Below are 144179 nucleotides of genomic sequence, written 5' to 3'. Positions count from 1 at the left end.
GTAATATTAACTATGCTATTCCAGTCAAAGTTGTATCTTGCATTAGCAGACATGTGTTTTTGTGGTACTATTGGCAATCTAGCCGGACACTTGAGTTAACTGTGTTACTGCAGTTCTGTGATATCCAACATTGATACGAGAGTTGATTGTATTACTTCCAGTACTAGTAATACCCGACAGCGGCTTGAGAGTTAACCATGTTACTCCAATACTCATAGTACCTTGCATTTATGCTAGAATTACTCATGTAATTGTGGTATTAATTTTAATTACATATTCTGGATTCAACCAAAGAACGAGCTAAATCCAAAATGGTAACGTACCACAAATTAAAATTAATTAATGACTTCATAGCAGGCTCACTCGGAAGGATTAGTAGCCATGAAATGATTGAGATTTGCATTAGTTTGTCAGAGAGAATTATGGGTCTACGACTAGTATTTTAAAATTCAATGAGGAAAACTGGAGATTATTTATGGACCGTTGAACACAGAAGTTAAGACATTATGTTGAAGTTAAACAGGACGTTAGTGGGGCCTCTTTTGTAGTTCTGTGTCAAGTTTTGCTTCCAATATTATTAGAAGGATATTATTAATCTGGAGAGGGTTCAGAAGAGATATACCTGGATGTTACCAGGAATGGAAGGTCTGAGGTATAAGGAGAGGCTGAATACACTAGATGGGCTCGGACTATTTTCAATGGAGTCTCATGGATTGAGAAGTGACCTCATAGAATTTCATAAAGCCATGTGGGGAATAGATAAAGTGAATGGCAGGTGTTATTTCCTTAGGGAGGGTGATTTCAAGACTAGGCAGCTTTTTGTTTCAGTGAGTGGAAAAAGATTTAAATAAGGCTTGAGGGGCAATCTTTTTTTTTACACAGTGTGTGGTACATTTGTAGAATGAACTTCCAAAGGAAGTGGTGGATGTGGGTACCGTGGCAATGTTTAAAAGACATTTAGATAAGTGCATAAATAAAAAATGTTTGGAGGGATATGGACTAGGAGTAAAAGAGATTCAAATGTGGGCACTGGGGCCACTGGAAAATGGCACTGGAGAAGAAGTAATGGTGAACATGGAAATGGCAGAGGAACTGAACAAGTATTCTGTGTCATTCTTCATAGTGTAAAATGCAAGTAACATCCAAATATTCAAGAGTGGTGGGGGGCAGGGATGAATATGGTGGCCATCACCAAACAGAATGTGCTAGAAAAACTGAAAGGTCTGAAGGTGGATAAATCATCTGGATCAGATGGACTATACCCCAGCGTACTGAAGGAGATAGCTGAGCAGAAACTGGAGGCATAAGTGGTGAACTTACAGGTATTACCGCAGTCAAGCAAGGCCCCAGAGGACTGGAAAATCACTAATGTTTCTCCCTGTTTAAGAAGGGCTGTGTGGCAGAAAGCAAAGAGTGGGGGGAAAACAGTCTTTGTCAGGATGGCAACCAGTGACTAGTGGTGTTCTGCAAGGCTCAATTTACAGACGCTGAATAGCCTGGACATCGTGGATGTTGGGAAGATATTTTCATTAGCAGGAGAGACTAGAAATGGAGGGAGCAACAGTAGAGTCATGGGAAGACGCTTCAGAACCAAGATGAGGAGAACACTCTTTAGCCAGAGAGTTATGCGTCCATGGAATTCATTACCCAGATCATTGAGTATATTTCAGGCAGAGACAAAATGGTTTTTGACTGTCAAGGAGATCAAAGATTTTGGGGAGAAGGGGTGTGAATGGGGTTGAGAAGCTTATCAGCAATGATTGAATGGCAGAGCAGACCTGATCAGTTGATTTCTGCTCCGATGTCTTCTCGTCTAATGCTCTAAGTGCTGGCAGATGGGAATGCTTTAGTTTGGGAAACTTGGTCAGCATAGACAGGTTTAACCAAAGAGTCTGTTTCTGTGTTGTGTGACTTTATGGTTCTATAAACATACTGTCAGGACTGATGCTCAGTATGTTCAATGATTCGCCCATTCGACTGGGACAACACATTCTTCCCAGGACAAGCCAAACAGAGACATGCACGAGAATTCCTCGAAGCATGGCATTCCAACCGGAACCCTATTAACAAATACATGGACTTGGACCCCATTTGCTAACTCAGAGAAAAGGAACAGGAAATGAAATCGCCATAGGAACTGAAATCACCATAGGAAATGACATCACCAACCCAAAGAAACCCAAACATATAAATAGAAATCAGGAATCATCAGCAATGCTATGTCCGGAAGCTCACTAACGATGTTACCTGGTAGGGTGACGAAATGTCTCAAAAGGAACCTTTCAGCTCAGCGAGCAAACCTACATCCAAGATGATTGTGTATAATTAATCTAGCACCCACAGAGGAAGAGTAATGGACATATGAATATGCATAAATTAATGCTCGCGATGTTTAAGAGCTATTATTTTGTTTCACTAAGCCATATTATTACTATCATTTATTCATTAGTGCCTAGTTGTTCATTCTTATTTATTTATTTATGTATATAAGTATATCCACAATTAATGAACTTTCTCTTTGTACTGTTTTGAATTGTCTTGTTTGGATTTGTTGCAATTTTTTAAAATTCTGTTTCAACCAAAATATATATTAAAAAAGTGAAACTTCTGGAATTCAATTCCTTTAACAGTTTCAGTCAATGAGAATGTCAATTTAGTCTTGTTTGGGAATTATTAACAACAGAATGTTTACGGAGTGGCGAAGTAGGTCCCTCAAGGACTTGGGATGTTCTGTGACACCAGAGGACATTTGAGAAGAAATGTAGAGCTTGGAAAAGACAATATTTTAGAGAAATAAAAACCACACATTGAGGCATCTCATTAGAATTCCATGAAACATAAGCTGAGTTATTGTTACATTAAGACAGTGATCACTTAGAAATCAGTAAATAAAAAACAAATTTAATCACAAGCCTATGAATTTTCAAAGTTTGCGAAAAGATTTGTAGCTCGGGTGCTCGTTGTTGTGGTTCTGTTCGCTGAGCTGGGAATTTGTGTTGCAGACATTTTGTCCCCTGTCTAGGTGACATCCTCAGTGCTTGGGAGCCTCCTGTGAAGCGCTTCTGTGATCTTTGCTCCGGCATTTGTAGTCGTTTGAATCTGCCGCTTCCGGTTGTCAATTCCTAACACACACGGTGGAAAAAAACCCACCATTTCGACTGGGGCAACACATCTATCCTGGGACAGGCTAAACAAAGACATGCCAGAGAATTCCTAGAGGCCTGGCACTCCAACCACAACGCCATAAACAAACACATAGATCTAGATACCATCTATCAACCCCTCAGAAAGCAATCAGGAAATGACATCAGCACAAACCCCAGGAACCCCATCCAGGAGAAAGATATAAATAGAAAGCAGGAGGCAACAGCTTTGCTTCACTTGGAGGTCGCCACTGTTGATGTTACCTAGACAGGTAATGAAACGTCTGGATATCAAACCTACAGCTCAGCGAGCAAACCTGCACCCTAATTCTAGTCTCTTAAACAAGGTCCAAGTTGATGCTGTTTCATTTTCAACGATCAATCAATCAATGCCCAGGGAAATTTCAGCACCTTCTTAAGCTCTTCCCCGAAATTCCTCTGGGTAGGTGCATAAATACATGTGTTCAAGTAGGAATTCAAATGGTTTATCATTGCTCCGCACTCAGTGGCAGTGTACGCAGGGGCTGTACGGTCTCCTCGATAGTAAGTTGTGTTTGTTAGTTTTGTTGTTATAAAGGTCACATTTGTTTTCAGCCACAACAATATAAAACTGCCTGATATCGTGAAGAGTAAAATGATGGATTTTCTTCAGTTCTCCATCTCTGAATCTCTCTCATTCTCACGTGTGTGACCCCGGAGAGCTCTACGGGCTTGTGTGGCCATTACAACACATCTCACTGTCAAAGAATTTAACAAAATGATTAAGGTGAATGGAAGCCAAACACGCAAAATGCCATGAAACCAGATGGACACTACACCAAACGTTGAGGAAAAAAATACCAAACTTCTATGACAGCCCCAACCCATTTGGTTAATTACGTGTTCATGTTCATATACAAACCAAACAGTGATGTTCTTTATAAAGATCAGGATAGAGAATGTTGTTAATACCATAGAAGCTGTTCTCGTGGTGCAGTATTTTGCTTTCAACCGCTGGTGGCAGATAATTATAAAATGGTCAAATGTGAAAGAGATGGTGAACCAAATGGACAAATCAAGGCTGACAATGGTCATGTACAAAATGAAAGTGCACACAGGAGTGTGAGACAGGAATGAATGTGGAAAATGATAACTCAAAATATTATACACCATTATATTGATGAACAAAACCAATCGATTTGCTGCTGCCATGGCCATCATGTAGAGAGAGATGCAATTTGAAAAACCACACTTTCCCTGCAACAGAATTATAATTGTTATTAGGTTCACTGCAAGAAAGCAAAAGACGAGAGTATAAGTACCGTGATCTAAAATATATTGTTGCAAATAAACAATAATAAACTATAAGAATACAGTCCATTGAAAATCAAAAACTCAGTATGTAACCTCTATCCACAACTTATCCAGGAAGTTACAGACAGTGATTTTATTCATTCATCAGGTGTGGGCCTTTCTAACTGGGCCAGTGAATTTTTCCCATTTTAAATTGACCAGAGAACATTTCAGAGTTCACTATTTTACTGTGAAGTGTGGAGTCAATGTCGGCCAGATCCAATAATGATGGACAATTTCCTTTTCTGAGGTGAGTTAGTGAAATAAATGGGAGTTTTATTTTTTAAAAATGACGTTGGTTATATGGTCACTATTAAGTTCACTTTTTAAAACAATGGTTATTTATTAAATTCAGGTTTTCCCAGCTGCCACGGTGCCATAGAGAGCCATGACCCTGGAACATTAGCGTGAGATTTTGGATTACGAATTGAATCATATTGTCAGTGTACCTTCACCACCATAAGTGTAGCATGAGGTTATGTTAGTGTTACAATGAACTAAAGCACAATATAGTATTGGGAATCTGTTAATATCCAGCTGAGCTCACCAAAAGTTGATAAGAATAGACAAAACAACAATATGCAAGTTAACACACCATGAATATAACACCAGATGCTCATGGCCTCTGCAAGAAAGCACCATTCAAATTAATATAGATATGACCAAATGATATAGATATTGAAAAAATATTTTGGTCTGTCTTTACAAGAAATTTTTCATCCCAAAAATAAGGAAGAACCTAGTGCCTATTTAGAGTAAGGAAATTAAAAACATTAATATCAACTGGGCAACCTTAAGCAAGTAGAATTAGAGCTTGCTGAGTCAAGGGTAATAACATGGATAGAGGATTAGGTATGCACATGGTCACCACTGGTTCACCTGTTTTTACTTCCAGATATTTATTGAATTCAAATTTCTCCATCTGGGGAAGGAAGGGTAAGAAAAAATGATGCATTTTTATGTTGGCAGATCATGACAAGTTGAGTGCTGCAAGAATCAGCGCCTTCACCTCAGGGATTTACAGACTACATTAAAAAGTGTTAGGGAATAATGTATCTAAGTCTGTTGACAAATCAAAGTAGGGTGATTATGTCAGTTACAAGAAGAATTCAGGGAAGCTGCAGAGAAACTAAGACAAGTCAATTGAGTAGACAACACCATTGCAGTTGGAGTATTAAGAAGGCAAGTTTGAGGTCACAAGAATAGAAATTCTGAATATTTGTTTAAAAGGCATGAAATTTTCAGAGAGACCTGTATGTGTATGTACAAAAATAAAACACACAAAGTCAGGCAAAGTGAAATAGTTTTGATATTGGAAAGGGGGAGTGAATTTGGCCGATATCCGCCAAAGTTTAGTAGAATGGGCAGATTGTTTGATAAAACATTCAAGATTCTGAAGGAAGTTATCCACTGGAAGGTATTCCCATTGACTGGGCAATCTAGTATATATGAACACAATCTTAGATACGGAGCACAATAATTTCGGAACCAGGTGAAAAATAGCTTCATCAAAGGATTGACGACTTATGGAAGTTTGTATTCCACAAGAGTGTAGATATTCTATCACTGACTGAACAAGGTAGATCTTTGGTTTCTCAGGCAACTTAAGGTGTAGGGAATGATTGGAAAGTGGAATTGAAACGCAAGATCAGTTATGCTCACTTTGAATGGGTGAACAGGCTCAAAGGGCAGTATGGTAAGGTCCTGCTCCTATCTCTTGTGTTCTTATTAATCTAATTTCAACAAACTTTGAGCCATAGGTTACAAGCATTTTACCTGATTCCATGCAAACATCAACACAGCAATGTGAGAAAAATCTTTATTGTAGCCATCATGTGGAAAATCTGCCCACACCTTCCTCTTACAGCCCTATGTTGGCAGTAAATGACAGGATGGTCCAACAATCCCAGCATTCATTGACCTAAACTAAAATCTGTGTACACAAACATGCCCATTATAACATCTATTAGATTATTAGATTAAAGAAACATGGAAAAACGAGAGCAATAGGTTCATGAGTTGGTTCCAATAACTATTAAAGGTGTAACACAATCACTCAGAAAATGCATTACATCATTGAACAAGGAGGTAGAACAGGGAGTATATTTATCCTGATTCACAACAAGCTGATTACAGCAACTCACCAGGAACACCAATAGCTGAGAGAATCGGGTAGTAACTCTCTTTTACAAGCAGAATAATTGGAGGCTGCTCCATTCTGAATAGTGTCCAAACTGAAAATGTGTGACTAGAGCATGGCTGATACATGGGCAGGGAATTCTCTATTTATTGACACATCAACCCTCCAGTGAGTTAGACACATTACATCACATGGGGCATTAGCCTCAGTGGTTCAAAAAAAACCTCAAATTCCTTTCTATTTGTCAAATGTTGTAGCAGATAAAACATTTGAAAGTGCAATTCAAAAATATGACAGAGCACCTGCAAAGCAACAACTTTTCACAAATATGAATTGGAATCTGTCATTATTGAGATGGTACCGTCTCTATTCATACAGGATTGCTGGAGACAGATCCCCAATAGCTGTCACCCTGACTCTGCTCTTGACTTATCTGTAATGTCCCAATCCTTCACTCCCACAATTGAGCATATTCTACCAGGATTAGTGGTAACATATATTTATACTGATTCACAACAAGCAGATTACAGCAACTCACCAGGGGCACTACTAGAGGTCACCATATTACTGCAGTATTAGTTATACCTTACTTTGACAGTAATATTAACTGTATTACTCCAGTACAAATGATACTTAACATTTCCACTTGAATCGCTCAACAAGCAGCACATTGGTTGGCGCTCAGGCCAGGGACCTCAGTTCAATTCCATCCTCAGGCGACTGTCTGTGTGGAGTTTGCATGTTCTCCCTGTCTGCATGGGTTTCGTCCCACAGTCACAAAGGTATGCAGGATAGGTGAATTAGCTGTGCTAAAATACCCATAGTGTTGATGGATGTGTAGGTTAGGTGTGTTTGCCATGGGTGATGCTGGGATGGGGTGAGAGATGTGTCTGTGTGGGATGCTCTTTGGAGGGTTGGCGTTAAGTTGTTAGTCCAAATGGTCTGTTTGCACACTGGAGGAATTCTATGATGTTACTACCCGACGAATTTTACTTCGACATTCTGGATTCAATCAAAGAACAGGCTGAAATAGACATGGAATTGTCCAACAAATTAGAATTAATGAATGGCTTAATAGGAGGGATGATTTGAGGCAGCATTGGCCATAAAATGATTGAAATTTGCATTCAGTTGAGAGAGAGAATTGTGCAACCAAGACATGAATGAGGACAACATGAGATCATACTCAGACCTTTCAGTACAGCAGTTGGAACATTATGTTCAGGTTGTACAGGAAGTTGTTGAGGCCACTTTTGGAGTACTATGTCCTATTCCATTTGCAATCTTATACAAAGGACATTGTTAAACTGGAGAGGGTTCAGAGCAGATGTGCAGGATGTTGCTGGGAATGGAATGTTACAGTTATAAGGAGAGCATTGATGTGTGCAAGTTTGAATGGTGACCTTGCAGAGGTTCATAAAATCATGAGGGGTAGAGATAAGGTGAATGACAGACATGTTTTCCTGAGGGGCGGGGATTTCAAGATTGGGGGCATGATTTTTTTTATGTGGAGGAGAAAGATTCAGATATGATGACAGGCTATTATTATAGACAGAGCAAGTTTAGTCTGCTAAAATAAATTCATGTGTGGAATGAACATCCAGAGCAAGTGGTAGATGTGGGGACAGTTAAAGCTTTTACAAGACATTTAGGTAAGTACATGAAAAAGGTTTGTGTGGAGGGATGTGTGTCAAACCCAGACAGGTGGAACATGTTCAATTTGGGAAATTTGTTGGCTTTGACTGGTTGTACCCAAAGGATCTGTTTCCTTGTTGTGTGACTCTCTGATTCTATGACTCTATGATTCTTACTGGATTGGAAGTTATGACCAGCTCAGCACACTGTGGAACACAACCTTGGCTACTGTCTGAGCTTCCATTGCAATTCAAACTACACAAGTTCTGATTTCTTCCGTTCTAGCTGTGGACAGCAGAATGCAAAGGTGTTTGAAGCTGCATGAACTGTGAAAGCAAACACAACAAGTGAGGTAATTCATCAATTCATCATTTTCCCCTCATTAACACTGCAAGCAGTTCTGTTTTCTCCAATTAATTGTTATATCTTGAATTAAATTAACGTTTAGGTTTAACAACCTGTTCAGTCATGACAACTGGAATGTCATTGGTGACCATAATGTTGCTATATAAACGAGAAGTGATTATTTAATTTTAGGAAGTAACATTTTAATGTAATTAATATTTATTTATGTTTGTAGATGTAATTTGTTACATGTGAAGCAATTCACATATTATGCCTGATCTGCCCACCAACATGATGTTACCAAGGAAGGGATCACCAAGTTATATCACAATGTGATTAGGGACCAGTAACAAAAATAGAAATTGCTGATAAGACTTAGCAGGTCTGGCAGCAAGTGTAGGAAGAAAGCCGAGTTAACTTTTCAAGTCCAGTGACACTTCATCAGAACTGTTAGCGGTTTTGAAAATGTAGCATTTATACTGAAGCTGATCTGGGAGAGGAGGTGAAGGGGAGAGGTGAATGGATACATGGAGACAGAGCTCAGAGAGAGAGAAATACAAATAGGGGTGGTAAATAAGGAGATAATGGATGGTAGGCCAGGGCAGAAGACAATCTGAATAAGTGATAACAAGAACCAACAGTGAGAAAATGGATTAGCTGCACTGAAAGCACACAAAGAAATAATGGGCCTTGGAGAGTGTGGGATTGGTGGCTGTGTTAACAACAGTCCATTTCATAATAGGAAAAGAACCATGGAAAGATGGAATCAGACAGTAAAGATATGAACTTGACATCATGTCTACGAGGCTGTGGGGTGTCATAGTGAATAATAAGAGATTGATCTCCAACATGTGCTGAGCTTCACTGGATTACTAAACTCAGCCTGAGATGGAAGTGCTGGCCAGCAAACATGGTGGTATGTTCAAGTGACAAGAAACTAGAAGCACAGGGTCAATATCCAGCATCTTCAATTCTGTGTTTCATTTAATGGAACAGCAAACTTGACTTGTAAAGTGAACACTGAATTTACTAAGAGAATAAAGTCATAAGGTACCATGGCCTTGAACAAATGTAGCAGTTCACTCTACAATGTGAGCATGAATGCAGTCTACAGTCTACTACAACTTATTTCTAAAATCCCGAATTGAAATGTGGTTCACATGATTAATATTCTATGATTGAACACATCACAGTGCACATCACACAGAAGCTGCTTCCAGGACAGATCCCATGGATATCACAGCAACTCCACTCAGTGGCGGACAACAAAGTGGGTCACCAAATATCATTAAACTTCACAATGATTTGCAGTGTTATTTTAAAAGCCTTTCTCTCATCGACAGTCACAACAACAGCCCCTTTCATTGACTGACCACCCTTCTGTTCTGGGTTCACGTTCCCCTTATCTCTGAATCTACACTCCAGTCCTTACTCACAGGGACAGCTCCAGCTTTTCACCTGCAGCTCAGTGCATCAAATGCCTGGTTTCTCCCTCAGTTGTAACCTTCTCTGTTTATGAAGCAATTAGAGCTTAGGGGATTTTTCTATGTGCTCCCCCTCCCACGACACAATCCAGAAACTCCCCCTCGCACTTTATCAACTCCTCTAGACTCCTCCTGAGGCCTCACTTTACAGGGTTAGCCAAGTGCTCTTGACTTCTTCCCTGCAGGACATCTAAAACTCCACTCTCCAAAGACAGAGTCTGCCCCTCTTTCTGTCCAACTAAACTGTGACCCTGGAACTGCTTCTCAGTGACCCCTGGAGTGTCCTTAGTGACCCATTGAAAACCTTGCAATGAGCCCCTCCACAATTGCATGACATGGAGATAGAGATCCAAACCAAACCAACCTCTCCACCTCCGCATTCACAACACAGTGACATCAAAATCTTCAAAGATCCTTAAAGTTAAGTGCAATGGCTCCTAACCAGACTTTTTGAATAACTAATCCCAGACTCTGCAAGTAATCAATTCTTGACACCAAGTTTTGAGCTCAAACAAGTCTGAGCAATTTATTCACATTACCTCAGTGTTAGCAGAACAAAATTAAATAACAAAGTCATCTAATTGATCGACGTGAGAGAGCTCTAACATTTTTAAGAAGATACAATGATTCAATCTTGTGCCGTTCAATTCCTTCCACAGTTTCAGTTGTCAAGAAAGTCAAACAGAATGTCTACTTAGTCGTGTTTGGGAAATATCAACAACATACAGCCTTTGTTTACAGCCCCTTTCATGCAAAAGGCAGACAGACAAGTAACATGGTCACGGTACAAAACAAAAACTTATGTTATAAAACTGGCCTGATTACTAAAGTGGTTTTTATGATGCATTGTTCTACAGGCATAGACAATATTTTCTTGACTGATTTTCTGAAGATATCGATCAGGGTCACATTTAGAGTTTATTCATTTAGAGGCAGCTTTACTTATGAGTTAGTTTTCTTTCTCTGAACTTCCAAGAGATGCTCCAGGGGTTTAGACAGGGAGTTTTCAAATCTTCATGGTGTATTATCAACAGGCCGATACCTTCTATTACAGAAAACACAATCCAAAACCCAATTTACACTCTGCAGACTCCCTAAAATGAAACAAAGATGACATTCTGATGCAGAGTCACCAGACGTGAAATGTTAACTTTGCTTTCTTCTCACTCAGGCTGCCAGACCTGGAGAGATTCACCCGCAATGTCTGTATTTATTCCTAACCATTCCCTGAGACTGACTGTTTCCCTCACCAGGTTCTCAGTGCCATTCAAATCTACCATCTGCTTCATCATGACATTTTTTACCAGACTTGCTGCAACCAATTTCCAGGTACTGACCTCATGAATAAACAATGCCTGCTATCTGTTTTAGCATAATGTTCTTTCCCGGTAAGGAAGCATCTGCAGAACATTTTGATCCGGAGCAAAACAACGTTGCAATTTACTTCCAAGCCGAGCCTCACAGGTAAACTAGAGTTGTTTGGTCAGTTTTCCTTTTGGTACAAACTGTACCTCAAAGTTCAAAAGTCAACTTTAGTTCACAGTTTCCAGTTCACTGCTCCAAACCAAAATTGACGAAAGAATAAAAATAATGACAAAGCTGAAGGGCTGTACCATCATCAAGATGATACAGAATGTCATTCTTCTGGCATTTTGATCCTTTAACAGTTTCAGTAGTTGGGAGAGTCAAAGAGAATGGTAACATAGTCTTCTTTGGGAAATAGATATAACTATTCTCGGGAATGCTGTCGCATTTGCATAAGCAACAACTGCATAATAATCAGAGTTTCTTAGTCAGAGACAAAAACCAAAAGGTATAAGTGTGATGGCAGTTAGACATGCAGACTCTATTTTTATAAAGAAAGTTCCAATGTTTAATGGTTAAGTATGAATAGGATCAATTTTCCTTTAACGTCAGATCATTCTCTTCGGTCTGGAGGATTGTAAGTGAAAATATGGAAGTCTCAGAGGGTGGGAGCAGTAAGGCTTATCAAGTAAGGCACAGTCTTCCAATTCATCTGGTAGAACTCAAAATGGTGCTGAAGTAAACCCAGTATATTCATTCCCAACTATGCCCAGTACAGAGTTTCAACTGCTTTTTCCATCAGGGAAGTAGGTCACTCAAAGACTTGCATGTTTTATGACACTAGAGAACATTCACAAAGAAATGTAAAGCTTGGAGTCACAAAATTGAAATGAAATTAAAGAAACACATTGAGGGGTCTCATTAGAATTCGATGAATCATAAGTTGTGTTATTGACACTGCTAAGAAGGTTATCATTAGAAATCTACAAACATAGACCATATATAATCACATACCTCTGGATTGTTACAGAAGCCAACTTAAAATGGCCTAAGGAAAAAAAAAATTATCCAGTGCAAGGTAGGAGCAGGATTGGAATTCTAGTCTCTCAAACAAGGTTTAGAATTATTTTGCTCATTTTTCAACAATTTTTCAATCAGTGCCCAGGGAAGTTTCACCACCTTCTTAAACTCTTCCTTGAAATTCCTCTGGGTAGCTGCATAAATACATGTGTTTGTGCAGGAATTCAACTGTCTCAGCATTGCTCCGGTCTCAGTGGTAATATACACAGGGGATGTACGGTCTCCTCGATAGTAAGTTGTGTTTGTTAGTTTAGTCGTTACAAAGCTCACATTTGCTGTCAGCCACAACAATATAAAACTGCCCGATATCGTGAAGAGTAAAATGATGGATTTCCTTCAGTTCTCTATCTCTGAATCTCTCTCATTCTCACGTGTGTGACCCCGGAGAGCTCTACGGGCTCTTGTGGCCATTAGAACACATCTCACTGTCAAAGAATTTAACAAAATGATTAAGGTGAATGGGAGCCAAACATGCCAAATGCTGTGAAACCAGATGAACACGACACCAAAGGTTGAGGAGAAAAACATCAATCTTCCCCGACAATCCCACTGCATTTTGTTAATTACGTGTTCATTTTAACGTGCAAACCAAACAGTAATGTTCTTAATAAAGATCAGGATAGAGAATGTTGTTAATACCATACATGCTGTTCTCTTGGTGCAGTTTTTTGCTTTCAAACTCTGGTGGCAGATAATTGTAAAACGGTCAAATGTGAAAGAGACGGTGAACCAAACGGTCAAATCAAGGCTGACAACAGTCATGTATAAAATGAAAGTGCACACAGGAGTGTGAGACAGGAACGAATGTGGAAAATGATAACTCAAAATATAATATACCATTGTGTTGTTGGTCAAGACCAGTAGATTTGATGCTGCCATGGCCACCATGTAGAGAGAGATACATGGGGAAAGACCACAATTTCCTTGGTATAGAATAACAATTGTTATTAGGTTCACTGTAAGAAAGAGAAAGGAGATATTATAAGTATCACTTGCTCCAAGATATTGTTGGAAATAGACAATAAGAAATACTTGAAGAATCAATTAACAATGTTCAACAAGAATATATTCCACTGAAAAGCGAAGCTCAACAAGTAAGCTTCATTCATGAATTACCGAGGACATTAAGGGCAGTCATTTTCATCATTCATTGGATACGGTGATTCCTAATGAAGCCAGCAAGTATACCCCATTTCAAATTGGCCAGAGAACATTTCAAAATTTACTATTTTGCTGTGGGCATGGAGTAATGTCGGCCTGATGTAATAAAGCTGATACATTCCTTTTCTCAGGAAGATTAGTGAAATAGATGGAGTTTTTATTTTTAAAAATGACATTGCTAAGATGGTTAACATTTGGTTAGCTTTTTAAAAGAATTCAGGTATGTATTGAATTTCCAACTTTTCCATCTGCCATGATGGAATCAAGAGCAATGTCCTCTTAAAGCAGGTTTTGGATATGTAGTCTAATAATATTGCCATTATCTCATCACCTCCATGAAGCATAGCATGAGATAATGTTCATGTTCCAATGAATTAAAGCACAATGGAGGATTTGGAATCTTTTAGATTAAGTGGCGGAGGCCATCCAAGTTGATAAAAATGGAAAAACACTAAATACGAGAGTAAACTGGCCATAGCGAAATAACAGATGGTCAGTACCACAAAGTGATGTAAAAAAAAAATTAGCTAAAACAATATGCCATTCACTTAGTGAAAATCACATGACAAATTATTATGGACATGAGCAAATGCCAAAGTATTGAACAAATATTTTTTGACTGTTTTTACAGAAAATGTTTTCTACCCAAATAATGAGTCACCTCAGGCTTATTAACAGGACGGCAATTGCACAAGGTAATATCAGGTGGAGAACTGTGAGGAAGTAAAACTCGGGCTCATTAAGTCAAGAGTAACACTTTAACATGGATAGAGGAATGGGTCTGAACAGGAAGGGATACAAAGAATGAATGGAGCATTTTTACATTGACAGACCCTGACAAGTTGAGCTGTACAAAAATCTGTGCCTTATCCTCAGCTGTTAACTGACTCCAGTAAAAAGAGTCAAAGAGTAATGTATCTAAGTCTGTTGACAATACAAACCTGTGTGGGAATGTAAGTTCCAAGGAAAAGTCAGAAAAGCTGCACAGAGACCAAGACAAATTCATTGAGAAGATAACAACATGGCAGGTAGAGTATTAAGCGTGGACGTTTGAGGTTATTGACCTGAGTCATAACAATGGAAATTCTGAGTATTTGTTTATAAGGCACGAAACCTGTAATGTTTAGAGAGACCTGGATGGACTTATACAAGAAACACAGAGAGTTCGAAAAGTGAAATCCTGTGGATAATGGAAAGACGGACTAAATTTGGTCGACATCACCACAAGGTTAGAAGAATGAGAGGTTATTTCTTGAACATTTTGAGATTAGATTCGATTCCCTCCAGTATGGAAACAGGCCATTTGGCCAAACCAATCATCCAAAGAGGGACCCCCAGCCAGACTCATCCCCTCAACTTATACTTCGCCCTGACTAATGCACCTAACACTATGGGCAATGTAGCATGGCCAATTCACCTGACCTGCACATCCTTGGATTGTGTGAGGAAACCAGAGTTCGAGGAGGGGGCTGATGCAGACACGGGGAAAATGTGCCCACTCCACCCAGACTATTGCCCGAGGTGGGAGTTGTAACTGGGTCCCTGGCACTGTGAGTCAGCAATGCTCACCACTGAACTACCAATCTGCCCACAGTCTTAACCAATAAATACTAATATAAACATAAAAAGAGATACAGGGTTAGAGCTTTTTACTCAATCCCAAGCAAATATCAACATTGTAATGTGAGACAAAAGTATTCTTGAAGCCATCACATGGGAAATCTACCTGTCCATTTATACTATCATGCTATGTTCACACTAAATGACCAAATGGTCGAAAAATGCTGGCATGAACTGAACTACACTAAAATTCTTTCACACAAACGTGCAAATTACAACATCCAAAATATTATCAAATTAATGTTAAAAACAAGAGCAAGCAGCTCATGAGTTGGTTCCAACAGCTGTCACTGTTGTGACACAGTCCCACACAAAATGTATCACATTATTGACAAGCCGAGAGGACAGGGAAAATATTTATACTGATTCACAACCAGCAGATTACAACAACTCGCCAGGGATACCAACAACTGACAGAATCAGATAGAAACTCTCGTTTACAAGCAGAATAATTGGAGATTGCTCCATTCTGAATACTGTCCAAGCTGCAAGTGTGCGATAAATGCATGGCTGATACCTGGGCAGGGAATTCTCTATTTATTCACACATCAATCCTCCAGTGAGTCAGAAACATTACATTATTAGGGATATTAGCTACAGCCATTTAACAAATAAACTCAAATCCTTAAAAATGCTTGGAAATGTTACTTAGTAACTCTACCAAACACCTGCAATGAAACAACATTTCACAAATTCAGATTGGAATCTGTCAGTACTGTGGTGGTACTGTCTCTGTTCATATAGGATTGCTGGAGACTGATTCCCAACAGCTTTCACCCTGACTCTGCTCTTGAATCATCTGTTATGTCCCATTCCTCCACTTCCAAGAGTGAGCATATTCTACCAGGATTAGTGGTATCATATAGTTACACGAGAGTTCAAACTGTTATGGTAATACTCATTCTAACTTACTTTGACAGTAACATTAATCGTGTCAGTTCATTGCAAGTTGTATCTCACTTTGACAAGACTGTACTATTCTGGGACTTGTGGCAACCTCCCTTGATACATGTGCTAATTGTGTTACTCTCATGACATCTGACATTGATACTGGTGCTGAACATGTTACTTCAAGTACTAATGATACCCTACAGTAACTTTAGAGTTCACCATGTTTCTATGTTTCTCCATTACTAAAGGTACCTTACATTTACACAAGAATTACTTGTGTTATTATGGGACTAATTTTACTTACACATTTTGGATTCAAACAAAGAACAGGCAAAACCAAACATGGTACTGTATTACAAATTAGCATTAAGTAATGACTTCATAGGAGGGACAATATGAAGCAGCAGTGACCATAATATTTTTGCATTTTACATTAGTTTGAGGGAGAGAAACTTTGATTCAAGACTTGCATGAAAAATTTCAATGATAACTAGAGATCATACTCAGACCTTTGAGTATCAGAGTTGAGACATTCAGTTGAGGCTGTATAGGACTTTGATGAGTTCACTTTTGGAGGGTTGTGTACAGTTCTGGTCAAACTGTCAGAAGGATATTACTGAGGGGGTTCAGAAGAGATTTACAGGATGTTACCTGGAATGGAAGGTTTGAATCATTAGGAGAGGTGGAGAGGTTGAATAGTTTGGGATTGTTTCATAATGCAGTGCAGTACTTTGTGAGTTGACTTTATAGAGGTTTATAATATCATGAGGGGTATAGATAAGGTGAAGGCAGATGTTTTTTCCCCAGGCTGGATGACTTCACGACTAGGGGGCATAGATTTTAGGTGAGAGGAGAAAGATTTAATAAGAAATGAGGGGCAATTTTTTTACACAGAGCGTGATTCATATGTGGAGTGAATTTCCAGAGTAACTAGTGGACGTGGGTACAGTTAAAAAGTTTCAAGACATTTAAATACGCAAATGAGTAAGTAATGTTTGGAGGGATATGGGCCAAGCGATGGCAGGTGAGAGTAGTTTAATTTGAGAAACTTGGTCAGCATGGACTGGTTGGACTAAAAGGAGTGCTTCCCTGCTGGATGCCTCTATGATTCTCTCACTCTATGATTCTTGTTAGATTGGTTACCACGGCCAGCTCAGTACAGTTAGGGATTCAATCACGGCTAGTGTCTATGCTTCCATTGCAATCCAAGCCCCACAAGTCCCGACTCCTGTCGTCCTGGCTGTGGATGCAAAGGTGTTTTTAGACGAGTGAACTGTGAAAACAAACACAATAAGTGACATAATTCGTTTGTTCTTACGTGTCCCCTCCTGACAATTATAAACTGATCTATTGTCGCTAGTTATTCAGTGTGTCACTGAAGTAAGATTAACTTTTCAGTTTAACAACATGTTAAATCATGAGAACTGGAATGTCAATGGTGGTGACAGTGTTGTTCTATGAAGGAGAAGGATTCTTTAATTTTAGAAAGTAAGGCTTGTCTACAATCAATATCCCTGCAAAATGTAATTTGTTACATATGAAGCAATTGGCATGTTATGCCTGTGCTGCCCACCAACATGATGGTACCAGGAAGAGATCACCAAGTTATATCACAATCTGTTTCGGGACCAGTAACAAAAACAGAAATTGCTGGAGAGACTCAGCATATCTAGCAGCATGTATCAGATGAAAGCTGAGGTAACATTTCGAGTCCAGTGAGACTTCATCAGAATCACTGTTTAGTAACAAGGAAAAAGTGGCATTTGTGCTGAAGCTGAAGTGGAGGATGAGCTGAAGGGGAGAGGTGAGCGGATATGTGGAGACAGAGCTCAGAGAGAAAGGAATATGAACAGGGCAGGTTATCAAAGAGATAATGGATAGCAGAGCGGAGCAAAAGAAAAGCAAAATAATTGATTATAAGAGCAAAGAGTGAGAAAATGGGTGAGCTTTGCTAAATGCATACAATGTGGTAAAGGGAGCAATAATACCAGAGAATGGGTGACAGTGTTGAAAGCAGGCCCATGTCATAATGGGACTGGATGTGGAGTGGGAACAGAAACATGAAAGGCACAACAGTTATTGAGCTCGACGTTAACTCCGAGAGGCTGCTGAGTCTCAAGCAAAAAAATGAGAGATTGTGCTTCAAGCTTGTGCTTAGCTTCACTGGAATACTACAGCAAGCCTGAGACAGAGCTACTGGCCAGGGAATACTGGGGGGTTGTGTTGAATTGGCAGGCAATGAGAGGCTCAGCGTCAATATCCAGCATCCTCCAATCCTTGTTGCATGTTATAGACCAATCACCTTTATTTCAAAAGTAAACAGTTGACTTGATTAGAGAATAAAGCTATAAGATTCCATGGTTTTGAACAAATATAACACTTAACTTAATAAAGTGAACACTAATGCAACACAGAGTTCATGCAAAACTCATTTCCAAAATCTAGAATTAACATGTGGTAAACATGGGTAATATGCCGTGATTGAACACACGACACCGCACATCGCACAGAAACTGTAACAGGGTAAATCCTACGGATATCTCAGCTTCTCCACTCAGATGTGAATGTCATGGTGGGTCATCGAATATCATTAAACTTCACAAGGAATCACAGTGTTACTTATTAATTTTTTGCCAATCCAGCCTTGAAACGTCCTCTCAGGAGCTGCTCTCTCATTGATTGTCACGATGATTGCTCCTCATATTAACAAAGCATTCTTCTGTCCTGGGTTCACGTTCCCCTTGTCTCTGATTCTATACTCCAGTCCTTACAGAGATAACACCAGTTGTTCACCTGCAGCTCACTGTATCAAATACTTGGTTTCTCGCAGAGTTCCCACCTTCTCCATTGTATGAAGCAATTACTGCTTCTGGGATTTTTCAATACCTCCTCTCTCAGTGTGATTAAATGTTCATGTTTAGATTAGATTAGATTCCCTACAGTGTGGAGACAGGTCCTTCGCCCCAACAAGTCCACACCGACACTCCAAAGATTAACCCACCCAGACTCATTTCCCTCTGACTAATACACCTATCACTACAGGCAATTTAGCATGGCCAATTCACCTGACCTGTACATCTCTGGACTGTGGGAGGGAACTGGAGCACCCGGAGGAATCCCACGCAGACATGTGGAGAATGTGCGAACTCCACACAGACAGTCGCCCGAGGCTGGAATCAAACCTATGTCCCGGGTGCTGTGAGGCAGCAATGCTCACCATGAGCCACCATGCCACCCCTGTTCTCAGGTTTCTTCTCATCAATGCCACCTCCCCCACACAGCTTCCCATCAACACAATCCAGAAACTGACCCTAGCACTTTGTCAGCTCCTCTCAATTCTCCCTGAGGCCTGAATTCACAGGGTAAGCCAAATTTCTTGACTACTTCCCTGCAGGACAGCTAAATGTCCATGCTCCAAAGATGGAGTCTGCCCCTCTTCCTGAACAAATAAACAGTGACCTCTGGAGTTTTCTTTGTGACCTTTTGAATACCTTACAATGAGCCCCTCCACTACTGCATGACATGGAGACATGCCAGTCCCAGTCTCAAATACTCAATTCTTGACACCTGCTCTGTGACTGAAAACAGTGTCTTAACAATTTATTTACAATAATGTAACTGTAGCAGAGCAAAATTAAACAGAAAAATCATTTAATTGGTCCATATTAGAGGGCTCTAACATTTTTACAATGATACAAAAGATCAACCTTCATGCATTCAGGTCCTTTGCAGTTTCAATACTTAAGAAAGTCAAAGAGAATGGCAAGTTAGTTTTGGACATATCAACAACATGTCTAGGGAATAGGATAAACATTTAAATAATATAACCTTTTTTTCAGCCCCAGTCACACAGAAGGCAGACACACAAATATACACAGTTAAGGGACAAATAAAAGAAAAGAATAAACCTGGCCAGATTACTGAAGTGGTTTTCACAATGCATTGTTGATCAGAGTCACATTTACAGTTTACTCGGTTAGAGGCAGTATTACTTATAAGTTAGTTTTCTATCTATGAACTTCTTAGAGATGCTCCTGGGGGTTTAGACAGAGAGATTTCAAATATTCATGCTGTAGCATCAACAGCCAGATTCCATCTTTTACGGAAAACACAGTCCAAAGCCTAATCTACATTCCCTAAAATAAAACAAAGGTGATGTCCGAATAAACAGTCACCAGACTCAAAATGTTAACTTTGCTTTCTTCCCACAGAGGCTGCCAGACCTGCTGAATTCACCAGATATTTCTGTTTACATTTCTGACCACTCCCTGGCAGACTGTCTCCTTCACAAGGTCCCAGTTATCATTCAACTTCTGCCATCTTCTTGAGCAGAAGGTCTTATTCCAGACTTGCTGGAACCAATTCCCAGCTACTGATCTCATTAATAACCAATGTCTGCTATCTGTTTAATCATAATGTTCTTCCCCAGTGATGAAGCATCTGCAGAACACTTTAATCAGGAACCGGGCCTGGCCTCACAAGTCGACAAAAATTGATTCTTTTTAACACAAACTGTTGCTCACAGTCCAAACATCAACTTGAGTTCATGGTTTCCAGCTCACTCCTGCAAAACAAAATTGATGCTTTAATGAAAACAATATTAATGAAAAATCAGCGAGGACTGTATTGTTTACAAGCTGATATAAAAAGACAATTTTCTTGTAGTCAGTTCCTTTTGCAGATTAAGGAACTGAGAAAGTCAAAGAGAGTGGTAACATCGTCTTGTTTGGAAATATCAGGAACATTCCAGGAAATGGGCTAAATATTTGCCAAAGCAATAACTGCATCAGAGGCAAATGCTAAAGCATATAATTGTGACATCAGCTATATGGACAAATGAAATATTCATGAAGAAGAAGTCAAGGTTGCATTGTTTTGTAAAATAGAATCAGTTTCCATTTATATTCAGATCATTCTCTCTGGTGTGGAGGACTGTGAGTGAAAATATGGAGGTCTCGGAGGGCAGGAGGTAGTCAGGTTTATGAATAATGCATAGAGTTCCAATTCATCTGGCATATGTCAAAATGTGCACCAGTACACCCAGTGCATTCATTCCCAATTATCTCCAGTATTTCTTTCACAGTTTTTTTTCCTCCGACAAGCAGGTCACTCAAGGATTGGGATGTTTGTGAAATGAGCGAGCAATCAACCAAGAAACATGAAGCATTGAAAAGATAAGGTTTAAGGTAAATACAAATGACACATTGAGGTACCTCAATAAAATTTACATGAATCCAAACCAGAGGAATGGTTGATATTAAGAAGGTTATCACCTAGAATTCCACAAATAAAGACTAGATATAACCACACACCTCTGGATTGTTTCAGAAGCCAACTTAAAATGGCCAAAGGAAGAACGTTCAGCCTCAGCGAAGTAGGCACTGAAATGGAATTCTAGTCTCTCTAAGAATGTCGAGATTATAGAGTCATAGAGTCATAGGGATGTACAGCATGGAAACAGACCCTTCGGTCCAACCCGTCCATGCCGACCAGATATCCCAACCCAATCTAGTCCCACCAGCCAACACCTGGCCCATATCCCTCCAAACCCTTCCTATTCAGATACCCATACAAATGCCTCTTAAATGTAACAATTGTACCAGCCTCCACCACATCCTCTGGCAGCTCATTCCATACTCATACCACCCTCTGTGTGAAAAGGTTATCCCTTAGGTCTCTTTTCTCACTTTCCCCTCTCACCCTAAACCTATGCCCTCTAGTTCTGGACTCCCCCACACCAGGGAAAAGACTTTGTCTATTTATCCTATCCATGCCCCTCATAATTTTGTAAACCTCTATAAGGTCACACCTCAGCCTCTGACACTCCACGGAAAACAGCCTCAGCCTGTTCAGCCTCTCCCTGTAGCTCAGATCCTCCAACCCTGGCAACATCCTTTTAAGTCTTTTCTGAATCCTTTCAAGTTTCACAACATCTTTCCGATAGGAAGGAGACCAGAACTGCACACAATATTCCAACAGTGGCCTAACCAATGTCCTGTACAGCCGCAACATGACCTCCCAACTCCTGTACTCAATACTCTGACCAATAAAGGAAAGCATACAAAACGCCACCTTCACTATCCTATCTACCTGTGACTCCACTTTCAAGGAGCTATGAACCTGCACTCCAAGGACTCTTTGTTCAGCAACACTCCCTAGGACCTTACTATTAACAGTATAAGTCCTGCTAAGATTTGCTTTCCCAAAATGCAGCACCTCACATTTATCTGAATTAAACTCCATCTGCCACTTCTCAGCCCATTGGCCCACCTGGTCCAGATCCTGTTGTAATCTGAGGTAACCCTCTTTGCTGTCCACTATACCTCCAATTTTGGTGTCATCTGCAAACTTACTAACTGTGCCTCTTATGCTCGCATCCAAATCATTTATGAAAATGACAAAAAACAGAGGGCCCAGCACCGATCCTTGTGTCACTCCACTGGTCACAGGACTCCAGTCTGAAAAACAACCCTCCACCACCACCCTCTGTCCTCTACCTTTGAGCCAGTTCTGTATCCAAATGGCTAGTTCTCCCTGTATTCCATGAGATCTAACCTTGCGAACCAGTGTCCCCTGGGGAAACTGGTCGAACGCCTTACTGAAGTCCACATAGATCACATCTACTACTCTGCCCTCATCAATCTTCTTTGTTACTTCTTCGAAAAACTCAATCAAGTTTGTGAGACATGATTTCCCACGTACAAAGCCATGTTGACTATCCCTAATCAATCCTTGCCTTTCCAAATACATGTACATCCTGTCCCTCAGCATTCCCTCCAACAATTTGCCCACCACCGAGGTCAGGCTCACCAGTCTATAGTTCCCTGACTTGTCATTACCATGCTTCTTAAACAGTGGCAGCATGTTTGCCAACCTCCAGTCTTCTGGCATCTTACCTGTGACTATCGATGATACAAATATCTCAGCAAGAGGCCCAGCAATCACTTCTCTAGCTTCCCACAGAGTTCTAGGGTTCACCTGATCAGGTCCTGGGGATTTATCCATCTTTAACCATTTCAAGACATCCAGCACTTCCTCCTCTGTAATCTGGACATTTTGCAGGATGTCTCCATCTATTTCCCTACAGTCTATATCTTCCATCTCCTTTTCCACAGTAATACTGATGCAAAATACTCATTTGTATCTCCCCCATTTTCTGTGGCTCCACACAAAGGCCACCTTGCTGATCTATGAGGGGTCCTATTCTCTCCCTAGTTACCATTTTGTCCCTAATATATTTGTAAAAACCCTTTGTATTCTCCTTAATTCTATTTGCCAAAGCTATCTCATGTCTCCTTTTTGCCCTCCTGATTTCCTCTTCAGTATACTCCTACTTTCTTTATACTCTTCTAAGGATTCACTCGGTCTATCCTGTCTATACCTGACATATGCTTCCTTCTTTTTCTTAAACAAACCCTCATATTCTTTAGTCATCCGGCATTCCCTATACCTACCAGCCTGCCCTTTCACCCTGACAGGAATATACTTTCTCTGGATTCTTGTTATCTAATTTCTGAAGGCTTCCCATTTTCCAGCCATCCCTTTACCTGCGAACATCTGCCTCCAATCAGCTTTCGAAAGTTCTTGCCTAATACCGTCAAAATTGGCCTTTCTCCAATTTAGAGCTTTAACTTTTAGATCTGGTCTATCCTTTTCCATCACTATTTTAAAACAAATAGAATTATGGTCGCTGGCCCCAAAGTGCTGCCCCACTGACACCTCAATCACCTGCCCTGCCTTATTTCCCAAGAGTAGGTCAAGTTTTGCACCTTCTCTAGTAGGTACATTCACATACTGAATCAGAAAATTGTCTTGTACACACTTAAGAAATTCCTCTCCATCTAAATCTTTAACACTATGGCAGTCCCAGTCAATGTTTGGAAAGTTAAAATCCCCTACCATAACTACCCTATTATTCTTACAGATAGCTGAGATCTTCTTACAAGTCTGTTTCTCAATTTCCCTCTGACTATTGGGAGGTCTATAATACAATCCCAGTAAGGTGATCATCCCTTTTTTATTTCTCAGGTCCACCCAAATAACTTCCCTGGATGTATTTCCAGGAATATCCTCCCTCAGCACAGCTGTAATGCTATCCCTTATCAAAAATGCCACTCCCCCTCCTCTCTTGCCTCCCTTTCTATCCTTCCTGTAGCATTTGTATCCTGGAACATTAAGCTGCCAGTCCTGCCCATCCCTGAGCCTTGTTTCCGTAATTGCTATGATATCCCAGTCCCATGTTCCTAACCATGTCCTGAGTTCATCTGCCTTCCCTGTTCGGCCCCTTGCATTGAAATAAATGCAGTTTAATTTATTAGTCCTACCTTGTCCCAGCCTGCCCTGACTGTTTCACTCACTTCTGTTCTCAACTGTACCCATCTCAGATTGATCTCTTTCCTCACTATCTCCCTGGGTCCCACCACCACCACCACACCCCCCCTCCCCCCCCCCCTCCCCCCCACCTTACTAGTTTAAATCCTCCCAAGCAGTTCTAGCAAATTTCCCTGCCAGTATATTAGTCCCCTTCCAATTTAGATGCAATCCGTCCTTCTTGTCCAGGTCACTTCTACCCCAAAAGAGATTCCAATGATCCAAAAATGTGAATTCTTCGCCCATACACCAGCACCTCAGCCATGCATTCATCTGCTCTATCATCCTATTCCTGCTGCACTAGCTCATAGCACTGGGAATAATCCAGATATTACTACCCTTGAGGGCCTCCTTTTTAAATTTCTGCCTAGCTCTCTGTAATCTCCCTTCAGAATCTTAACCTTTTCCCTTCCAATGTCGTTGGTTCCAATGTGGACAATGACCTCCTGCTGGCCCCTCTCCCCCATGAGAACATTTCGCACCCACTCTGAGACATTCTTGATCCTGACACCAGGGAAACAACACACCATTCTGCTTTTTCTCTGCTGGCCACAGAAACATCAGTCTGTACCTCTGACTACAGAATCCCCTAACACAATTGATCTCTTGGAAGCCGACGTACCCCTCATTGCATTAGAGCCAGTCTCAATACCAGAAACTTGGCTGTTTGTGCTACGTTCCCCTGAGAATCCATCACCCCCTACATTTTCCAAAACTGATACCTGTTTGAAATGGGTATATCCACAAAAGACTCCAGCACTAGCTGTTTACCTCTCTTACCCTTCCTGGAGTTAACCCATCTATGTGACTGTATCTGAGACTTTCCCCCCTTTCTATAACTGCCATCCATCACATACTGTTGCTGTTGCAAATTCATCATCGCTTCTATCTGTCTCTCCAACTGATCCACTCGATCTGATAAGATTCGCATCCAACAGCATTTATGGCAGATATAATCCGCAGTAACCCTTAAACTCTCTTTAAACTCCCACATCTGACAAGAATTACATATCACTGCAAAGGCCATTTTTGCCCCTTCACAATCTACAGACCCAGAAAATAACACCTTCTTATTCCTCTACAAACACTGCCCCAGTTAAATTAATAGCTATGGCTTATATTTTAAGTTTAATCAAGAGACTTATCTCCAAAAACATATAATCAAGAAAGATAATTTTGTTTATTTTTCTATCTTTCAGTCAGTGCCCGTGGAAGTTTCAGAACTTCTGAACTCTTCCTTCTAATTCCTTTTAGTAGCTGCATAAATACATGCCTTTGTGCAGGAATTCAAATGTCGCAGCATTGCTCCGGACTCAGTGGCATGTATGCAGGGGATGGATGGTCCCCTCAATATTAAGGTGAGATCGTTAGTTTTGTTGTTATAAAGCTCACATTTGCTGTTAGCCACAACAATATAAAACTGCCCGATATCGTGAAGAGTAAAATGATGGATTTCCTTCAGTTCTCCATCTCTGAATCTCTCTCATTCTCACGTGTGTGACCCCAGAGAGCTCTACGGGCTCTTGTGGCCATGACAACACATCTCACTGTCAAAGAATTAAACAAAATGATTAAAGTGAATGGGAGCCAAGCACTCCCGATGCCATGAAACCAGAAGGACACTATGCCAACACTTGAGGAGAAAAATGTCAAATTTCTCTGACATGCCCACCTCGTTTTGGTAATTCCATGTTCACAGTCATATGCAAAGCAAATAGGAATATTTTTGAGAAAGATCAGGGAAGAGAATATTGTTATAACCACGGATGCTGTTCATTTGGTGCATTATTTTGCTTCCAACCTCTGGCAGCAGATAATTATAAAATGATGAAAAGTAAAAGAGACAGTGAACCAAATAGTCGCATCAAGGCTGACAAAAGTCATGTACAAAATGAAAGTGCACACAAGAGTGTGAGACAGGAAAGAAAGTGGAAAATAACAACTCAAAATTTACTACACCATTATATTCATGATGAGACCTGTCACTTTGCTGTTTTCATGGCCACCGTGTAGAGAGAAATACACTTGGAAAGACCACACATTCCTTGGAAGAGAATTACATTTGTTATTCGGTTCACTGTAAGAGAACGAAAGGAGAGATTATAAGTGTCACTATCTAAAACATTTGTTGTAAATAAATAATATTTACTCTTAAGATAATCTTTAAAGGATTGGTTCAACATGTTCAACAAGAATACTTTACATTGAAAATCAAAAACTCAGTAAGTAAGATCCACAGCTGACGCACAAAGTTCAGTACAATGATGGTATTCAGGGATGATCACCTTATTGGGATTGTATTATCAGAGTCAGAGGGCATAGTGTTGAAGGTTTAGATGGAGAGGAATTTGTTAAGTGTGTACAAATGTGTGGATGTACCTACTAGAGAAGGTACAAAACTTGACCTACTCTTGGGAAATAAGGCAGGGCAGGTGACTGAGTTGTCAGTGGGGGAGCACTTTGGGGCCAGCAACCGTCTTTCTATTAGTTTCAAAATACTGATGGAAAAGGATAGACCAGATCTAAAAGTTGAAGCTCTAAATTGGAGAAAGGCCAATTTTGGCGGTATTAGGCAAGAACTTTCATAAGCTGATTGGGGGCAGGTTTTTGCAGTTAAAGGGACAGCTGGAAAATGGAAAGCCTTCAGAACTGCGATAATGGGAATCCACAGACACTATATTCCTGTTAGAGTGAAAGAAAAGTTGGTAGTTATAAGGAATACTGCATGACTAAAGAAATTGAGGTTTTCGTTAAGAAAAAGAAGGAAGCATATGTCAGGTATAGACAGAATAGATCGAGTGAATCTTTAGAAGAGTATAAAGGCAGTAGGAGTATACTTAAGAGGGAAATCAGGAGGGCAAAAAGGGGACATGAGATATCTTTGGCAAATAGAGTTAAGGAGAATCCAAAGGGTTTTTACAAATACATTAAGGACAAAAGGGTAACTAGGGAGTGAACAGGACCCCTCAAAGATCAGCAAGGCGGCCTTTGTGTGGAGCCACAGGAATTGGGGAGATACTAAACGACTATTTTGCATCAATATTTACTGTGGAGAAGGATATTGAAGATATAGAATGTAGGGAAATAGATGGTGACATCTTGAAAAATGTCCATAGAGGGCATGTTATAGAGGAGGAAGTGTTGAATGTCTTGAAATGCATAAAAGTGGATAAGTCCCTAGGACCTGATCAGGTGTACCCTCGAACTCTGTGAGAGGCTAAGAAAGTGATTGCAGAGCCTCTTGCTGAGATACTTGTATCATTGATAGTCACAGGTGAGGTGCCGCAAGACTGGAGATTGGCTGAAGTGGTGCAATTGTTTAAGAAAGGTAGTAAGGACAAGTCAGGGATCTATAGATTAGTGACACTGACTTCGGTGGTGGGCACATTATTGGAGAGAATCCTGAGAGACAGGATGTACATGTGTTTGGAATGGTAAGGACTGATTAGGGATCATCAACATGTCTCACAACCTTGATTGAGATTTATGAGGGCAGAGCGGTAGACATGATCTATACAGACTTCAGAAAGGTTCCCCATGGGAGACTGGTTAGCAAGGTTAGATCTCATGGAATACAGGGACAGCTAGCCATTTGGGTACAGAATTGGCTGAAAGGTGGTGGTGGAGGCTTGCTTTTCAGATTGGACTGACACAAGGATTGGTGCTGGGTCCACTTTTCATCATTCATATAAATAATTTGGAAGTGAGCATAAGAGGTATAGTTAGTAAGTTTGCAGATGACACCAAAATTGGAGGCGTAGTGGAGAGCGAAACAGATTACCTCAGATTACAGCGGGATCTTGATCAGATGGGTCAATGGGTTGAGAAGTGGCAGGTGGAGTTTAATTTAGATAAATGTGAGGTGCTGCATTTTGGGAAAGCAAATCTTAGCAGGACTTCTACACTTAATGGTAATGTCCGAGGGAGTATTGCTGATCAAAAAGACCTTGGGGTGCAGGTTCATATCTCCTTGAAAGTGGAGTTACAGGTAGATAGGATAGTGAAGAAGGCATTTGGTATGCTTTCCTTTATTGGTCAGAGTATTGAGTACAGGAGTTGGGAGGTCATTTTGCGGCTGAATGCTGGACGATACCAGTTTTATCTTATCTATGTGTTTCCTTTAAGCTCGTAATAACACATATGCAAAAATATTTTTATAACTCGCAACATGTACAATTTGTAAATTAAAAGTCTGTAACAGAAGACCCTAATGAAATCGTCTCATATTTTTGTCCTTCAATCTTTCCAAAAAAGTGAGAGGGTTGTGGTCTGTGTACACAAAACAGTCTCCGAAACATTGTTTATAACACAAACATTAAAAATGTTGTAAGGCCAAGACCAAACGCAATACTTCTTTCCTGACAGTGGAGAATTATCTCAGGTGGATAATGAGCTTCTTTGAAAAATAATGAATTGGCCTTTCAATTCTGCCATCATTTTCCTGCATCACACAGTGCCAATCCCTTTATTGCTGGTGTCAATCACAACTTTAACGGTTTAAAAGAAATTTGGTGTAGCTAAAATTGGTGCCGTGGTTAACACAGCTTTTAAGATCTTCACATTCTTCAGGGTCATCCTGCCATGTCTGATGTTATATCACTAGCTCGTCACTTCTGCCTTTGAAAATTTAGATATTTCTATATCTAAGGCCAGTTATTCTTTCTGTAGTCTTTCAAAAAGTTCAGCCAAATGCACCATGTGATCATTCCATGATTGGCTAATATCCCTAAATCATTGAGATAAACAGCACAATTTGTTAATCCTGCCACAACTCTGTTCATGAGTCTTTGAAACATTGTGGGTGTGTTCTTCATTCCAATGGGCATTACTTTGAATTGATACATCCCATTTAGGGTTCCAAACATAGAAACTGCTTTTGGTCACTCCAACAAAGGTACTTGCCAGTAACCACAGAATAAGTCCAAACTTGTGATGTAAGTGGCTTGTCCAACATTTTCCTCACAATCCTCCAGCCTTGGAATTGGGCATGAGTCTGATTTAGTTACAGTGTTGACTTTCTGATAATCCACGCAGAACCGCTGAGAACCATCAGGCTCCAGAACCAACACAATTGGTGAACTCCACTCGCTTGACTCAACTTGATGTTGTCTTCTTGGAACAGCGGTTCCACTTCCTTCTCTACCTGTGCTGCTTTGAGAGGATTAACTCTGTAGGGGTGTTGATTAATCAGAACAGCATTCCCTACATCAATCTCATGTGTAACAGTATTAGTCCTCCCCATTCTATTCCTACATGCATCCTCATACTGCTGCAACAAACCTTTCAACTTCGTTTTCTGTTCCAGAGACAGATAGTTTACTATCCAATCCCATTCTTTCAGAACTTCTTCATTTGACAATCTAAGCTGGGGCACACTAAAATCTGAATCATCTGGATTTGATTCCTCACTCTGAGGGATAGTAGCCATAAATCTTTCTCCAGTTCTGTCTAAATCCTTCCAAATCTATCCAAATCCCGGATGCGAACACCCAATCTGTTACGACACAGAGGTTGACACTTCTCTGATAATTCATACCAAAACACCCAAAGATCGCCTTGCCTCATAACCTGATAAGGAAGTGTAACATGGGGTATAACCTGCCTCTCAACCCCCAATCTATTACAAAGGAGTTGTTCAATGAAATGCAATCCTTTCATTCACTCTATAATTAACACGTAGCAATTTATGTATCTCACTCCAACAGTGAAAAAATTAACAGAATTACTAACAAACAAAATAAATCTCTTCTAACTTCTACCTATTCCCTTACTGAATTAAATTCTAATAGGTATGCTGTTTCAATAATACAGGCCCAAATTATATTAATCCAATTAATAAGAATAATAAATTAAAATTTAATCTTCCCATGTTCACACATTCTATGCCTTCTCCACTTTATCTCCAAACTTCATTTTGATGATCTCACATCACAAATGTTTTTCTTCTGATGATTCTTCTGTTTGAATTTTGAGCTGGAAATACTGTGGCACCTTTCAAGGGTCTTTTTAAAGAGTTTAAGGATTTCTGTGAGAGTCTTGTATTTACTGTTCAGAAGACTCTCTGTTCAGATGACAGTTGGCTCTTCCCTAACTTTCAAATATCGTGGTTTTATATTTATCCCCCTTTGACACACAAACTTCTTATAAATTGATTGGCGTCCAGGTGTCAAAACAATCCATTTTAAATTTAATTGGTCCTTCATCTCCAAGTGTCTTTTTAAATTAATTATCCGGCTTTAAACTGTTGTCTGGATAAAAATGCTGCTTGGCTGTTTGATACAAAATGTTTCTTTTTGGGTGCCATCCCAATTTGGAACCACAAACAAATCCTGCAAAGAGCCCGCAATGTCTTATGGAACAGGCCTGACCACTCAAAATATTTTTGACCAGGTAACCCAGACCGTAACTCTGCTAATTGTTTCAGATAAGTTTGTAGTGGACATTTTCAGACTGAATTGGCTGGTCAGACTGCAGAGGTTTAAACAAACACAATTTATTTACAAAATTATGGAATGAAACACAACGAACCAAAATTACAATACCCCAATAACTTATCCTACCCAAACTCGACAGGTTATCCCGACTTAATGATATTGTTCCAAAATACTTCTAACAGTCCCAATAAACGAATCCCTCAGCACTAAGAGTAAAAATGACACAAAATGCTTACAGTTTAAGAAATCGGAAGAGCAGAAGGAGGATGAGAGCATCCAGTTTCAACTGTGACCCTGTTTCAACTAACCCCTGAACTGAGCTGACCTGCGCAGCTAGAGAGCTGGCCATGCCCCTTGATTATGCCAGTTTTTAAAAAAAGACTTGAAAGCTTTCACCTGAAGCATTATCTCTGTGGTATAAACAAAAAGGCCCACAATAATCTATTCAAACCCAGTCTACTAGGAGCCTAGCCAATTCACCTCTCATTAAAAAAAAACTCATGGATTGAGTAACTTTGATAAAGGACCAGCTTTATGATAGCTTCACCTTCAAAAAAAAACTACCAATATCCAAAAATGGCTTTATTTTTTAAAATCCCAAAAACGAATTGGTTAGTACTCTAAAACATACACATTCAGTAACTATAAACACGCAAACATGCACAACTATATTCGGATTCAGTCTATGCTTCTCCAACCACCAAATGACTCTGTTTCTCATTCGAGTCTCAACAATGCATTTGCAATCACACTTTTTCATCCTGCCACAGGTACAATTTTAAATTGGTTGACTGTAACAACAAGCTCCATCTAAACAGTCTGCAATTGTTGTCCTTAGATTTATCCGCAAATCTTATGGAAAATAAATAGCATGAAAGCATAGGAAGGGTTCAAGCATGAAGCCCACTGGCAATCTGTGGTCTTTGGAAGGCAATTTGGGATAAGAATAATGGAACGTTCTTACACCAATTAGCAGAGTAAAGTTAAGACTGAAAGGTCACTATAGCGAGATGAGATTGCAGTTAGACGAATTAGAATCTGTTACTGCTGTAACTCAATTAGTTTAGCTAAGCTAAAGGTGTCTGCAGTGTCATCTATTTGCTCCTGTTTTGTCTCAACGATCTGATCAAACAAAATCTCCGCTAATGCCACTTCAGCTACCTTATCTGTGCCTTTGATTTCTCTTGTTTCAACTGGTGACTTTGTGACCACGTTGCCCCACAATCAGGAAAGACTCTACGATATGACTCATGTACTGCTTCAGTTGCCTGAGTCTCCACTGGCTTTTCAACCACAGTAGGCCGTGCTCCTACCAGTGAATTAGCTGTATCACTCACAAGGACAAATTGTATTCCTGGAGCTGAGAGTTTGTCCAATACTCCTTTTCTGGCAATAGTCCTTCAGAAGTACATATCTCATTACCTTTCAGCATCACAGACTGAGAGGGTCCTGTGTTCCTTAATATTGTAACCTCTTTACCTGCTACTCCTGGCCAATGTGAATCAACTTTACTTTTGCAGGTATATTTTCTAAGCAGGTCTGGCATTTCCTCCTGAACCAACCTCTGATCAGCTTGTACATTCTGATGCAGCTTTCTCGCTTTCACTGCGCTTTCTGTTACCATTCCAGCAAAGTTCCCAGGCTTATCCTATTTTCCGACATCTGGCTTTCCAATGCTTCACCTAAGGAACAGGAGAATCAACGTTTCGGGCATCAGCCCTTCTCCTGTTCCTTGGATGCCGCCTGACCTGCTGCGCTTTTCCAGCAACACATTTTCAGCTCTGATCTCCAGCATCTGCAGTCCTCACTTTCTCCTCAATGCTTCACCTAGCCTACCAACACTGTGATTTCATGTGCCCTACTTTGTTGCAAAGTAAACAACGGAGCTTTTAAACTTCTTTTCCCCTTCAAGGGTTTTCTTTTTAACTTGTGGTAAGTTATCCTTCTGACCTTCACTGAGATCTACCTTTCCCTTTCCACTGAGGATTTCTCTTTGCCCCAATTTCTATCCCTCATGAACTGAAATTGATTTTGGAAGCCAAACCGTGCTTTATGGACCAGCTCATAACCATTAGCCACTTCAACTGCTAACCTTGCTGTTTTAACTCTCAGCTCTTTCACATGAGTTTGCACTACTTCAGGCAGTGAATTTTTGAATTCCTCCAAAATAATTATCTCTCTAAGAGCATCATAAGTTTGCTCTATTTTTAATGCCCTCATCCACCTATCAAAATTACTTTGTTTTATCCTTTCAAACTCACTACAGGGTAGACCAGGATCCCTCCTTAGATTCCTGGAACATTGTCCGTCGGCTTCTGGTACAAGCTCGTATGCACTTAAGATGGCTTTCTTCATCTCCTTATACTCCCCAGATCCCTCCTCTGATAGTGATGCAAGTATCTCACTAGCTCTACCTACAAGTTTTGTTTGGATAAATAAAATCCACATGGTCACTGGCCACTGCATTTTTTTAGTCACTTTTCCAAATTGGATGAAAAAGCCTTCCACATCCTTCTCATCAAATTTAGACAATGCTTCAATTTATTTTAACAATTTTACACCAGGCTTTAGACTACCATGACTTTGTTCATCCTCCCCTCTTCCTCACTAGACTTACCTTCAGCCTCCATATCCATTCTTTTCTTTCCTTTCTGCTTTCATTCTTAACTCAAACTCTTTCATTTCTGCTGCCCTTTCCTTCTCTCTCACCTCTAACTCAAGCTGCTTCATTTGCAATTGAATTTTAGCGATGTCTCCAGATCCTGATGGCGTTTCCAGCAAACATTAATGCTGAGTAGTTGCTATAATCATCTCATCTTTCCTCACGGTAAGAGGTCGCTTCAACTCCAGCTTGTCTGCTAGTTCCCACAGCTTGGCCTTACCTACCTTTTGTAAAAACCCCAAGATCACTTCGACCCCCAGAAAACTCTTGGTGACTGAAGAGCCATTGCTATCCCAAGCGCTGTTCAACCCAAACAAATCAACACCAGGAACAAAGACACTAACACTACCACTCGCTGCCTCCGAGTCCAAACAATTCAAATCCCAAATCCCGGTTTGGAACTACGAACAAACCCTGCAAATAGCCCACAAACTGTTATGGGCCAGGCCCGATCCCTACAAAGGTTTTTAAGCAGGTAGCCCGGACCGTAACTCTGCTATTTGTTTCAGTAAATGTATTGTGGATATTCCCAGAGTGAATTGGCTGATCAGACTGCAGAGTTTATTTACGAAACAGAATTTATTTACGAAATTGCAGAATGAAACACAACAAACTGAAAATAGAATACCTACATAACTTATCCTATCCAAACCTGACAGGTTATCCTGACTTAATGATGCTGTTCCAAAATACTTCCACAGTCTCAAAAAACAAACCCCTTAGCACAAAGAGTAAAAATGACAGAAAAAGCTGACAGGTTATGAAGTCAGAAGGGCAGAAGGGGGGGGGAGAGTTTCCAGTTTCAACTATGACCCTAACCCTCAAGCTAAACTGACCTGTGCAACTGGAGAGCTGGCCACACCCTCTTGGTTATATCCAGTGTATTTTAAAGACTTGAAAGCTTCCTGCCTGAAGCATTATCTGTTGGGTACAAACAAAAAGCACCCCAAGAATCTATTCTAACCCAATCTAGTTGGAGACTGACCAATTAATCCCCACTGAAAAACACTCATGGGCACAGTAACTTTGAGGAAGGACCAGCAAACAGAACATGTGATGTCATGCATCTATTCTTTCTTTTCCCCCATTTAACAATCTAAGCTGTTCTGTTTTCTCTTGTCAATTGGTGTTTCCCTGAAATAAGAATAACTTATAAATTTTACAACCTGCTAATTTATGAGAATTGAAAGTTCAGAATTGGCCACAATGTTGTTATGTTAAGAAGAAACGATTATTTGATTTTTGAAAGAAAGGTTTGTTTATAATCAATATTTATTCATGTGTGTAGATGTAATTTGGTACACGTGAAGCAATTCTCATGTGATGTCAGAGCTGACCACCAACATCATGTTCCCCAGGAAGAGATCACCAAGTTATATTAGAAATACCATTAGGGGCCAATTAAAAAAAAAAGGAGTTGCTGGAATAACTCAACAGGTCTGGCAGCATGTGCAGGAAGAAAGCCACATTAACATTTCAAGTCCAGTGGGACTTCATCAGACATGTTAGTAACTTGGAAAAAGTGGTCTTTATAATGAAACTGAAGTACGTGAGGAGGTGAAGGGGAGATGTGAGCAGATATGTGGAGACAGAGCTCAGAGATAGAGAAATACAAACATTGTAGCTAAATACGGCAATACTGGATAGCACACCAGGTCAGAAGAAAAGCTGAAGAAGTGACCATAAGGCAAAGAGTGGACACAAATGGGAGAAATGTGCTGAATATATGCAATATGATAATGGGCATGTGATGTGTGGGGATAGGCCACGGTGCTAAAAGCAGCCCATGTCACCACAAGACCAGATGTAGTAAGGGAAGGGTGGAATCAGACACAAAAGTTATTGAACTTGACATTAAGTCATCGAGGCTGCAGAATCTCAAAGTAAAAAAATGAGAGATGTTCTTTGATTTTGTGCTGAGCTCCCCTGAAATACTGCAGCAAGCACAAGTTGGAAATGCTGCCCAGGGAACACAGGGGCAGGCAGCTGGGAGCTCAGGGTGAATATCCAGCACCCTCAGCTCTTTATTATAGCTTAGGGACCAGTAACCTTTATTTGGAAAGTAAACAGTGGATTTTCTGAGAGAATAAAGCCACAAGATTTGATGGTTTTGAATAAACATAACTCTTTACCATAGAAGGCGAACACGATTGCAATCTATAGTCCATGTACAACTCATTTCTAACATTCAGAATTGAAACATGGGACACATGGGTAATATCCTGTGATGGAACACACCACAAGGCACATCACATAGAAAATAATGACATGACAGTTCCGATTGCTATCTCAGCAACTCCACTCAGATGTGAATAACATGGCGAATGTCATAACATGTCATAACGCTTCACAAGGAATCACTGTTTATTGTTTCTTTTTCCGATCGAGCCTTGAAACTTGCTCTCAAGAGCCTTTATGTCATAGACAGTCACTGTGATTGCTCCTGTCATTGACCAAACATCCTTCTTGAGGGGCAATTGCTTCTACACAGAATGTGGTGCATGTGTGGGATGAACTTCCAGAGGAAGTGGTGGATGTGGGAACGAATACAAGGTTTAAAAGACATTTGAATAAGTACATGAATAAAAAATGTTTGGAGAAATATGGGCCAAGTGTAAAAGAGAGGCAAAAGTGGTTATCGGGCCACTGGAGAAGAAGTAATGGAGAACTTAGGCTTCACATGTAATATGCAAGAAACATCTAAAAATTCAAGAGACGGGAGGGACAGGGACAATTATGGTGGCCATCACCAAGGAGAAAGTGTGAGAAAAAACTGGAAGATCTGAAGGTGGATAGATCACCTGGACCAGATGGACTACACCCCAAGTACTGAAGGAGTTGGCTGAGGAGACAGTGAAGGCATTAGTAGTGAACTTTCAGAAATTACTGGAGTCAAAGAAGGCCCCAGGAGACTGGAAAATCCCTAATGTAATCCCCCTGTTTAAGAAAGAAGTGAGGAAAAAGATGGCAAATTACAATCCAATCAACCAGATCCTGGTTGTTGGTAAGACTTTGGAGTTCATTGTAACCAATGAGATTTCTCAACACATGAAAGTGTATGATTAAATAAAGCAAAGTCAGGATGGTTTCATCAAAGGGAGGCCAAGCCTGACAAACCTGTGGGAATTCTTTGAGGAGATAATGAGCAGGTTAGACAAGGGAGAACCAATAGATTTCCAGAAGGCCTTTGACAAGGTGCTACACAGGAGGCTGCTGAGTAAGATAAGACTCCACAGTGTTCGAGGAAAGATGCCAGCATGGATAGAAGATCGGTTGTGTGGCAGAAAGCAGAGAGTGGGGACAAAAGGGTCTTAGTCAGGATGGCAACTGGTGACTAGTGACATTCTGCAAGGAACAGTGTTGGGTGCATAACTTTTCACTTGATACATTAATGATCTGGATGAAGGATTTGAGGACATCATGGCTGAGTTTACAGATGATACAAAGATAGGTGGATGGATAGGTATTATTGAGAAGGTAGGGAGGTTGCAGAAGGAATTAGACAGGATAGGAGAGTTTGATTATTGGAAGCAATTTTGGCTCCATATCTGAGGAAAGACATACTGACTCTGGTGCGGGTCCAGAGAATGTTCTCAAGAATGATCCCAGGAATTAAAGGCTGAACATATCACGCCTGTTTGAGGAATCTGGATCTATACTCAGTGGAGTTTAGAAGGATGAGGGGGAATCTAATTGAAACTTACAGAATGCTGAACAGCCTGGTCACTGTGGGTGTTGGGAAGGTGTTTCCATTTACAGGACAGACTAGAACACGAGGGCACAGCCTTAGAAGAATAGCAATGCCATCCAGAATCGATATTAGGAGAAACTTCTTTAGCCAGAGAGTTATAATCCTATGGAATTGATTGCTGCAGAGGTTTGTGGAGCCAGTTCATTGAATATATTTAAGACAGAGATAGGTAGGCTCTTGATTGTCAAGAGGATCAAAGATTATGGAAGAAGACGGGTGAATGGGGTTGAGAAGCAGATGGGAATGGTTTAGTTTGGGAAACTTGGTCAGCATAGACCAGTTGAATCGAAGAGACTCTTTCTGTGTTGTGTGGCTCTATGATTCTATGCTATAATTCTTGACAGATTGGAAGTTATGGCCAGCTCAGTACATTTGGGGTTTGAAGACTGGCTGGTGTCTAAGCTCCCATTGCAATACAAACCACACAAGTTCTGACTCCTCTCATTCTGCTTCTGGATACCAGAATGCAAAGGTGTTTGTAGGTGCATGAACCGTGAAAGCAAACATAACGAGTGATGTCATTCATCTCTTCTTTCTTTTCCCCTCTTTAGCTACACATTCAGTATTCTCTAGTTAATTGGTATGTCTGTTAAGAAGAAAGGATTCTTTAATTTAAGAAATTCAACTTTGTCTAAACCAATATTTATACATGCATATAGAAGTACAGGACTTTGATAGATTTGAAGCAATTCATATGTTTTGGCAGAGCTGACCACAAACATGATATTACCCAAGAAGAGATCACCAAGTTATATTACAATCTGATGAAAGACCAATAACAAAATGAAGAAATTGCTGGAGAGACACTGCAGGTTTGGCAGCATGTGGAGGTAGGAGACCAGTGACACTTCATCAAAACTGTTAGTAACTCAGGAACAGTGGCATTTATGCAGAAGCTGAAGTGGGGGAGGAGGTGGAGGGGAGAGGGGAGCGGATATGTGCAGGCAGAGCTCAGACAGAGAGAGAAATATGAATGGGGTAAGTAAGCAAGGGGATAATGGATAGCAGGCCAGGGCAGAAGACAACTGGAAGAAGTAATAACTAAACCGAAGAGTGAGAAAATGGGTTTGCAGTGCTGAATGTATTCGATGTAATAATGGGCCTCGGAGCAGCCCATATCATAATTGGACAGCTGTGGGTTGGGAAAATAAATCATGAACAGATGGAATCAGACACTAAAGTTGAAGGACTCGACATTACGTCTTTAGAGGCTGCCAGGTATCAAAGCTAAAAATGAGAGATCGTTCTTCAAACTTACGCTGAGCCTCACTGGAATAGGACAGCAAGCCTGAGATCAGAATGCTGGCCAGGGAACACAGTAATGTGCTGAAGGAGCAGACAACTGGAAGCTCAGGGTCAGTATCCAGCATCCTCAGTTCTTTGTTTCAATTTAGTGACAAGTAACTCTTATTTATAAAGTAAGCAGTGGACCCACTGTCAGAATAAAGACACAAGATTCCATGGTATGGAACAAATGTATTAATTTACTATACAAAGTGAACACGAATGCAATCTACAGTTCATCGACAACTTATTTCAAACATCCCAAATTGAAATCTGGTGCACATGGGTAACAATGACTGCTCCTGTCATTGACTAACCATCCGACTGTCCTGGGTTCACGTTCCCCTTGTCTCTGAATCTACACTCCAGTCCTTACTCACAGGGACAGCTCCAGCTTTTCACCTGCAGCTCACTGCATCAAATGCCTGGTTTTTCCCTCAGTTCTAACCTTCTCTGTTTATGAAGCAATTAGAGTTTAGTGGATTTTCCCATGCGCTCCCCCCTCCCCCCCCCCGCCCCCCCCCCCCAACTCTCATTGTGTTGAAATGTTAATGTTCTCAGGTTTCTTCTGAGCAATAACTCCTCCCCCACACAGCTTCCCACCAACACAATCCAGAAACTCCCTCTCGCACTTTATCAACTCCTCTAGACTCCTCCTGAGGCCTCACTTTACAGGGTTAGCCAAGTGTCCTGACTTCTTTCCTGCAGGACATCTAAAACTCCACTCTCCAAAGACGGAGTCTGCCCCTCTTTTTGTCCAAAGAAACTGTGACCCTGGAACTGCTTCTCAGTGACCCCTATAGTGTCCTTAGTGACCCATTGAAAACCTTGTAATGTGCCCCTCCACAATTGCATGACATGGAGATAGAGATCCAAACCAAACCAACCTCTCCACCTCCGCATTCACAACACAGTGACATCAAAATCTTCAAAGATCCTTACAGTTAAGTGCAATGGTTCCTAACCAGACATTTTGAATAACCAATCCCAGACTCTGCAAGTAATCAATTCTTGACACTGGGTTTCGAGCTATAGCAAGTCTGAGCAAGTTAATCACAATACCGTAATGTTAGCAAAACAAAATTAAATAACAAAGTCATTTAATTGGTTGACGTGAGAGAGCTCTAACATTTTTAAGAAGATACAAAGATTCAATCTTGTGGCGTTCAGTTCCTTCCGCAGTTTCCCTTGTTGAGAAAGTCAAACACAATGTCTACTTAGTCTTGTTTGGGAAATATCAACAACAGCTCTTGGGAATGGGATAAATATTTAAACAATACAGCCTTTGTCTGCAGCCTGCTCATGCAAAAGGCAGACAGACAAATAAACATAGTTATGGTATAAAACGAAAATTTACATCATATAACTGGCCTGATCACTTAAGTGGTTTTTACAATGCATTGTTCTACAGACATAGACCATACTTTCTTTTTTTTTAATAAATATTTTTATTAGCAAATTTTTTGTAACTTTACAAACATAAAAAATTATTGAAAAATACAATCAATAACAAATATCAGTATAATAAAAAGAAAACAAACACAAAAAATATATAACTACTGTCTCCTAATTATTAACCTACCCTTTAATACAAAACAAACCCTAACTCTGTGCAAAGCAACACCAAAAAAAAAGAAAAGCCAAAAAAAAAGACTACAGAACAGCTATGCTTGGTACAAAGTGCCCAAACAGAGGAACGGGAGCATTGTATATATACCCGTATTAACTCAGGAGACCCCCTCCAGGGCCCAGGGCTTGATAAATCTAACCATCCTGGTTAAACAAACACCCTAGTTAAGATAACTGACAAATCTGTTTCCAAATAACTCAAGTAGGGCTGCCATGTCTTATAAAAATGGTCTATTGTGTGGTGCACCATGTTTGTAAAAAGGTCCAAGGGAATGCGCTCCATAATTAATTTCTGCCATCCTAGCAAGCCCGGTGGGTTCTCAGACACCCAATTCATCAGAATATTCTTCAGTGCACAGTATGCAAGAGTATGAAATTCTTCCCATGCCTGTCTAAAGATGGTAAATTCGGTAGACCTAAGAGGAGAGGTATCGGGTCTACTTTGACTTCAGTCCTCAATACCCTCCCTATCTCTCCAGCCACAGTGCTCCAATAAACATGGAACCTGTGGCATGTCCAGAAGCAATGGGTAAGAGTACCTACACTTATTTTACATTTGGGGCACACTGACAATGCCCCTTTTTTAAACTTTGCCAGGCAGTCTGGTGCCAAATGAGCTCTGTGCAGAACTTTTAACTGCATAGCGCATGTCCATTTACAGACTGAGATCTTTCAAGTATTCTCCCATATGTTCTCCCATGTTTCAGTAGAGATCTCCACTCCTAGCTCTTGCTCCCACACCTCACATAAACGGGTGCCAGGCCCTTCCACCCAACAGGTGATAGAGGGAACTAACTGAAAGGGTGTCTGTAGAGCGTAGCAACAACCTCTTTGTATCGGGCTTATAGGGCTGAGTGAGCAGTGCAGCTTTCTTCTGGATGAAATCCCTAACCTGAAGAAAATGGAAAAGATCTCTGTTGGGCCACCCGTATTTGCAGCTCAGTTGCTCAAATGACATCATAACCTCCCCCTCAAACAAGTCTCCCAAACTAGAAACTCCTCTCGCTGCCCATAGTTTGAACCCTGAGTCCATCATCCCTGGTTGGAACCCTGGCATGCCAACTATAGGTATAAGTGGCGAAGTCTTGGATAAACAACCCTCACTCTGATGCATCGCCCTCCATGCAGTGACTGTACTAATGACAATGGGGTTCCGGCAGTGGTCCATAACTGTCCTCATCTTATCCATGAACAATAGGTTAATAAGAGGGCACTTTGCTTGGGAGGCCTCAATATCCAGCCATATTGAGTTTGGATTGTTACCTACCCAATCACAGACAAAGGACAGCAGGGAACTCAATTGAAACCTTCTGATATCTGGGAAATCAACTCCTCCCCCTCCTTGAGGCAACTGCAATTTAGTAAGTTTGATGAGGGGCCGCCCACGATGCCAGACAAAGGAACCAAACCACCCCATAAGCTTCCGCAACATTGACCTGGGAAACATTATTGGAAGAATACACAAGGGATAAAGCAAACAAGGAAGAACATTCATCTTAATGAGAGATATTTGGCCCAGCCATGAAATTGGAAGAGCCTCCCATCTCTGGAGATCTCGCCTAATATTGTCGAGCAAGTGAGCAGAGTTAGTCCGAAATAACAGTTCAAACTTGGGGGTAATAAAAATGCCGAGGCATCAGAACCCTGCTCGTGACCATTTAAAAGGGAACTTAGGGCCACCCCCAATGTCTGGTACATCCTTAAGGTTCCCCAAAGGTGTAGCCTCTAATTTTGCAAAGTTAATCTTATATCCTGAAATAGCCCCAAATGAATTGATACATTGTATCAAATGGGGTACAGAGGTCATCAGGTCCAATAAAAACAGAAGGACTCCTGCAGAATGTGGGAGGTAAGGGTCATCACTCGTGTCCCTGCTGACTACCTCTGTGGGAAGTTCACCCAACTCCAGCTCCTCGAAAACCGCGTTAGGGAACTGAAGCTAGAGCTGGATGAACTTCGGATCATTCAGGAGGCAGCGGGGGTTATTGAGAGGAGTTACAGAGAGGTAGTCACTCCTCAGTTACAAGAAAAAGCCAGATGGGTTACAGTCAAGGGACAGAAACGGAATGGGCAGGCAGTGCAGGGGTCCCCTGTGGCCATTCCCCTCAACAATGAGTATACCACTTTGGATACTGTTGGGAGGGACGACTTACCAGGGAAAAACTGTGGGGCACAGGGCTCTGGCACAGGGTCTGTCCCTGCTGCTCAAAAGGGAAGGGGGAAGAGGAGCAGATCAGTAGTCATTGGGGACTCCATATTTAGAGGGTCAGATAGGAGGTTTTGTGGGGACGAGAGAGACTCACGGTTGGTGTGTTGCCTCCCAGGTGCCAGAGTTCGTGATGCCTCTGATCATGTTTTTGGGATCCTTAAAGGGGAGGGGGAGAGCCCCAAGTCATGGTCCACATAGGCACCAACGACGTAGGTAGGAAGAGAGATGGGGATTTAAGGCAGAAATTTAGGGAGCTAGGATGGAAGCTTAGAGCTAGGATGAACAGAGTTGTTGTCTCTGGTTTGTTGCCCGTGCCACGTGCTAGTGAGGCGTGGAATAGGGAGAGAGAGGAGTTGAACACATGGCTACAGGGATGGTGCAGGAGGGAGGGTTTTGGATTCTTGGATAATTGGGGCTCTTTCTGGGGTAGGTGGGACCTCTAAAAGCAGGATGGTCTTCTTCTGAACCAGAGGGGTACCAATATCCTTGGGGGGGATTTCACTAAGGTTATTGGGGTGGGTTTAAACTAATCCAGCAGGGGAATGGGAACCAAAATTGTAGTTCGAGTCTAGAAAAGGTTGAGAGTAGGGAGGTCCGAAATCAAGTTTCAGGGATGCAAGATGGCACCGGCGAGCAAGAAGTTGATTTGAAGTGCGTCTACTTCTACGCCAGGAGCATCCAGAATAAAGTGGGTGAACTTGCAGCATGGGTTGGTACCTGGGACTTCGATGTTGTGGCCATTTCGGAGACATGGATAGAGCAGGGACAGGAATGGTTGTTGCAGGTTCCAGGATTTAGATGTTTCAGTAAGAACAGAGAAGACGGTAAAAGAGGGGGAGGTGTGACATTGTTGGTCAAGGACAACATTACATTTGCAGAAAGGATGACTCGTCAACTGAGGTAGTATGGGCTGAGGTTAGAAACAGGAAAGGAGAGGTCACCCTGTTGGGAGTTTTCTATAGGCCTCCGAATAGTTCCAGAGATGTATAGAAAAGGATAGCAAAGATGATTCTCGATAGGAGTGAGAGAGATAGGGTGGTTGTCATGGGGGACCTCAACTTTCCAAATATTGACTGGGAACACTATAGTATGAGTACTATAGATGGGTCAGTTTTTGTCCAGTGTGTACAGGAGGGCTTCCTGACACAGTAGGTAGACAGGCCAACACAGTATGTAGACAGGCCAACAAGGGGTGAAGACACATTAGATTTAGTACTGGGTAATAAGCCCAGCCAGGTGGTAGACTTGGAAGTAGGTGAGCACTTTGGTGATAGCGATCACAATTCTGTAATGCTTACTTTAGTGATAGAAAGGGATAGGTGTATACCACTGGGCAAGAGTTACAGCTGGGGGAAAGGCAACTGCGATGCGATTAGGCAAGATTTAGGAAGCATAGGATGGAGAAGGAAACTGCAAGGGATGGGCACATTAGAGATGTGGAACTTATTCAAGGAAAAGCTCCTGTGTGTCCTTGATAAGTATGTACCTGGTCAGGCAGGGAGGGAGCTGTAGAGCGCGGGAGCCGTGGTTTACGAAGGAAGTGGAATCTCTTGTCAAGAGGAAGAAGAAGGCTTATGTTAGGATGAGATGTGAAGGCTCAGTTAGGGTGCTTGAGGGTTACAAGGTAGCCAGGAAAGACCTAATGAGAGAGCTCAGAAGAGCCAGGAGAAGACAAGAGAAGTTGTTGGCAGATAGGATCAGGGTAAACTCTAAGGCTTTCTGTAAGTATTTAAGGAATAAAAGAATAAGAGAGTAAGATTAGGGCCAATCAAGGATAGTAGTGGGAAGTTGTGTGTGGAGTCAGAGGAGATAGGGGAAGCACTAAATGAATATTTTTCGACAATATTCACTCTAGAAAACGACAATGTTGTTGAGAAGAATGCTGAGATACAGGCTACTAGACTAGGTGGGATTGAGGTTCACAAGGAAGAGGTATTAGAAATCCTGAAACGTCGATTTCGCTGCTCGTTGGATGCTGCCTGAACTGCTGTGCTCTTCCTGCACCACTAATCCAGTATTTGGTTTCCAGCATCTACAGTTATTGTTTTTCCCTATTAGAAATCCTGCAGAGTGTGAAAATAGATAAATCCCCTGGGGCAAATGGGATTAATCCTCAGATCCTCTGGGAAGCCAGGGAGGAGATTGCCAAGCCTTTGGCATTGATCTTTAAATCGTCATTGTCTACAGAAATAGTACCAGAAGACTGGAGGATAGCAAACGTGGTTCCTCTGTTCAAGAAGGGGAGTAGAGACAACCCTGGTAATTATAGACCAGTGAGCCTTACTTCAGTTGTTGGTAAAGTGTTGGAAAAGGTTCTAAGAGATAGGATTTAGAATCATCTAGAAAAGAATAATTTGATTAGAGATAGTCAGCACGGTTTTGTGAAGGGTAGGTCGTGCCTCACAAACCTTATTGAGTTCTTTGAGAAGGTGACCAAACAAGTAGATGAGAGTAAACCGGTTGATGTGGTGTATATGGATTTCAGCAAAACGTTCACTAAGGTTCCCCACAGTAGGCTTTTGTACAGAATACGGAGGAATGGGATTGTGGGAGATATAGCAGTTTGGATCAGTAATAAGACCATAAGACCATGAGACATAGGAGTGGAAGTAAGGCCATTTGGCCCATCAAGTCCACTTCGCCATTCAAACATGGCTGATGGGCATTTCAACTCCACTTACCTGCATTCTCCCCATAGCCCTTACTTCCTTGTGACATCAAGAATTTACCAATCTCTGCCTTGAAGACATTCAGCGTCCCAGCCTCCACTGCACTCTGCGGCAATGAATTCCACAGGCCCACCGCTCTCTGGCTGAAGAAATGTCTCCGCATTTCTGTTCTGAATTTACCCCCTCTAATTCTAAGGCTGTGCCCACAGGTCCTAGTCTCCTCACCTAACGGAAACAATTTCCTAGCGTCCACCCTTTCCAAACAATGTATTATCTTGTAAGTTTCTAATAGATCTCCCCTTAATCTTCTAAACTCCAATGAAAACAATCCCAGGATCTTCAGCCGTTCCTCGTATGTTAGACCTACCATTCCAGGGATCATCCATGTGAATCTCCGCTGGACACGCTCCAGTGCCAGTATGTCCTTCCTGAGGTGTGGGGACCAAAACTGGACACAGCAGTCCAAATGGGGCCTAACCAGAGCTTAATAAAGTCTCAGTAGCACAACGGTGCTTTTATATTGCATCCCTCTTGAGATAAATGACAATTTATCTTGAGATAATTGGCTTGCTGAAAGAAGTCAGAGGGTGGTGGTCGATGGGAAATGTTCATCCTGGAGTCCAGTTACTAGTGGTGTACCACAAGGGTCAGTGTTGGGTCCACTGCTGTTCGTCATTTTTATAAACGACCTGGATGAGGGCGTAGAAGGGTGGGTTAGTAAATTTGCAGACGACACTAAGGTCGGTGGAGTTGTGGATAGTGATGAAGGATATTATAGGTTACAGAGAGAGACCTACAGAGCTGGGCTGAGAGGTGGCAAATGGAGTTTAATGTGGACAAGTGTGAGGTGATACACTTTGGTCGGAGTAACCAGAATGCAAAGTACTGGACTAATGGTAAGATTCTTGGTAGAGCAGAGAGATCTCGGTGTCCAAGTACAAAGATCCTTCAAAGTTGCCACCCAGGTTGACAAGGTTGTTAAGAAGGCATACAGTGTTTTAACTTTTATTAATAGAGGGATTGAGTTCCAACACCATGAGGTTATGCTGCAGCTGCACAAAACTCTGGTACGGCCGTACTTGGAGTATTGTGTACAGTTCTGGTCACTGCATTATAGGAAGGATGTGGAAGCTTTGGAAAGGGTGCAGAGGAGATTTACTTGGATGTTGCCTGGTATGGAGGGAAGGTCTTACGAGGAAAGGCTGAGAGACTTGAGGCTGTTTTCATTAGCGAGAAGAAGGTTGAGAGGAGACTTAATAGAGACATATGACATAATCAGAGGGTTAGATAGGGCGGACAGGGAGAGCCTTTTTCCAAGTATGTTAACGGCGAGCACGAGGGGGCATAGCTTTAAATTGAAGGGTGATAGATATAGGACAGATGTCAGAGGTAGTTTCTTTACTCAGAGAGTAGTAAGGGTATGGAATGCTTTGCCTGCAACGGTAATAGATTCACCAACTTTAAGTACATTTAAGTCGTCATTGGACAAGCATATGGATGTACATGGAATAGTGTAGGTTAGATGGGCTTCAGATTGGTATGACAGGTCAGTGCAACATTGAGGCCGAAGGGCCTGTATTGCGCTGTAATGTTCTATGTTCTACGTTCTATGACATCATCCGCATACAATGCAATCTTGTGTGCCCCCGATCCCACTTCCAGAGTGGTTATGTGGATGTTCTGACGAATGGCCTCTGCCAGCAGCTCTATCACCAATGTAATCAACAACGGTGAGAGGGGGTAGACTTGCTAACTACCCCTACCAATCCTAAAATTCCCAGACTTCACTGAGTTGGTGATGACCGCAGCCAGAGGGTGGCAATATAAAACTTCCACCCACCTCGCAAAGACTCCACCCAACCCAAACTGTTCTAAGGCATTAAACAAAAGGGCCATTCCACCCAGTCAAATGATTTCTCTGCAGCTAAGGAAATCACCAATCCCTGAATCAATCGTTGCTGACAAACTTGGATCATATTCAACAACCTTCTAATATTATTAGAGGACCTATGGCCCCTTATAAAGCCTGCCTGGTCTTCTTTAATAATATGGGGCAACACCCTTTCCAATCTCAGCGCCAGGATCTTGGACAGAATCTTGAAATCTGAATTTAATAGAGAGATGTGCCTGTATGAGGCACAATCTTCAGGAACTCAAAGTTTGGGAGAAGATTTGTAACTCGGGTGCTCGTTGTTGTGGTTCTATTCGCCGAGCTGGGAATTTGTGTTGCAGACGTTTCGTCCCCTGTCTAGGTGACATCCTCAGTGCTTGGGAGCCTCCTGTGAAGCGCTTCTGTGATCTTTCCTCCGGCATTTATAGTGGTTGAATCTGATTCAATCAATAAGCACATCGACCTGGACCCAATATACCGACCACTGCAGCGGACAGCTGGATCTGGCAACCAGAAGCAGCAGATTCAAACCACTACAAATGCTGGAGGAAAGATCACAGAAGCGCTTCACAGGAGGCTCCCAAGCACTGAGGATGTCACCTAAACAGGGGACGAAATGTCTGCAACACAAATTCCCAGCTTAGCGATCAGAACCACAACAATCCTCAGGAACTTTCCCTTCTTAAGAATTAAGGAAATATTAGCTTCTCTCAAAGATGGTGGTAGGCATTCATGCATATAGGAGTGAATGCACATCTCCAACATCGACCCTGACAGAATCCCTATAAACTCCTTGCAAAACTCACCCAGGAGACCATCGGGGCCAGGCGCTTTCCCGCTCTGAAGCTGCCTAGCTGCCTCCTGTATTTCCTGAACTGTCAAGGAGCATTAAGGAGAGAGGCCTGTTCCAAGGTTACTCCTGGGAGGTCCAGGTTCTTAAAAAAGGTCTCCATTTTAGCCGTCCTGCCTTTGCAACCTTCAGACAATTCAGAGTAAAAACTCCAAAAAGCCTCATGAATCTTTTTAGCATCGTATGTAAGGACCTGTCTCTGATTGTAGCAATGGATTGGGGAGCATGCTTTCTCCTCGTCAGGTACACTAAATACTTCCCTGGCCTATCCCCATATTTGAACAGCTTCTGTCTAGCAAAAGCAAGTTCTTCCTTTGCATTTTGTGTCAGTATTGAATTCAAGGCAGCCCGAAGGGCCTTGATCCGCTGTAACTTAGTCACCAAAGGCCGCGCAAAATGTGCTGCCTCCGCGGCTTTCAACCGCGTCTCAAGTAGATGCTGCTGTACCTCCTTCTGTTGTTTCTGGCTAGCCGAACAGGAAATAGCTAATCCCCTAGCAAAGGCCTTAGCAGTCTCCCATAGCATGGATGAACTACTAGCTGTGCCTGACTAGATAGTCAAGAATTCCTGAAACTCCTTCAAAAAGTATTCCACAAATTTGGAATCCTTAAGGAAAAAAGGGTCTAAAAAGTGACGCAAACCTAGCCCTTCACTCTTGGCCTTAACCTCCAAATATACCACCATGTGATCAGAGGTAGCGATATTCCCAATTTTACAACTCATAATCGAATCCAGAAGGGCCAAGGGAGCCAGAAAGAGGTCAATCCTCGTGTGACATTTATGTGGGTTTGAGAAAAAGGTGAAGTCCCTGCTGGTAGTGTGAAGACATCTCCAAATATCTACCAGCCCCAACTCCTCGCATAAGTCAACCACCTGCTTGGCCTGTGAAGAAATAGTTGGGGGCCCACAAGGCATCCTGTCCACTGTCGGATCCAAAAGACAATTAAAATCCCCCCCCCCCTATAATAATGTGCCATGTTCTAAAAGCACTCAGCTTAGAGAAAGCACAAATCAAAGATTTGAGGGGATGGGCCGGAGGAGAGTAGACATTTAAAATGCCATATTCCTCCCCATGTATCAGTGCTTTAAGTATCACAAACCATCCCTGCTCATCTTTCACCTGCTCTAATAATGTGAATGGAAGATTTTTCTGGATAAGTACCGCCACTCCCCTACTTTTAGTAATAAAGGATGAAAAGAATACCCGGTCATAACCCCCCTGTTGTAATTTCAGATGTTCCACATCATCAAGATGGGTTTCCTGCAACAAAGCGATATCAACCCTTTCCCTCTTAAGGTTAGAAAACACTTTTTTCCTTTTAACAAGCAAATGACTTCCCTAAATGTTCCAGGTGCACCATTTAACAAGACACTTAGCCATATCCCCTTTCAGACACCCTTGAACCCCTCGGAGGGAGACCCCTGCTTACAAAGCATCAAGCATAAGTAAATAAAGACTCATAGAATCATAAAACTATATGTACAAAACCTATTCTATCATAACTATAAACAACGATTCCTACCAAAAAACTTGAATGGAAGACTTTTCCCTCTGCCCATAGGGGGCACTCACTCTACCTCTCCCATCCTTTACAGCTCCTTCAAACCCAGACTGTGCCCCAGCCTTAGGCCAGAAAAAAAAACATGGAGGTGATCCTTAAATCAACAGAAAAAAAGACAAAGTCAGGATGAGTACTCCACCCATCCCTGGCTTCATGTCACCCCTTCTTGTGACTAAAAGAGAAGCAGAACAAACAAAAAAAAGGGGGAGAGACAACAAAGAACATCCACAAAATTTCCCATCAGAAAATCCAGCTATTAAAAAAGAAGGAACAACTTATTCCAAAGTCTTTTCCCTCTTTCCAAAAGGAAATTATTAGGGAGAAAGAAAGGAATTTAAAAAAAAGGAAGGGAAAACAAAAAACATGGGGAAAGTTAGAAAAGAGAACAAACATTAACCATATACTTCAGGCCAATCCATCTATTTTAAACTTTTTAGCCTTATCTGCCGAGTCAAATGTATAAACTGAGTCCTTGTGGCTGAAATGGAGTGCTGTGGGGTATCTCATGGAGGACTGGATGTCCAGGTTCCTCAGCCTCTTTTTAACTTCATCAAATGACTTCCTCTTTCGGATTACGGCTGCTGAAAAATCCTGGAAAAACATAATTTTTGACCCCTTGTACCGCAGTGCCTGCGGATCATTTCCCAGGGATCTGGAAGCTTCTATGACTCTGTACTTGCCCTTATATGAATGGAAGTGCAGTAGGACTGAGCGGGCGCACTGCACTGGGCCTGACCCATGCACTGTAACCCAATACGCCCTTTCAATCTGAAGCCTGCTGGACTCGATGTGAAGGCCCAAAAGCCTCGGCAGCGAGCTTTCAAAGAAACTGACAGGCTGCTCACCTTCCTCACCTTCAGGGACCCCGATAATTCAGAGATTTATCCTCTCACCTCGATTTTCGAGGTCGTCAATATGGTCTCGCAAGGCCCACACCGCTCGCTCCAGCACCTGGATCCAACTGGATGAGGACTCCATCACAGCTTCCGAGGTCTTAGTTCAACCCTCCACCTCCGCCAGCCTCTCCCTGACCGCCCTGGATCTCCTGCTCATGCTTCTGCAGCATGGATGCAACAGGTTGTACCTGGGCACGAATCTCCCCACAGATCTCCTCAATCACAGCCGCAACTTTCAAGGTCAGTCTCTCCATCGCCGCAGCCAATTCCTGTGAGTCTGTCAGGTCCCCGGGGGGTTCAGGAGAGGCTGCTTCTGCTACAGTCTCTGGTGTGGTAGGGGCTGCAGGGGAGTGTCCTCCCTGCTGCTGTTTGCTTGCTCCTTTTCCCTTTGACATCCTTCCCACTCCCGGATATTAACAAGTATGTGTTCTGTAAGGTTTTAAACTAGTAATTCCCCCATATAAGTTGGCCAGGGATGGCAAAAAACACTGGTATGCCTTGGCTGTTAGGCAGAGCTGTCCACAGCGGTTCTACGTAATCGCCGACATCTTGCCGAGTCTGACAATACTTTCTCGATTGATTTTCTGAAGATATCGATCAGGGTCACATTTAGAATTCACTCAGTTAGAGGTGGTAATACTTATGAGTTAGTTGTCTTTCTCCGAACTTCCAAGTCAAAGAGAATGGTAACGTAGTCTTCTTTGGGAAATAGAAATAACTATTCTCGAGAATGCTGTAGTATTTGCAGAAGCAATAACTGCATCATAATCAGAGTTTCTTGGTCAGAGACAAATGCCAAAGGGTATAAGTGTGACAGCAGTTAGACATGCAAACTATATTTTTATGAAGAAGGGTCCAATATTTTATGGATGTGTCCAAATAGGATCAATTTTCCTGGAACGTCAGATCATTCTCTCTGGTCTGGAGGATGGCAATTGAAAATATGGAGGTTTGGAGGGTGGAGCAGTAAGGCTTATGACTAATGCTCAGTCTTCCAATTCATCTGGTAGAACTCATAATGATGCTCAAGTAAATCCAGTACATTCACTCCCAACTATTCCCAATACATTTCTTAAGTGCTTTTTTTCCCTCTGGGAAATAGGTCACTCAAAGACTTGCATGTTTTATGATGCCAGAGAACATTCACAAAGAAATGTAGAGCTTGGAGCCACAAAGTTGAAATGAAATGAAAGAAACACATTGAGGGGTCTCATTAGAATTCCATGAATCATAAGCTGGGTTATTGACACTGCTAAGAAAGTTATCATTAGAACTCTACAAACATAGACCAAATATAATCTCACACCTCTGGATTGTTTCAGAAGCCAACTTAAAGTGGCCGAAGGAAAAAAAATTCATCCAGAGCAAGGTAGGAGCAGAATTGGAATTCTAGTCTCTCAAATAAGGTTTAGATTTATTTTGTTCATTTTTCAACAATCTTTCAATCAGTGCCCAGGGAAGTTTCAGCACCTTCTTAAACTCTTCCCTGAAATTCCTCTGGGTAGCTGCATAAATACATGTGTTTGTGCAGGAGTTCAAATATCTCAGCATTGCTCCGGACTCAGTGGCGATATACGCAGGGGCTGTACGGTCTCCTCGATAGTAAGTTGTGTTTGTTAGTTTTGTTGTTAAAAAGGTCACATTTCCTGTCAGCCACAACAATATAAAACTGCCCGATATCGTGAAGAGTAAAATGATGGATTTCCTTCGGCTCTCCATCTCTGAATCTCTCTCATTCTCACGTGTGTGACCCCGGAGAGCTCTACGGGCTCTTGTGGCAACTAGAACACATCTCACTGTCAAAGAATTTAACAAAATGATTAAGGTGAATGGGAGCCAAACACGCCAAATGCTGTGAAACCAGATGAACACGACACCAAAGGTTGAGGAGAACAGTGCCAAACGTTCCCGACAGCCCCACAGCATTTTGTTAATTATGTGTTCATGTTCATATGCAAACCAAACAGTGATGTTTTTTGTAAAGATCAGGATAGAGAATGTTGTTAATACCATAGATGCTGTTCTCTTGGTGCAGTATTTTGCTTTCAAACTCTGGTGGCAGATAATTATAAAACGGTCAAATGTGAAAGAGACAGTGAACCAAACGGTCAAATCAAGGCTGACAACGGTCATGTACAAAATGAAAGTGCACACAGGAGTGTGAGACAGGAATGAATGTGGAAAATGATAACTCAAAACATAATATACCATTGTGTTATTAGTCACGATCAGTAGATTTGATGTTGCCATGGCCACCATATATAGAGAGATACATGGGGAAAGACCACACTTTCCTTTGTATAGAATTACTATTGTTGTTAGGTTCACTGTAAGAAAGAGAAAGGAGATATTATAAGTATCACTAGCGCCAAGATACTGTTGGAAATAAACAATAAGAAATACTTGAAGAATGAATTACAATGTTCAACAAGAATACATTCTACTAAAAATCAAAACTCGGCAAGTAAACTTGATTCATGACTTATCCAGGACATTAAAGGCAGTCATGTTAATCATTCATTAGATGTGGTGCTTTCTAGCGAGGCCAGCAAGTATTCCCCATTTCAAACGGACCAGAGAATATTTCAAATTTACTATTTTGCTGTGGGTATGGAGTCATGTTGGCCATACTCAATAATGATGAAACATTCCTTTTCTCAGGAAGGTTAGTGAAATAGATTGAGTTCTTATATTGCAAAAGGTGACATTGCTTGTATGGTTAATATTAGGTTGGCTTTTTAAGAAATTCCAAATATGTCTTGAATTCCAACTTGCCCATCTGCCATGGTGGAATCAAGAACTATATCCCCTTAAAGCAGCCTGAGATCTTGAATATGTAGTCTAATAACATTTCCATTATCTCATCACCTCCATGAAGCATAGCATGAAGTAATGTTAATATTCCAATGAATCAAAGCACAATGGAGGATTGGGAATATTTTAGATTAGGTGGCAGAGGCCACCCAAGTTGATAAAAATGGAAAAACCTAACATGCTGTACATCTCTATAACTCTATGAGGGTAAACTGGCCATGATGAAATAACAGATGGTCAGGACCTTCAAAGGGATATCAAAAAAAGAGTAGCTAAACTATATGTCAGTCACTTTGTGAAAATCACAGTACAAATTATTATGGACATGAGCGAATGGCAGAGAAATTGAACAAATATTTTTTGTCTGTTTTTACAGAAAATGTTTTATAGCCAAAATAATGAGTCACCTCGGGCTTATTAATAGTAATATTAGTAATAATAGTAATATTAATAGTAATACACAAAGTAATATTAGTAATAATAGTAATATTAATAGTAATACACAAAGTAATATCAGGTGGAGAACTGAGAGGAAGTAAATTCAGGTTCATTAAGTCAAGGGTAACACTTTAACATGGATAGAGGAATGGGTCTGAACAGAAAGGGATACAAGGCACGATTAGAGCATTTTTACATGGCCAGTTGAGCTGTACAAAAATCTGTGCCTTAGCCTCAGTGATTTACAGACTGCAGTAAAAAGAGTTAGAGAAAATGTATCTACATCTGTTAACAATACAAACCTGTGTGAGAATGTAAGTTCCAAGGAGAAGTCAGAAAAGCTGCATCAAGACCAAGACAAGTTACTTGAGGAGACAACAACATGGCAGGTAGAGTATTAAGCGTGAAATTTTGAGGTTATTGACCTTTGTCATAATAATGGAAATTCTGAGTATTTATTTAAAAGGCATGAAACCTGTAATGTTTAGAGAGACGTGTATGCACTTATACAAGAAACACAGAGAGTTGGAAAAGTGAAGGACTGTGGATCATGGAAAGATGGACTAAATTTGGTCTTTATCCTCGAAGTTTGGAAGACTGAGAGGCTATCTCTCAAAACGTTTGAGATTAGATTTGATTCAATTCCCTCCAGTATGGAAACAGGCCATTTAGTCAAACCGATCGTCCAAAGAGTAATCCAGCCACACCCATCCCCCCTTCCCCGCCCCCCCCCCCCCCCCCCATACTTAGCCCTGACTAATGCACCTAACACTACAGGCAATGCGGCATGGCCAATTCACCAGATCTGCACGTCTTTGGATTGTGTGAGGAAACCAAAGTACCCGGAGGGGGCTGATGCAAACACGGGGAAAATGTGCAGACTCCACACAGACAGTTGCCTGAGGCAGGAGTTGAAACCAGGTCCCTGGCACTGTGAGGTAGCAGTGCTAACCACTGAGCCACTGTGTCACCCACAGGCTTAACCGATAAATACTAATTTAAATATAAGAGATACAGGCTGAGAGCTTTTTTACTCAATTCCAAACAAAATGTGAGACAAAATTACTCTTGAAGCCATCAGATGGGAAATCTACTTGTACATTTATATTATCGTGGTATGTCAGCACCAAATGACCAAATGGTCCAAAAACGCAAGCATGAACTGAACTAAATTAAAATCCTTTCACACAAACATGCAAATTACAACATCCATAAGATTAACAATTTAAAGAAATGTTAATAACAAGAGCAAGCAGTTCATGAGTTGGTTCCAACAGCTTGGTTCCAACAGCTGTCACTGTTGTGACACAGTCCCACAGAAAATGTATCACATTATTGAACAAGCTGGTACAACAGGGACTATATTTATACTGATTCATAACAAGCAGATTACAATAACTCACCAGGAATACCAATAGCAGAGAGAATTGGGTAAAAACTGTCTTTTGCAAGCAGAATAATTTGCTCCATTCTGAATTGTGTCCAAGCTGAAAGTGTGTGACTAGTACATGGCTGATTCATGAGCAGGGAATTCTCTATTTATTCACACATCAATCCTCCAGTGAGTCAGACAGATTACATCATTAGTGACAATAGCTACAGCCATTTAACAAATAAACTCAAATCTTTTCTCTCTTTGTCTAACATTTTAGCAGAAAAAAATGTTTGAAAATGCGACTTAGTAATTCTACCAAACACCGACAATGAAACAACTTTTCACAAGTACAGATTGGAATCTGTCAGTACTGTGGTAGTACTGTCTCTATCCATACAGGATTGCTGGAGACTGATTCCCAACAGCTTTCACCCTGACTCTGCTCTTGATTCATCTGTAATGTCCCATTCCTCCACGACCAAAAGTGAGCATATTCTACCAGGATTAGTGGTATCATATATTTACACTAGAGTTCAATATGTTACAGTAATACTCGCTCTAACTTATTTTGACAGTAACATTAATTGTGTTAATTCAATGCAAGTAGTATCTCATTTTGGCAAGACTGTACTATTCTGGGATTTGTGGCAACCTCCCTTGATACATGTGCTAACTGTGTTACTCTCATGACATCTGACATTGATACCGGTGCTGAAATTGCTACTTCAAGCACTAATGATACCCTACAGTAACTTGAGAGTTAACCATGTTTCTATGTTTCTCCAGTAGTAAAGGCAACTTACATTTACACATTCAGGATTCAATTAAAGAACAGGCAAAACCAAACATGATACCATATAGCAAGTTAGCGTTAATTAATGACTTCGTAGGAGGGACAGCATGAAGCAGCAGTGACCATAATATTTTTGTATTTTGCATTAGTTTGAGGAGAGAATCTTTGATTCAAGACTTGTATGAAAAATTTGAATGAGGATAACTGGAGATCCTACTCAGCCCTTTGAGTATCAGAGTTGAGACATTTAGTTGAGGTTGTATAGGACATTGGTGAGGACACCTTTGGAGGGTTGTGTACAGTTCTGGTCAAACTGTCAGAAGGATATTACTGAGGGGGTTCAGAAGAGATTTACAGGATGTTCCCTGGAATGGAAGGTTTGAATCATAAGGAGAGGTGGAGAGGCTGAATAGTTTGAGATTGTTTCATAATGCAGTGTAGTATTTTGCGAATTGACTTTATAGAGGTTTATAATATCATGAGGGGTATAGATAAGGTGAAGGCAGATGTTTTTTCCCAAGACTGGATGATTTCACGACTAGGGGGCATAGATTTTAGGTGAAAGGAGAAAGATTTAATAAGACATTCTTTTTACACAGAACGTGAATCGTATGTGGAGTGAATTTCCAGAGTAAGTGGTGGATGTGGTACAGTTAAAAAGTTTAAAGACCTTTAAATAAGCACATGAATAAGAAATGTTTGAAGGGATATGTTCCAAGCGCAAACAGGTGGGAGTAGTTTAATTTGAGAAACTTGGTCAGCATGGACTGGTTAGACTAAAAGGAGTGTTTCCCTGCTGGATGCCTCTATGATTCTCTCACTCTATGATTCTTGTTAGATTAGTTGCTCTGGCCAGCTCAGTACAGTTGGGGATTCAATCACAGCTGGTGTCGAAGCTTCCATTGCAATCCAAGCCACACGAGTTCCGATTCCTGTCGTCCTGGCTGTGGATGCAAAGGTGTTTGTAGGCATGTGAACTGTGAAAGCAAACACAATAAATGACATAATTCATCTATTCTTTCATGTCCCCTCCTGAAAATTATAAACAGATTTATTGTCTCTAGTTATTCGGTGTGTCACTGAATTAAGTTTAACTTTTAAGTTTAACAACATGTTAAGTCATAAGAACTGGAATGTCATTGGTGGTGACGATGTTGTTCTGTGAAGGAGAAGGATTCTTTAATTTTAGAAAGAAAGATGTGTCAATCATCAACATTCACGCGAAAAGTAAATGTAATTTGTTACATGTGAAGCAATTGGCATGTTGTGCCACAGCTGCCCACCCAACATCGTGTTGCCAGGAAGAGATCACCAAATTATAGAACATAGAACATAGAACATAGAACAGTACAGCACAGAACAGGCCCTTCAGCCCACGATGTTGTGCCGACCACTGATCCTCATGTATGCACCCTCAAATTTCTGTGACCATATGCATGTCCAGGTGTCTCTTAAATGTCCCCAATGACCCTGCCTCCACACCTGCTGCTGGCAACGCATTCCATGCTCTCACAACTCTCTGTGTAAAGAACCCACCTCTGACATCCCTTCTATACTTTCCTCGAACCAGCTTAAAACTATGACCCCTCGTGTTAGTCATTTCTGCCCTGGGAAATAGTCTCTGGCTATCAACTCTATCTATGCCTCTCATTACCTTGTATACCTCAATTAGGTCCCCTCTTCTCCTCCTTTTCTCCAATGAAAAAAGTCCGAGCTCAGTCAACCTCTCCTTATAAGATAAGCCCTCCAGTCCAGGCAGCATCCTGGTACACCTCCTCTGAACCCGCTCCAAAGCATCCACATCTTTCTTATAATAGGGCGACCAGAACTGGATGCAGTATTCCAAGTGCGGTCCAACCAAAGTTTTATAGAGCTGCAACAAGATCTCACGACTCTTAAACTCAATACCCTTGTTAATGAAACTCAAAACACCATATGCTTTCTTAACAACCTTGTCCATTTGGGTGGCCATTTTAAGGGATCCATGTACCTGCACCCCAAGATCCCTCTGTTCCTCCACACTACCAAGAATCCTATCCTTAATCCTATACTCAGCTTTCACATTCGACCTTCCAAAATGCATCACCTCGCATTTATCCTGGTTGAATTCCATCTGCCACCTCTCAGCCCATCTCTGCATCCTGTCAATGTCCTGCTGCAGCCTACAACAGCCCTCTATACTGTCAACGACACCTCCAACCTTTGTGTCATCTGCAAACTTGCTGACCCATCCTTCAATCCCCTCATCCAAGTCATTAATAAAAATTACAAACAGTAGAGGCCCAAGGACAGAGCCCTATGGAACACCATTCACCACAGACCTCCAGGCAGAAAATTTTCCTTCTACTACCACTTGCTGTCTTCTGTTGGCCAGCCAATTCTGTATCCAGACAGCTATGTTCCCCTGAATCCTATTCCTCCTGACCTTCTGAAGGAGCCTACCATGGGGAACCTTATCAAATGCCTTGCTAAAGTCCATATACACCACATCCACAGCTCGACCCTCATCAACTTTTCTGTTCACATCCTCAAAGAACTCGATAAGGTTTGTGAGGCATGACCTGCCCCTCACAAAGCCATGTTGACTGAATTTAATCAAGCCATGCTCTTCCTGATGGTCATAAATCCTATCCCTCAGAATCCTTTCTAACACCTTGCAGACGACAGACGTGAGATTTACTGGTCTGTAATTGCCGGGGATTTCCCTATTTCCTTTCTTGAAGAGAGGAATTACATTTGCCTCTCTCCAGTCCTCAGGTACGACTCCAGTGGAGAGCGAGGATGAAAAGATCTTCGCAAGTGACGAAGCAATTGCATTTCTCGTTTCCCAAAGCAGCCGAGGACAAATCTGGTCCGGGCCTGGCGACTTGTCAATCTTAATGTTTGACAAAATTTTCAGCATATCAGCTTCCTCTATCTCTATCCATTTCAGCATGCACGCATGCTCTTCAAATGTTTCATTCACTACAAAGTTCGTTTCTTTCATAAAGACAGAAGCAAAAAACTCATCGAGGGCTTCCCCTACCTCCTCAGATTCCACACACAAATTCCCTATGCTATCCCTGATCGGGCCTACTCTTTCTTTGACCATTCTCTTATTCCTCACGTAAGTGTAAAATGCCTTTGTGTTCTCCCTAATCCGTTCTACCAAGCCTTTCTCGTGCCCCCCTCCTGGCTCTCCTCAGACCATTTTTAAGCTCCTTCCTCACCTGCCTGTAATCCTGTAGAGCTGAGCTTGACCCCAGCTTCCTCCACCTTATGTACGCTACCTTTTTCCTTTTGACGAGAAGCTCCACCGCTCTCGTCATCCAAGGTTCCTTTATCTTACCACTTCTTGCCTGTCTCAGAGGGACATATTTATTCATCACTTGCAACAACTGTTTCTTAAACAGTCTCCACATGTCTATAGTGCCTTTACCATGGAATAATTGCTCCCAATCCATGCTTCCTAACTCATGTCTAATCGCATCATAGTTTCCTCTTCCACAATTAAATATCCTCCCATTTTGCCTAATCCTCTCCTTCTCCATAGCTATGTAGAATGTGAGGCAGTTGTGGTCACTATCACCAAAATGTTCTCCCACCACAAGATCTGATACCTGCCCCGGCTCATTGCCGAGCACCAAGTCTAGAATGGCCTCTCCCCTCGTCGGCCTGTCAACGTACTGAGTTAGGAAACCCTCCTGAACACACCTTACAAAAACAGCTTCATTCAAATCTTCTGCTCGAAGGAGATTCCAATCAATATTGGGAAAGTTAAAGTCACCCATTACAACAACCCTACTACGTCCACACTCTTCCAAAATCTGCCGACCTATGCTTTCTTCCATCTCCCTGCTGCTATTGGGTGGCCTGTAGTAAACCCCTAAAGAGGTGACTGCTCCCTTGCTGTTCCTAATTTCCACCCATACTGACTCGGTAGGCAGATCTTCCTCGACAGTGGAAGCTTCTGTAGCTGTGATACCCTCTCTGATTAGTAGTGCTACACCCCCTCCTCTTTTTCACCCCTCCCTATTCTTTTTAAATGCTCTAAACCCTGGAACATCCAGCAACCATTCCTACACCTGAGAAACCCATGTCTCTGTTATGGCCACAACATCATAGCACCAGGTACTGATCCATGCTCGAAGTTTGTCACTTTTATTCTTGATACTCCTTGCATTAAAGCAAACACACTTTAACTGATACCTTGGTTCCTTGCCAGGAAAATCCTTCCCACTAGCTGGTCTACCTCTTGCTACTGCCTCATCTGCATCGACTCTCATCTCTGGTATACAGCTCAGGGTGCCACCCCCCTATTTAGGGACAATCTGTTTAGGGACCAGTAACAAAAACAGAAATTGCTGGAGAGACTCAGCATATCTAGCAGCATGTGTCGGATGAAAGCTGAGTTAACATTTCGAGTCCAGTGACACTTCATCAGAATCACTGTTTAGTAACAAGGAAAAAGTAGCATTTGTGCTGAAGCTGAAGTGGAGGATGAGCTGAAGGGGAGAGGTGAGCGGATATGTGGAGACAGAGCTCAGAGAGAAAGAAATATGAACAGGGCAAGTAAATAAGGAGGGAATGGATGGTAGACCAGAGCAGAAGAAAAGCAAAATAATTGATGATAAGAGCTAAGAGTGAGAAAATGGGCGAGCTTTGCTAAATGCATACAACGTGGTAAAGGGATCAATAATACCAGAGAATGGGTGACAGTGTTGAAAGCAGGCCCATGTCATAATGGGACTGGATGTGGAGTGGGAACAGAAACATGAAAGGCACAACAGTTATTGAGCTCGACGTTAACTCCGAGAGGCTGCTGGGTCTCAAGTGAAAGAATGAGAGATTGTGCTTCTAACTTGTGCTTAACTTCACTGGAATACTACAGCAAGCCTGAGACAGAGCTACTGGCCAGGGAACACCAGGGGGTTGTGTTGAATTGGCAGACAATGAGAGGCTCAGCGTCAATATCCAGCATCCTCCAATCCTTGTTGCACGTGAGAGACCAATCACCTTTATTTCAAAAGTAAACAGCAGATTGCATAGAGTATAAAGCTATAAGATTCCATGGTTTTGAACAAATATAACACTTGAAGTGAACACTAATGCCATCTAGTGTTCATGCAAAACTCATTTCCAACATCTGGAATTAACATATTGCACACATGGGTAATGAACTATAATTGACCACCAACAGCGCACATCAGAGAGAAAGTATTTACAGGGCAAATCCCATGGATACCTCAGCAACTCCACTCAGATGTGAATGTCATGGTGGGTCATCGAATATCATTAAACTTCACAAGGAATAACAGTGTATTTTTTTAATCTTTTGCCAATCTAGCCTTGAAAAGTCCTCTCAGGAGCTGCTCTCTCATTGATTGTCACAACGATTGCTCCTCATATTAATGGATTGTTCTTCTGTTCTGGATTCACATGCCCCTTGTCTCTGAATCTACACTCCAGTCCTTGCTCACAGGGATAACTCCAATTCTTTCACCTGCAGCTCGCTGTATCAAATAAATGGTTTCTTCCTGAGTTCCAACTTTCTCCTTTGTATGAAGCAATTACTGCTTAGGGGATTTTTCAATGCCCCCTCTCTCAGTGTGTTCAAATGTTCAGGTTTAGGTTAGATTAGATTCCCTACAGTGTGGAAAAAGGCCATTTGGCCCAACAAGTCCACACTGACACTCCGAAGAGTAACCCATCCAGACTCATTTCCCTCTGACTAATACACCGAACACTATGGGCAACTTAGCATGGCCAATTCACCTGACCTGCACATCTCTGGATTGTGGGAGGAAACGGAGCACCCAGATGAAACCCACGCAGACATGGGAAGAATGTACAAATTCCACACAGACAGTTGCCCGAGGCTGAAATCAAACCTGGGTCCCTGCTGCTGTGAGGCAGCAGCGCTAACCATTGAGCCACCATGCCACCCCTGGTCTCAGGTTTCTTCTGAGCAATGCCATCTCCCCCACACAGCTTCCCATCAACACAATCCAGAAACTCCCCTTGCCACTTTGTCAGCTCCTCTCAATTCCTCCTGAGGCCTGACTTCACAGGGTTAGCCAAGTGCTCTTGACTTCTTCCCTGCAGGACAGCTAAAATTCCATGCTCCAAAGACAGAGTCTTCCCCTCTTCCTGTACAACTAAACTGTGACCCCTGGACTATCCTTTGTGACCCTTTGAAAGCCTTGCAATGAGCCCCTTCATTACTGCATGACATGGAGACCCAGAGCCCAACTAAACCAGCCTTTCTACTTCTATATTCACAGAAAAGTGAAATTAAAGCCTTCAAAGCCCCTCAAGATTGACTGCTATGGTTCCTCACCAGAATTTTGAATAACGAATCCCAGTCTCTGCAAATAGTCAATTCTTGACACCTGCTCTGTTACTTTAAACAATGTCTTAACAATTTATTTACAATAATGTAACTGTAACAGAACAAAGTTAATCAGAAAACTCATTTAATTGATCGATGTTGGAGGGATCTAACATTTTTAGAATGATACAAAAGATCAACCTTCAGGCATTCAGGTCCTTTGCAGTTTCAGTAATTAAGAAAGTCAAAGAGAATGGCAAGTTAGTTTTGGAAATATCAACAACATGTCTAGGGAATAGGATAAACATCTAAATAATATAACCTTTGTTTTCAGCCCCAGTCACACAGAAGGCAGACTCACAAATATACACCGTTAAGGGACAAATAAAAGGAAAGAATAAACCTGGCCAGATTACTGAAGTGGTTTTCACAATGCATTATGGGTCACATTTACAGTTTACTCAATTAGAGGCAGTAATAATTATAAGTTACTTTTCCATCTCTGAACTTCTAAGAGATCCTCCTGTGGGTTTGGGCAGGGAGCTTTCAAATCTTCATGCTGTAGCATCAACAGCCAGATTCCCTATTTTACAGAAAACATTGTCTAAAACCTAATCTACACTCCCTAAAATAAAACAAAGGTGATGTCCTAATAAACAGTCACCAGACTCAAAATGTTCACTTTGCTTTCTTCCCACAGAGGCCGCCAGACCTGCTGAGATTCTCCAGCTATTTCTGTTTACATTTCCGACCACTGCCTGGCAGACCACCTCCTTCATAAGGTCCCAGTTATCATTAAACTTCGGCCATCTTCTTGAGCAGAAGGTCTTTTTCCAGACTTGCTGGAATCCATTCCCAGTTACTGCTCTCGCTAATAACCAATGTCTGCTATCTCTTTAATCATAATGCTCTTCCCCAGTGATAAGAATCTGCAGAACATTTCAATCAGGAACCAACATGCAATTAACTTCAAGCCTAGCTTTACAAATAAACAAAAATTGATTGGTTAGTTTTCTTTCAAACACAAACAGTTGCTCACAGTCCAAAAGTCAACTTTAGTTTATGGCTTCCAGTTCACTCTGACACAACAAAATTGATGCATTAATAAAAATAAGATTAGTGAAAAGGCAGCAAGGGCTCTAATGTGTTTAAAATGATAGAAAAAGATAATGTTGTTGCATTCAATTCATTTTGCAGATTGAGGAGATATGAAAGCCAAAGAGTATGGTAACATAGTCTTGTTTGGGAAATATCAGGGATAGTTCCAGTGAATTGGATAAATATTTGCTAAAGCAATAACTGCATCAAAGGCAAATGCTAAAACGTACAATTGCAACCTCAGCTAGATGTACAAACTACATATTCATGAAGAAGAGGTCAAGGTTGCATGGTTTTATAAAATATAATCTGTTTCCATTTAAATCCAGATCATTCTCTCTGGATTGGAGGACTGTGAGTGAAAATATGGTGGTCTCGGAGAGCAGGAGGCAGTAAGGTTTATGAATAATGCATAGTGTTCCAATTCTTCTGGCATATGTCAAAATGGTGCACCAGTACACCCAGTGCATTCATTCCCAACTATCTCCAGTATTTCTTTTACTGTTTTTTTGTTTCCTCTGGGAAGCAGGTCATTCAAGGATTGGGATGTTTGTGACACCAGAGAGCATTCAAGGAAGAAACATGAAGCATTGAAAAGGCAAGGTTTAAGGTAAATACAAACAACATATTGAGGCATCTCAATAAAATTCCATGAATCAAAACCAGAGTTATGGTTGCTATTATGAAGGTTATCGCTGTGGAATTCCACAAATAAAGACCAGATGTAACCACACACCTCTGGGTTGTTTCAGAAGCCAACTTAAAATGGCCAAAGGTGGGATGTTTAGTCTCAGCAAAGCAAATGGAATTCTATTCTCTCTAACAAGATCAAGATTAATTTTGTTTATTTTTCTATTTTTCAGTTCGTACCTGAGGAAGTTTCAGAACCTTCTTAAACTCTTCTTCGTAATTTCTTTCCATAGCTGCATAAACACTTGTCTTTGTGCAGGAATTCAAACATTTTATCATTTCTCCAGACTCAGTGGCATGTATGCAGGGGATGAATTGTCCCCTCAATATTAAGTTGGGTTTATTAGTTTGTCATTGCAAAGCTCACATTTGCTGTCAGCCACAACAATATAAAACTGCCCGATATCGTGAAGAGTAAAACGATGGATTTCCTTCAGTTCTCCATCTCTGAATCTCTCTCATTCTCACGTGTGTGACCCCAGAGAGCTCTACGGGCTCTTGTGGCCATTACAACGCATCTCACTGTCAAAGAATTTAACAAAATGATTAAAGTGAATGGGAGCCAAACACGCCAAATGCTGTGAAGCCAGGCAGACACTATGGTGACATTTGAGGAGAAAAACGCCAAATTTCCCTGTTAGCCTCACCACATTTTATTAATTACATGTTCGTGTTCATATCCGAACCAAATAGAAATATTTTTGATAAAGATCAAAGTAGAGAACATCATTATAATCACGGACGCTGTTCGCTAGGTGCATTGTTTTGTTTTTAATATCAAGTGGCAGATCATTACAAAATGATGAAAAGTAAAAGAGGCAGTGAACCAAACAGTCACATCAAGGCTGACAGAAGTCATGCATAAAATGAAAGTACACACAAGAATGTGAGACAGGAATGAATGTGGAAAATAATAACTCAAGGTATAATACACCATTATATTCATGATGAGATCTGTCAATTTGCTCTTTCCATGGCCACCATGCAGAGAGAGATACATTTGGAAAGACCACACATTCCATCGGAGAGAATTACAATTGTTCTTGGGTTCACTGTAAGAAAAAGGACGGAAAGATTAGAAGTACCACTATTTAAAACATTTTGCTGTAAACAAATAATATTTGCTCTTCAGATAATATTTAAAGGATCAGTTCAACATATTCAATAAGAATGCTTACCATTGAAGATCAAAAGCTCAGTAAGTAAGATCCACAGCTTATGCACCAAGTCCAGTATAGTGATAGTATTCATTTATCAGATGTAGGTATTGCTAGCTATGCCAGCAAGTGTTTCCCATTTCAAATTGAACAGAGAACATTTCAGAGTTCATCATTTTGCTGTGAGTGTGAACTAATGTAGGTCAGACCCGATAATGATGCAAGATTTCCCTTTTTAAGGGAGATTAGTGAAATAATCGCAGTTTTATAAAAAACAACATCGATTACGCAGTCACTATTAGGTAAGCTTTTTTTAAAATGCCAGATATCTACTGAATTGAAATCTCTCCCTTGCCATGATGTGATCGAGACCCATATCCCCAGAACAGTACCTTGACGGTCTGAATTTCTAATCTTATGAAATTGCCATGTTACGAAATAAAGTTACACACTCCTCTGATAATTAAAATTGAAACACCCAGACAAGATTGGTTCACTTCATAATCTGATAAAAAGTGTGACACAGGATAAAACCTACTCCTCAACAATGATCCTCGCCCCCAGTCATTATAAAGGAGTGGTTGAATGAAATGAAATCCTTTCACTCACTCTATAATTAACAAGTGACAATTTATTAATCCCATTCCAACAGTGAACAATTTAACAGAATTACTAACAAACAGATTAAATCTCTTCTAAATTCTACCTATTCCCCGACTGAACTAAATTCTAATAGGTATACTGTTTCAATGATACAGGCTCCACATACATAACTCCAATGAATAAGAATAATAAATTAAAATTTAATCTCTCCAAGTTCACACAGTTCATGTCTTCTCTGCTTTATCTGCAATCGTCCTTCTACTGATCTCACGTCACAAACGCTGTTCTTCCAATGATTCTTCTGTGATAAGTTTGAGTTGGAAATCCTGTCATTATTGTGAGATACATAAGTCATGAATCGAAAGTTATACTTTTCATACTGATTCTGCATACAAATCAAACATTGCACAATATCAGTTTTATCTTATCTGCACGTTTTCTTTCAGGCTCACGATAACGCATCTGACATAATATTTTTAAAACACGCAACATGTACAATTTGTAAATTAAAAGTCTGTAACAGAAGACCCTAATGAAATAGTCTCATACTTTTGTCATTAAATCTTTCCAAAAAAAGTGAGTGGGTTGTGGTGCGTGTACATAAAACTGTCTCCAAAACATTGTTCATAACATAAGCATCAAAGTGCCGTAGGACCAGTATCAAAAGCTTCTTTCTCGATGGTGGAGAATTTACTCAGGTGGATAATGAGTTTCTTTGAAAAATAATCAATTGGCCTTTCAATTCTGCCATCATCTTCCTGCACCAGCACAGCGCCAATCCCTTTACTGCTGGAGTCGATCATGACTTTCAAGGTTTAAAAGAAATTTGGTGTAGCTCAAATTGGTGCAGTGATTAATACAGCTTTTAAGTTCTCTAATGCTTCCTGACTGTGTTCTGTCCATTGAAATTTTATGTTCTTCTTTAGCAAATCCATCAGCGATACCACCATGCTGGTGAAGTTTAGTAGAAATATCCAGTAGAATACACTCAGTCTCAAAAATTGAAGCATCTATTTCTTTGAAGATGGTCATGGAAATTCCACAATGGCCTTCACCTTCACATTCTTCAGGGTCATCCTTCCATGTCCGATGTTATATCCCAAGCACGTCACTTCTGCCTTCGAAACTTCAGATATTTCTTGACTTAATGCAAGTTTTTCTTTCTGTAGTCTTTCAAAGGGTTCTGTCAAATGCACCATGTAATCTTTCCAAGAATGGTTAAAGATCACAAAATCGTTGAGATAAACAGCACAGTTAGTTAATCCTGCCACAACTCTGTTCATGAGTCTTTGAAACGTTGTGGGTGTGTTATTCATTCCAATGGGCATTACTTTGAATTGATATATCCCATTTAGGGTTCCAAACACAGAAACTACTTTTGCTCCCTCCAACAAAGGTACTTGTCAGTAACCACAGAGTAAGTCCAACCTTGTGATGTAAGTGGCTTGTCCAACATTTTCTTCACAATCCTCCAGCCATGGATTTGGATATGACGCTGATTGAGTTACAGTGTTGACTTTCCGATAATCCACGCAGAACCATTGTGAACCATTAGGCTCCAGAACCAACACGATTAGTGAACTCCATTCACTCTGACTCAACTTGATGATGTCTTCTTGGAACAGCGTTTCCACTTCCTTCTCTACCTGTACTGCTTTGAAAGGATTAACTCTGTAGGGATGTTGTTTAATCAGAACAGCATTCCCTACATCAATCTCATGTGCAACAGTATTAGTCCTCCCCATTCTATTCCTACATGCATCCTCATAATGCTGCAACAAACCTTTCAACTTCGTTTTCTGTTCCAGAGACAGATAGTTTACTATCCAATCCCATTCTTTCAGGACTTCCTCATTTGATAATCTAATCTGAGGCACACTAAAATCTGAATCATCTGGATTTGACTTCTCACTCTGAGGGGAAGTAACTAATACATTTTTCTCCAGTTCTGTTTAAATCTGTCCAAATCTATCTAAATTCCTGACGCAAACACCTAACCTGTTACTACACAGAGGTTGACACTCCACTGATGATTCACACCAAAACACCCAGAGAAGATCGCCTTGCCTCATAATCTGATAAGGAAGTGTGACAAGGGGTATAACCTGCCTCTCAACCCCCATCAACCCCCATCTAACTGACAAGAAGTTGTTAAATTAAATTAAATCCTTTCACTCACTCTTAAATTAACAAGTAACACTTTACATATCTAACTCCAACAGTGAACAAATTAACAGAATTACTCACAGATAGAATAAATCTCTTCTAATTTCTACCTATTCTCTTCCTGAATTAAATTCTAATAGGTGTATAGTTTCAATAATACAGGTCCCACTTATATAAATCCAACTAATAAGAATAATAAATTAAAATTTAATTTCCCCATGTTCACACAGTTTACATCTTCTCCATTTTACCTCCAATCTTCCTTTTGGTGATCTCACGTCACAAACACCTTTCTTCCGATGACAATTTTGAGCTAGAAATACTGTGGTACCATTGATGGGTCATTTTAGAGAGCTTAATGATTTTTGTGAGAGCCTGATATTTACTCGCCAGAAAACAGTTGACTCTTTGTTCAGATGACAGTTGACTCTCTCCTAACGTTCAAATATCCTGATTTTATATATATCCCCTTTGTTGTCTGGGTAAAAATGCTGCTTCGCTGTTTGATACAAAATGTTTCTTTTTGAGTGCAATCCCAATTTGGAACTGCAAACAAATCCTGCAAAGAGCCTGCAATGTGCTATGGAACAGGCCCAACCCGTCAAAACATTCTTGAGCAGGTAACACAGACCGAAACTCTGCTATTTATTTTAGATAAGGTTGTAGAGGATTGTCCCAGAGTGAATTGACTGATCAGACTGCAGAGTATTAAACAAACAGAATTCATTTACAAAATTACAGAATGAAACACAACAAACCAAAAATAGAATATCTGAATAACTTATCTGATCCAAACCCGACAGGTTATCCCGACTTAATAATGTTGTTCCAAAATACTTCCAACAGTCCCAATAAACAAACCCCTTAGCACAAAGAGGAACACTGACACAAAAAAAGCTGACAGCTTACAAAGTCAGAAGGGCAGAAAGAGAGGGAGTGCATCCAGTTTCAACTGTGACCCTGACTCAACTAACCACCAAACTGACCTGACCTGCACAGCCAGAAAGCTGTCCATGTCCCCTTGATCATACCAGTTTTTTTCAAAGACTTGAAAGCTTCCTGAATGAAGCATTATCTCTTAGGTATAAAAAAAAGGGCCCCCCTAATCTATTCAAACCCAGTCTAGTAGGAGCCTGGCCAATTAGCCTCTCATTGAAAAAAACTCATGGACAGAGTAACTTTGAGAAAGGACCAGCTTTGTGACAGCTTCCTCTTCAAATATCTGAACTATCAATGTCTAAAAATGGCTATTTTTTTTTCAAAACACCCTAAAAGAATCGGTTAGTACTCTAAAACATCCACATTCACGGACTCTGGATTAGAGTGGTGCTGGAAAAGCACAGCAGTTCAGACAGCATCCAAAGAGCAGGAACGTTGATGTTTCAGGCAAAAGCCCTTCATCAGGAATCAGGCAGAGTGCCTGAATTGTGGAGAGATAAATGAGAGGAGGGTGGGGATGGGGAGAAAGTAGCATAGAGTACAATAGGTGAATGGGGGTGGGGCTGAAGGTGATAGGTCAGGGAGAAGGGTGGAGTGGATAGGTGAAAGGAAGATAGGCAGGTCATGGGGACGGTGCTGAGCTGGAAGTTTGGAACTGGGGTGAGGTGGGGGGAGAGGAAATGAGGAAACTGGTGAAATCCACATTGATGCCCTGGGGTTGAAGTATTCCGAGGCAGAAGATGAGGTGTTCTTCCTCCAGGCGTCAGGTGGTGAGGGAGCAGCGGTGAAGGAGGCCCAGGACCTCCATGTCCTCAGCAGAGTGGGAGGGGGAGTTGAAATGTTTGGCCACATTGCAGTGTGGTTGGTTGGTGTTGGTGTTCCAGAGATGTTCCTAAAGCGCTCTGCTAGGAGGCGTCCAGTCTCCCCAATATAGAGGAGACCGCATCGGGAGCAACGGATACAATAAATGATATTGGTGGATGTGCAGGAGAAACTTTGATGGAAATAGAAGGCTCCTTTAGGACCTTGGATGGAGGTGAAGGAGGAGGTGTGGGCGCAGGTTTTGCAATTCCTGCGGTGGTAGGGGAAGGTGCCAGGAAGGGAGGGTGGGTTGTTGGGGGGCGTGGACCTGACCAGGTAGTCACAGAGGGAACGGTCTTTGCGGAAGGTGGAAAGGGGTGGGGAGGGAAATATATCCCTGGAGGTGGGGTCCGTTTGGAGGTGGCGGAAATGTTGGCGGATGATTTGGTTTATGCGAAGGTTGGTAGAGTGGAAGGTGAGTACCAGGAGGGTTCCGTCCTTGCTATGGTTGGAGGGGTGGGGTCTGAGGGCGGAGGTGCAGGATGTGGACGAGACGCGTTGGAGGGCATCTTTAACCATGTAGGAAGGGATATTGTGATCTCTAAAGAAGGAGGCCATCTGGTGTGTTCTGTGGTGGAACTGGTCCTCCTGGGAGCAGATACGGCAGAGGCGGAGGACTTAGGAATACGGGCTGGCATTTTTGCAGGAGGTAGAGTGGGAAGAGTTGTAATCCAGGTAGTTGTGGGAGTCGGTGGGTTTGTAAAAAATGTCGGTGTCAAGTCGGTCGTCATTAATGGAGATGGAGAGGTCCAGGAAGGGGAGGGGAGGGAGATGTCAGAGATGGTCCAGGTAAATTTAAGGTCAGGGTGAAATGTGTTGGTGAAGTTGATGAATTGCTCAACCTCCTCGCGGGAGCACGAGGTAGCACCAGTGCAGTCATCAATGTAATGGAGGAAGAGGTGGGGAGTGTTGCTGGTATAACTACGGAAGATGGACTGTTCTAAGTAGCCAACAAAGAGACAGACATTGCTGTGGCCCATACGGGTGTTCATGGCTACCCCTTTGGTCTGGAGGAAGTGGGAGGATTCGAAGGAGAAATTGTTAAGGGTGAGGATCAGTTCAGCCAAACGAATGAGACTGTTGGTGTAAGGGTACTGTTGGGGACATCGGGAGAGGAAGAAACAGAGGGCTTGGGGGCCCTGGTCATGGCGGATGGAGGTGTAGAGGGATTGGATATCCATGGTGAAGGTGAGGCATTGGGGGCCAGGGAAACGGAAGTCTTGGAGGAGGTGGAGGGCATGGGTGGTGTCTCGAACATATGTGGGGAGTTCCTGGACTAGGGGGGATAGGACAGTGTCGAGATAGGTAGAGATGAGTTCAGTGGGGCAGGAGCATGCTGAGACAATGGGTCGGCCAGGGTGGTCAGGCTTGTGGATCTTGGGAAGGAGGTAGAACCAGGCAGTGCGGGGTTCCCGGACTATGAGTATGGAAGCTGTGGGTGGGAGATCTCCTGAGGTGATGAGGTTCTGTATGGTCTGGAAGATGATGGTTTGGTGATGGGGGGTGGGGTCATGGTCGAGGGGGTGGTAGGAAGAGCTGTCCTCGAGTTGGCGTCTGGCTTCAGCGGTATAGAGGTCAGTACGCCACACTACCACTGCGCCCCCTTTATTTGCTAGTTTGATGGTGAGGTTGGGATTGGAGCAGAGGGAGTGGAGGGCTGTAGGTTGTGAGGGTGAGAGGTTTTGAGTGGGGTAGACAGGTTGAGACGGTTCATGTCTCGGTGATAGTTGGAAATGAAGAGGTCGAGGGTGGCTAATAGGCCAGCACGAGGCGTCCAGGTGGACGGACTGTGTTGGAGGTGGGCGAATAGGTCCTCGGAAGGTGGGCGGGAGTCCTGATTGTGAAAGTAAGCTCGGAGGCGGAGGCGGCGGAAGAAGTGTTCGATTTCACGGCGTGTATTAAATTTATTGATGCGTGGACAGAGGGGGATGAAGGTGAGTCCTTTGCTGAGGACTGATCGTTCATCCTCAGTGAGGGGGAGGTCTGGAGGGATGGTGAAAACTCGGCAGAGCTGGGATCTGGTGTGGGTGTGGAGCTGGGAGTAGGGGCGGAGCCTGTAACTGGAATCGGTGTGGTGGTGGGTGGAATGGGGGTGGAGTCATGAGCATGGGTGGTGTTCCCCTCAGGGTTCTGGGGGGCGGGGATGGTGACAGTGGGGTCTGTGGGGGGCATGTCAGCAGAATGCAAGTGAGTGGCGCTGGTGGGGGTGGAAGTGGTGGCAAACACGGCAGTTGGGGTGGTGGAAGTCACTGACCGTGTGACATCAGCGATGATGTGAGGGGCAGAAGTGATGTCACGTGTGTTGCATGAGGAATTGTGAGGGGCGGAAGTGGCTGTGCAAGCATCCATGATGAGGGCGGAAGTGATGTCACCAATCACCGTGGGGATGGTAGCTGTAGCAGCAGCAGCATGGCTGATGACGTCCAAGCAGTTCCAGAGGCGGGGAGAATCTTCTGGAATGTTTGAGGAGTGCTGGTTATGGACGTGGGTAGATAAAATTTTGTTGTACATACAGTTTTTGATGTTTGAGATGGAATTGAAATACTGTTTGTTGAGAGAATGAATTCTCCTGAGGATATAGTACAGATTGGGTCCTTTGCAATTCTGAGAGAGTGTGGCCCTCAGCTGAGGCAGGCCTGACTGTAGAGAGGTTAGGTGCCAGCGCATTGCTGCAAGCGTGGAGCGGAGGATCTTGAAGGAGAACTGTTGCTGGTGTTTTTGAATCTGTAGTCTGTACTGTTTGTCCTGTTCGGGTCCGAACTCTGCTGGTTTAAAGGTGGTCCGGAGTCCGTGTGGGATGAGTTGGTTACGGAGGCAGACACTGAGGAAGCAAACGTGGCTGTAGTAGCGAGTCTGTTTCAGGACATGGTTGAAGAGCTTCAGGGAAGAGGAAATTACCTGGGAGTTGAAGTGGGAGAGGGACTCCATGAGATTCTTGTAGAGAGAGGAGGAAAGCTTCTTCAAGGCAGGCATTCTTGCAAGAGGATTTGCAGTAGGGTTAAAATCAACAAGGTAAAAACAATGACTGCAGATGCTGGTAACCAGATTCTGGATTAGAATGGTGCTGGAAAAGCACAGCAGTTCAGACAGCATCCAAAGAGCAGGAAAATCGACGTTGCGGGCAAAAGCCCTTCATCAGGAATACCTGAAGGGTGCCCTTCAGAGTGCCTGAAGGGTGGAGAGATAAATGAGAGGAGGGTGGGCGTGGGGAGAAAGTAGCATAGAGTACAATAGGTGAATGGGGGTGGGGATGGAGGTGATAGGTCAGAGAGGAGGGTGGAGTGGATAGGTGGAAGGAAGATAGGCAGGTAGGACAGGTCATGGGGACAATGCTGAACTGGAAGTTTGGAGCTGGGTTGAGATGGGGGGAGGGGAAATAAGGAAACTGGTGAAATCACATTGATGCCCTGGAGTTGAAGTGTTCCGAGGCGGAAGATGAGGCGTTCTACCTCCAGGCATTGGGTGATGAGGGAGCGGTGGTGAAGGAGGCCCAGGACCTCCATGTCCTCGGCTGAGTGGGAGGGGGAGTTGAAATGTTTGGCCACAGGGGCAGTGTGGTTGCTTGGTGCGGATGTCGGGGAGATGTTCCCTAAAGCTCTCTGCTAGGAGGCGCCCAGTCTCCCTAATGTAGAGGAGACCGCATCGGGAGCAATGGATACAATAAATTATATTGGTGGATGTGCAGGTAAAACTTTGATGGATGTGGAAAGCTTCTTTAGGGCCTTGGATGGAGGTGAGGGAGGAGGTGTGAGCACAGGTTTTATAATTCCTGTGGTGGCAGGGGAAGGTGCCAGGATGGGAGGGTGGGTTGTTGGGGGGTGTGGACCTGACCAGGTAGTCACGGAGGGAACGGTCTTTGCGGAAGGTGGAAAGTGGTGGGGAGGGAAATATATCCCTGGTGGTGGGGTCTTTTTGGAGGTGGCAGAAATGTCGGCGGATGATTTGGTTTATGCAAAGGTTGGTAGGGTGGAAGGTGAGCACCAGGGGGGGTTCTGTTCTTGTTACAATTGGAGGGGTGGGGTCTGATGGCAGAGGTGCTACTTTCTCTCCACCCCCACCTTCCTCTCATTTATCTCTCCACTCTTCAGGCACTCTGTCTGTATTCCTGATGAAGGGCTTTTGCCCAAAACATCGATTTTCCTGCTCCTTGGATGCTGTCTGAACTTCTGTACCTTTCCAGCACCACTCTAATCCAGAATCTGGTTTCCACCATCTGCAGTCATTGTTTTTACCTACATTCACTGACTCTAATCATGCAAACATGCTCAGCTACATTCGGATTCAATCTGTGGTTTTCCCACCACTGAATACCTCATTCAGGTCTTCAGTCCATTTGGCATTATGAAAGCCAAAATTGCCTTTGCTCTTTCTGACAAAGGTACCTGCCAGTAGCCTCTGAGCAAGTCCAACTTCGAAATGTAAGTTGCTTGTCCCACCTTTTTAACTCAGACTTCCAACCGCAGATTCAGGTGTGCATCAATCTTTGTTACTGCATTGACATTGCAATAGTCCACACATAACCACTGGGTACCAACTGGTTTTGGCACCATTAGTATGGGTCAGATCCAGCCACTGTAACTCACTTCAATTATGTCCTCTCAGAGCATGCGCTCTATCTCCTTCTGAACCTGTGCCAACTTTAAAGCATTCTGCCTATAAGGATGTCACTTAATCGGAACAGCATCTCCTATATCTACATCATGCACAATTAGTTTAGTACTTCACAGTTTATTTTTGCATATCTCCCCATGTGATAATGTTATGAAGGTGTAAGGGGTACTGTACCTTTAAGAGAGTTGAAGGTCTTAACAAGCACACAGAGTGCTGGAGAATTCTCAATGTAACATTTGGTCCAGCAGCTAGCAGTACCTGGGTTGGTACGAGGCAAAAAATCAAGTTAAAAGTCGGCCAATCAGTTTACATTATGCCCCGAGACACTAAACATCAATCAAGTTTTGGGATAGTTCTTTGCCTCTCAAATTTTAACACATTACAGCACAATTTAAATCATTTCTGTGTTTCAGGTTAAAATTAGTGAGGTGGGGGGGGGGGTTACCCCATGTCATAGCAATAGTAATAACACTTTCAGGTCATATCGATTTTTCTCAGGAAGGTAACTCAATAATTTATCCCAACTTTTGCAACTTCCTCATTGTCTAATTTAATTTGAGGAATATCCAATTCGTAATCCTCTGAATTTGATTCTTCCCTCTGTATTGTAATCATTAATACCTTCTCCTCTTGCTTTCTTTCCCACTCAAAATACCTTTTGAGCATATTCATAGAGCACAGTCTATGAGATTTCTTCCTGTCTAGAGTTCCTATCAAGTTGTTCATCTCACTCAATTTCTTTTCAATTTGATAAGGTCCACTAAAACTTGCTTTTAAAGGTTCACCTATTACTGGAAATAACACTAATACCTTATTACTGAAAGCAAAATTGCAAATTTTTGATTTCATGTCCATTTCCTGTTTCATTGCATGCTGTGATACTTTTAAATGCGGTCTAACCAACTCTCCAACTCTATTTAATCATTCCCTAAACTTTGACACATAGTCCAACTATGTTATCTCTACATTCTGACTTACTAATTTCTCCTTAATCAGTTTTAATGGTCCTCTCACTTCATGCCCAAAAGCAAATTCAAATGGACTGAATTTGGTTGATTCATTTGGTGCTTCTCTGATGGCAAAAAGCACAAACATCCCAATCGTCTGGATAGTCCTGACGATAAGCCCTCAACCTTGTCTTTAATGTTTGATGCCACCTTTCTAGTGCTTGCTGTGATTCTGGACAGTACCCAATAGATTTGAATTGTTTTATTCCTGAGCTGTACGTAACTTCCTTGAGTAGTTTGAATGTGAAGCTTGACCCTTGATCTGACTGTATCTCTATTGGTAGTCAATACGCAGTGAAAAATTCGAGTAATACCTCTGCAATCTTTTTAGCGATGATATTGCCTAATGGAACGGCCTCTGGAAATCCGGTCAAAAGATCCATTATTGTTAACAAATACTGATTCCCACCTTTTGTTTGAGGTAGGGGAGCTATGCAATCAACTAAGACGCTTGTAAAATGTTCCTCAAATGCTGGAATATGTATTAAAGGTACAGGTTTTATTACCACCTGTGGTTTTCCGAATGTCTGATATTTATGACACATCTGGCAAAATTCAAGTACATCCTTGTCTAGTTCAGGCCAGTAAAAATGTCTTTGTATTTTTGGCTGTGTTTTCCTCACCCCTAAATGACCTCCAAGTGGTAGCTCATTTGCCACCAACAACACATCCTTTCCACACCCCACTGACAAGACAATTTGATAAATTTCTGCCCAATTGCAATCTGCATGAATTTGTGATGATCTCAATTTCCACATTAAGACATCATTTTTCAGAAAATACATTCAGATTCCATTTCTGTAAATGTCTTTTGATACAACTGCTTTAAATTTTCATCTTTCTGCTGTAACTCAATTAGTTTCACTGAGCTAAAGATGTCTGCAGTGTCATCTATTTGCTCCTGTTTTGTCTCAATTATCTGATCAAACAAAGTCTCTGCTAATGCCATTTCAGCTACCTTCGCGGAAGCTTTGATTTCTCCTGTTTCAACTGGTGACTTTGTGACCTCGTTACCACACAATCAGGAAAGATTCCACAATATGACACCTGAATTGCTTTAGTTTCCTGAGTCTCTACTAGCTTTTCAACCACAGTAGGCCGTGCTCCTACTGGTGAATCAGCTGTATCATTCACAAGGACAAATTGTACTCCTGGAGCTGAGAGTTTGTCCAGTACTCCTCCCACAAATTCTCCACTCTTTTCTGGACACTTGAATCTCACTTTACATAAATGAGTGCTCGTTGTATCACCATTAATTCACATTACAGGTACATTTTCTGGCAATAGTCCTTCAGAAGTACATATCTCATTACCTTTCAACATCACAGACTGAGAGGGTCCTGTGTCCCTTAATACTGTAACCTCTTTACCTGCTACTCACAAGGTCAATGTGAATCAACTTTACTTTTGCAGGTATATTTTCTAAGCAGGTCTGGCATTTCCTCCTTAACCAACCTCCGATCAGCTTGTACATTCTGATGCAGTTTTCTCGCTTTCACTGCGCTTTCTTTACCATTCCAACAAAGTTCCCAGGCTTACCTTGCTTTCCCACATCTAGCTTTCCAGTGCTTCACCTATCCCACCAACACTGATTTCATGTGCCCTACTTTATTGCAATGTAAACACCAGAGCTTTTTAACTTCTTTTCCCCTTCAAGGGTTTTCTTTTTAACTTGTGGTAAGTTATCCTTCTGACATTCACTGAGATCTACCTTTCCCTTTCCATGTGAGGATTTCTCTTTGCCCTAATTTCTATCCCTCATGGACTGAAATTGATTTTGGAAGCCAAACCGTGCTTTATGGACCAGCTCATAACCATTAGCCACTTGAGCTGCTAACCTTGCTGTTTTAACTCTCTGCTCTTCCACATGCGTTTGCACTACTTCAGGCAGTAAATATTTTAATTCCTCCAAAATAATTGTCTAAGAGCATTGTAGGTTTGCTCTATTTTTAACACCCTCATCCACCTATCAATATTACTTTGTTTGATTATTTCAAACTCAATATAGGTTTGACCAGGATCCCTCCTTAGATTCCTGCAACATTGTCCATGGGCTTCTGGTACAAGCTTGTATGAACTTACAATGGCTTTATTCACCTCCTCATACTCCCCAGATCCCTCCTCTGACAGTGATGCAAGTACCTCACTAACTCTACCTCCAAATTTGTTTGGATCAATAAAATCCACATGGTCACCGGCCACTGCATTTGTTTAGTCACTTTTTCAAATGAGATGAGAAAGGCTTCCACATCCCTATCATCAAATTTAGACAATGCTTGAATATACTTAAACAGTTTCGCACCGGGCTTTTGAATACCATGGGTTTGCTCATCCTCCCCTCTTCCTCACTAGACATACCTTCAGCTTCCATCTCCATCCTCCTAAGCTGATTGTCTTTTCTAAGTGTCATTTTCTGAAGTTCTGCTTTCATTCTTAACTCAAACTCTTTCATTTCTGCTGCCCTTTCCTTATCTCTCACCTCTAACTTAAGCTGCTTCATTTGCAATTGAATTTTAGCGATGTCTCCAGATCCTGATGGTGTTTCCAGCAAATGTAATTGCTGAGCTATTGTTGTAATCATCTCATCTTTCCTCACGGTAGGAGGTCGCTTCAACTCCAGCTTTTCTGCTAGTTCCCACAGCTTGGCCTTACCTACCTTTTGTAAAAAAACCCCAAGATCACTTCTTCGACCCCCAGAAAACTCTTGGTGACTGAAGAGCCATTGCTATCCCAAGCGCTGTTCAAACCAAACAAATCAACACTGGGAACAAAGACACTGACACTACCACTCGCTGCCTCCAAGTCCAAACAATTCAAATCACAAATCCCAATTTAGAACTACAAACAAATCCTGCAAAGAGCCCACAATCTGTTATGGACCAGGCCTGACTCCTCCGAACGTTTTTAAGCAGGTGGCCCAGACCGTAACTCCGCTATTTGTTTCAGGTTAAGTGTGGAGTGGATATTCCCAGAGTGAATTCGCTGGTCAGCCTGCAGAGTTTTAAACAAGCAGAATTTATTTATGAAATTGCGAAATGAAGCACAACAAACTGAAAATAGAATACACAAATAACTTATCCAATCTGAATCCCACAGGTTATCCTGACATAATGATGCTGGTCCAAAACACTTCCAACAGTCCCAATAAACAAAACCCTTAGTGAATAGAGTAAAATTGACAGAAAAAGCTGATAGGTTATGAAGTCAGAAGGAGAGGGAGAGTGTCCAGTTTAAACTGTGATCCTAACCCTCAAACTGAACTGACCTGTGCAGCTCAGGAGCTGGCTATGCCCCCTTGATTATGCCAGTTTTTTAAAAAGACTTGAAAGCTTCCTGCCTGAAGCATTATCTGTTAGGTGCAATCAAAAAGCACCCCAAGAATCTATTCTAACCCAATCTAGTTGGAGCCTGGCCAATTACCCTCCACTGAAAAAATCTCATGGGCACAGTAAGTTTGAGAAAGGATCAGCAAACATGACATGTGAAAAAAGAATACAAGCATGGCCTACTTTCTAAATGGTGAGAAAATTTGTAAAGCCAAAGTACTAAGGGATCTGGGAGTGCTAGTCGAGGATTCTCTAAACATGCAGGTTGAGACCGTGATTATGAAAGCGAATGCAATGTTGTCATTTATCTCAAGAGGGTTGGAATATAAAAGCACTGTTGTGCTACTGAGACTTTATTAAGCTCTGGTTAGGCCCCATTTGGAGTACTGTGTCCAGTTTTAGTCCCCACACCTCAGGAAGGACATACTGGCACTGGAGCGTGTCCAGCAGAGCTTCACACGGATGATCCCTGGAATGGTAGGTCTAACATACGAGGAACGGCTGAGGATCCTGGGATTGTATTCATTGGAGTTTAGAAGATTAAGGGGAGATCTAATAGAAACTTACAAGATAATACATGGCTTGGAGAGGGTGGACGCTAGGAAATTGTTTCCGTTAGGCGGGGAGACTAGGACCCGTGGGCACAGCCTTAGAATTAGAAGGGGTAAATTCAGAACAGAAATGAGGAGACATTTCTTCAGCCAGAGAGTGGTGGGCCTGTGGAATTCATTGCCGCGGAGTGCAGTGGAGGCTGGGACACTAAATGTCTTCAAGGCAGAGATTGATAAATTCTTGATGTCACAAGGAATTAAGGGCTACGGGGAGAATACAGGTAAGTGGAGTTGAAATGCCCATCAGCCATGATTGAATGGCGGAGTGGAATCGATAGGCCGATTGGCCTTACTTCTGCTCCTATGTCTTATGGTCTTATGGTGATGTCATTCATCTATTCTTCCTGCTAAACAGTCCAAGCTGATCTGTTTTCTCTTGTCAATTGATGTTTCCCTGAATTACGATTAACTTATAAGTTTTACAACCTGTTAATTTATGAGAATTGGAACTTCGGAATTGGCTACAATATTATGTTAAGAAGAAAGGATTCTTTAATATATGAAAGAAAGGTTTGTCTATTATCAATATTTATTTATTCATGTGTGTCAATGTAATTTACTACACGCGAAACAATTCTCATGTGATGCCAGAGCTCACCACCAACATTATGTTTCCCAGGAAGAGATCAGCAAGCTCTGTTAGAAATATGATTCGGGATCAATAACAAAAACAGGAATTGCTGGAGTAATTCAGCCGGTCTGGCAGCATGTGTAGAATGAAAGCAACATTAACATTTTGAGTCCATTGAGACTTCATCAGAACTGTTAGCAGCTCAGAGAAAGTGGTATCTACAGTGAAGCTTAAGTACGTGAGGTGGTGAAGGGGAGATGTGAACAGATATGTCGTAACAGAACTCCGAGTAGAGAAATACAAACATAGGAGCTAAACACAAAGATAATGGATCGCAGGCCAGGTCAGAAGAAAAACTGAAGAAGTGACCATAAGGAAAAGAGTGAACACAATAGGTGAGCTGTACTGAATATATGCAATCTGATAATGGGCATGGGGTGTGTGGGAATAGGGCACTGTGCTAAAATCAGACCATATCACAACAAGACTGATTGTTGTGGGAACAAAAACCAGGGAAGGGTGGAATCAGACAAAACGTTATTGAACTTGACATTAAGTCATCGAGGCTGCAGGATCTCAAAGCAAAAGATTAGAGGTGATTAGATTACTTACAGTGTGGAAACAGGCCCTTCGGCCCAACAAGTCCACACCAACCCGCCCAACACTACAGGCAATTTAGCATGGCCAATTCACCTAACCTGCACATTTTTGGGCTGTGGGAGGAAACCCACACAGACACAGGGGGAATGTGCAAACTCCATACAGTCAGTCACCTGAGGTGGAAATTGACCCCGGGTCCCTGGTGCTGTGGGGCAGCAGTGCTAACCACTGTGCAACCGTGCCACCAAATGTTCGTTGATTTTGTGCTGAGCTTCACTTAAAAACTGCAGCAAACACAAGTTGGAAATGCTGCCCTGGGAACGCAGGGGCAGGCAACTGGGAGCTCAGGGTGAGTGTGCAGCACCCTCACCTCTTTATTATAGTTTAGGGACCAGTAACATTTATTTATAAAGTAAACAGTGGACATGCTGAGAGAATAAAGCCACAAGATTTGATGGTTTTGAATAAACCTAACTCTTTATATAGAAGACGAACACGATTGCAATGTTCAGTCCATGTACAACTCATTTCTAACATTCAGAATTGAAACATGGTACACATGGGTAATATCCTGTGATGGAACACACCACAAGGCACAACACATAGAAAATAACACTTCACAAGGAATCACAGTTTATTGTTACTTTTTCTGATCCAGCCTTGAAACTTGCTCTCAACAGCCTTTCTGTCATGGACTGACACAACAACTGCTCCTGTCATTGACCAATCATCCTTCTGTCCTGGGTTCACGTTCCCCTTGTCTCTGAATCTACACTCCAGTCCTTACTCACAGGGACAGCTCCAGCTTTTCCCCTGCAGCTCATTGTAGCAAATACCTGGTTTCTCCCTCAGTTCTAACCATCTCAGTTGTATAAGGATTTACTGCTTATGGGATTTTTCAATGCCCCCTCTCTCAGTGTGCTGAAATGTTAATGTTCCCAGGCTCATTCTAACCAAATCAACCTTTGTAGCTCTACATTCATGACACAGTAAAATTAAAATCTTGAAAGACCTCAAAGTTAACTGCTATGGTTCCTAACCAAACGTTTTGAATAACCAATCACAAACTCTGCAAGTAGTCAATTGGTCTCCAGTCTTAACAAAAGTCTAATCAGTGTATTCACTGTACAGTAAAGCTAGCAGAGAAAAAATAAATTAGAGAGTCATCTGATTGGTCTATGTTAGAGGGCTCTAACATTTATAAATGATACAGAAAGTCAATCTTCTGGCATTCAGTTTCTTTAAGAGAAATTCAAAGAGAAATATCAAAATCAGCTCTGGGGAATGGGGTAAAGCTTTGCCCCAGCAATAACAGCATCATAACCAGAGTATTTTTGGACAGAGGCAAATGCTGAAAGACATAAGAGTGACATTAGCTGTGTGTGTAAACTCATAATCATGATGGAGATGGCAAGCTTGATGGTTGTGTAAAAATAGGATCAGTTTTGCCTTAACTTCAGAACATTCAGAAATGATAACCTTCTTCACAATTACATTGACTCTCCTTACGATTCAAAAAGATTTCTCAATATGGTTTCTGTTTCTCTCAAATGTTGTGGCATGGGGTTTGCACGGTGGTTCATTGGTTAGCAAGCTGCCTGACAGTTCCAGGGACCTTGGTTCGATTCCGGCCTCTGACAACTGTCTGTGTGGAGTTTGCACATTCTCCTTGTGTCTGCAGGCGTTTCCTCCGGATGCTACAGATTCCTCCCACAATCCAAAGATGTGCAGGTCAGGTGAATAGGTCATGCTAAATTGCACTTAGTGTTAGGTGCATTACTCAGAGGGAAATGTCTCTGGCTGGGTTACTCTTTGAAGGGTTGGTGTGGACTTATTGGGCCAAATGGCCTGTTTCCACAATGTAGGGAATCTAATCAAATCATTCTTTCTAGTCTTGGAATGGGAAAGTGAAAGTGTGGAGCTATCAGCATGCAGGAATGATTAAGGCTTATGGATAGTGCATACCATTCCAACTCGTCAGGTATATTTCAAAATGGTTATCACTTACACACAATACTTTCGCTCCCAACAGCCTCTCATTTCTTTTTACCAATATGATTCCTGCTGGGAAGCAGATCACTTGAGGACTTGAGATGATTTGTGACACCAGATGGCATTTGTTGGAAGAAAATGGAGCTTGGAAAGCACAAGGTTTGAGAGAAACAGAAACCATATTGAGAAATAATCTTGAATCACAAGCAGGGTTATTGTCAGTGTGAAGAAGGTAATTATTTATGAATGTACAAATAAAGATCAAATGTAATCACACACTTCTGGGTTGTTTCAAAAGCCAATTCAAAATGGTCCAAAGATGAAAGATCAGTGTCAGCAAAGCTGGAGCCCTGAACTGAATTTCAGTCTCTCAAACAAGAACTGGATTGATTTTCTTCATTTTTCAGCAATCTTTCAATCTGTGCCCAGGGAAATTTCAGAACCTTTTAAAACTCTTCCCTGAAATTCCTCTCGGTAGCTGCATAAATGCACGTGTTTGTGCAGGAATTCAAATGTTTTATCATCACTCCGCACTCAGTGGCGATATACGCAGAGGATGTACAGTCTACTCAATAGTAAGTTGTGTTTGTTAGTCTTGTCATTACAACAGTCACAGTTGCTGGCAGCCACAACAATATAAAACTGCCTGATATTGTGAAGAGTAAAATGATGGATTTCATTCTTTTCTCCATCTCTGAACCTCTCTCGTTCTCACGTGTGTGACCCCAGAGAGCTATACGGGCTTTTGTGGCCATGACAACACATCATACAGTCAAAGAATTTAACAAAGTGAGTAAGATGAATGGGAGCCAGCATGCCAAACACTGTGAAACTAGGTGAACACAACACCAAAAGTTGAGGAAAGAAAGGCAAAACTTCCCTCACAGTACCACTGCATTTTCCTAATTCCATGTCCATGTTCACATCCATACCAAACAAGAATATTCTTTATAAAGATCAAGATAGAGAATATTGTTATCACCATAGATGCTGTTCCCTTGGTGCAGTATTTTGCTTTAAACCTCTGGTGGCAGATAATTATAAAACAGTCAAAAGTGAACAAGACAGTGAACCAAATGGTAAAATCAGGGTTGACAATAGTCATTTACAAAATGAAAGTGCACACAGGAGTGTGAGACAGAACTGAATATGGAAAATGATAACTGAAAATATAATGCACCATATTTATTGAGTATTGAGTATCAAAACCAGTAGATTTGAGGTTGCCATAGCTATTATGTAGAGAGAGAGACATTTTGAAAGACCGCATTTTCCTTGGTAGAGGATTGCAATTCTCATGACGTTCACTGTAAGAAAAAGAAAAGAGAGATTATAAGTGCCACAACCTAAAATATTTTGTTGCAGGTAGACAACAAAGACATTCAAAGAATCAATTTATAATATTCAGCAAGAATACATTTCATTGAAAATCAAAAACACAGTGAGTTCGCTCCATACCAGGAAGTTGCGGACAGTAATTGGAATCATTCATTAGGTGTAAGTATTTCTCACAAAGGCAGCAAGTACTCCCCATTTCAAATTGAACAGAGAACATTTCAGAGTTCAATGATTTTCTGAGAGTGGTGGAGTTAACTATCAGCCAGACCCGATAATGTTGGAAGATTACCTTTTTCTCAGGAAGATTAGTGAAGTAGCTGGGATTTTACTGAATAAAAAATGATATTAGTTACATCATCAGTGTCAGGTTAGATTTCTTTATTCCAATTATTTATTGAATTGATATTTCCCCACCTGCAATGAAGGGACTGAGATCTATGTTCCCTGAGCAGTAGCCTGAGGTTTTGGACTTTAAATCTAATGATATTGTCAGTATACCATCACCTCCATTCAGCATTGCATGAGGTAATGTTAATGTTGCAATTAATTAAAGCACAATGGATTGTTGGGAATCTTTTAGAATCCAGCAGAGACCTCCAAACATTGAGAAAAATGAAAACAAAACTAGAACACTAAATTAACTGGCCATGATTATAATAACAAGGGATATCAAAGAAAGGGATATCAAATATGTTAGCCACTCAGTACAAATCATAGCACAAATTATTATGGATATGGCAAAGATATTGAACAAATATTTTGTATTTGTCTGTAAAATAGATATCCCTGGCTGGTTTCTCAGGCAATCCAGGGATTTCAGGAATGGGTGGGAAAGTGAAGCTGAAGCCAAAACTCACTCTTGATTGTTTTAAGTGGCTGAACAGGCTCAAAGGGCAGTATAGTGCATTCCTGCTGCTATCTCTTATTATCTTTTGAATCTAATATACAAATTTATGGAGATACAGTTTGAGAGCATTTTACCCAATTCCATGCAAATATCAATGTCACAATATGAGAAAAATGATTATCAAAGTCATCATGTGAAAGACCATTCATGCTACATCCCTATGTTGGCACCAAATGACAGTTTGGTCCAAAAATACTGTCATTTGCTAAACTAAACTAAACTCCTTGCTCATAAACTTGCGCATTATAACATCCAGAAGCTTAAAAGATTCAAGAAATGTGGAAATCAAGAGCAAGAGATTCATGAGTTGGTCCCAACAACTACCAAAGTTATGACACAGACACACAAGAAACATTACTCATTATTGTACCCGAGAACAGGGAGAATATCTACACTCATTCACAACAAGCAGATTACAATAACTCACCAGGGACACCAACAACTGAGAGAATCATGTTGTAACTCTCTTTCACAAACAGAATAATTTGAAGTTGTACCATTCTGAATTGTATCCAAACTGAAATGTGTGACTGGTGCATGTCTGATACACTGTCAGGGAATTCTCTATTTATTCACACATCAATCCTTCAGTGAATCAGACAGATTATATCATTAGTGACATTAACTACAGCAATGTAACAAATAAACTCAAATCCCGTTTTGTTTGTCTAAAATTTCAGCAAAAAATTTAAGAGTTTGGAAATGTTATTGACCAGTTTGATAGAAGGCATACAGTGAAACAACTTTTCACACTATAGATTGGAATCTGTCACTGTTGTGGTGGTACTGTCTCTATTCATACAGGACTACTAGAGACAAATTCTCAATACCTGTTATCCTGACTCTGCTCTTGATTCATCCAAACTGTCCCATTCCTCCGCTACCAAACATTAGCACATTTTACCAGGATTAATGATATCATACATATGCACTCTGTTTACTCTGTTACTGTAGTAGTAGTTATACCTTACTCTGTCAGTAATATTAACACTGTTATTCCAGTACAAGTTGTACCTTGCATTATCAGGAACTTGTTATGCTGGTACTAGTGGCAACCTGCCTAGACACTTGAGGTAACTGTGTTATTTCAGTTCTATGATGTCCAACATTGATATGAGATTTGATTGTATTACTTCCAGTACTAGTAATACCCTACAACGACTTGAGAGTGAATCATGTTACTCCAATACTCATGGTACCTTACATTTACACTACAATTACTCATATAATTACAGCATTAATTTTAATTACCTATTCTGGGTTCAACCAAAGAATGAGTTAAATCCAAAATGGTAACGTATCACAAATTAAAATTAATTAATGATTTCTTAGCAGGGACAATCTGAAGAATCGGTAGCGATTATTTGATTGAGATTTACATTAGTTTGTCATAAAGAATAGTGAGTTCATGACTAGTATTTTAAAATTCAATGAGGAGAACTAGAGATTATTTTCAGACCTTTAAGTATAGGAGTTAATATATTTATGTTGCGTTAAACAGGATGTTAGTGGGGCCTCATTGGTAGTTCTGTGTTCAGTTCTGCTTCCACTATTATTGAAGCACCAGGGTCCCTGTTTCAATTCCAGACTTGGGCAATGGTCTGGATGGAGTTTGCACATTCTCTCCATGTCAGCGTGGGTTTCCTCCAGGTGCTCTGGTTTCCTCCCACAGGCCAACGGTGTGCAGGTCAGGTGAATTGGCCATGCTAAATTGCCCGTAGTGTTAGGTGCATTTGTCAGAGGGAAATGGGTCTGGGTGGGTTACTCTTTGGAGGGTCGGTGTGGACTTGTTGGGCCGAAGGGCCTGTTTTCACACTGTAAGGAATCTAACCCAGAAAATGATGCTGGAGTAGAAGTACTGGAGAACATAGAAATGGCAGCGGAACTGAACAAGTATTCTATGTCATTCTTCACAGAGTAAGACGCAAGTAACATCCAAATATTCAAAAGTGGCAGGGGGCAGGGGTGAATATCATGGCCATCATCAAGGAGAATGTGCTAGAAAAAATGAAAGGTCTGAAGGTCGATAAATCACCTGGACCAGATGGACTACACCCCAGTGTACTGAAGGAGATAGCTGAGCAGAAACTGAAGGCGTAAGCGGTGAACTTACAGGAATTACTGCAGTCAAGGAAGGCCCCAGAGGATTGGAAGATCACAAAAATAACTCAGCTGTTTTAGAAGGGCTGTGTGGCAGAAAGCAGAGAGTTGTTAAAAAAGAGTCTTTGTCAGGATAGCAGCCAGTGACCAGTGATGTTCTGCAAGGCTCAATGTTGAGTCCACACTGTTTTCTTTGATATAATAATGACCTAGATGAAGGAATTGAGGACGTTCTGGCTGAGTTTGCAGATGATACAAAGAATTGGTGAGGGAACAGGTAGTATTGAGGAGATGGGGAGGTTGCAGAAGAACTTAGACAGGATAGGAAAGTGACAAGGAAGTGGCAGATGGAATATACTGTGGGAAGTATGATGTCATGAACTTCAGCAGGAAGAATAGAGACATGCATTATGTTCTAAATGGAAGAAAATTTAGAAATCTGGAGTGCAAAGGGAATGGGAGTCCATGTCCAAAGTTCTGTTAAGGTAAACTTGCAGGTTGAATCGGCAGTTAGGAAGGTAAATATAACGTTTTGAAAGGACTAGAATACAAAAGCAGGGAAGTCCTTCTGAGGACTTTTAAGTCTCTGGTCAGACCACATTTATATTATTGTGAGTTAATTGGAATTTCTCTGTGTTGTTCTGTTAAAAGGAAAGGATTCTTTAATTTTAGAAATTGGGGTCTGTCTATAATCAATATTTATACATGTATGTTGACATACTTCATTACATTCAAAGTAATTCATATGTTTTGGCAGAGCTGCCCACCAACATGATGTTACCCAGGAAGAGATCATCAAGCTCTATTACAATCTGATGAGGGACCAATAACAAAATTAAGAAATTCTTGGAGAGACACTGCAGGTCTGGCAGCATGTGGAGTAGGAGGGTTGATACAGCATTTTGGAGATTTTACTCTGAACTATACCAGTCCGAAAGTTGTGAGGATGGGCGGGTTAAGATGGCATCTTTTATCAAGAATCTCGATCTCCCGGGTGTAACACCCGAACAAGAGTCTTCCCTTAATGCCCCATTGTCAGTGCAAGAGTTGTAGGAGGCTGAGAAGCAGCTCCAGAGCTGAAAGGTGCCTGGTCCTGACGGACTTCCCAGTGAATTTTATAAGGAATGTATAAACGTACTGTCAGGACCGATGCTCAGTCTGTTTAATGATTCGCTCAGTCATGCCTTCTTCCACCATCTTTAAGGGAGGCTCATATCTCTCATATTCTTAAAAAAGAGAAGGTCTCGGAGGATTGTGCTTCCTATGGGCCCAGCTCGCATTTGAATGTTGATTTCAAAATCCTATCTAAGACTTTTGCACTCAGACTAGAAATTGTGCTGCCTTTTATTATTAAGGAGGACCATACGGCTTTATTAAGGTCCTCAAATCATCTAATAATGTCAAGAGGTTACTCAGTGTGATCCAAGCATGTCGACAAAAATCTGTACAGGCATTGGTGATCTCTCTAGATGCAGAAAATGTATTCGAGCGAGTTGAGTGGCCGTAACTTTTTATACTTTGTATTGGTTTGACTTGGGTGAAGTCTTTATCAGATGGGTAAAGGTTCTTTATAGTGACCCTCTGCCCACAGTTCTCACCAAGCATGTGCGGTCAATTTTACTATCCTTAGGAGCAGTTGACAGTCAGCTCTCACTATTGCTTCTTACATTGGTGATTGAACCACTGGTGGAAGCAATACATAGGGATCCCAAAATATCTGCTCCAGAAGTGGGAACAAAGTCGCATAAGATCACATGGTATGCAGCTGTTTCTTTTTAGATTAGATTCCCTGCAGTGTGGAAACAGATTATTTGGCACAAGAAGTCCACACCGACTCTTCAAAGAGTAACTAACCCAGACCCACTTGCCTCTGACTAAAGCACCTAACACTACGGGCAATTTAGCATGGCCAATTCACCTGACCTGCACATCTTTGGATTGTGGGAGGAAAGAAGAGCATCCGGAGGAAACTCCTGTAAACAAGGGGAGAATGTGCAAACTCCACACAGACAATCGCCCAATGCAGGAATTGAACCCAGGTCCTTGGCACGGTGAGTCAACAACACTAAGCTCTGAGCCACCATGCCACCCCTTGTTGTCTTTTGTAAAACCTAACAATTTTGATACCTCATCTGATACAGTGCATCAACTCGTTTGGTGATTTATTTCAGGTTAAAAGAAATCGGAAGCCATGCCTATGTGTGGTCTCCCAATAATTCCTGATCTCGAGGATGAGTCTTGATTTCCCTTTAAATTGTCACCGGGGTGGGGTGGGAGGGGATGTTGTTCATTACTTAAGTATATTCATTACTCCCTTTGACCTTTACAAGGCAAACATTCAAGAGACTGAATGGCCGGGTCAGTTCTTTCATTTGGCATCGTAAGTGACCCCTTATTAAATTAACTAAATTACAGCTATCCCACAGTTTGAGAGGATTGGACCTCCCGGGTATTAAAAACTATCATTTAAGCTTGTTGTTATCTTATGTGAGTGACTGGCCCTATGGGGACCCTCTCTCACTATGGTTGGACAGCGAAGAGTCTCAGGCAAGATGCCCCCTTACTTGCTTATTGTTCTTGGACAAAATGAGGACAGTTAAGGAATATTGCCATCACCCAATAGTAATCAATACTGTTAAAGCATGGAGGGCAATGTGGCAGAGGGAAGGCAATATTTCCAAAACATCATTTCTTACACCCATAATTGGGATGCTGGATTTTCAAATGGGATGATGGATTTAGGGTTTAAACTTTGGTCAGCTCGGGGGCGGGGGGAGTATCTTGCCTGAATGACCGATTTGAGGGGGACATATTGACCAGTTAGCTCAGAAATACGAGGGAACTTTTCCGTTTTTTTTCAAATCAGGGACTTCAGTCAGTAAAGAACTACACTCCTAACTGACTCTTTCTGATCCAACATAGAGAAGAGGGTGCTTAGTGCTAAGAACATGCTTTCTGTCAGTGCGCTTCACCAACTGTTGGGAGAGGGCTCCTCAACAAGACCGAGCAACTTTGTAAGGTATGGGAGAGGGAGCTGGGCATTGAGATCTCCTCGGAAACATGACTGGATATCTGGGAAAATGCAAGCAGGATCTCGAATTGCAATAGGACCCATACCTTGCAATTGAAGATTCTCCACAGGGTCCACTTAGATCCAGATTGCTTCTCACAATTTAAAGTGGGGCATCATCAACATGTCCCAAGTGCAAAATGAGTACAGGTAATCTCACTGACTGCCTCTGGTCCTGCCACAGGCTCCGGACATACAGGACAGCTGTGGTAGGTGAAATAGAGAGGGTCTTGGAGACAGAGGTGTAGATGGACCCGGTATCTCTTTTTCTTGGCCTAGCTAATGTACTTCCTTTAGATGTACACACAACATAAAACTTTTCAGTATCCTCACTTTTTGTACAAAACAAGCCATTCTGTTCAGGTGGGTACCTGAAAATCCCTCGGGGCTGTTGGGCTGGTGTAAGCTAGTCATGGAGCACATCCCTTTGGATTTTCTCACAATTTTGGTGAAACACAAAACTGAGAATTTCTATAGAATGTGGTGGCCCTTTTTGGATTACCTGGGCACAGATTATTCTGCCACATTGATAAGGGCTTTCATATAGCCTTGGCAATTGTTAGCAAGTTTTGAGAAGATTTATAGCTCAGATTGAGGTTCTGGATGTAGGTTTGCTCACTGAGCTGGAAGATTCATTTTGAGACGTTTCAACACCATACTAGGTAATATTTTCAATGAGCATCCAGACGAAGCACTGCTGATGATTCCTGCTTTCTATTTATATGTTTGGATTTCTTTGGGTTAATGATACCATTTCCTATGTTGATGTCATTTCCTATGGTGATGTCATTTCCTGTTCTTTTTCTCAGGGGGTGGTAAATGGGGTCAAAGTATATGTGTTTGTTGTTAGAGCTCCAGTTGGAATGCCACTTGTGCATGTCTCTGTTTGGCTTGTCCTAAGATGGATGTGATGTCCCAGTCAAAATGGTGTCCTTCCTTATCTGTATGTAAGGATACGAGTGAGACCCGGGGTCATGTCGTTTTGTGGCTAGTTGATGTTCATGTATCCTGATAGCTAGTGTTCTGCCTGTTTGTCCTATGTAGTGTTTGTTACAGTTCTTGCATGGTATTTTGTAAATGACATTACTTTTGCTTGTGGTCTGTATAGGGTCTTTCAAGTTCATTAGTTGCTGTTTTAGTGTGTTTGTAGGTTTATGGGCTACCATGATGCCAAGGGGTCTGGCAGTCATTTCTGAGATATCTTTGATGTAGGGGAAAGTGGCTCAGGTTTCTAGGGTTTTTTGTCTGCTTGTTTGGGTTTCTTGCTGAGAAATTGGTGGACTATGTTCATTGGGTACCCACTTTTTGAATACGTTATATGGGTGATTTTTCTCTGCTCTGTGTAGTTCCTCTGTGCTGCAGTGTGTGGTGGCTCATTGAAGTAATGTTCTAATGCAGCTTCATTAGTGAATGTTGGGATGATTGCTTCTGTAGTTCAATATTTGGTCCATACGTGTTGTTTTCTTGGAAACACTGGTTTGAAGTTCCCCATTGGCTGTTTGCAGTAATGTAGGTAAAAACAAGGTCTGCAGATCTGGAAACCAGAGTCTAAATTAGAGTGGTGCTAGAAAAGCACACCAGGTCAGACAGCATCCAAGGAGCAGGAAAATCAACATTTCGGGCAAAGGCCTGAAGAAGTCGATTTTCCTGCTCCTCGGATGTTCTCTGACCTGCTGTGCTTTTCCAGCACCACCCTGTTCGCTGTAATGTGACACCTAGGAATGGCAGTTTGTTGTTGTTTTCCTCCTCTTTGATGAATTTTATGCCAGTAAGGGTATTACTGATGGCCTTGAAAGTTTCCTCTAATTTGTTTCATTTCCTGATGACAAAGGTATCATCCACATAGCAGACCCAAAGTTTGGGTTAGATGGTTAGCAGAACTGTTTGTTTGAGTCTCTTCATTACTGTCTGCTAAGAACCCCGATCTCAGAGATCCCATGGGTGTTCCTTTGGTTGGTCTGAAGGTTTTGCTGTTGAAGGTGAAGTGGGTAGTAAGGCATAGTTCCACTAGCTTGACAATACTGTCCTTATTGATGAAATTGTTGTGGTGTGGTGTTGTATGGTTTTTAACTTGGTGCTTGGTGCATGTGTCTTTGATTCTTCTAATCGTGTCATGTGTGTTTCCTTGGCCACGTTAATGTTGATTAATGTGAACAGGGCTGTTACATCGAAGGAGACCATTGTCTCATCCTCTTATATCTTGGTATCTTTGATAGTCTTCAGGAATTCCTGGGTAGAGTGGATGGAGTGGTGTGAGTCTTCCACTAAGTGTTTTAGTGGTGCAGCTCCTTGGCTAATCTGTAAGTTGGTGTTCCAGGTGGCAAGATTATCGGTCTGAGGGTGGCTCCTGGCTTGTGAATTTTGGGTTATCTTTAAAAGCATGGTGTATTAGATACATCTGGTTTCATTTTTTGGATGCCATTTTTTGCAAATAAGCAGACAAAACGCATCCAGAAACCCTCGCCACTCTCCCCTACATCAAAATCATCTCGGAAATGACAGCCAAACTATTCAGACCCCTTGGCATCATGGTAGCCCACAAACCCACAAACACACCAAAACCGCAGCTAATGAATGTGAAAAACCTTACACATACAACACGCAAAAGTAATGTCATTTACATAATACCGTACAAGAACTGTAACAAACACTACATTGGACAAACAAGCAGGAAACAAGCCACCAGGAAACATGAGCATCAACTAACCACAAAATGGCATGACCCTCTCTCTCTCTAGTATCCTTATGTACAGATAAGGAACAACACCACTTCGACTGGGACAACATATCCGTCCTAGGAAAAGCCAAACAGAGACATGCACGAGAATTCCTAGAAACACGGCCTTCCAACCGGAACCCTATCAAAAAACACATGGACTTGGACCCCTAACCAACCCTGAGAAAAAGAACAGGAAATTACATCACCATAGGAAATGACATCACCAACCCAGAGAAACCCAAACATATAAATAGAAAGCATGAATCATCAGTAATACTGTCCAAGGGCTCACTGATGATGTTACCTAGTCTGGTGATGAAACGTGTCAAAATGAACCTTTCAGCTCAGAGAGAAAACTTACATCCAAGACGATTGTGTGTAATGAATCTAATACCCAGAGAGGAAAAGTTACAGACATATGAATAAGTATAAATTAATACTCTCGATGTTCAAGAGCTTTTTTTTTGTCTCAGTCAGCCATATTATTACTATCATTTATTTATTAGTGGTTAGTTGTTCATTGTTATTTAATTTATCAATGTAATTATATCCACATTTAATGCGCTTTTTCATTGTACTATTTTGAATTGTCTTGTTTTGGATTTGTTGCAATATTTTTTTAAAAATTCTTTTTCAACCAAAATATATGTTGAAAAAGTGAAATGTCTGGAATTCAATTCCTTTAACAGCTTTAGTCAATGAGAATGTCAATTTAGTCTTGTTTGGGAATTATCAACAACAGAATGTCTAGGGAATGGCTAAGTAGGTCCCTCAAGGGCTTTGGGATGTTCTGTGACACCAGACGTTTGAGAAGAAATGTGGAGCTTGGAAAAGACAACATTTTAGAGAAATAAAAGTCACACTTTGAGGCATCCCATTAGAATTCCATGAATCATAAGGCAGGTAATTGTTAGAATTAAGACAGTGATCAATTAGAAATCAGCAAATAAAAACCAAATTTAATCACAAATCTGTGATGTGTTTCAGAAGCCAACTTAAAATAGGCAAAAGAGGAAAATTCATCCTCAACAAAGTCAGAGAAATGGAATTCTAGTCTTTCAACAAGGTCCAGGTTGATGTTGTTTCTTTTTCAATGATCGCTCAATCAATGCCCAGGGAAATTTCAGTACCTTCTTAAACTCTTCCCTGAAATTCCTCCGGGTAGCTGCATAAATACATGTGTTTGTGCAGGAATTCAAATGTTTATCATCATTCCGCACTGAGTGGCAATGTACGCAGGGGTTGTACGGACTCCTCGATAGTAAGTTGTGTTTGTTAGTTTAGTCATTACAAAGCTCACATTTGCTGTCAGCCACAACAATATAAAACTGCCCGATATCGTGAAGAGTAAAATGATGGATTTCCTTCAGTTCTCCATCTCTGAATCTCTCTCATTCTCACGTGTGTGACTCCGGAGAGTTCTACGGGCTCTTGTGGCCACTAGAACATATCTCACTGTCAAAGAACTTAACAAAATGATTAAGATGAATGGAAGCCAAACACACCAAATGCCGGGAAACCAGATGGACACTATAACACGTTGAGGAAAAAAATACCAAACCTCCGCGACAGCCCCAACCCATTTTGTTAATTACGTGTTCATGTTCATATGCAAACCAAATAGTAATGTTCTTTATAAAGACCAGGATAGAAAATGTTGTTATAAGCATAGATGCTGTTCGCTTGGTGCAGTATTTTGTTTTCAATCTCTGGTGGCAGATAATTATAAAACGGTCAAACGTGAAAGTGACAGTGAACCAAACGGTCAAATCAAGGCTGACAAGTACAGACAGGAGTGTGAGACAGGAATGATTGTGGAAAATGATAACTCAAAATATAATACACCATTATATTGATGATCAAAACCAATAAATTTGCGGCTGCCATGGCCATCATGTAGAGAGAGATGCAGTTTGAAAAACCACACTTTCCTTGCAACAAAATTATAATTGTTATTAGATTCTCTGTAAGAAAGCAAAAGAAGAGAGTATAAGTACCATGATCTAAAATATATTGTTGTAATAAAACAATAATAAACAACAAGAATACAGTCCACTGAAAATCAAAAACTCAGTATGGAACCTCCCAGGAAGTTAAGGACAGCGATTTCATTCATTCATCTGGTCTTTCTAACTGGATCAGTGAGTATTTCCCATTTTCAATTAATCAAAGAATTTCAGAGTTCACCATTTTTCTGTGAGGTGTGGAGTCAATGTCAGCCAGATCCAATAATGATGGACAATTTCCCTTTCTACGGGAAGTTTGTGAAATAGATGGGAATTTTATTTTTTAAAAATGACATTGGTTACATGGTCACTATTAGGTTCTCTTTTTAAAACGATGGTTGCTTATTAAATTCAGATTTCTCCAGGTGCCATGGTGCTATAGAGAGCCATGAACCCGGAACATTAGTGTGAGATTTTGGATTTTGAATTGAATCATATTGTCAGTGTACCAATACCCCATTAAGCTTAGCATGAGATTATGTTCGTGTTACAATGAATTAAAGCACAATAGAGGATTGGGAATCTGTTAACATCCAGTTAAACCCACCAAACATTGGTAAGAATGGACAAAACAACAATATGAAAGTAAACAGACCATGAATATAACAGCAGATGCTCATGGCCTTCAAAGGGATATCAAAAGAAAAAGAGTAACTAAATTGTATGGTAGTCCCTTTGCAAAAAGGCACCATTCAAATTAATATAGATATGACCAATGGCAGATATATTGAAAAAATATTTGGGTGTGTCTTTACAAAAATTTTTTCATCCCAAAAATAAGGAAGAAGCTAGTGCCTATTTAGAGTAAGGAAATTAAACACATTAATATCAACTGGGCAACTTTAAGGAAGTAGAATTAGAGCTTGCTGAGTCAAGGGTAATAACATGGATAGAGGATTAGGTATGCACAGTGTCACCACTGGTTCACTTTTTTTTTTAACTTCCAGATATTTATTGAATTCAAATTTCTCCATCTGGGGAAAGGAGAGTAAGAAAAAATGGTGCATTTTTATATTGGCCGACCATGACAAGTTGAGAGCTGCAAGAATCAGTGCCTTCACCTCAGTGATTTACAGACTACATTAAAAAGTGTTAGGGAAAATGTATCTAAGTCTGTTGACAATACAAAGTAGGGTGGTAATGTTAGCTGCAAAGACAATTTAGAGATGCTTCAGATAAACTAAGACAAGTCAATTGAGTAGACAACACCATGGCAGTTGAAGTATTAAGAGGGCAAGTTTGACGTCGCAAGAATAGAAATTCTGAATATTTGTTTAAAAGGCATGGAATTTTCAGAGAGACCTGTATTTATATGTACAAAAAAACACAAAGTCAGTCAAGGTGAAATATTTTTGATGTTGGAAAGGCGAACTGAATTTGGCCGATATCCCCCAAAGTTTAGTAGAATGGGCAAGTTGTTTGATGAAACATTCCAGATTTTGAAGGGAGTTATCCATGATCAATAGATACTGGAAGGTATTCCCATTGACTGGGCAATCTAGTATATATGAACACAGTCTCATATATGGAACACAATAAGTTTGGAACCAGGTGAAAAATTGCTTCATCAAAGGATTGACGACTTATGGAAGTTGACTGAGCAATCTAGTATATATGAACACAGTCTCAGTTACAGCCACAATAATTTAGGAAGCAGATGAAAATTTACTTCATCAAAGGATTGACAATTTATGCAAATTTGTATTCCACAAGGGTGTAGATATTCTATCTCTGACTGAACAAGATAGAACTTTGGTTCCTCAGGATGTAGGGAATGGTGGGAAAGTGGAATTGAAATGCAAGATCAGTTATGATTGCTTTGAATGTGTGAACAGGCTCAAAAAGCAGTGTGGTAAGGTCCTGCTCCTATCTCTTGTGTTTTTATTAATCTAATTTCAACAAATGTTGTGACAGAGGTTACGAGCATTTTACTTGATTCCATGCAAACATCAACACAGCAATGTGAGAAAAATCATTATTGCAGCCATCATGTGGAAAATCTGCCCACACATTCATCTTACAGCTCTATGTTGGCACTAAATGACAGGATGGTCCAACAATCCCAGAACTACTTGTGTTATTATGGGACTAATTTTACTTACACATTCTGGATTCAAACAAAGAACAGGCAAAACCAAACATGGTACCATATAGCAAATTAGCATTAAGTAATGACTTCATCGGAGGGACAACATGAAGCAGCAGTGACCATAATATTTTTGAATTTTACATTAGTTTGAGGGAGAGAAACTTTCATTCAAGACTTGCATGAAAAATTTCATTGATAACTAGAGATCATACTCAGACCTTTGAGTATCAGAGTTGAGACATTCAGTCGAGGCTGTATAGGACATTGATGAGTTGTGTACAGAGGGTTGTGTACAGTTCTGGTCAAACTGTCAGAAGGATATTACTGAGAGGGTTTAGAAGAGATTTACAGGATGTTACCCGGAATGGAAGGTTTGAATCATAAGGAGAGCTGGAGAAGCTGAATTGGTTGGGATTGTTTCATATTGCAGTGTAGTATTTTGCAGGTTGACTTTATGGAGGTTTATAACATCATAAGGGATTTAGATAAGGTGAAGACAGATGTTTTTTCCCAAGGCTGGATGATTTCACGACTAGGGGGCATAGATGTTAGGTGAGAGGAGAAAGATTTAATAGGACATGAGGGCAATCATTTTACACAGAGTGTGATTCATATGTGAAGTGAATTTCCAGAATAAGTGGTGGATGTGGGTCCAGTTAAAAAGTTTAAAGACATTTAAGTAAGCACATGAATAGGAAATGTTTGGAGGGATATGGGCCAAGCGCAGGCAAGTGGGATTAGTTTAATTTGACAAAATTGGTCAGCATGGATTGGTTGGACTAAAGTGAGTGTTTCCCTGCTGGATGCGTCTATGATTCTCTCACTCTATGATTCTTGTTAGATTGGAAACTATGGCCAGCTTAGTACAGTTGGGGATTCAATCACAGCTGGTGTCTAAGCTTCCATTGCAATCCAAGCCCCACAAGTCCCGACTCCTGTCGTCCTGGCTGTGGATGCAAAGGTGTTTTTAGACGTGTGAACTGTGAAAACAAACACAATAAGTGATATAATTCATTTGTTCTTTCATGTCCTCTCCTGACAATTATAAACTGATGTACTGTCTCCAGTAATTCGGTATGTCACTGAAGTAAGATTAACTTTTCTCGCGTAGTTCCAACTTTCTCCATTGTACGAAGCAATTAATGCATACAGGATTTTTCAATGCCCTTCTCTCAGTGTGATGAAATGTTCATTTTTAGATTAGATTAGATTCCCTACAGTGTGAAGACAGGCCCTTCAGACCAACAAGTCCACACCAACACTCTGAAGAGTAACCCACCCAGACTCATTTCCCTCTGACTAATACACCTATCACTACAGGCAATTTAGCATGGCCAATTCACCTGACCTGCACATCTCTGGACTGTGGAAGGAAACTGGAGCACCCGGAGGAACCCCACGCAGGCATGTAGAGAATGTGCGAACTCCACACAGACAGTCGCCTGAGGCTGGAATCAAACCTATGTCCCTGGTGCTATGAGGCAGCAGTGTTAATCACTGAGCCACCATGCCACCCCTGTGCTCAGGGTTCTTCTGAGCAATGCCACCTCCTCCACACAGCTTCCTATCAACTCAATCCAGACACTCACCCTACCACTTTGTCAGCTCCTCTCAATCCCTCCTGAGGCCTGATTTCACAGGGTTCGCCAAATGCTCTTGGCTTCTTCCCTGCAGGACAGCTAAAATTCCATGATTCAAAGACCGAGTCTGCCCCTCTTTCTGTATAAATAAACTGTGACCCCTGGGCAATCTTTGTGACCCTTTGAAAACCTTGCAATGAGCCCCTTCATTACTGCATGACATGGAGACCCAGAGCCCAACTAAACCAGCCTTTCTACTTCTATATTCACAGAAAAGTGAAATTAAAATCTTTAAAGATCCTCAAAATTGACTGCTATGGTTCCTAACCAGAACTTTGAGTCACCAATCCCAGTCTCTGCAAATACTCAATTCTTGATAACTGCTCTGTTACTGTAAACAATGTCTTAACAATTTATTTACAATAATGTAACTGTAGCAGAGCAAATTTAAACAGAAAATTCATTTAATTGGTCCATATTAGAGGGCTGTAATATTTTTAGGATGATACAAAAGATCAACCTTCAGGCATTCAGGTCCTTAACAGTTTCAATACTTAAGAAAGTCAAAGAGAATGGCAAGTTAGTTTTGGACATATCAACAACATGTCTAGGGAATAGGATAAACATTTAAATAATATAGCCTTTGTTTTCAGCCCCAGTCACACAGAAGGCAGACACACAAATATACACAGTTAAGGGACAAATAAAAGAATAATCCTGGCCAGATTACTGAAGTGGTTTTCATGATGCATTGTTGATCAGGGTCACATTTACAGTTTACTCAGTTTGAGGCAGTATTACTTATAAGTTAGTTTTCTTTCTCTGCACTTCCAAGAGATGCTCCTGGGGGCTTAGACAGGGAGCTTTCAAATTTTCATGCTGTAGCGTCAACAGCCAGATTCCTCCTTTTACAGAAAACACAGTCCAAAATATAATCTGCACTCCCTAAAATGAAACAATGATATCCTAATAAACAGTCACCAGACTCAAACTGTTCACTTTACTTTCTTCCCACAGAGGCTGCCAGACCTGCTGAAATTTGCCAGCTATTTCTGTTTACAAGGTCCCAGTTATCATTCAACTTCTGCCATCTTCTTGAGCTGAAGATCTTATTCCAGACTTGCTGGAACCAATTCTCAGCTACTGATCTTACTAATAAACAATGTCTGCTATCTGTTTAATCATAATGCTCTTCCCCAGTGATGAAGCATCTGCAGAACATTTCAATCAGGAACTAACATGCAATTAACTTCCAGACTTGGCCTTACAAAGAGACAAAATTGATTGGCCAGTTTTCTTTTTAACACAAGCTGTTGCTCACAGTCCAAAAGTCAATTTGAGTTCATGGTTTCCAGCTCACTCCTGCAAAACAAAACTGATACTTTAATAAAAACAATATCAATGAAAAATCAGCAAGGGCTCTATTGTTTTCAAGGTGATACAAAAAGACAATCTTCTTGTATTCAGTTAAGGAACTGAGAAAGTCAAAGAGAGTGGTAACATCATCTTGTTTGGAAATATCAGGAACATTCCAGGAAATGGGCTAAATATTTGCCAAAGCAATAACTGCATCAGAGGCAAATGCAAAAGCGTATAATTGTGACCTCAGCTATATGTACAAATGAAGTATTCATGAAGAAGAAGTCAAGGTTGCACTGTTTTGTAAAATAGAATCAGCTTCCATTTATATTCAGAGCATTCTCTCTGGTGTGGAGGACTGTGAGTGAAAATATGGAGGTTTCCGGGAGCAGGAGGTAGTCAGGTTTATGAATAATGCATAGTGTTCCAATTCATCTGGCATATGTCAAAATGGTGCACCAGTACACCCTGTGCATTCATTCCCAATTATCTCCAGTATTTCTTTTACTTTTTTTTCCCTCTGGGAAGCAGGTCACTCAAGGATTGGGATGTTTGTGAAATGAGAGAGCATTCGACCAAGAAACATGAAGCATCGAAAAGATAAGGTTTAAGGTGAATACAAATGACACATTGAGCACCTCAATAAAATTCCATGATTCAAAACCAGAGTTATGGTTGGTATTAAGAAGATTATCACCTAGAATTCCACACATAAAGACTAGATATAACCACACATCTCTGGATTGTTTCAGAAGCCAACTTAAAATGGCCAAAGGAGGAACGTTTAGCCTCAGCAAAGTAGGTGCTGAAATGGAATTCTATTGTCTCTAACAAGGTCAAGGTTAATTTTGTTTTTTTAAATCTTTCAGTCAGTGCCCATGGAAGTTTCAGAACTTTCTGAAACTCTTCCTTCTAATTCCTTTTAGTAGCTGCATAAGTACAAGCCTTTGTGCAGGAATTCAAATGTTTTATCATTGCTCCAGACTCAGTGGCATGTATGCAGGGGATGGACAGTCCCCTCAATATTAAGGTGGGATTGTTAGTTTTGCCATTACAAAGCTCACATTTGCTGTCAGCCACAAGAATATAAAACTGCCCGATATCGTCAAAAGTGAAATGATGGATTTCCTTCAGTTCTCCATCTCTGAATCTCTCTCATTCTCATGTGTCTGACCCCAGAGAGCTCTACGTGCTTTTATGGCCATGAGAACATATCTCACTTTCAAAGGATTTAACAAAATGTTTAAAGTGAGTGGGAACCAAACAATCCAGATGCTATGAAACCAGAAGGACACTATGCCGACACTTGAGGAGAAAAACGACACATTTCCCTAACATGCCCACCTTGTTTTGTTAATTACATGTTCATGGTCATATGCGAATCAAATAGGAATAGTCTTGATAAAGATCAGGGCAGAGAAGATTGTTATAACCATGGATGTTGCTCACTTGGTGCATTATTTTGCTTTCAACCTCTGGCAGCAGATAATTATAAAATGATGAAAAGTAAAAGAGACAGTGAACCAAACAGTCACATCAAGGCTGACAAAAGTCATGTACACTCAAGTGTGAGACAGGAACGAATGTAGAAAATTACCACTCAAAATTTACCGCACCATTATATTCATGATGAGACCTGCCATTTTTCTGTTTTCATGGCCACCATGTAGAGAAGTACACTTGGAAAGACCACACATTCCTTTGAAGAGAATTACAATTGCTATTAGGTTCACTGTAAGAAAAAAAAGGGAGAGGTTATAAGTGCCACGATCTAGAATTGTTGAAAATAAATAATATTTACTCTTCTGATATTTTTTAAAGAATCAGTTCAACATGTTCAGTTGAATACTTTCTATTGAAAATCAAAAACTCAGTAAGTAAGATCCACAGCTTACGCAGTAAATTCAGTACAGTGATAGTATTCAGGGACGATCACCTTATTGGGATTGTATTATAAACCGAGGAGAAAGTGAGGACTGCAGATGCTGGAGATCAGAGCTGAAAATGTGTTGCTGGAAAAGCGCAGCAGGTCAGGCAGCATCCAAGGAACAGGAGAATCGACATTTATGGCATAAGCCCTTCTTCAGGAATGATTCCTGAAGAAGGGCTTATGCCCGAAACGTCGATTCTCCTGTTCCTTGGATGCTGCCTGACCTGCTGCGCTTTTCCAGCAACACATTTTCAGCATTGTATTATAAACCCCCTAATAGTCAGAGGGAAACTGAGAAACAAATTTGTAAGGAGATCTCCGTTATGGTTAAATTAGGGGTTTTAAACTTTCCAAGCATAGACTGGGACTTGCATGATGTTAACGGTTTAGATGGAGATAAATTTGTTAAGTGTGTACAAGACAATTTTCTGATTCAGTATGTGGATGTATCTACTAAAGAAGGTGCAAAACTTGACCTACTCTTGGGAACTAAGGCAGGGCAGGTGACTGAGTTATCAGTGGGGCAGCACTTTGGGACCAGTGACCATAATTCTATTAGCTTCAAAATAGTGATGGAAAAGGATTGACCAGATCTAAAAGTTGAAGTTCTAAATTGGAGAAAAGCCAATTTTGACAGTATTAGGCAAGAACTTTCAAAAGCTGATTGGGGACAGGTGTTCACAGGTAAAGGGACAGCTTGAAAATGGGAAGCCATCAGAAATGAGATAACAAGAATCCAGAGAAAGTATATTCCTGTCAGGGTGAAAGGGAAGGCTGGTAGGTATAGGGAATGCTGGATGACTAAAGAAATTGAGGGTTTATTGAATAAAAAGCAGGAAGCATATGTTATGTATAGACAGGATAGATTGAGTGAATCCTTAGAATAGTGTAAAGGCATTAGGAATACACTGAAGAGGGAAATCAGGAGGGCAAAAAGGGGACATGAGATATCTTTGGCAAGTAGAGTTAAGGAGAATCCAAAGGGTTTTTACAAATACATTAAGGACAACATGGTAACTAGGGAGCGAATAGGGTCTGTCAAAGATCAGCAAGGTTGCCTTTGTGTGGAGCCGCCAGGGATGGGGGAGTTACTAAAAGAGTATTTTGCATCGGTATTTACTGTTGAGAAGAACATTGAAGATATAGAATGAAGGGAAATAGATGGTGACATCTTGAAAGTGGCCATATTACAGAGGAGGAAGTGCTGGATGTCTTGAGATGCATAAAAGTGGATAAATCCCCAGGATCTGATCAGGTCAGAACTCTGTGGGAAGGTAGGAAAGTGATTGCTGGGCCCCTTGCTGAAATATTTGTATCATTCATATGCACAGGTGAGTTACCAGAAGACTGGAGGTTGGCTGATGTGGTGCCACCGCTTAAGAAAGGTTGTAAGGACAAGGCAGGGAACTATAGACCAGTGAAAATGATGTTGGTGTTGGCAAGTTGATGGGGGGAATCCTGAAAGACAGGACGTACATCTGTTTGGAAAGGCAAGGACTGATTAGGGATTGTCAACATGTCTCAAAAACTTGATTGAGTTTTATGAAGAAGTAACAAAGAGGATTGATGAGGGCAGAGTGGTAGACGTGATCTGTATAGACTTCAGAAAGGTATTTGATAAGATTCCCCATGGGAGACTGGTTAGCAAGGTTAGATCTCATGGAATACAGGGAGAACTTGCCATTTGGATACAGAACTGGCTCAATGGTAGAAGACAGAGGGTGGTGGTGGAGGTTTGCTTTTCAGATTGGAGGCCTGTGACCAGTGGAGTACCACAAGGGTCGGTGCTGAGTCCACTACTTTTCATCATTTATATAAATGATTTGGATGTGATCATAAGAGGCATAATTAATAAGCCTGTAGATGACTCCAAAATTGGAGGTGTAGTGATAGTGAAAAAGATTACCTCTGATTACAACGGGATCTTGATCAGATGGGCCAATAGGCTAAGAAGTGGCAGGTGGAGTTTAATTTAGATAAATGCGAGGTGCTGCAATTTGGGAAAGCAAATCTTAGCAGGACTTATCCACTTAATGGTAAGGTCCAAGGGAATGTTGCTCAACAAAGAGACCTTGCACTGCAGCTTCATATCTCCTTGAACGTGGAGTCACAGGTAGATAGGATACTGAAGAAGGCATTTGGTATGCTTTCCTTTATTGGTCAGAGTATTAACTACAGGAGTTGGGAGGTCATCTTGCAGATGTACAGGACATTAGTTAGGCCACTGTTGGAATATTGCATTTACTTCTAGTCTCCTTCCTGTTAGAAAGATGTTGTGAAACTTGAAAGTGTTCAGAAAAGATTTACGAGGATGTTACCAAGGTTAGATGATTTGAGCTATAGGGAGAGGTTGAATAGGCTAGGGCTGTTTTTTCCTGGAGTGTCAGAGGTTGAGGGGTGACCTTGTAGAGGTTTATAAAATCATGAGGGGAATGGATAGGATAAATAAACAAAGTCTGGGGGATTCCAAAACTAGAGGTGAGAGGGTAATGATATAAGAGACCTAAGGGGCAACTTCTTCATGCAGTAGGTGGTATGTGTCTGGAATGAGCTGCCAGAGCAAGTGTTGGAGTCTAGTACAATTGCAACATTTAAAAGACATCTGGATGGGTATTTGAATAGGAAGGGTTTGGAGAAATATGGGCTGGGTGCTGACAGATGGGATTACGTTGGGTTGGGACAGAATTACTAACAAACAGACTAAATCTCTTATAACTTCTACTTATTGCTTTATTGAGCTAAATTCCAATATGTATGCTGTTCCAATGACACAGGCTCCACATAAATAAATCCAAGGAATAAGAATAATAAATTAAAATTTCATTTCTCCCAGTTTGCACAGTCTATGTCTTCTTTGATTTATCTGCAATCTTCTTTCTGCTGATCTCACATCATAAATGCTGTTTTACCAATGATTCTTCTGTGAGGACTTTGAGTTGGAAACCTATTATTATTGTGAGATACATAAGTCATTAATCTAAAGTTATACTTTTTGTACTAATTCTACATACAAATCAAACATTGGACGATACTGGTTTTATGTTATCTATGTGTTTCCTTTAAGCTCGCGATAATGCATCTGCAATAATATTTTTATAACTCGCAACATGTACAGTGTGTAAATTAAAATTCTATGACAGAAACCCCCAATGAAATAGTCTCATATGTTTGTCCTTCAATCTTTCCAAAAAAGTGAGAGGTTTGTGGTTCGTGTATACAAAACTGTCTCTAAAACATTGTTTATAACACAAACATTAAAATGTTGTAAGGCCAGGACCAAACACAATACCTCTTTTTTGACAGTGGAGAATTTTTGAAAAATAATCAATTGGCCTTTCAATTCTGCCATTATCTTCCTGCATCAGTACAGCTCCAATCCCTTTATTGCTGGTGTCGATCGTGACTTTAAAGGTTTAAAAGAAATTTGGTGTAGCTAAAATTGGTGCAGTGGTTAACACAGCTTTTATGTTCTCAGGTGCCTCCTGGGAGAGTTCTGTCCATTGAAATTTCATGTTCTTCTTGAGCAAATCGATCAGCGATGCCACGATACTGATGAAGTTTGGGAAAGCAAATCTCCAATGAAAAAAGTCTGAGTTCAGTCAACCTCTCTTCATAAGATAAGCCCTCCAATCCAGGCAGCATCCTGGTAAACCTCCTCTGAACCCTCTCCAAAGCATCCACATCCTTCCTATAATAGGGCGACCAGAACTGGACGCAGTATTCCAAGTGGGGTGTAACCAAAGTTTTATAGAGCTGCAACAAGATCTCACGACTCTTAAACTCAATACCCCTGTTAATGAAAGCCAAAATGCCATATGCTTTCTTAACAACCCTGTCCACTTGGGTGGCCATTTTAAGGGTTCTATTTACCTGCACACCAAGATCCCTCTGTTCCTCCACACTGCCAAGAATCCTACCCTTAATCCTGTACTCAGTTTTCAAATTCGACCTTCCAAAATGCATCACCTCGCATTTATCCAGGCTGAACTCCATCTGCCACCTCTCAGCCCATCTCTGCATCCTGTCAATGTCCCACTGCAGCCTACAACAGCCCTCTATACTGTCAACTTGCTGACCCATCCTTCAATCCCCTCATCCAAGTCATTGATAAAAATTACAAACAGTAGAGGCCCAAGGACAGAGCCCTATGGAACACCACTCACCACAGACCTCCAGGCAGAATATTTTCCTTCTACTACCACTCGCTGTCTTCTGTTGGCCAGCCAATTCTGTATCCAGACAGCTAGGTTCCCCTCAATTAGCCCCTCATTGAAAAAATCTCATGGACAGAGTAACTTTGAGAAAAGACCAGCCTTGTTACAGCTTCCCCTTCAAAAAAAAGAACTATCAATGTCCAAAAATGGCTTTGTTTTTCGAAACCTCAAAAAAAATTGGTTAGTACTCTAAAACATGCACATTAACTGACTATAAACATGCAAACATGTACACCTACATTTTGATTCAGTCTGCAGTTCTCCCACCACCTCTGTTTCTCATTCGAGTCTCAACAATGCCTTTGCAATCACACTTTCTCATCCTGCCACAGACACAGTTTTCAAATTGATTGGCTGTAACAACAAGCTCCATATAAACAGTCTGCAATTGTTGTCCTTAAATTTCTCCACAAACCTCAATGGGTTGTGATCAGTGTATGCAATTGTCTCAGTCGCCTTATTAGTAACATAAACAGTGAAAGGTTGCACAGCCAACATCATGCTAAAAGTCTCCTGCTCAACTGTCAAATATTTCTGCTGATGAATGCTCGACTTCCTGGAGAAATATTCAATTGGTCTTTCTATTTTCCCATCATGTTCCTGCAGGAGCAAGGCACCACCCCCCACATCACTCAGATCGATAGCCACCTTGAAAGGCTTTGAGTAAGCCGGTGTGGCTAATACAGGGCCACTGGTTGGCTTTTGGGCTGTCAACACCTTCTGACAATCTGCTGTCCACAGAAACTTATTGTCTTTCCTCAGCAATTCAGTGAGTGGAACATTCGCACTTCTAAAATGTAGCACAATTTCGATAAAATCTACTCAATCCCAGGAAGTGTGGTGCTGCTCTTTTTGTTGATGGTATGGGAAATCCCCCAATGACCTTCGTTTTTGCATCCAGTGGGGCCACTTATCCATGTCCAATAACATGGCCCAGGAAGGTGACTTCGGCTTTGGCAAGGTTTTAGCAAGGTTTATCACCAAGCCTGCCTTTCAAACTCGATCAAATAAGTCCAATAAATGTTGTAAATGTTCCTTCCATGAGTGACTAAATATCACCAGGTCATCGATGTACCCCACACAACTGGGTAATCCAACAATGACTTTATCGGGTAGTCTCTGAAATGTGGCTGGCACATTTTTCATACCAAACAGCATGACTTTGAACTGATACAGTCCATTTGGCATTACAGAAGCCAAAATTGTCTTTGCTGTTTCTGACAAAGGTACCTGCCAGTAGCCTCTGAGCAAGTCTAACTGAGAAAAGTAAGTTGCTTGTCCCACATTTTTAAAACAGTCTTCCAACCGTAGAATCGGGTATGCATCAGTCTTTGTAACTGCATTGACTTTGAGATAATTCAGTTTTAGAGGGTTATGCCTATAAGGATGTTGCTTATATAGGAACAGCATCTCCTGTATCTACATCATGCTCAATTAGTTTAGTACTACACAGCTTATTTCCACATATCTCCCCATGTGATAATGTTCTGAAGGTGTAAGGCGTAATGTACCTTTAAGAGAGTTGAAGGACTTAGCAAGCACACAGAGTGCTGGAGAATTTACAATGTAACATTTGGCCCAGCAGCTAACAGTGCCTGGGTTGCTATGAGACAAAAAAACAAATTCAAGTTTGGCCAATCAGTTGAAATTATGCCCCGTGATACAAAACTCCGAACCAGTTTGAATTTGGAATTTTGACAATATTAAAACCAATGAAAGATCCGGGAAAAAATCAACAGTTGGAGGAGAACTGTCAAAAGACCAACAGATGTAGGCCGCTGGTAAGAACACTCCATGAGATACCTGTCTGGCGAAGGTATTTGCACAGGAATGAAAAATCGACACCGACTTGGAGAGCAAATCTACAAAGGAAGATACCAAGAGAAGATTCAACAGCTGGCTGATATTGAAATTTGAATTTTCTGTAGATCTTAATCAGGAGTTTTATTGAACTAGTATTGCTGAGGAGAAGGTAAAAACAATAGGTTTCGATAAATAAGTTGTAAATAGTAGTTAGTTAATGATTCTCTGTTAGACTTTAAAAAATGAAGTTGTTAATTTTTACTTTAAGTAGTGACTTTTGGGATAGTTCTTTGCCTCTCAAATTTTAACAGATTACAGTAAGTGTTAAATTATTTCTGAGTTGCAGGTTTAAATTAGTGATGGGGGGGTTTACCCCATGTCGTAATAATAATAATAACTGTTTCAGGTCATTTCAATTTTTGTCAGGAAGGTAACTCAATAATTTGTCCCAATTTTTTAACAACTTCGTCATTTGCCAATTTAACTCGAGGAATATCCAATTCAGAATCTTCTGAATTTGGTTCTTCCCTCTGTGCTATAATCATTAACACCTTCTCCACCTGCTTTCCTTCCCTGTCAAAATACCTTTTGAACATACTCATATAGCACACTCTGTGAGATTTCTTCCAGTCTGGAGTCCCTATCAAGTAATTCGCCTCACTCAGTTTCCTTTCGATTTGATAAGGTCCACTAAACCTTGCTTTTAAAGGTTCACCTATTACTGAAAGTAACACTAATACCTTATCACCAATAGCAAAATAGCAAATTTTTGATTTCTTGTCCATTTCCTGTTTCATTGCATGCTAAGATACTTTTAAATGCTGTCTAGCCAACTGCCCAGCTGTATTTAATCATTCCCTAAATTTTGACATATCGTCTAAATATGTGGTCTCTAAATTCAGATTTACTAATTTCTCCTTAATCAGTTTTAATGGTCCTCTCATGCCCAAAAAACTAATTCAAAAGGATTGAATTTGGTTGGTTCATTTGGTACATCTCTGATGGCAAAAAGTACAAACAGAATTCCCTTATTCCAATCATTTGGATAGTCCTGATGATAAGCCCTCAACATGGTCTTTAATGTTTGATGCTACCTTTCTAGCGCTCCCTGTGATTCTTGATGGTATGCTGTAGATGTGAATTGTTTTATTCCTGAGCTGTCCATAATTTCCTTGAATAGTTTGGATGTGAAGTTTGACCCTTGATCTGACTACCTCTATTGGTAGTTTGCATGTTGTGAAAACTTTGAGTAATTCCTCTCCAATCCTTTCAGCTGTGATATTGCATAATGGAACAGCCTCTGGATATCTAATCAAAACATCCATTAATGTTAACACATACTGATTCCCACTTGTTGTTTGAGGTAGGGGACCAAGCAACCAACTAAGACTCTTGTAAAATGTTCCTCAAATGCAGGAATAGATATTAAAGATGCAGGTTTTATTACTGCCTGTGGTTTTTCAATTACCTGACATGTATGACACATCTGGCAAAATTCAAGTACATCCTTGTCTAATCCAGGCCAGTAAAAATGACTTTGTATTTTAGCCTGTGTTTTTCTCACCCCTAAATGACCTCCAAGTAGTAGCTGATGTGCCACCCACAACACCTCTTTTCCATACCCCAAGACAAGACAATTTGATGAATTTCTGCCCAATTGCCATCTGCCCTGAATTTGTGATTGTCTCCATTTCCACATTAAGACATAATTTTTTCAGGTAATAACAATCATGGATACATTCAGATTTTATTTCTGTATATCCCTTTTGATACAACTGCATTAAACTTTCATTTTGCTGATGTAACTCAATTAGTTTAGCTTAGCTAAAGATGTCTGCAGTGTCATCTATTTGCTCTTGTTTTGTCTCAACTATCTGATCGAACACACACACACACACACACACACGATAATGCCACTTAAGCTACCTTATCTGTACTATTTGAACTCTCCTGTTTCAACTGGTGACTTTGTGACCTCATTACCACACAATCAGAAAAGATTCCACAATATGACACCTGAATTGCTTTAGTTCCCTGAGTCTCTACTAGCTTTTCAATCACAGTAGGCAATGCTCCTACTGGTGAATCAGCTGTATCATTCACAAGGACAAATTGTACTCCTGGAGCTGAGAGTTTGTCCAGTACTCCTCCCACAAATTCTCCACTCTCTTCCGGACACTCGAACCTCACTTTACAGAAATGAGTGCTAATTGTCTCACCATGAATTCACATTACTGGTACCTTTTCTGGTAATAGTCCTTCAGAAGTACATATCTCATCATCTTTCAGCATCACAGACTGAGAGGATTCTGTGTCCCTAAATATTGTAACCTCTTTACCTGCTATTCCTGGTCGATGTGAATAAACTTTGCCTTTGCAGGTATATTTTCTAAGCAGATATGGCACTTCCTCCTTAACCAACCTGCGATCAGCTTGTACATTCTGATGCAGCTTTGGAGCTTCCACTGCACTTTCTATTACCATTCCAACAAAGTTCCCAGGCTTATCCTATTTTCCTACATCTGGCTTTCCAGTGTTTCACATGGCCCACCAACACTGTGATTTCATGTGGCCTACTTTATGGCAATGAAAACACTGGAGCCTTTTAATTTATTTGTCCCCCTCAAGGGTTTCCCTTTTACCCTGTGGTAACTTATCCTTCTGATCTTCACTGAGATCTACCTTTCCCTTTCCACGTGAGGATTTCTCTTTTTCCGAATTTCTATTCCTCATGGACAGAAACTGTTTCTGGGAGCCAAACCGTGCTTTATGGACCAGCTTATAAACATCAGCCACTTCAAATGCTAACCTTGCTGTTTTAACTCTCAGCTCTTCCACATGAGTTCACACTACTTCAAGGCAGTGAATTTTTGAATTCCTCCAAAATAATGATCTCTCTAAGATAGCTGTAGATTTGCTATATTTTTAATGTCCTTGTCCACCTATCAAATTACTTTGTTTGATCCTTTCAAACTCAATATAGGTCAGACCAGGATCCCTCCTTAGATTCCTGGACATTGTCCATAAGCTTCTGATACAAGCTCGTCTGCACTTAAGATGGCTTTCTTCACCTCCTCATACTCCCCAGATCCCTCCTCTGATAGTGATGCAAGTACCTCACTAGCTCTATCTATAGGTTTGTTTGGATCAATAAAATCCACATGGTCACCGGCCACTGCATTTGTTCAGTAATGTTTTCAAATGAGCTGAAAAAGGCATCCACATTCCTCTCATTAAATTTAGACAATGCTTGAATATACTTAAACACTTTCATGCCAGGCTTTTGACTGCCATGGGTGTGTTCATCCTCCCCTCTTCCTCACTAGACATACCTTCAGCTTCCATCTCCATCCTTTTAAGCTGACTTTCCTTTCATTCTTAACTCAAACTCTTTCATTTCTGCTGCTGTTTCCTTATCTCTCGCCTCTAACTCAAGCTGCTTCATTTGCAATTGAATTTTAGCGATGTCTCCAGATCCTGTTGGTGTTTCCAGCAAATTTAAATGCTGAGTTATTGTTGTAATCATCTCATCTTTCCTCACGGTAAGAGGTCGCTTCAACTCCAGCTTGTCTGCTAATTCCCACAGCTTGGCCTTACCTACCTTTTGTAAAACTCCCAAGGTCACTTCTTCCACCCCCAGAAAACTCTTGGTGACTGAAGGAGCCATTGCTATCCCAAGCGCTGTTCAAACGAAACAAATCAACACCAGGAACAAAGACACTGACACTACCATTCGCTGCCTCTGAGTCCATAATTTCGAATCCCAAATCCCAGTTTGGAACTACAAACAAATCCTGCAAAGAGCCCACAATCTGTTATGGGCCAGGCCCAATTCCTCCGAACGTTTTTAAGCAGGTAGCCCGGACCGTAACTCCGCTATTTGTTTCAGTAAATGTATTGTGGATATTCCTAGAGTGAATTGGCTGATCAGACTGCAGAGTTTAAAACAAACAGAATTTATTTACGAAACTGTGGAATGAAACACAACAAACTGAAAATAGAATACCCAACTAACTTATCCTATCCAAGCCCGATAGGTTAACCCAACTTAATGATGTCGTTCCAAAATATTTCCAACAATCCCAATTAACAAATCCCTTAGCACAGAAGAGTAAAAATGACTCAAAAGGCTTACAGGTTATGAAGTCAGAAGAGCAGAAGGAGGAGGAGAGTGTTCACTTTCAACTGTGACCCTAACCCTCAAACTGAACTGACCTGTGCAATAGGGAGCTGGCCACGCCCCCTTGATTGTACCAAATTTTTTAAAAGACTTGAAAGCTTCCTGCCTGATGCATTATCTGCTCAGTACAAACAAAAAGTACTCCAAGAATCTATTCTAAATCAGTTTAGTTGGAGAGTGGTCAATTATTCCCCTCTGAAAAACACTCATGGGCACAGTAACTTTGAGAAAGGACCAGCAAACAGAACATGTGATGTCATACATCTCTTATTTCTTTTCCCCCATTTAACAATCCAAGCTGTTCTGTTTTCTTTAATCAATTGGTGTTTCCTTGAATTAAGAATAACTTATACATTTTACAACCTGCTAATTTATGAGATCTGGAACTTTGGAATTGGCCACAATGTTGTTATGTTAAGAAGAAAGGAGACGGATTTCAGAGATAGAGAAATATAAACACAGGAGCTAAACATGAAGATAATGGATAGCAGGGCAGGTCTGAATAAAAGCTGAAGAAGTTATCATAAGGCAAAAAGTGAACACAATGGGAAAGCTGTGCTGAATATGTGCAGTATGATAATGGGCCTAGGGGTACGTGGGGATAGACCAATGTGCGAAAAGTAGCCCATGTTACAACAAGACCGGATGTAGGGTGGGGACAAAATCCAGGGAAGGGTGGAATCAGCCACAAAAGATATTGAACTTGACATTAAGTCATCAAGGCTGCAGGATCTCAAAGCAAAAATGAGAGATGTTCTTTGATTTTGTGCTGAGCTCCCCTGAAATACTGCAGCAAGCCCAAGTTAGAAATGTTGCCCAGGGAACACAGGGGCAGGCAGCTGGGAGCTCAGGGTGAATATCCAGCACCCTCAGCTCTTTATTATAGCTTAGGGACCAGTAACCTTTATTTGGAAAGTAAACAGTGGACTTGCTGAGAGAATAAAGCCACAAGATTTGATGGTTTGAATAAACATAACTCTACCATAGAAACTCTACTATGAACACGATTGTAATCTACAGTCCATGTACAACTCATTTCGAACATTCAGAATTGAAACATGGTACACATGGGTAATATCCTGTGATGGAACACACCGCAAGGCACATCACATAGAAAATAATGACATGACAGTTCCGATTGCTATCTCAGCTACTCCACTCAGATGTAAATAACATGGTGCGTCATTACACATCATAACACTTCACAAGGAATCACAGTTTATTGTTACTTTTTCTGATCCAGCCTTGAAACTTGCTCTCAACAGCCTTTCTGTCATGGACTGACACAACAACTGCTCCTGTCATTGACCGATCATCCGACTGTCCTGGGTTCACGTTCCCCTTCTCTCTGAATCTACACTCCAGTCCTTACTCACAGGGACAGCTCCAGATTTTCACCTGCAGCTCACTGTTTCTCCTTCAGTTTTAAGTGGTATAAAGAATTACTGCTTCTGGGGTTTTTCAATGCCCCCTCTCTCAGTGTGCTGAAAGTTAATGTTCTCAGGCTCATTCTAACCAAATCAGCCTTTCAGCTGCATTCATGACACAGTTAAATTAAAATCTTTAAAGACCCTCAAAGTTAATTGCTATGGTTCTGAACCAAACTTTTTGAACAACTAATCACAAACTCTGCAAGTAATCAATTCTTGACCCTTGGTCTCCAGACTAAACAAAAGTCTAAACAATATATTCACTATATTGTAAAGTTAGCAGAGAAAAATTAAATTAGAAAGTCATCTGATTGGTCTCTGTTAGACGGCTCTAACATTTGCAAATGATACAGAAAGTCAATCTTTTGGTATTCAGTTTCTTTAACAGTTTCAGTCATTGAGAAAGTCAAAGAGAAATATCAATATCAGTCTAGGGAATGGGGTAGGGGTTTGCCTCAGCAATAACTGCATCATAACCAGAGTGTTTTTGGACAGAGGCAAATGCTGAAAGACACAAGAGTGACATTAGCTGTATGTGTAAACTCATAATCATGATGAAGATAGCAAGCTTGCATGGTTGTGTAAAAATAGGATCAGTTTTGCTTTAACTTCAGATCATTCAGAAATGATAACCTTCTTCACAATGACAATAACTCTACTTATGATTCAAAAAGATTTCACAACATGGTTTCTGTTTTTGTCAAACGTTGTGGCATGGGAGTTGCACAGTGGCTCATTGGTTAGCACTGCTGCCTCACAGCACTAGGGACCTGGGTTCAATTCCGGCCTCTGGTGACTGTCCGTGTGGAGTTTGCACATTCTCCCTGTGTCTGTGTGGGTTTCCTCCGGGTGCTCTGGTTTCCTCCCACAATCCAAAGATGTGCAGGTCAGGTGAATTGGCAATGTTAAATTGCACATAGTGTTAGGTGCATAAGTCAGAGGGAAATGGATCTGTGTGGACTACTCTTCGGAGGGTTGGTATTGACCTATTGGGCCAAATGGCCTGTTTCCGCAGTGTAGGGAATCTAATCAAATCATTTTCTCTCATCTGGGAATGGGAATGGGAAAGTGAAAGTGTGGAGCTATCAGCATGCAGGAATGATTAAGGCTTATGGATAGAGCATACCATTCCAACTCGTCAGGTATATTTCAAAATGGTTATCACTTACTCACAATACTTTCGCTCCCAACAGCCTCTTTTCTTTTACCAATATGATTCCAGCTGGGAAGCAGATCACTTGAGGACTTAAGATGTTTTGTGAGACCAGATGGCATTGTTGGAAGAAATATGGAACTTGGAAACCACAAATTTTCAGAGAAACAGAATCCATAGTGAGAAATATTTTTGAATCACAAGCAGAGTTGTTAGCCTTGCGAAGAAGGTTAGCATTTATGAATGTACAAATAAAGATCAAATGTAATCACAAACTTCTGGGTTGTTTCAAAAGCCAATTCAATATGGTCCAAAGAGCAAAGATCAATGTCAGCAAATTTGGAGCCCTGAACTGAATTTCAGTCTCTCAAACAAGATCGAAATGGATTTTGTTCATTTTTCGGCAATCTTTCAATCCATGCCCAGGGACATTTCAGAATCTTCTTAAACTCTTCCCTGAAATTCTTCTGAGTAGCTGCATAAATACATGTGTTTGTGCAGGAATTCAAATATTTTATCATTGCACCACACTCAGCGGCGATAAACGCAGGGGATGTACGGTCTCCTCGATAGTAAGTTGTGTTTGTTAGTTTTGTCGTTACAAAGGTCACAATTGCTGGCAGCCATAACAATATAAAACTGCCTGATATAGTGAAGAGTAAAATGATGGATTTCCTTCTTTTCTCCATCTCTGAATCTCTCTCATTTTCAGGTGTGTGACCCCGGAGAGCTCTACGGGCTCTTGTGGCCAAGACAACACATCGCACAGTCAAAGAATTAAACAAAATGATTAAGGTGAATGGGAGCCAAACACGCCAAATACTGTGAAACCAGGTGAACACAATACCAAAAGTTGAGGAAAGAAAGGCAAAACTTCCTTCACAGCACCACTGCATTTTCTTAATTCCATGTCCATGTTCACATCCATACCAAACAGGAATATTCTTTATAAAGATCAAGATAGAGAATATTGTTATCACCATAGATGCTGTTCTCTTGGTGCAGTATTTTGCTTTCAACCTCTGGTGGCAGATAATTATAAAACGGTCAAATGTGAAAGAGACAGTGAACCAAACGGACAAATCAAGGCTGACAACAGTCATGTACAAAATGAAAGTGCACACAGGAGTGTGAGACAGAAACGAATGTGGAAAATGATAACTGAAAATATAATACACCATTATATTGATGGTCAAAACCAATAGATTTGCTGTTGCCATGGCCATCATGTAGAGAGAGATACATTTTGAAAGACCACACTTTCCTTGGCACAAAATTACAATTGTCATTAGGTTTGCTGTAAGAAAAAGAAAGGGGAGATTATAAGTGCAACAATCAAAAATATTATGTTGCAGGTAGACAACAATAAACATTCAAAGAATCACTTTATAAAATTCAGCAAGAATACATTTCATTGAAAATCAAAACTCAGTGAGTTTGATCCATTCATGTCTTACCAAAATGTTACAGACGTTAATTGGAATCATTCATTAAGTGTGTGCATTTCTAACTAGGGCAACAAGTATTGCCAATTTCAAATTGAACAGAGAATATTTCAGAGTTCAATGTTTTTCTGAGGGTGGTGGAGTTAACTGTCAGCCAGACCTGATAATGATGGAAGATTTCATTTTCTCAGGAAGATTCGTGAAATAGCTGGGATTTTACTGAATAAAAAAATGGCATTCGTTACATCATCCATGTCAAGTTTGATTTCTTTATTCCAATTATTTATTAAATTAAAATTTCCCCACCTTCAATGGAGGGACTGAGACCTATGTTCCCTGAGCAGAAGCCTGAGGTTTTGGACTTTAAATCTAATGATATTGTCAGTATGCCATCACCTCCATTCAGCATTGCACGAGGTAATGTTAATGTTGGGAATCTTTTAGAATCTAATGCAGACCTCCAAAAGTTGATAAAACTGAAAACAAATCTAGAACACTATAATAACTGGCCATGATTATAATAACAGATGGTCATGGCCTTTCAAGGGATATCGAAGAAAGAGAGTAGCTAAGCTATATGTTAGCCACTCAGTACAAATCATAGCACAAATTATAATGGATATGGCAGAGATGTTAAATAAATATTTTGCATTTGTCTTTAAAGTAGATATCACTGGCTTGTTTCTCAGGCAATCAAGAGATTCCAGGAATTGGGGGTTGGGGGGTGGGGGGAGTGAAGATGAAGCCAAACTCACTCTTGACAGAGATGAGGAGAAACTACTTCACCCAGAGAGTGGTGGCTGTGTGGAATGCTCTGCCCCAGAGGGCAGTGGAGGCCCAGTCTCTGGATTCATATAAGAAAGAATTGGATAGAGCTCTTAAAGATAGCGGAGTCAAGGGGTATGGAGATAAGGCTGGAACAGGATACTGATTAGGAATGATCAGCCATGATCATATTGAATAGTGGTGCAGGCTCGAAGGGCAGAATGGCCTACTCCTGCATCTATTGTCTATTGTCTATTGTCTATTGATTGTTTTGAGTGGCTGAACAGGCTCAAAGTGCAGTATAGTGTATCCCTGCTCTTATCTCTTATAATCTTATGAATCTAATATTAACATTTGTGGAGATACAGTTTGAGAGCATTTTACCCAATTCCATATGAATATCAATGTCACAATTTGAGAAAAATTATTATCGAAGTTATTATGTGGAAGGTCTACCCACACATTCATGTTACATTGCTACGCTGGCATCAAATGACAGTTTGGTCAAAAAATACTGTCATTTGCAAATCTAAACTAAAATCTTTGCATACAAACTTACACATTATAACATGTAAAAGGTCAAAAGATTAAAGAAATGTGGAAAACAAAAGCAAGCTGTTCATGACTTGGTCCCAACAACTACCAAAGTTATGACACAGTACCCGAGAACAGGGAGAATATCTACACTGATTCACAACAAGCAGATTACAATAACTCACCAGGGACACCAACAACTGAGAGAATTGTGTAGTAACTCTCTTTCACAAGCAGAATAATTTGAAGTTGTTCCATTCTGAATTGTGTCCAAGCTGAAAGTGTGTGACTGGTGCATGGCTGACACATGGGCAGGGAATTCTCTACTTATTCACACATCAATTCCCTAGTGAGTCAGGCAGATTACATCATTAGTGACATTAACTACAACAATGTAACAAATAAACTCAAATCCTGTTTTTGTTTGACTAAAATTTCAGCAAAAAATAGAGTTTGGAAATGTTATTGACCAATTTGATAGAAGGCATAACAGTGAAACAACTTTTCACAATATAGATTGTAATCTGTCACTGTTGTGGTGGTACTGTCTCTATTCATACAGGACTGCTAGAGACAGATTCTCAATACCTGTTATCCTGACTGTGCTCTTGATTCATCCAAAATGTCCCTTTCCTCTACTACCAAAAATGAGCGTATTTTATCTGGATTAATGATAACATATATTTGCACCTGGGTTTACTATGTTACTGCTATACTCGTTATATCTTAATTTGGCAGTAATATTAACTGTGTTATTCCAGTACAAGTTGTAATTTGCATTAACAGGAACTTGATATTCTGGTACTAATGTCAACCTACCTAGACACTTGAGGTAACTGTGTTATTGCAGTTCTATGATATCCAACATTGATACGAGAGTTGATTGTATTACTTTCAGTACTCATAATACCCCACAGCGACTTGAGAGTTAGCCATGTTTCTCCAATACTCATGGTACCTTACATTTACACTAGAATTACTCATATAAATACAGCATTAATTTTAATTACCTATTCTGGATTCAACCAAAGAATGAATTAAACCCAAAATGGCAACGCATCACAAATTAAAATTAATTAATGATTTCATAGCAGGGACAATCTGAAGAATCAGTAGCCATTATATGATTGAGGTTTACATGTGTTTGTCATAGAGAATAATGAGTCCACGACTAGTATTTTAAATTCAATGAGGAGAACTAGAGGTTATTTTCAGACCTTTAAGTATAGGAGTTAATATATTATGGTGCGTTAAACACGATGTTAGTGGGGCCTCATTTGTAGTTCAGTGTCCAGTTATGCTTCCACAGTTATTAGATGGATTTTAATGGCAGGAGGTGGTTCAGAAGAAACAGACCGGGAATGGAAGGTCTGAGTTATCAGGAGAAGCTGTATCAACTAGGTGGGCTCAGACTATATCCAGTGGAGTGCAGTGGATTGAGAGATAACCTTAAAGACTTTCATTAAATCATAAGGGGTATAGATAAGGTGAATGGCAGGTGTTATTTCCTTCAGGTGGGTGATTTCAAGACTAGGCAGCATTTTGTTTCAGTGAGTAGGGAAAGATTTACATAAGACTTGAGGGGCAATTTTTTTTACATAGTGTGTGGTGCCTGTGTGGAATGAACTTCCAAAGTGGTGGTTGTGGGTACAGTGGAAACATTTAAAAGACATTTAGATAAGTACATGAATAAAAAATGTTTGGAGGGCTATGGGTCATGGGTAAAAGAGAGAGAAAAGTGGGCATTGAGTCACTGGAAAATGACGCTGGAGTAGAAGTAATGGAGAACATGGAAATGGCAGAGGAACTGAACAAGTATTCAGTGTCATTCTTCACAGTGTAAAACACAAGTAACATCCAAATATTTAAAAGTGGCGGGGGGCAGGGGTGAATATCATGGCCATCACCAAGCAGAATGTGTTAGAAAAAACTGAAAGGTCTGAAAGTGGATAAATCACCTGAACTAGATGAGCTACACCCCAGCGTACTTAAGGAGATAGCTGAGCAGGAACTGGAGGCGAAAGTTGTGAACGTTCAGGATTTGCTACAGTCAAGGAAGGCCCCAGAGGACTGTAAAATCACTAATGTAGCTCTGCCATTTTAGAAAGGCTGTGTGGCAGAAAGCACAGAGTGGGGTTAAAAGAGTCTTTGTCAGGATGGCAGCCAGCGATTAGTGCGTCCACAACGTTTTACTTGATACAATAATGTTCTAGATGAAGGAATGGAGGACATTCTGGTTGAGTTTGCAGATGATACAAAGAATTGGTGGAGGAACAGGTAGTATTGAGGAGACGGGGAGGTTGTAGAAGAACTTAGACAAGATAGGAAACTGACAAAGAAGGTGCAGATGAAATACAATGTTGGAAGTGTGATGTCGTGAAATTTGGCAGGAAGAATAGAGGTATACATTATTTTCTAAATGGAAGAAAATTCAGAAACCTGGAGTGCAAAGGGACTTAGGAGTCCTCATCCAAGGTTCTCTTAAGGTAAACTTGCAGGGTGTCAGTAGTTAGGAAGGCAAATACAATGTTTTAAAAGAACTAGAATATAAAAACAAGGATGTACTTCTGAGGATTTATAAGGCTCTGGTCAGACCACATTTAGATTATTGTGAGCAATTTTGGGCCCCACATCTGAGGAAGGATACACTGGCCCTGGAGTGGTTCCAGGGAATGTTCATGAGAATGATCCCAGGAAAGAAAGGTTTAATAGGAGAAACACTTGAAGAATCTGGATCTATTTTCAATTAAGTTTAAAAAGAGGTGGGGGTGAGGAGATATCATTTAAACTTATAGAATATTGCATAGCCTGGATACAGTGTGTGTTGGGAAGATGTTTCCATTAGCAGGAGAGACTGGAAATGGAGGGAGCAGCAGTAGAGTCATGGGAAGACCCTTCTGAACTGAGATGAGGAGAAAGTTCTTTAGCCAAAGAGTTAATAGTCTTTGGAATTCATTACCCAGTTCATTGAGTATACATAGGACAGAGATACATAAGTTCTTGATTGTCAATGAGATCAAAGATTTTGGGGAGAAAGGGTGTGAATGGGGTTGAGAAGTTTATTACTATGATTGAATGGCAGAGTAGAATCAATGAGTTGAATGCCCTAATTTCTGCTCCTAAGTCTTTTCATCTGATGCTCTAAGTGCTGGCAGATGGGAATGGTTTAGTTTGGAGAAATTGGTCAGCATAGAATGGTTTAATCAAAGAGATTCTTTCTGTGTTGTTTGACTCTATGATTCTATGACTATAATTCTTGACAGATTAGAAGTTATGGCCAGCTCAGTACATTTGGGGTTTGAAGACTGGCTGGTGTCTAAGCTCCCATTGCAATACAAACCACAGAAGTTCTGACTCCTCTCATTCTGCTTCTGGATACCAGAATGCAAAGGTGTTTGCAGGTGCATGAACCGTGAAAGCAAACATAACGAGTGGTGTCATTCATCTCTTCTTTCTTTTCCCCTCTTTAGCTCCACAAGCTGTTCTGTGTTCTCCAGTTAATTGGTATCACTCTGCATGTTGTTCTGTTAACAAGAAAGGATTCTTTAATTTTAGAAATTGAGATCTGTCTAAAATCAATATTTATACATGTCTGCTGATGTTACATTTGAAGTATTTCATATGTTTTGACAGAGCTGACCACCAACATTATGTTACCCAGGAAGAGATCACCAAGTTCTATTACAATCTGATTAGGGACCAATCATGAAATTAAGAATTTCTTGGAGAGACACTGCAGGTCTGGCAGCATGTGGAGATAGGAGGGTTAATGCAGCATTTTGCAGATTTTACTCCAAAATTTGAAATTTGTGAGGATGGGCGGGTGAAGATGAAGTCTTTTGTCAAGAATCTATATCTCCTGGATGTAACACCCGAACAGGAGTCTCTCCTTAATGCCCCATTGTCAGTGCAAGAGTTGCAGGAGACTGTGAAGCATCTCCAGTGCCAAAAGGCGCCTGGTCCTGATGGACTTCCCAGTGAATTTCACAAGGAATTTATAAACATACTGTCAGGACCAATGCTCAGTATGTTCGAATATTCTCCCAGTCGGGGTCTCCTTCCACCATCTTTAATGGAGGCTCATATCTCTCTTATTCTTAAAAAAGAGATGGTCTTCGAGGATTATGATTCCTATAGGCCCATCTCATTAATGAATATTGATTTCAAAATCCTATCTAAGACTCTTGACTAAGACAAGAAATTGTATTGCCTTCTATTATTAAGGAGGACCACACGGGCTTCATTAAGGGCCACAGATCATCTAATAATGTCAGGAGATTACTCAATGTGATCCAAGCATGACAACAATAATCTGTACAGGGATTGGTGATCTCTCTAGACGCAGAAAACACATTTGACCGAGTCGAGTGGCCATACCTTTTTTATGGTTTGGAACAGTTTGGTTTGGGTGAAGTCTTTATCAGAGGGTTAAAGCTTCTTTATAGTGACCCTCTTGCCATGGTTATCACCAATAGTGTGCGGTCAAGCAATTTTAATATTTTTAGGTGCAATCGACAGTCCCCTCTTGCCATTGCTTTTTACATGGATGATTGATTCGCGGGTGGGGGCAATACATAGGGATCCCAAAATATCTGCTCCAGAAGTGGGAACAAAGTCACATCAGATCACATTGTATGCAGCTGACGTTTTTTTTGGATTAGATTCCCTACTGTGTGGAAACTGGATATTTGGCCCAACAGGTCCACACCAAACCTCCAAAGAGTAACCCACCCAGACACATTTCCCTCTACCCTAACACCATGAGCAATTTAGAATGGCCAATTCACCTGACCTGCACATCTTTGGACTGTGGGACGAAACCCACATAAACACGGGGAGAATATGTAAACTCCACAGGGTGAGTCGTCCGATGCAAGAATCGAAACTAGGTTCCTGGCACTATGAGGCAGCAGTGCTAAGCCCTGAGCCACTGAGCCACTGTGCCACTCCTTTTTAGCTTTTTGTCAAAGCCAATACTTTTGGTACCTCTTCTGATACAATGCATCAATTTGTTTGCTGTGTTTTTCGGGTTACAAGTCAACTTTACGAAATCGGAAGCCATGCCTATAGGTAGTCTCCTGAAAATCCCTAGTCTTGAGGATGTTGTGGGTTTAATCATCAGCCTCGGAGTCAGAGTTGGGGTTTAATGACAGAATTTATTATACAAGAAAATACCAGAGATCTAGGGAGAGAAAGACTCCAACCTCACAGTGGTCAGCTGGGAGTCTTCTCTCATCCCACAGCACATGTCAAGATACTTGTATACAGTTTGTGATATAATAGGTCAGTGATGAGGTTACTGTCTCTGTAACATGATTTGTTTACTGTAAACATTGCAGAATTGTTAATAGTTTCGGTGCAGTTATTGTTAGTTCCAGCGCAACCTTTGTTAATTTCAGCTTGGCCATTGTCAGTTTCAGCACATTCATTGTCAGTTTCAATGTCTGCGTGGAAATCCGTCACTGTAGTAATGGGCTGTAATCACTCATCCTAAGAAGGACAATTACTGCAGCCTTGGCTATTATCACTCTGTGTTGATTCTGTATCAGACTGTTAGCATTTCTATCAAAGGTGTTGGCTGGACCCAGACACTTCAGCAGGCAGTATTCACTACTCATGTGTATTCTCTCCCCTATCTGCCTTAAACTAATCAACTAAATTGTGAGTGCATTGTGCTGCTATTCTGGTGGCCCCAGGCAGTGTCTGTGTTTGTTCTGCTGTTTCTCTCCATATTGTGGTTTGGCAGCCATCATGTGTGTAAAGTGGCCAACTTATGGCTCAACAGCCATCTGGTGTGTTCATGTGCCGAGTGTCACCCTGCCCTGTGCCATCTCCCACTTCAAGAATGAATCTCAATTTTTCTTTAAGGAGGCTTGGAGGGGTTTCTTTCCTTAGGTATATTCATTACTCCCATTTTTGATCAATTATTAAAGTTAATTTTGTCCATTTATTTGACAGAATCAAGCAAGATCTTCGAAGGTGGGAGACACTTCTGATTTCTTGGTTAGGTTGGATGCCCCTCATTACAATGGATATTCTTCCCCACCTATTATACCCTGTGTGAATGTCCCTTTGATCTTTACTAGGCAAACATTCAGGAGACAGTACAGCTGGTTCAGTTCTTTCATTCGGTGTTGTGGGGAAAATCAACAGCCTTGGAGTCAGAGTCGGGATTCAATGACAGAGTTTATTGTACAAGGAAATACCAGAGCTCCAGGGAGAGAAATACTCCAACCTCACAGCTGGCAGTCTTCTCTCATCCCGGAGCACATGTCTAGAGGGGTAAGCATCGTAAGTGAGCCCTTATTAAATTAACTAAATTGTAGCTGTTCCACAGTCTGGGAGGAGTGGTCCTCCTGTGCATTAAAAACTATCAATTAAACTCACTGTTATCTTACATGAGTGACTAGCCCTATGGGGACCCTCTCTCACTATGGTTAGACATCTAAGTGTATCAGGCAAGGTGCCCCCTTACCCACTTATTGTTCTTGGACAAAATGAGGATGTTAAGGAATATTGCCATTACCCAATAGTAATCAATACTGTTAAAGCATAGAGGGCAATGCAGCAGAGGAAAGCAAATATTGCCAAAACATCATTTCTTATACCCATAATTGGGATGCTGGGTTTCAACCAGGGATGATGGGCTCAGGGTTTAAACTTTGGGCAGCTTGGGGGGGGTGGGGGCGGTGTGGGCGGTGCTTTGCCTGGGTGACCAATTTGAGGGGGACATATTGATGCCTTTTGACCAGTGAGCTCAGAGCTACCGAGTAGGGACCGTTTCCAGCTTTTTTGTCAAATCAGGGACTTCATTCAGGAAAGAACTACACTCCTGACTGAATCTTATTGATCCAATATGGAGAAGAGGATCCTTAGTTCTAAGAACATGCTTTCTATACCGCTTGTAGGTAGGGGGCTCCTCAACGAGACTGAGTAACTTTGGAAGGTATGGGTGAGGGAGCTGGACATTGAGATCTCCTCTGAAACCTGGAAGGATATCTGGGAATACTCAAGAAGGATCTTGAATTGCAATAGGACCCATGCCTTGCAATTGAAGATTCTCCACAGGGTCCACACAGTCCCTGATTGCTTCTCACAATTTAAAGTGGGGTATCATCAACAGGTCCCAATGAGTATGGGTAATCTCACTGACTGTCTCTGGTCCTCACACAGGCTCCGGGCATACAAGAGGGCTGTGGTAGGGTAAATAGAGAGGGTCTTGCAGACAGAGGTGTAGAGGGAACCCATATTTCGTTTTGCTGGCCAAGCTAATGTATCCTTCCTTTTTGCGCAAGGCAAAACCATTCCATTAGGGTGGTTGCCTGAAAATCCCCCAGGGTGGTTGCACTAGTGTAAGCTAATCATTGAGCACATCCCTTTGGATTTTCTCACAAGTATGGTGCACCATAAAACAGAATTTCTATGGAACAAGGCAGTCTTTTTTGGATTACCTGGGCACAGATTTGCCTGCCATGTTCATAAGGGCTTTCATATCACCATGACAATTGTGCATTCTGAATCGAACACCCAGAGAGGAAGAGTTATGAACATATGAATATGTATAAATTAATACTCTCGATGGTCAACAGCTATTGTTTTGTCTCACTAAGCTGTATTACTACTATCATTTGTTAGTTAGTTAGTGATTAGTTGTTTGTTGTTACTTATTTATTTATGTATTTAATTTTATATATATGTATATTACACACATGTTTAGACATAAATGTGTTTTTTCATTGTACAGCTTTGAATTGTCTTGTTTTGGATTTGTGGTAATATTTTTCTAAAAAATCTTTTTCAATAAAAATACATATTTTAAAAAGTGAATTTAGTTCCTTTATCAGTTTCAGTCAACGAGAACGTCAAGGAGAATGGCAATGAAGTCTTATTTGGGAATTATCAACAACAAAATGTCTAGGAAATGGCTAAATGGGTCCCTCAAGGACATGGGCTGTTCTGTGACACCAGAGGACATTCAATAAGAAATGTGGAGCTTGGAATAGACAAAGTTTGAGAGAAATAAAAGTCATACTTTGAGGCGTCTCATTAGAATTCCATGAGTCATAAGCTGAGATGTTATTACTATTAAGACAGTGATCACCTAGAAATCAGTAAATAAAGACCAAATTTAATCACAAGTCAGTGAATTGTTTCAGAAGCCAACTTAAAATAGGCAAAGGAGGAAAATTCACCCTCTGCAGAGTTCGTGAAATGAAATTCTAGTCTCTCAAACAAGGTCCATGTTGATTTTGTTTGCTTCTCAATGATCGTTCAATCAGTGCCCAGGGAAATTTCAGAACCTTTTCAAACTCTTGCCTGAAATTCCTCTGGATAGCTGCATAAATACATGTGTTTGTGCAGGAATTCAAATGTCTTATCATCGCTCCGGACTCAGTGGCGATATATGCAGGGGATGTACGGTCTCCTCGATAGTAAGTTGTGTTGGTTAGTTTTGTGGTTATAAAGGTCTCATTTCCTGTCAGCCAAAACAGTATAAAACTGCCCGATATTGTGAAGAGTAAAATGATGGATTTCCTTCGGTTCTCCATCTCTGAATCTCTCTCGTTCTCACTTGTGTGACCCCGGAGAGCTCTGCGGGCTCTTGTGGCCACTAGAACATATTTCACTGTCAACGAATTTAACAAAATGATTAAGGTGAATGGGAGCCAAACACGCCAAATACTGTGAAACCAGATGAACACGATACCAAAAGTTGACGAAAGAAAGGCAAAACCTCCTTCACAGCACCACTGCATTTTCTTAATTCAATGTCCATGTTCCCATCCATACCAAACAGGAATATTCTTTATAAAGATCAAGATAGAGAATATTGTTATCACCATAGATGCTGTTCTCTTGGTGCAGTATTTTGCTTTAAACCTCTGGTGGCAGATAATTATAAAACGGTCAAATGTGAAAGAGACAGTGAACCAAACGGTCAAATCAAGGCTGACAACTGTCATGTATAAAATGAAAGTGCACACAGGAGTGTGAGAAAGGAAAGAATGTGGAAAATGATAACTCAAAATATAATACACCATTATATTGATGGTCAAAACCAATAGATTTGCTGTTGCCATGGCCATCATGTAGAGAGAGATACATTTTGAAAGACCACACTTTCCTTGGCACAAAATTACAATTGTCATTAGGTTTGCTGTAAGAAAAAGAAAGGGGAGATTATAAGTGCAACAATTAAAAATATTATGTTGCAGGTAGACAACAATAAACATTCAAAGAATCAATTTATAAAATTCAGCAAGAATACATTTCATTGAAAATCAAAACTCAGTGAATGTCTTACCAAAACGTTACAGACGTTATTTGGAATCATTCATTAAGTGTGTGCATTTCTAACTAGGGCAACAAGTATTGCCAATTTCAAATTGAACAGAGAATATTTCAGAGTTCAATGTTTTTCTGAGAGTGGTGGAGTTAACTGTCAGCCAGACCTGATAATGATGGAAGATTTCATTTTCTCAGGAAGATTAGTGAAATAGCTGGGATTTTACTGAATAAAAAAATGACATTCGTTACATCATCCATATCAAGTTTGATTTCTTTATTCCAATTTTTTATTGAATTGAAATTTCCCCACCTTCAATGGAGGGACTGAGACCTATGTTACCTCAGCAGTAGCCTGTGGTTTTGGACTTTAAATCTAATGATATTGTCAGTATACCATCACCTCCATTCAGCATTGCATGCCGTAATGATAATGTCGGGAATCTTTTAGAATCTAATAGAGACCTCCAAACGTTGATAAAACTGAAAACAAAACTATAACACTAAAATAACTGGCCATGATTATAATAACAGATGGTCATGGCCTTTCAAGGGATATCAAAGAAAGAGAGTAGCTAAGCTATATGTTAGCCACTCAGTACAAATCATACCACAAATTATTATGGATATGGCAGTGATGTTATATGAATATTTTGCATTTATCTTTAAAGTAGGTATCACTGGCTTGTTTCTCAGGCAATCCAAAGATTCCAGGAATTGGGGGTTGGGGGGTGGGGGGAGTGAAGCTGAAGCCAAAACTCATTCTTGATTGTTTTGAGTGGCTGAACACGCTCAAAGTGCAGTATAGTGTATCCTTGCTCTTATCTCTTAAAATGTTATGAATCTAATATTAACATTTGTGGAGATACAGTTTGAGAGCATTTTACACAATTCCATATGAATATCAATGTCACGATTTGAGAAAAATTATTATCGAAGTCATTATGTGGAAGGTCTACCCACACATTCATGTTACATTGCTTCGCTGGCATCAAATGACAGTTTGGTAAAAAAAATACTGTCATTTGCTAATCTAAACTAAAATCCTTGCATACAAACTTATACATTATAGCATGTAAATGGTTAAAAGATTAAAGAAATGTTGTAAACAAAAGCAAGATGTTCATGACTTGGTCCCAACAACCACCAAAGTTATGACACAGTCAGACAAGAAACATTATTCATTATTGTACCCGAGAACAGGGACAATACCTACACTGATTCACAACAAGCAGATTACAATAACTCACCAGGGACACCAACAACTGAGAGAATTGTGTAGTAACTCTCTTTCACAAGCAGAATAATTTGAAGTTGTTCCATTCTGAATTGTGTCTAAGCTGAAAGTGTGTGACTGGTGCATGGCTGATACATGGGCAGGGAATTCTCTACTTAGTCACACATCAATCCTCCAGTGAGTCAGGCAGATTACATCATTAGTGACATTAGCTACAGCAATGTAACAAATAAACTCAAATCCTGTTTCTGTTTGTCTAAAATTTCAGCAAAAAAAAAGAGTTTGGAAATGTGATTGACCAATTTGATAGAATGCATACAGTGAAACAACTTTTCACAATATAGATTGTAATCTGTCACTGTTGTGGTGGTACTGTCTCTATTCATACAGGATTGCGGGACACAGATTCTCAATGCCTGTTATCCTGACTGTGCTCTTGATTCATCCAAAATGTCCCTTTCCTCTACTACCCAAAATGAGCATATTTTATCTGGATTAATGATATCATATATTTGCACCTGGGTTCACTATGTTACTGGTATACTTGTTATATCTTACTTTGGCAGTAATATTAACTGTGTTATTCCAGAACAAGTTGTAAATTGCATTAACAGGAACTTGTTATTCTGGTACTAGTGTCAACCTACCTAGACACTTGAGGTAACTGTGTTATTGCAGTTCTATGCTATCCAACATTGATACGAGAGTTGATTGTATTACTTTCAGTTCTAATAACACCCTAAAGCGACTTGAGAGTTAGCCATGTTTCTCCAATATTCATGGTACCTTACATTTACACTAGAATTACTCATATAATTACAGCATTAATTTTAATTACCTATTCTGGATTCAACCAAAGAATGAATTAAACCCAAAATGGCAATGCATCACAAATTAATATTAATTAATGATTTCATAGCAGGGACCATCTGAAGAATCAGTAGCCATTATATAATTGTGGTTTACATGAGTTTGTCATAGAGAATAGTGAGTCCACGACTAGTATTTTAAAATTCAATGAGGAGAACTAGAGGTTATTTTCAGACCTTTAAGGATAGGAGTTAATATATTACGGTGTGTTAAACAGGATGTTAGTGGGGCCTCTTTGGTAGTTCAGTGTCCAGTTCTGCTTCCACAGTTATTGGAAGGATATTATTAGGCAGGAGGTGGTTCAGAAGAGACAGACCGGGAATGGAGGGTCTGAGTTATCAGGAGAGGCTGTATCAACTAGGTGGGCTCAGACTATTTCCAATGGAGTGCAGTGGATTGAGAGATAACCTTAAAAACCTTAAATCATAAGGGGTATAGATAAGGTGAATGGCAGGTGTTATTTCCTTCAGGTGGGTGATTTCAAGACTAGGCAGCATTTTGTTTCAGTGAGTAGGGAAAGATTTACATAAGACTTGAGGGGCAATTTTTTTTACACAGTGTGTGGTGCCTGTGTGGAGTGAACTTCCAGAGTGGTGGTTGTGGGTACAGTGGAAACATTTAAAAGACATTTAGATAAGTACATGAATAAAAAATGTTTGGAGGGATATGGGTCATGGGTAAAAGAGAGAGAAAAGTGGGCATTGAGTCACTGGAAAATGACGCTGGAGTAGAAGTAATGGCGAACATGGAAATGACAGAGGAACTGAACAAGTATTCAGTGTCATTCTTCACAGCGTAAAACACAAGTAACATCCAAATATTTAAAAGTGGTGCGGGGCAGGGGTGAATATCATGGCCATCACCAAGCAGAATGTGTTAGAAAAAACTGAAAGGTCTGAAAGTGGATAAATCACCTGAACTAGATGAGCTACACCCCAGCGTACTTAAGGAGATAGCTGAGCAGGAACTGGAGGCGTACATTGTGAACGTTCAGGATTTGCTGCAGTCAAGGAAGGCCCCAGAGGACTGTAAAATCACTAATGTAGCTCTGCCGTTTTAGAAAGGCTGTGTGGCAGAAAGCAGAGAGTGGGGTTAAAAGAGTCTTTGTCAGGATGGCAGCCAGCGATTAGTGCGTCGATAAAATAATGCTCTAGATGAAGGAATTGAGGACATTCTGGTTGGGTATGCAGATGAATTGGTGAAAGAACAGGTAGTATTGAGGAGACGGGGAGGTTGTAGAAGAACTTAGACAAGATAGGAAACTGACAAAGAAGTTGCAGATGGAATACAATGTTGGAAGTGTGATGTCGTGAAATTTGGCAGGAAGAATAGAGGTTTGCATTATTTTCTAAATGGAAGAAAATTCAGAAACCTGGAGTGCAAAGGGACTTCGGAGTCCTCGTCCAAGGTTCTCTTAAGGTAAACTTTCAGGGTGAGTCAGAAGTTAGGAAGGCAAATACAATGTTTTGAAAGAACTAGAATATAAAAACAAGGATGTACTTCTGAGGATTTATAAGGCTCTGGTCAGACCACATTTAGATTATTGTGAGCAATTTTGGGCCCCACATCTGAGGAAGGACACACTGGCCCTGGAGTGGTTCCAGGGAATGTTCATGAGAATGATCCCAGGAAAGAAAGTTTGAACAGGAGAAACACTTGAAGATTCTGGATCTATTTACAATTAAGTTTAAACGGAGGTGGGGGGAGGTGGGGGGGGGGGGCGGTGGAGGGACAGAGATATCATTTAAACTTATAGAATATTGCATAGCCTGGATACAGGATGTGTTGGGAAGATGTTTCCATTAGCAGCAGAGACTGGAAATGGAGGGAGCAGCAGTAGAGTCATGGGAAGACCCTTCTGAACCAAGATGAGGAGAAAATTCTTTAGCCAGAGTTAATAGTCTATGGAATTCATTACCCAATTCATTGAGTATACTTAGGACAGAGATACATAAGTTCTTGATTGTCAATGAGATCAAAGATTTTGGCGAGAAAGTGTGTGAATAGGGTTAAGAAACTTATTACCCTGATTGATTCTGCTCTGCCATTCAATGACTTGAATGCCCTAATTTCTGCTCCTATGTTTTTTCATCTGATGCTCTAAGTGCTGGCAGATGGGAATGGTTTAGTTTGGAGAACTTGGTCAGCATACACTGGTTTGATCAAAGAGATTCTTTCCTGTGTTGTGTGACTCAATGATTCTATCACTATAATTCTTGACAGATTAGAAGTTATGGCCAGCTCAGTTCATTTGGGGTTTGAAGACTGGCTGCTGTCTAAGCTCCCATTGCAATACAAACCCCACAAGTTCTGACTCCTCTCATTCTGCTTCTGGATACCAGAATGCAAAGGTGTTTGTAGGTGCATGAATCATGAAAGCAAACAAAACGAGTGATGTCATTCACCTCTTCTTTCTTTTCCCCTCTTTAGCTCCACAAGCTGTTCTGTTTTCTCCAGTTAATTGGTATCGCTCTGCATGTTGTTCTGTTAAGAAGAAAGAATTCTTTAATTTTAGAAATTGAGATCTGTCTAAAATCAATATTTATACATGTCTGCTGATGTTACATTTGAAGTATTTCATATGTTTTGACAGAGCTGACCACCAACATTATGTTACCCAGGAAGAGATCACCAAGATTGGATCACCAATCCATCATTAAGGATGAGGTTTCTAAATTCTTGGAAGAGCAGAGTCTGATTAGAACAAGTCAACATGGATTTAGTAAAGGGAGGGCATGCCTGACAAACCTGTTGGAATTTTTTGAAGAGGTAACAAGTAGGTTAGACCAGGGAAACCCAGTGGATGTGGTCTATCTGGACTTTCAAAAGGCCTTTGATAAGGTGCCACACGGGAGGCTGCTGAGCAAGGTGAGGGCCCATGGTGTTCGAGGTGAGCTGCTGGGATGGATTCAGATTGGCTATCTAACAGAAGGCAGAGAGTTGGGATAAAAGGTTCTTTTTCAGAATGGCAGCCGGTGACGAGCGGTGTCCCGCAGGGTTCGGTGCTGGGGCCACAGCTGTTCGCATTATATATTAATGCTTTGGATGAGGGAACCGGGGGCATTCTAGCGAAGTTTGCCGATGATACGAAGTTAGGTGGACAGGCAGGTAGTACTGAGGAAGTGGGGAGGCTACAGAAGGATCTAGACAGGTTGGGAGAGTGGTCCAGGAAATGGCTGATGGAATTTAACGTGAGCAAGTGCGAGGTGTTGCACTTTGGCAAAAAGAATAAAAGCATGGACTACTTTCTAAATGGTGAGAAACTTAATAAAGCCAAAGCACAAAGGGATCTGGGAGTGCTAGTCGAGGATTCTCTAAAGGTAAACATGCAGGTTGAGTCTGTGATTAAGAAAGCGAATGCAATGTTGTCTCTTATCTCAAGAGGGTTGGAATATAAAAGCAGAGATGTACTACTAAGACTTTATAAAGCTCTGGTTAGGCCCCATTTGGAGTACTGTGTCCAGTTTTGGTCCCCACACCTCAGGAAGGACATACTGGCACTGGAACGTGTCCAGCCGAGATTCACACGGATGATCCCTGGAATGACAGGTCTAGCATATGAGGAACGGCTGAGGATACTGGGATTGTATTCGTTGGAGTTTAGAAGATTAAGGGGAGATCTAATAGAGACGTACAAAATAATACATGGCTTTGAAAAGGTGGATGCTAGAAAATTGTTTCTGTTAGGCGAGGAGACTAGGACCCGTGGACACAGCCTTAGAATTAGAGGGGGTCATTTCAGAACGGAAATCCGGAGACATTTCTTCAGCCAGAGAGTGGTGGGCCTGTGGAATTCATTGCCACGGAGTGCAGTGGAAGCCGGGACGCTAAATGTCTTCAAGGCCGAGATTGATAGGTTCTTGTTGTCTAGAGGAATTAAGGGCGACGGGGAGAACGCTGGCAAGTGGAGCTGAAGTGCGCATCAGCCATGATTGAATGGCGGAGTGGACTCGATGGGCCGAATGGCCTTACTTCCACTCCTATGTCTTATGGTCTTATGGTCTTAAGTTCTATTACAATCTGATGAGGGACCAATCATAAAATTAAGAATTTCTTGGAGAGACACTGCAGGTCTGGCTGCATGTGGAGATAAGAGGGTTAATGCAGCATTTCGGAGATTTTACTCCGAAATTTGAAATTTGTGAGGATGGGCGAGTGAGGAAGAAGTCTTTTGTCAAGAATCTATATCTCCTGGGTGTAACAACCAAACAGGAGTCTCTCCTTAATGCCCCATTGTCAGTGCAAGAGTTGCAGGAGACTGTGAAGCATCTCCAGTGCCGAATAATGTCAGGAGATTACTCAATGTGATCCAAGAATGTCAACAATAATCTGTACAGGGATTGGTGATCTCTCTAGATGCAGAAAACACATTTGACCAGGTCGAGTGTCCATACCTTTTTGATGGTTTGGAACGGTTTGGTTTGGGTGAAGTCTTTATCAGAGGGGTAAAGCTTCTTTATAGTGGCCCTCTTGCCATGGTTATCACCAATAGTGTGCGGTCAAGCAATTTTAATATTTTTAGGTGCAATCGACAGTCCCCTCTTGCCATTGCTTTTTGCATTGATGATTGATCCGCTGGTGGGGGCAATACATAGGGATCCCAAAATATCTGCTCCAGAAGTGGGAACAAATACACATCAGATCACATTGTATGCAGCTGACGTTTTTTTTGGATTAGATTCCCTGATGTGTGGAAACAGGCTATTTGGCCCAACAGGTCCACACCAAACCTCCAAAGAGTAACCCACCCAGACACATTTCCCTCTACCCTAACACCATGAGCAATTTAGAATGGCCAATTCACCTGACCTGCATATCTTTGGACTGTGGGACGAAACCCACATAAACACGGGGAGAATATGTAAACTCCACAGGGTGAGTCATCCGATGCAAGAATCGAAACTAGGTTCCTGGCACTATGAGGCAGCAGTGCTAAGCACTGAGCCACTGTGCCACTCCTTGTTAGCTTTTTGTCAAAGCCAATAGTTTTGGTACCTCATCTGATACAATGCATCAATTTGTTTGGTGTGTTTTTCTGGTTACAAATCAACTTTATGAAATCGGAAGCCAGGCCTATAGGTAGTCTCCTGAAAATCCCCAGTCTTGAGGATGTTGTCGGTTTAATCATCAGCGTCGGAGTCAGAGTCGGGGTTTAATGACAGGGTTTATTATACAAGAAAATACCAGACATCTAGGGAGAGAAAGACTCCAACCTCACAGTGGTCAGCTGGGAGTCTTCTCTCATCCCGCAGCACATGTCAAGATACTTGTATAAAGTTTGTGATATAATAGGTCAGTGATGAGGTTACTGTCTCTGGAACATGACTGGTTTATTGTAAACATTGCAGAATTGTTGAGAGTTTCGGTGCAATTATTGTTAGTTCCAGCGCAACCTTTGTTAATTTCAGCTTGGCCATTGTCAGTTTCAGCACAGACATTGTCAGTTTCAATGTCTGCGTGGAAATCCATCGCTGCAGTAATGGGCTGTAATCACTCTTCCTAAGAAGGACAATTACTGCAGCCTTGGCTATTATCACTCTGTATTGATTCTTTATCAGACTGTTAGCATTTCTATCAAAGGTGTTGGCTGGACCCAGACACTTCAGCAGGCAGAATTCACTACTCATGTGTATTCTCTCCCCTATCTGCCTTAAACTAATCAACTAAGTTGTGAGTGCATTGTGCTGCTATTCTGGTGGCCCCAGGCAGTGTCTGTGTTTGTTCTGCTGTTTCTCTCCATATTGTGGTTTGGCAGCCATCATGTGTGTAAAGTGGCCAACTTATGGCTCAGCAGCCATCTGGTGTGTTCATGTGCCGAGTGTCACCCTGCCCTGTGCCATCTCCCACTTCAAGAATGAATCGCAATTTTTCTTTAAGTAGCCTTGGAGGGGTTTCTTTCCTTAGGTATATTCATTACTCCCATTTTTGATCAATTATTAAAGTTAATTTTGTCCATTTATTTGACAGAATCAAACAAGATCTTCGAAGGTGGGAGGCACTTCTGATTTCTTGGTTAGGTTGGATGCCCCTCATTACAATGCATATTCTTCCCCACCTATTATACCCTGTGAGAATGCTCCCTTTGATCCTTACTCGGCAAACATTCAGGAGACAGTACAGCTGGTTCAGTTCTTTCATTCGGAGTTGTGGGGAAAATCAACAGCCTCGGAGTCAGAGTCGGGATTCAATGACAGAGTTTATTGTACAAGGAAATACCAGAGCTCCAGGGAGAGAAAAACTCCAACCTCACAGCTGGCAGTCTTCTCTCATCCCGGAGCACATGTCTAGAGGGGTAAGCATCGTAAGTGAGCCCTTATTAAATTAACTAAATTGTAGCTGTTCCACAGTCTGGGAGGAGTGGTCCTCCTGTGTATTAAAAACTATCCATTAAACTCACTGTTATCTTACATGAGTGACTGGCCCTATGGGGACCCTCTCTCACTATGGTTAGACATCTAAGTGTATCAGGCAAGGTGCCCCCTTACCCACTTATTGTTCTTGGACAAAATGAGGATGTTAAGGAATATTGCCATTACCCAATAGTAATCAATACTGTTAAAGCATTGAGGGCAATGCAGCAGAGGAAAGCAAATATTGCCAAAACATCATTTCTTATACCCATAATTAGGATGCTGGGTTTCAACCAGGGATGATGGGCTCAGGGTTTAAACTTTGGGCAGCTTGGGGGGGGTGGGGGCGGTGTGGGCGGTGCTTTGCCTGGGTGACCAATTTGAGGGGGACATATTGATGCCTTTTGACCAGTGAGCTCAGAGCTACCCAGTAGGGACCGTTTCCAGCTTTTTTGTCAAATCAGGGACTTCATTCAGGAAAGAACTACACTCCTGACTGAATCTTATTGATCCAATATGGAGAAGAGGATGCTTAGTTCTAAGAACATGCTTTCTATACCGCTTGTAGGTAGGGGGCTCCTCAACGAGACTGAGTAACTTTGGAAGGTATGGGTGAGGGAGCTGGACATTGAGATCTCCTCTGAAACCTGGAAGGATATCTGGGAATACTCAAGAAGGATCTTGAATTGCAATAGGACCCATGCCTTGCAATTGAAGATTCTTCACAGGGTCCACACAGTCCCTGATTGCTTCTCACAATTTAAAGTGGGGTATCATCAACAGGTCCCAATGAGTATGGGTAATCTCACTGACTGTCTCTGGTCCTCACACAGGCTCCGGGCATACAGGAGGGCTGTGGTAGGGTAAATAGAGAGGGTCTTGCAGACAGAGGTGTAGAGGGAACCCATATTTCGTTTTGCTGGCCGAGCTAATGTATCCTTCCTTTTTGCGCAAGGCAAAACCATTCCATTAGGGTGGTTGCCTGAAAATCCCCCAGGGTGGTTGCACTAGTGTAAGCTAGTCATTGAGCACATCCTTTGGATTTTCTCACAAGTATGGTGCACCATAAAACAGAATTTCTATGGAACAAGGCCGTCTTTTTTGGATTACCTGGTCACAGATTTGCCTGCCACGTTCATAAGGGCTTTCATATCACCATGACGATTGTGCATTATGAATCGAACACCCAGACAGGAAGAGATATGAACATATGAATATGTATAAATTAATACTCTCGATGGTCAACAGTTATTGTTTTGTCTCACTAAGCTGTATTACTACTATCATTTGTTAGTTAGTTAGTGATTAGTTGTTTGTTGTTACTTATTTATTTATGTATTTAATTTTATATATATGTATATTACACACATGTTTAGACATAAATGTGTTTTTTCATTGTACAGCTTTGAATTGTCTTGTTTTGGATTTGTGGTAATATTTTTCTAAAAAATCTTTTTCAATAAAAATACATATTTTAAAAAGTGAATTTAGTTCCTTTATCAGTTTCAGTCAACGAGAACGTCAAGGAGAATAGCAATGAAGTCTTATTTGGGAATTATCAACAACAAAATGTCTAGGAAATGGGTAAATGGGTCCCTCAAGGACATGGGATGTTCTGTGACACCAGAGGACATTCGAGAAGAAATGTGGAGCTTGGAAAAGACAAAGTTTGAGAGAAATAAAAGTCATACTTTGAGGCGTCTCATTAGAATTTCATGAATCATAAGCTGAGATGTTATTACTATTAAGACAGTGATCACCTAGAAATCAGTAAATAAAGACCAAATTTAATCACAAGTCAGTGAATTGTTTCAGAAGCCAACTTAAAATAGGCAAAGGAGGAAAATTCACCCTCTGCAGAGTTCGTGAAATTAAATTCTAGTCTCTCAAACAAGGTCCATGTTGATTTTGTTTGCTTCTCAATGATCGTTCAATCAGTGCCCAGGGAAATTTCTGAACCTTTTTAAACTCTTGCCTGAAATTCCTCTGGGTAGCTGCATAAATACATGTGTTTGTGCAGGAATTCAAATGTCTTATCATCGCTCCGGACTCAGTGGCGATATATGCAGGGGATGTACGGTCTCCTCGATAGTAAGTTGTGTTTGTTAGTTTTGTGGTTATAAAGGTCACATTTCCTGTCAGCCAAAACAGTATAAAACTGCCCGATATTGTGAAGAGTAAAATGATGGATTTCCTTCGGTTCTCCATCTCTGAATCTCTCTCGTTCTCACTTGTGTGACCCCGGAGAGCTCTGCGGGCTCTTGTGGCCACTAGAACATATCTCACTGTCAACGAATTTAACAAAATGATTAAGGTGAATGGGAGCCAAACACGCCAAATACTGTGAAACCAGATGAACAAGATACCAAAAGTTGACGAAAGAAAGGCAAACCTTCCTTCACAGCACCACTGCATTTTCTTAATTCCATGTCCATGTTCACATCCATACCAAACAGGAATATTCTTTATAAAGATCAAGATAGAGAATATTGTTATCACCATAGATGCTGTTCTCTTGGTGCAGTATTTTGCTTTCAACCTCTGGTGGCAAATAATTATAAAACGGTCAAATGTGAAAGAGACAGTGAACCAAACGGTCAAATCAAGGCTGACAACTGTCATGTATAAAATGAAAGTGCACACAGGAGTGTGAGAAAGGAAAGAATGTGGAAAATGATAACTCAAAATATAATACACCATTATATTGATGGTCAAAACCAATAGATTTACTGTTGCCATGGCCATCATGTAGAGAGAGATACATTTTGAAAGACCACACTTTCCTTGGCACAAAATTACAATTGTCATTAGGTTTGCTGTAAGAAAAAGAAAGGGGAGATTATAAGTGCAACAATTAAAAATATTATGTTGCAGGTAGACAACAATAAACATTCAAAGAATCAATTTATAAAATTCAGCAAGAATACATTTCATTGAAAATCAAAACTCAGTGAATGTCTTACCAAAATGTTACAGACGTTATTTGGAATCATTCATTAAGTGTGTGCATTTCTAACTAGGGCAACAAGTATTGCCAATTTCAAATTGAACAGAGAATATTTCAGAGTTCAATGTTTTTCTGAGAGTGGTGGAGTTAACTGTCAGCCAGACCTGATAATGAGGGAAGATTTCATTTTCTCAGGAAGATTAGTGAAATAGCTGGGATTTTACTGAATAAAAAAATGACATTCGTTACATCATCCATATCAAGTTTGATTTCTTTATTCCAATTATTTATTGAATTGAAATTTCCCCACCTTCAATGGAGGGACTGAGACCTATGTTCCCTCAGCAGTAGCCTGAGGTTTTGGACTTTAAATCTAATGATATTGTCAGTATACCATCACCTCCATTCAGCATTGCATGCCGTAATGATAATGTCGGGAATCTTTTAGAATCTAATGCAGACCTCCAAACGTTGATAAAACTGAAAACAAAACTAGAACACTACAATAAATGTCCATGATTATAATAACAGATGGTCATGGCCTTTCAAGGGATATCAAAGAAAGAAAGTAGCTAAGCTATATGTTAGCCACTCAGTACAAATCATACCACAAATTATTATGGATATGGCAGTGATGTTATATGAATATTTTGCATTTATCTTTAAAGTAGGTATCACTGGCTTGTTTCTCAGGCAATCCAAAGATTCCAGGAATTGGGGGTTGGGGGGTGGGGGGAGTGAAGCTGAAGCCAAAACTCATTCTTGATTGTTTTGAGTGGCTGAACAGGCTCAAAGTGCAGTATAGTGTATCCTTGCTCTTATCTCTTAAAATGTTATGAATCTAATATTAACATTTGTGGAGATACAGTTTGAGAGCATTTTACACAATTCCATATGAATATCAATGTCACGATTTGAGAAAAATTATTATCGAAGTCATTATGTGGAAGGTCTACCCACACATTCATGTTACATTGCTTCTCTGGCATCAAATGACAGTTTGGTCAGAAAATACTGTCATTTGCTCACCTGAACTAAAATCTTTGCACACAAACTTATACATTATAGCATGTAAAAGGTTAAAAGATTAAAGAAATGTGGAAAACAAAAGCAAGATGCTCATGACTTGGTCCCAACAACTACCAGAGGTATGACACAGTCACACAAGAAACATATCTCATTATTGTACCCGAGAACAGGGAGAATATCTACACTGATTCACAACAAGCAGATTACAATAACTCACCAGGGACACCAACAACTGAGAGAATTGTGTAGTAACTCTCTTTCACAAGCAGAATAATTTGAAGTTGTTCCATTCTGAATTGTGTCCAAGCTGAAAGTGTGTGACTGGTGCATGGCTGATACATGAGCAGGGAATTCTCTACTTATTCACACATCAATCCTCCAGTGAGTCAGGCAGATTACATCATTAGTGACATTAGCTACAGCAATGTAACAAATAAACTCAAATCCTGTTTTTGTTTGTCTAAAATTTCAGCAAAAAAAAGAGTTTTGAAATGTTATTGACCAATTTGATAGAAGGTCTAACAGTGAAACAACTTTTCACAATATAGATTGTAATCTGTCACTGTTGTGGTGGTTCTGTCTCTATTCATACAGGACTGCTCGAGACAGATTCTCAATACCTGTTATCTTGACTGTGCTCTTGATTCATCCAAAATGTCCCTTTCCTCTACTACCAAAAATGAGCATGTTTATCTGGATTAATGATATCATATATTTGCACCTGGGTTCACTATGTTACTGCTATACTCGTTATATCTTACTTTGGCAGTAATATTAACTGTGTTATTCCAGTACAAGTTGTAATTTGCATTAACAGGAACTTGTTATTCTGGTACTAGTGTCAACCTACCTAGACACTTGAGGTAACGGTGTTATTGCAGTTCTATGATATCCAACATTGATACGAGAGTTGATTGTATTACTTTTAGTTCTAGTAATACCCTACAGCAACTTGAGAGTTAGCCATGTTTCTCCAATACTCATAGTACCTTACATTTACACTAGAATTACTCATATAATTACAGCATTAATTTTAATTACCTATTCTGGATTCAACCAAAGAATGAATTAAACCCAAAATGGCAACGCATCACAAATTAAAATTAATTAATGATTTCATAGCAGGGACAATCTGAAGAATCAGTAGCCATTATATGATTGAGGTTTACATGAGTTTGTCATAGAGAATAGTGATTCCACGACTAGTATTTTAAAATTCAATGAGGAGAACTAGAGGTTATTTTCAGACCTTTAAGTAGAGCAGTTAATATATTATGGTGCGTTAAACAGGATGTTAGTGGGGCCTCTTTGGTAGTTCAGTGTCCAGTTCTGCTTCCACAGTTATTGGAAGGATATTATTAGGCAGAAGGTGGTTCAGAAGAAACAGACTGGGAATGGAAGTTCTGAGTTATCAGGAGAGGCTGTATCAACTAGGTGGGCTCAGACTATATCCAGTGGAGTGCAGTGGATTGAGAGATAACCTTAAAGACTTTCATTAAATCATAAGGGGTATAGATAAGGTGAATGGCAGGTGTTATTTCCTTCAGGTGGGTGATTTCAAGACTAGGCAGCATTTTCTTTCAGTGAGTTGGGAAAGATTTAAATACGACTTGAGGGGCATTTTTTTTTACAGTGTGTGGTGCCTGTGTGGAATGAACTTCCAAAGTGGTGGTTGTGGGTACAGTGGAAACATTTAAAAGACATTTAGATAAATACATGAATAAAAAATGTTTGGATGGATATGGGCCATGGGTAAATGAGAGAGAAAAGTGGGCATTGAGTCACTGGAAAATGATGCTGGAGTAGAAGTAATGGAGAACTTGGAAATGGCAGAGGAACTGAACAAGTATTCAGTGTCATTCTTCACAGTGTAAAATGCAAGTAACATCCAAATATTTAAAAGTGGCGGGGGGCAGGGGTGAATATCATGGCCATCACCAAGCAGAATGTGTTAGAAAAAACTGAAAGGTCTGAAAGTGGATAAATCACCTGAACTAGATGGGCTACACCCCAGCGTACTTAAGGAGATAGCTGAGCAGGAACTGGAGGAGTAAGTTGTGAACGTTCAAGATTTGCTGCCGTCAAGGAAGGCCCCAGAGGACTGTAAAATCACTAATGTAGCTCTGCCGTTTTAGAAAGGCTGTGTGGCAGAAAGCAGAGAGTGGGGTTAAAAGAGTCTTTGTCAGGATGGCAGCCAGCGATTAGTGCGTCCACAACGTTTTACTTGATACAATAATGATCTAGATGAAGGAATTGAGAACATTCTGGTTGGGTTTGCAGATGATACAAAGAATTGGTGGAGGAACAGGTAGTATTGAGGAGACGGGGAGGTTGTAGAAGAACTTAGACAGGATAGGAAACTGACAAAGATGTTGCAGATTGAATACAATGTTGGAAGTGTGATGTCATGAAATTTGGCAGGAAGAATAGAGGTAGGCATGATTTTCTATATGGAAGAAAATTCAGAAACCTGGAGTGCAAAGGGACTTAGGAGTCCTCATCCAAGGTTCTCTTAAGGTAAACTTTCAGGGTGAGTCAGTTGTTAGGAAGGCAAATACAATGTTTTGAAGAACTAGAATATAAAAACAAGGATGTACTTCTGAGGATTTATAAGGCTCTGAAAAGACCACATTTAGATTATTGTGAGCAATTTTGGGCCACACATCTGAGGAAGGATACACTGGCCCTAGAGTGGTTCCAGGGAATGTTCATGTGAATGATCCCAGGAAAGAAAGGTTTAACAGGAGAAACACTTGAAGAATCTGGATCTATTTTCAATTAAGTTTAAAAGGAGGTGGGGGGGAGAGGAGATATCAGTTAAACTTATAGAATATTGCATAGCCTGGATACAGTGTGTGTTGGGAAGATGTTTCCATTAGCAGGAGAAACTGGAAATGGAGGGAGCAGCAGTAGAGTCATGGGAAGACCCTTCTGAACCGAGATGAGGAGAAAATTCTTAGGCCAAAGAGTTAATAGTCTATGGAATTCATTACCCAGTTCATTGAGTATACTTAGGACAGAGATACATAAGTTCTTGTTTGTCAATGAGATCAATGATTTTGGGGAGAAAGGGTGTGAATGGGGTTGAGAAGCTTATCACCATGATTGAATGGCAGAGCAGAATCAATCAGTTGAATGCCCTAATTTCTGCTACTATGCCTTTTCATCTGATGCTCTAAGTGCTGGCAGATGGGAATGGTTTAGTTTGGAGAACTTGGTCAGCATAGACTGGTTTGATCAAAGAGATTCTTTCTGTGTTGTGTGACTCTATGATTCTATCACTATAATTCTTGACAGATTAGAAGTTATGGCTAGCTCAGTACATTTGGGGTTTGAAGACTGGCTGGTGTCTAAGCTCCCATTGCAATACAAACCACACAAGTTCTGACTCCTCTCATTCTGCTTCAGGATACAAGAATGCAAAGGTGTTTGTAGGTGCATGAACCGTGAAAGCAAACATAACGAGTGATGTCATTCATCTCTTCTTTCTTTTCCCCTCTTTAGCTCCCCAAGCTGTTCTGTGTTCTCCAGTTAATTGGTATGGCTCTGCATGTTGTTCTGTTAACAAGAAAGGATTCTTTAATTTTAGAAATTGAGATCTGTCTAAAATCAATATTTATACATGTCTGCTGATGTTACATTTGAAGTATTTCATATGTTTTGACAGAGCTTTCCACCAACATTATGTTACCCAGGAAGAGATCACCAAGTTCTATTACAATCTGATTAGGGACCATTAATAAAATTAAGAAATTCTTGGAGAGACACGAAAGGTCTGGCAGCATGTGGAGATAGTAGGGTTAATGCAGCATTTCGGAGATTTTACTCCGAAATTTGAAACTTGTGAGGATGGGCAGGTGAGGTTGAAGTCTTTTGTCAAGAATCTAAATCTCCTGGGTGTTACAACCAAACAGGAGTCTCTCCTTAATGCCCCATTGTCAGTGCAAGAGTTGCAGGAGACTGTGAAGCAGCTCCAGAGCCGAAAGGCACCTGGTCTTGATGGACGTTCCAGTAAATTTCACAAGGAATTTATAAACATACTGTCAGGACCAATGCTCAGTATGTTCGAATATTCTCCCAGTCGGGGTCTCCTTCCACTATCTTTAATGGAGGCTCATATCTCTCTTATTCTTAAAAGAGAGATGGTCTTAGAGGATTATGATTCCTATAGGCCCATCACACTTTTGAATGTTTATTTCAAAATCCTATCTAAGACTCTTGACTAAGACATGAAACTGTATTGCCTTCTATTATTAAGGAGGACCAGACGGGCTTCATTAAGGGCCACAGATCATCTGGTAATGTCAGGAGATTACTCAATGTGATCCAAGCATGTCAACAATAATCTGTACAGGGATTGGTGATCTCTCTAGATGCAGAAAACGCATTTGACCGGTTCGAGTGGCCATACCTTTTTTATGGTTTGGAACGGTTTGGTTTGGGTGAAGTCTTTATCAGAGGGGTAAAGCTTCTTTATAGTGACCCTCTTGCCATGGTTATCACCAATAGTGTGCGGTCAAGCAATTTTAATATTTTTAGGTGCAATCGACAGTCCCCTCTTGCCATTGCTTTTTACATTAGTGATTGATCCGCTGGTGGAGGCAATACATAGGGATCCCAAAATATCTGCTCCAGAAGTGGGAACAAAGTCACATCAGATCACATTGTATGCAGCTGACTTTTTTTTGGATTAGATTCCCTGATGTGTGGAAACAGGCTATTTGGCCCAACAGGTCCACACCAAACCTCCAAAGAGTAACCCACGCAGACACATTTCCCTCTACACTAACACCATGAGCAATTTAGAATGGCCAATTCACCTGACCTGCACATCTTTGGACTGTGGGACGAAACCCACATAAACACGGGGAGAATATGTCAACTCCACAGGGTGAGTCGTCCGATGCAAGAATCGAAACTAGGTTCCTGGCGCTAAGAGGCAGCAGTGCTAAGCACTGAGCCACTGTGCCACTCCTTGTTACCTTTTTGTCAAAGCCAATAGTTTTGGTACCTCATCTGATAAAATGCATCAATTTGTTTGGTGTGTTTTTCCGGTTACAAATCAACTTTATGAAATCGGAAGCCATGTCTATAAGTAGTCTCCTGAAAATCCCTAGTCTTGAGGATGTTGTGGGTTTAATCATCAGCCTCGGAGCCAGAGTCGGGGTTTAATGACAGAGTTTATTGTACAAGAAAATACCAGAGATCTAGAGAGAGAAAGACTCCAACCTCACAGTGGTCAGCTGGGAGTCTTCTCTCATCCCGCAGCACATGTCAAGATACTTGTATAAAGTTTGTGATATAATAGGTCAGTGATGAGGTTACTGTCTCTGGAACATGATTGGTTTATTGTAAACATTGCAGAATTGTTAATAGTTTCGGTGCAGTTATTGTTAGTTCCAGCGCAATCTTTGTTAATTTCAGCTTGGCCGTTGTCAGTTTCAGCACAGACATTGTCAGTTTCAATGTCTGCGTGGAAATCCATCGCTGTAGTAATGGGTTGTAATCACTCTTCCAAAGAAGGACAATTACTG

This window comes from Chiloscyllium punctatum, chromosome 3, assembly GCF_047496795.1.
Source record: "Chiloscyllium punctatum isolate Juve2018m chromosome 3, sChiPun1.3, whole genome shotgun sequence".
NCBI lineage: Eukaryota > Metazoa > Chordata > Chondrichthyes > Orectolobiformes > Hemiscylliidae > Chiloscyllium > Chiloscyllium punctatum.
This window is presented reverse-complemented; position numbering follows the sequence as displayed.